Source organism: Pelophylax lessonae (assembly GCF_965119305.1).
Source record: "Pelophylax lessonae genome assembly, chromosome: 2".
Taxonomy (NCBI): domain Eukaryota; kingdom Metazoa; phylum Chordata; class Amphibia; order Anura; family Ranidae; genus Pelophylax; species Pelophylax lessonae.
The window spans coordinates 554,632,723-554,758,710 of record NC_138769.1 but is presented as its reverse complement, the minus strand read 5'-3'; the positions used below and the strand labels follow the sequence as shown (position 1 = coordinate 554,758,710).

Sequence of the window (125,988 nt, the reverse complement as noted above, 5' to 3'; positions counted from 1 at the left end):
TGTTGTTGCAAGCATGGTGCATCTGGCACTAGGATGATCAGGAACTCTTTTATTTCAGGAGACAATCTTCCTTCCCCAAATAAATTTATGGGGGAGCAAATCAGCTCTGGCCCTCAGACAACATGCAGTTTCTAACCAACTTCTTCAGGAGCTCCACCCTCAGGGTTGTTCTGAATCGATCATATATGTATATACATACAAGTGCATCTCATAAAATTAGAATATCATCAAAAAGTTAATTTATTTCAGTAATTCAAAAAGTGGAACTCATATATTTTATATAGATGCATTACATACACACTGATATATTTCAAGAATTTCTTTCTTTTAATTTTGATTATTATCAAAATTCCGTATCTCAGAAAATTTCAATATTACATAAGGCCAATAAAAAAAGAAAAACAAAAAGGATTTTTAATACAGAAATGTTGGCTTACTGAAAAGTATGTCCATGTTCATTATAGTATACACTCAATACTTGGTTGGGGCTCCCTTTGCATGAATTACTGCATCAATGCGGCATGGCATGGAGGAGATCAGCCTGTGCCACTGCTGAGATGATATGAAGGCCCAGGTTGCTTTGGTGGTGGCTTTCAGTTCATCTGCATTGTTGGATCTGGTGTCTCTCATCTTCCTCTTGGCAATACCCAACAGATTCTCTATGGGGTTTAGGTCAGCTGAGTTTGCAAGCAGTGATACCATGATCATTAAACAAGGTATTGGTACTTTTGGCAGTGTGGGCAGGTGCCAAGTCCTGCTGAAAAATGAAATCAGCATCTCCATAAAGCTAATCAGCAGGCGGAAACATGAAGTGCTCTAGAATTTCCTGGTACAGGGCTGCGCTGACTTTGGACTTGATAAAACATATTGGACCAATATGTAATATTCTCATTTTCTGAGATACTGAATTTTGGGTTTTCACTAGCTGTAAGCCATAATCCTAAAAATTAAAGGAAATAATTCTGGTGTATATATGCCTTCTTCTCTGTAACACTGGAAAAATATTTCTGATGTTCCAGGCACTTTAATAAAGGCATTTGCGTTATAAACAGGGCTCCAAATTTCAAGTCCTGAGCTACTAGCCAGGCCTTAACAGTTGTTCGTCACCAGTTGCCCCACCCAACCCCTCCCCTAATTCCACCCCTAAACACATCCTCATAATTTATCTCATGAAATGACACTGTTAAATGTTTTATGCAGAATTAAGTTACAAAAATAAATATTAAAAACAACTTTATCAGTGCAGCCTCATTAGTGCCCATCAATGCAGGCTATCAGTGCAGCCTCACCAGTGCCCAGGAATTAGAGAGAGGAGAGTCAGCCGGATCACACAGAGCAGGGATCTCCCGCTGTGACACAGCATGGATTTCAATTCAAATCCAGTTAAATGCAGTCCCGCCTCCTGGACCGACTCCTATGATAGACTTCCAGTTTTCCAGCATTGGACCAGTGTGCCATCTATCATAGGAGCCGGTCAAGGAGGGGGGGGCTTCGATTGACTGCGGCGGCAGGGCAATTCCAATACATGCTGAGTCACAGCAGGAGATCCCTGCTCTGTGTGATTCGGCGGTGCTCACCTCCCCCCTCGGAGGCAGCCCCACACTCGCCCTCAAGTTTTTTGAGGGCCGATATAAACATGATAATACTAGATCTGCCATCACTAGGTCTACCATGTATGAGGAGCCATTTAACTATTCATTATTATTCAAAATGGGTATTACACCGCTCCAAGTCTGTCTGCTCTATACTCTCCCCCAAATCTTCACCATGGAAGGTGCCGGTCTGGTTTGCAGCTGAGATAAGTAGAAGCAAGAAGTGGATGTACCATACAGAAGCATGAAATGCGTCATGGTTTGCCTCTGTCCTTGTGGAACTGTGATGTTTTTACCTATGGATTGTTATAATAAAGTTCAGGGATCTTTTGTATGGTAGTGTGCGGACATCCACGTCTTCCTTCTATTTATTATTATTGGTAAGGTGTACCCAAGCTGGACCAAACAAGTGTTTTGTTTTTTTTTTACATTCAAATTTACATTCCTCCATTCACACAAACAAGGTGGCGTAAACAAAAAAAAACAGTCAGTCAGAGCGGCTGTCCGATGTTAGTACAGCTATCTCTTCCGCTGAGCTATTGTGTTCTGACGGGGATTCCCCCGCCAGAACATTCCGATCAGCACTCTCAGCCATTGGCGCTGTTTGGGAGCCGGTCGACTGCTGGTTTTCCAGCATGCACGTCTGACAGAAGCCGGCCGGCTGGCATACACTCAGGCCAAATGTCCGCTGTTTTTTTATTGAAACGGACGATGTCTCCCAACATTTGGGCTGTGTGTACGGGGCTGTAGCTTCAGGTCTTCCAGAACATCCTAGGAGCCCTGAAACTCAGTAATACAAATATCAAGTAGAGGTCAAGCTCTGGTCTTCTTCTCCGCCATAGGTCAGTGAGGATACCAATTAAATTTATTGATTAATGGGTATTTGTCAGAGGGGGTGGACCAGAGCTTGAATTTCCAATTTCTGGTGTATATTTGGGCTCTTTAAAGCTCCTTAAAGTTCAGTTCTTTTCAGCAGCTCTGAAAAAAATGTGCGGCTATAGGTGCCTATTATTTAGTCCAGGTATCTAATTACTACTGTTAAGGCCCCTTTCACATTTGTGCAACCTGAAAGTCGCATTACTTTTCCGCAACTGTGACTGGACTTGAAGCAATGCCTGTGTAATCTTGAGGTCTATGGACCTTAAGTCGCATCAAAGTCAGACCAAAGTAGTGCAGGGATATGAATTGTACTCAGGTGAAATCATGGGATATGATGTGTCATGTGACTTTGCAGTACCAAGTCACAGGACAAGTCGCACAAGTGTGAAAGGGGCCTTAAGAAGGCCTTGCACAAAAAATGCAAGCTCAGCTTATTGACAGTGGTCCCCCTACTCCATGCCAAAAAGCTGTACATCATATTAAAAAACTTTGAGACAAAGTACACCTAACTCCTTTGTTTCCTGACCTAAAGTACCTCCCCCACCCCGGATGCTTACCTTCCTCCATTCTGTGGCCCATTGCAATACTTGCACCCATTTGTAAAACCTCTGTGTTGGCCGTGCCTGCACAGTTAATCCCCATAGGCTTCTATTTGCCTGTCCCCCGTTGCTAAAGACACTCCTGAGACAGTATCTATAGATGTCTATGATAATGGATTGCATTGGAGCGGCCATTGCAGTGAGAATTTTACACTAAACATTATGGTGAGCCATGACAGGTAAGTATGTATCTGGAGATGGTGGGGGGTGGCTGGGGTACTTAGATTCAGAGTGGTGGGTAACAAAATAAGTACCATTTGTCTCAAAGTGAACTTATTCTTAGATCGTAGATTTAAACATACGTCTAAGCCCTGGTTCAGAGCAATTTGCACTGCTTATTTCATTGCGTATTTCGTCTTCATTTAACAGAAGTCTATGCAAGTCACAATGAAATCAGTAAAAAGTTGTGCAGGAACCTTTTTCATAATCGATGTGACATAAGTCGCAGAGATAGGAACGGTTCTGTTGCCGGCAATGGGGTACATCTTGTCATGCGATTTGTAACTGTCAAATCACATGACAAGTCGCGCCAGTGTAAACGAGGCTACATCAACCTTGCTTCTGAAGCCCGGTTCGCGTTCAGACTGGGCTCCAGAGGCTACTGACAGGCAGTAAAGAAGCGATGTGATCTCTCCTTACTGCTTGTTTTAACCCCTTTTTGGCTGACGAACGCACTGCAACCGCATGCCCAGTTGTGGGGCATTTGTGGCACTTGTGGGGCAGCCTTGCCTGTGGACTGAGGCATCGTACTGTGGCATGTAAACACCCTTGTTCACTGGCTTTTGCAGCATAAAGGGGGGGGGGGCAGGTAGCAGGCAGCAAAAACATGGCTTTGTTGCTGCCCCCCAAATGCAAGTCTTACAAGGCCTACATGTTATATTTTACCATTACACAAGACAGCCTGAAGGATACAGGATGCTTAGATTTGTTTAAATGTCTGCCATTCAGTACTTACCATACTGTAGCCCTGGATAACAGGGTGACTAAAGCTGGCCATAGACAGACCAAACTAGGCCCACTGGCTGAATGCAAATGAAAACAACAGTCAACCCTTTTCCATTATAAACTATATCCGGGGTCGGCAGCCCATCAATTGTGATCTACCTGTTGATTGCGGGAAGCCGACAGGTAGATCATGATCAGGGCTGTGCCAATGCTTCCCAGCAGCCTCTGCAGCTCTTCTTCAGAGCAGAGTAAGAGGCAAAACAGTGCTGGATGGAGGGTGGGAGCACAGCAGCTGCTTTAGTTAACTTTCCTAGCAACCAATCATTAGCTTGTAAAAGTTAGGAGGACACAGGACACTACTGTGTGTGTGTGGGTGGGTGGGGGGTGCACTGCACTGCAATGGGGGAGGGGGGCTACTTTGGGGGGAGGGGATGGCAGAGGAAACTAGTGTGGGGGCGAGGGGCAGAAGACATTACTGTATGGGAGGGCAGAGAACAATACAGTGTGGGAACAGAGTACATCAAAGAAAATGGCCTCTGCCCCCACCTATAACTGGCCTTCATAGCAAAGAACACATGGAAGGGCAACACATAGACAAATACAGAAAAATTTCCCAGTTCAATTTGCTAACCAGTTTGCTTACCAACCAAATTAACCTGTCTAACAGCTTGCGTCAAAACAGGGGTTTAGTTGGAGTGGTCCTGCAGCTTACACATGCGTTTGCAAATGTGTGCTAACTAAACCCCTGTTTTGACGCAAACTGTTAGACAGGTTAATTTGGTTGGTAAGCAAACTGGTTAGCAAATTGAACTGGGAAATTTTTATATGTATTGGTCTCAGGTACATTACTGGAGGAGGGGGGGGGGGGATGATGTGAAAGGGGGCAGAAGATAATACTGTAGTGGGGGAGTGATTTGAGTCTGGACAGAAAGCACCCCTGTGATGCGCATGTGTTCTTCATGCAGTCTTTTTATTGGGGGCTTTATTTTTATTTTTTTTTAAAGGGTGACCACGACGCACCCCTCCTCAGCGATCTTTGATTTCCTTCATGTTGTCCAGGTAGATCTGAACCTCTGAAAGGTTTACCTACCCCTGAACTAGATTGTACTTTTCTGTCTTGTAGCTTCTTGTTCCCAATTTTTTTACAAAGATAAGGGTGACACAGCAGATGTCTGAGTTGCACACACACACACACATTCACTCTCTCTCTCATGACAGGGGTATGCAATCTTTTTCACCATGCCACTTATAATTGTGTGAAGACAATTTTAGTAAGATACGTTTCTTTACATCACAGTTTTATTGTAAGATACTGGGACAGTGCACTAAGAATAAAGCAGATTTGGAGTTATAACATAGTGAACTATACGGCATCCAGCTGGTTACAATGTACGGCTTACTACATGAGCAGCTTCAATGACATTATGCACAGGGCGCTGGACTCTCTTGTCAGTGACAGGGACTTGGGGGAGAACTTTCTGCTGTAAGCTGCTGCGGTTGTTGAGAATGAGAAGTGGGTTCTGCTGACTGAGAACCTCGTCACTAACAGAGATGCCATCCAGGTATTGCTTGAGCAAGATGCGGAGCTTCTGGTTGTCCTGGGACAGGACAGTTTTTTCATGTTCCAGTGCCCAGCGTTCCAGCAGAACCTTATTGTACCTCTTCCAAAACTGGTCCAATGCAGTATAGTTCTGCATCAACTGCAAAGGAGGAATACAAATAATATAAGCAAACAATGTTATCAGCAAAATTATATTTTAGTTTAGGGTGGATGCTAGTGGTCTGAATCAACTATTGGCTTCATTGAATCCATTGGCAGGGTTCCTGGACTCATGGCTGATGTACAGAAGCTACTGCAAACAAACCTATTTCATTCTCTGCAATGTATAATGAATAGATATTTTAGTAGCAGACAAGATAGATATTTTGTCACTTTGATCAAATTCCCTCAAGTAAAGCTAAAATAAGTGTTATAGGTGGACTCACACCCTGGTATAGTATTTTTAGGTGACAGCTTAACAGCCATGTTTAAACAAAGGTACTATGAAATAGTGGGCTGCATTGGGTTTGGGCTCCCGCGGGACCCAATGCAAATCTTGCGGGAGTGGGCGGTTTTACCTCTGCTGCGGGCGGGAGTGGGAGGTCAAAAAATTTTGCGGGTACCCGCGGGGAACGGTGCAATTTGGTGTAACGTATTTTCCGGCATATAAGGCGAGTTTTTTTATAATAGAAAAGATACCCCAAAAATCAAGGGTCGTCTTATACGCCAGGTACTGTAGCTTCAGCTAGTTACAGAACATCCCTATAAAAAAATGTTAGCCCGCTGGATGTGTATACAGTACCTTTGGCAACTTACAGAACATCCCTGTGCTGTAATACTCTATGTACCGTGCTGAACCAATCACGGCAAGCAGTGTATTCTATTAATGGATACAAAGCCTGCTCGGATTGGCTGAGTCAGAGAGGCGGGCTTATACAGCCTTTGCCAATCCAAGCAGGCTTTGTATGCAATAATAGAATACACAGCTTGCCGTGATTGGCTCAGTGTGGTACATAAAGTATTACAGCACAGGGACGTTTTGCAAGTAGCCAAAGCTTACTGTATACACATCCAGCGGGCTAAACTATTAATAATAGAGAAGTTCTGTATGTAGCAGAAGCTACAGTACATATTAGGGCATATCCAGCGGGCTAAAATATGGGACGTGATGGCTCCACTGATGTTATGAAATGGTGTTGCCTCAGAAGAGGGTGTAGTCTTATACGGCGAGTATAGGGCAAAACCGCAGGACTGGACACAAACATTGTGGGTGCGGGCGGGAGTGGAACACAAACATTGCGGGTGCGGGCTGTCCTGGTCATACATTCAGCGGGTGCAGGCGGGTGCGAGTTTAATAAAACAGTCCCGCGCAGGGCTCTACTATGAAAGTGAAAAGCTAATGTAGTCTATATATTAGCTCTGTAAGCCTTTAGGGCTGTGTGACTATTGTCCCTTTACAGACTCAGCCTGCCTATACATATATACACATATGCTTATTTGTGTCTGTATCTGGGCTTTATACTGAAATATTTTACCACAATGCTCACCAGTGCCAGCTGTTCAGATGGCTTCTCCATGCTGGCTTTTTCTGCCTCCTCTTTCTCCGCATCACTAAGGGATGATGGGTAGAATGGCAAAACTTTCTCCTCCTCAGTTTCCAACTTTCTACACATCTCTGCCAGCCGAAGGATCTGCTCACCCTGTGTACAGAATTAATGGTATACAAATGACTTTCAGTAATGTTAATTATTTCAGTGCAAGCTAAAGACAATAGGCCCAGTGGCTGAGAAATTGCAACAAGAAAATTTTGTGTGGCACAATACAGTGCACTGCCACATGTTTATCAGGTCCAATGAGTTTCTTATGTTGGCAGTGTGCTAGGCAGATGAAAACCACCAAGATATCTATGGCTTCTGCAAATGATTGCCAGCACTGAACGGATGAGATGACGTCCTTTAGGGCCTGTGTTGGCAGGCTTTTGTTAGTTTCAAGCGGGTTTTGCATTCCTATACAAATCAATGGGAATGCAGAATCCACTTAAAGCAGGTCAAGACGCCTTGTCAGTGCATTCTGAACACTCTCGGAAGTGTCTCAAACAGATGTCACACTGATGCCATGAACGCAGGCCCATTGACACAGGCCCTTAGTGCTGCACAATGTGGAAATGTGACTCATTGCAGACACAGCCAGCTAAGCTGTTTAAACAATTCCTTTTACTTAAATACTGAATTAACAACCATTTGAGCAGCAGTAATGCTGCAAAGTACTGTGAGTATACAGCTTCCTCCAGTCTGGACATAGCAACCAGATATTATAGTAGACCATACAAGACTAGCCGACAAATAGCTTGTATGAGAACTGGAACCATTTATTGAAAACTCACACAAAATATATAGTACACAATGAGGTGAAGCTGATCACACTATCATATGCAAAGTACATTGTAAACAGAAATATAATGAACATAATTAAGGAACAACCAACATCGACTATAAACATTGAGTTAATGAAACAACTAGCCACCCAGACAATGTTGTGATTATTCAAAGATCTCCAGGTTAGACTTCCAGGCCCCAAAGTTACAACAAAGTACATTACACATTATCACTTCCAACAATAGTGTGCTAGCAGACAGACAGAGACAATAGGTCTTAATTAACACACTTAAAAATGGGAGATGCATACTTAACAGAATAACACATAACACCTTAATAAACAGACTATAGAAGGAGACCACCTCCCAAAGAGTAGCGTTCCCTCAAAATCCAGGGCCCATAGATTTCTTAAGGGATATTGATGATAAATATCTCTGTCCATTTTGAAGAAATCTAAACAACGCTCTCAGTGTCCATAACTTTCTCTGTCACCCTGTGCCCCTAATAGACACAGGGTGACTTACACATAAGAGGGGCCTGGGGAGCTGAAACATGAGTTTCCTGACCTCTCTAAGGTAAGCTGAGTTCTACGAGCCCCCCCCCCCCCACCCAAAGTGACTTCTGTCACAGCAATCAAATCAAACTGCTTGCAATCAGAAGAAAAAGCAGAAATCCCCCCCCCCCCCGTCTTACCAATCCATTAATTTAAATAAGAAAATTATCTCTTTTGTGCAGCATTATAGCTGTTCGATATAGGCATCTGTAACACCGCACAAGTAAACTTAGCTGCAGGGTCCGCTAATTTAAATAGACAATTCCTGAATTTTATTTCTGAATAATAAACAGTTATAATCAGTAGCACCAGGGTTGTCAGTTTGAATCCCAACCACGGCATTACCTGCCTGGAGTATGCATGTTCTTCCTGTGCCTGTGTGGATTTCCTCTGAGTACTCTGGTTTCCTCAGTGACTTATATGTGTCTGCTGCCTCAGTTTTTATAATGGCAATTTGTATATATTCCAGAATGTTATGAAGAGTGATCAGATGAATAGCAATTATTTGCAAAGCCCTCTTTGCCATGAAAATGATCTGAATCCCAAAAAACATCTCCACTGCATTTCAGCTCTGCCACAAAAAGACCAGCAGACATCATGCCAGTGATTCTCTCGTTATTACAGGTGTCAGTGTTGACGATGACAAGGCTGGAAATCACTCTGTAATGCTGACTGAGTTAGAATAACAGACTGGCAGCTTTAATAGGAGAGTGGGGATTGAAATCATTGTCCTTGCTCTATTAACCATGGTTACCTGCAAGGAAACACGTGCAGTCATCATTGCTTTATAAAAAAAGATTCACAGGCAGGGATATTGCTGCTAATAAGATTGCACCTAAATCGACTTTTTATCGGATCAAGAACTTCAAGGGGAGAGGTTTTAAGAAGGCTTCAGGGCACCCAAGAAAGTCCAGCAAGCACCAGGACCATCTCCTATAGTTGATTCAGCTGTGGCATTGAATACCACCAGTGCAGAGCTTGCTCAGGAATTGCAGCAGGCAGGTGTGAGTACATCTGCACGCAAGGGAGGGCTGGCAGCCTTAGGCCTGGGGGGCAAGTCTAGTCAAGTGGGCCCATTGAACCATCGAATCAGCTCCCCATCCATGCCCACCTGGTTTTATAACGGATATTGATGTTATGAAGCAAGAGAAACATGATGCAATGTGGTAACATGATTTAATGTTAATAGCAACAAAGGAGGTTTAACATGACATCATGCCTTGCGGAGCCTAGGAAGCTCCTGTCGGGCAGAGATCACTCTGCCCGACAGGGAAGTGACTGTGTTAGTATTGTGCCGGCGGGGTGCAGGAACATACTCATACTGCTCCACTGCAGCTCTGCAAATATAAAATTGTGTAGCGGCGACTGGTAGCTGTATATAGTGTCTGGCCACTACATTATTCTAGCTTTGAGTGCGGCCTTTTTACCAAGCTTTAGAGCGGCCCGGGGGGGCGATTGCCACCCTGCCCCCCTTCCCAGTCCTCCCCTGTCTGCACGCACAGTAAGGCAAAGGCTTTTGGAGGATGGTCTGGTGTGAAGAAGGGCAGCAAAAAAGCCACTTCTCTCCAATAAATACTTTAGGAACAGACTGATATTCTGCAAAAGGTACAGGTATTGGACTGCTGAGGATGGGATAAAGTAATTTTCTCTGATGAATCCCCATTCCGATTGTTTGAGGCATCCGGAAAAAACCTTGTCAGGAGAAGAAAAGGTGAGTGCTACTATCAGTCATGCCAACTGTCATGCCAACAGTAAAGCATCCTGACACCATTTATGTGTGGGGTTGCTTCTCAGCCAAGGGAGGGGGCCCACTCACAATTTTTGAACACAGCCAGAACACAAAGAATGGTACAAAAACATCCTCCGAGAGCAACTTCTCCCAACCATTACCATTCAAGAACAGTTTGGTGACGAACATTGAGAACTTGTGGTCAATTCTCAAGAGGTGAGTGAATTAAAAAAAAAAAACACAAATTCTGACAAGCTCCAAGCATTGATTATGCAAGAATGTCATCAGTAAGGATGTGGTCCAGAAGTTGATTGACAGCATGCTAGGGCGAATTGCAGAGGTCTTGAAAAAGAAAGGTCAACACAGCAGATATTGACTCTTAAAAATAAACTCATTGTAATTGTCAATAAAAGCCTTTGACACTTATGAAATGCTTGTAATTATACTTCAGTTTACCACATTAACATCGGATAAAAAGATCTAAAAACACTGAACCAGCAGACTTTGTGAAAAATTGGATTTTTGACTTTCTCTGATGTTAATTGACGGACACAGCTCCTTATCTTCTTGACTATTGGGTTATACTGCCCCCTAGTAGGACACTAGGCAGGTAAAAGCTTGACTACGCCTATGGGGCAGTCCCAGGGGGTATACTCCCACTCTCAGCTATAGGCACTCAGTTTGTTACAAGCAGTGTCAGAAGAAAGCCAACTCCACAGAGGGGTGGGTGCTGTGTCCGTCAATGAAAATCAGAGAAATGGATGTTACGGTAAGTCAAAAATCCAATTTTCTCTTTTGTTCATTGACGGACACAGCTCCTTATCTTCTTGACCATCGTTTGACGTCCCAAAGCAGTGTCAAACATGAGGGGTAAGAACAGCAAGAAAAAAATACCCAAGACTAAATCGTAGCCTACCAGGTAACATGGAGCTCAACCATAAACAACTGGAGCTCACCTGAAAAAACATTACTCCCTCAAAAGAGGACCAGGTCCTCTAAACAGCAGCCTGCAAAACCTTGCAGCCAAAAGAAGCATCCACAGATGCCAACACATCGACTTTATAAAATTTTGTGAAAAAGTGTGCACAGACGACCAGGTGGCCTAAGCACCTGAGTAGAGTGCGCCTTAACGGAGAAAGGAGGAACCTGACCACTAATTGAATAGGCCTGAATCACTGTCTGTCTGAGCCACCTGGAAATGGTTGCAGCCGAACTAGCCAACCCTTTCCGAGGTCCATTCGTGAAGACAAATAGTGAGTCTGACTTCCTAAAAGAATTTGTAGTTGCCACATACACCCTGATTGCCCGAACCACATCCAGGGAATGTAAGGCAATTTCCTTAGGATGTTTAGGCCTGGGACACAGGGAAGGCAAAATAATGTCGTCATTCAAATGGAAATCAGAGACGACCTTTGGAAGGAACGACGGATAGGAAGGAAAAACCAACTTATCTCCGTGAACCACCAGGTAAGGTGAACGACAAGACAATGCCACCAGCTCCGACACCCTGTGCACACCAAAAAGGACACTTTCTGGGACAACGTAAGCAGGGGAACCTCCCGAAAATTTTCGAAGGGAGGTTTCTGGAGAACTGAGAACACCAAATTGAGGTCCCACGGCGGCAATGAAGACCGCACCAGAGGAGCCATGTGTCCAACTCCCTGGATAAAAGTACACACCAAGGAATGTGTGGCCAATGGACGTTGAAAGAAAACCGCCAAGGCCGAAATCTGGCCCTTGATGGTACTCAAGGCCATGTGCTGCTCAACCCCCCATTGGAGGAAAGCCAAAATCCGAGCCACTGAAAAGGAGCGAGGGAGAACCCCAAGAGACTCGCACCACGCAATGTACGTCTTCCAAGTACAATGGTAGATCTTCCTAGAGGTAGATTTTCTAGCCTTTCGCAGGGTAGAAATCACAGATTCAGCCAAGCCATTAAAGCCAGCGACTGTAAAGCAGGGTGGAAGATTGCCCTTGGGACAGCAGATCTTCCCTGAGAGGAAGTCTCCAAGGAGCATCGGTGACCAGCCGTACCAGATCAGCGTACCAAGACCGGCGAGCCCAGTCTGGAGCAACTAGAATAACCAGAATCCCTTCTGCCTCGATCCTGCACAGGAGTCTTGGCAGAAGTTTGGGAGGGGGGGAGGTGTTAATCAGAAGATACTGACTCCAAGCAGCCACTAATGCATCTGTGGCATTGGCCAGAGGATCCTGAGACCGTGCCACAAATCTCTGTACCTTCTTGTTGATACGAGAGGCCAACAGGTCCACCTCGGGAGTACCCCAACGGAGACACAACTGATTAAAAACCCTTCGGATGAAGTGACCATTCCCCCTGGTCCTGGCCTGTCAACTGCTTGCCAATTTTCCACTCCTGGAATTTGTACAGCAGAGAGGGCTGGAACTAATCATTCTGCCCACATTAGAACACCGGCGACTCCTCGAGCCGCCAAGACACTTCTTATGCCCCCTTGGTGATTGACATAGGCCATGGCCGTGGCACTATTCCATTGAATTTGTACTGGACACCCCTGAAAACAAATTGTCCAATGATCCAAACAAAGTCTGATAACTCAGAGTTCCAGTACATTGATCAGCAGTCTTAACTCTTCAGAGTCCAGTCCCCCTGAGCACAATCTGTGCTGAGGACACCTCCCCACCCGGACAGACTGGCATCTGTGGTGACAACCGTCCAGTACAGTGGGAGAAGGATTTTCCCTGTCTAAGTGCCGGAGAACGAAGCCACCAGATCAGGGACCCTCTCATACTGCGGCTCAACAGGATTAGGTTGTCTAGAGACTGTGGATTCTTATCCCATTTCACCAAAATCTCTTTTTACAGAGATCTCGTGTGCAACTGTGCAAACTGAACTGTCTCTAATGCCTCGTTTCCACTGAGTGGTACGGTTCGGTTCAGTACGGTACGGTTCGGTACGGTACACATTGCGTTTCCACTGCCAATAGTACCCTTTCATAATAGGCGTGGTGTAGCAGGAAAGCTGTGATAGAGAATTCTCTGTCAACCAATCAAAGTTCTGCAGAGTGTAGCTCCACCCAGTTGGTACGGTACTAATGTTCTTGGTACCCCAACGAAAGGGTACCAAAAAAGTGGTACGGTACGGTTCGGAATTAGGGTACCATTCATAATGGAAACGGCATAAATAGCGTACCGTACCGAACCGTACCAGAAAGCTCAGTGGAAACGGGGCATAAGGTAGAAACATCAGGCCCAGCACCCGCATCTAAGCCTGGAGGGATGACCATCTGACGGACAACAGAAGCTGAATTGCCTCCTGCATTTTCTGGAGTTTTCCAGAAGAAGAAAAACTCTGGCTGAGGCCAAGTCCAGAATAAGACCAGGATAGTCCAGTTTTGTGGATGGAACCAGAGCAGACTTCTGAGGGTTCAGAATCCAACCGAACTCCCTCAGAGTTTGCAGAGTAATCTCCAAGTTGTTCATCAGAGCAGTTTGAGACTCCTCTCACAGAAGAAGATCGTCCAGGTACCCCAGTACCGCGATCCCCCGCTGACGCAACAATGCTAACACAGGGGCTATCACTTTTGTGAAGACCCGAGGAGCGGAGGCGAGACCAAAGGGCAATGCCACAAACTAATAATGCTCCTCGCCCACGGCAAAGCGAAGGAAGCGCTGATGACCGGCACATATTGGAATGTGAAGGTAGGTATCCTTGATGTTGATAGAAGCGAGAAAATCCCAGAGGTAGGGATGCCACTACCGTGCGAATGGTCTCCATTTGGAACTTCTGTACCCGCACAAAGCTGTTTAGAGCCTTGAGGTCCAAAAGTGGACGAACCTTGCCTTCCTTCCCCAAAGAGACCCCGTAAGCGATCTGGGGACAAGTGCAGGTTGGAAAGAACCTTTCTGGAGGATAAGACCGAAATTTGATCTTGAAGCCGGACTGAATGACTGAGACCCTGAGGGACATAAAGGCCTCTTTTGAGCAAAGAAGGATGGCCCACGTCTACAACGGGGCTCCTTGCCCTTGGTAGCCTGTGGAAGAAGAGTACTCTTCCCCCCTGTGAGACCCTCATTGATGTCATCCAAGGAAGCTCCAAACAGGCGATCCCGTACAAAGGGGAGATAAGATAAGGCCTTTTAGAAGTCTGGTCCGCAGACCAGCATTTCAGCCAGATAATACGCCGAAGGACCACTGCTAATACAGACAGCCTAGAAATCAAAAGGAGCCGCATCCAAAGAGGTATCATAGATAAACTGTAGCCCCTGAACCAACTGATCCGCCAGCTCCACAAAGGCAGGGAGAAGGGATTTCCCCTCCAGGTCCCGACGTAAAAGTTTAGCCCACTCTGTCAGTTTGCGAAACCAGGTCAACAGTAAATACCGGCCTAAGCGCCAAACCAGCCACAGTGAACATATGGCGGGCCAAAGCCTCCGCCCTATCAGCCGGATCTTTAACCACTTTACTGCTGCTCACTAGAGCTCTACTGCGGCAAAGTGGCTCTTGTAGGTCTGACGACGTAGACCTACGTCGTCAGACACTCCCCCTTCTCGGCGGCGCGTGACTGAATACAGCGGGAGTCGGGCCAGGGGAGGAGCGGCAGTGATCACCACCGCTCTTCCCCGATCATCGGGGAATCGAGTCTGGAGATCCGCCTGCTTGTGTAAACATAGCTGAACTGCGATCTGTCCCTGTGTCACTCAGTCACCTCCCCCCACACACGTCAGTAAGCACCAGGCATACATTAACCCCTCCCTCTCCAATAAAATTAACCCCTTCCCTGCCAGTGTCATTTTTACAGTAACAGTTAATATTTATAGCACTGATTACTGTAGTAATGTCACTGGTAACCCCAAAAATGTCAGTCAAGGGTCCGATCTGTCCGCCGCAATGTCGCAGTCCCGCAAAAAAAATTGTAGATCGCCGCCATTACTCGTTAAAAAAAAAAAACACCAAAAACGACAGAAATCTTTCCCTTAGTTAGTAAACGCAATAACTTTTGCGCAAACCAATCAAAATACGCTTATTGCGATTTTTTTTACCAAAAATATGTAGCAGAAAACAAATTGGCCTAAAATGATAAAAAAAATTTAGATTTTTACATTTTTTTGGGGGGGTGGGGATTTCATATAAAAAAAATGTGAAAAATATTGTTATTTTTTCAAAATTGTCGCTCTTTTTTTGTTTATAGCGCAAAAAGTAAAAATCGCACAGGTGATCAAATACCACCAAAAGAAAGCTCTGTTTCGTTTGGGTACGGTGTTGCATGACTGCGCAATTGTCCATTAAAGTCGCACAGTGCCGAATCGCAAAAAGTGGCCCAGACGTAAGACAGCAAAATCCTCTGGTGGTAAAGTGGTTAAAGGACAGGGACTCCTCAACTGGCGGATTTAGGGTAGCTTTATTTAACCTGGAAACCAGGCGAGTACACTACAGGTGGGACCGTCCACTTTTCAAGCAGGGAATACTCAGAAGGATACTGCATAGCAAAACGCTTAGGGACCACAAGAGTGCGTTTTGGACAACCCCACTGTTTTGTGACAATGTTGTCAAAGTAAGCGGGAAAGGGAAACACCCTCCCCGCTTTGGAGGGCCTGTGGGTGCCAAAAGGGACAGGCGCCTCCGACGCAGCATCAGCCGCATCCTCCAGTTTTAAAGTTTCACGCACTGACACGATCAGTGCATCCACCAGTGCCTTTTCATGCGCGGCTAGAGGAGCAGAGGAATCATCCTCACTATCTGAGCACTCGGTGTGTGGACGCAGACCCAGTAGGGTGACTCGCGTCTGTGTCGGCCAAATCAGATTCAAGATCTGATAAGACAGAAGAGGCAGGGGAGGGGAGGCACTAAATACTAAGCTCACCCGGAAAACACAACAATCAGGGGGAGGGCCGCTGACTGCAATTCCGCAAAGGGAACGCCAACCAAGGGTCTACGAATGGACCACCTACTGGATCATGCAAGAAAAGAGGGGGGTCGCCCTCCAAGCCCCTCCATAGAGGCTTGCATAATAGGAAATAGCCCCCTTAAAAGCCGTGACGTGGACGCGCAGGCAGGGTACCCACAGTGCTAAACAAGGGGCAGGTGCCCTACACAGTAATGGCGGCATGGCTGCCATAAAAAAAAATAAACCGCCCCACAGCGCCACTCCTTCCAAGGGAGGTGCCAAGCTGGCCGCTCGACCTAGTTGCCCACAAGAGCAACCTACATTTTTGTGGAGGCCCAGCCACACGAGTCCCAGTCAGGCAGATGCCCAAAGTAAGAGCGGGGGGCTTCGGCTAATCCCACTGGAGCCACCCCCGCCACCCCACCCCCAACGGAAGCGCCTGAATAGGCCGCATTGGCCTAGTAGGCCGCAAGCCGTGGCCTAAATTTTTGTGGATGCCCAGCCGCTTGGGCACGAGCCACCCTCACTGGGGCCACCCCACATAGCTCCTGACCGGATCCCCCAGCCCAACAACTGCAGCAGGGAGCCCAGAGGACATCCCTGCCCTAGGCACCAACCCCCAGGGTGGCTCCAACAAGCCCCCGTTAAGAGCATGTGGCAACAGCTAGCTCATAACCTAACACGGGGTTCGGAAGATCCACAGTGACCACTGAAATTTTACAGGGGCTGTGGGGAAGGAAGGGAACCCAGGGGTCCCACTGTCCCAGGGAGGGGCCAAAGACCACCCCAAAACTATCTAGGGGAAGAGGAGGGACAGCTACTTACCATACCAGGAAACAGGATGGGCACCGCTCTGGACAGACCACCTCTCCATCGGAATAGGGGGGCTGTTGGCCACGAGGAACACTGCGACTCGTGTGCCCTCACGATACGTTTACCTCGCAGGTCAGCCCCAGTCTAGTGGGGCTAAGTCGTGGCCGACCTAGCGCGAAGGCGAAGCTGAGGTCTGAGGGCGCTCGCTGGCCAGACTGGGAGGACCCTCTGGATCTAGATTATCTAGTCCACCGGCAGTTGATTGTAGATTCTCGTAGGAACAAAATAACAAAGAGGAAAACTTCAATTTAAAAAAGGAAAAAAAAAATTGCCAGGACCAGAGATCCCAGTAAGGAACTAGGTTCCTTACTCCTGACTAGGCAAAAAAGTGCCTAAAGCTGAGAGTGGGAGTATACCCCCTGGGACTGCCCTATAGGCGTAGTCAAGCTTTTTCCTGCCGAGTTTTCTACTCCTGTAGGGGGCAGGAGCTCACAGCTCATTCTCAAAAATTTTGGCCACAGCTGTAATGGGACTGTGATAGTGTGGTAGGAAATCTGACACTAGCTTACACTTTGTGGGAACTGGCTAACTGACACTGACACCATCAGTGACACTAATACAGTGATAAATGCTAATGATATACACTGTCACTGTACTAATGACACAGGCTGGGAAGGGGTTAACATCTAGGTGCAATCAAACAAGTGTAAAGTGTGCTTCTTTTACAAAGCCATGTGACTGTTTTTTTTCCTGCTTTGCAGAGAGAATAAAAAAGCCACATTGTTGCACTCTGTAGAGAGTTAATTTAGCAGTATACCTAGTCCCAATCCAAAACAATCTGATAGCAGAGTGGGTGAGAACAACCTAGAAACCCCAGAAACGTTACCAAACCGCTCAGGAGACTGCCAGCACGTTCTTGTGAAACAAAGTAAAAAACATTCTGCCACAGGAAATGCAAAGCACAGCCTGTCGTAGCTAGATTTTTGTGTTAGATGCCTTTGGCCTGTCCAGCGATTGTGGACTACCAGAAAATGGCCACCTCATGCATTCCTATGGGGAGCTAACAAAAAATGGCTTCCCATGCATTTCAATGGGACAAAAGAAAGCATGAATCTACAGCAAAATAGTGGCCCCCATGGCACGCCTTTCGGTCTTACGGACCCCCAGAGGGGGTCCCAGACAAACGGCATCAGAGGGTCCCTAGGAAGGGACACCACTAGGACAAGGCCACCCCCGCAGAAAAAAAAACGCAGCCGTGGCCGCAATATTTCCACCCCCCCGGAGGTAGGACCTGCTATGGGTAGGGGAAAATACTTGGAGGGGGCAGACCTAACATCCCAGAGGCCAGGGGGACCGAGGGATCCTGAGGGTCCGGCCATTCCAGGGAGGGGGCCCACGTCCACCCCCTGAGACCGCCAGAGGATTGTGGCGACAGTATTACTCGCCATACCACGGTACCAGGTGGGCGCCACTCCGAACAGTCCACCTCCCACCCCGAGTGGGGGTGCTGCCAGCCAGGGGGTACGCTGCGACTCAGGGCGTTCCAGGTCGATCGCGTCCCAGCTAGACTTGTCCACTCGCATGCTCGCCCCCATCCATCGGGGGTCCGTCGTGGCAAGGCCTAGTTCTGGACTATAACCTGCTCACGCTCGCTGGCCAGGCTGAAAGACCTAGACTATCCAGTCCAAAACCACAGCCGGCTGTTGCTTGTAGTTCTCCAGGAACTCTAAATATGAAAAATAAAAAAAAATCACAAAATAACAAATGTCCCTATTATTAGCTAAAACCAAAGTCCCAGCAGAGAACGAGGTCTTATTCCTAAACAAGGCAGAAACAAACTAGATGCTGTAGCAGACTGTGTGGGGTTATACCTGCAGGGACAGCCCCCATAGGACTGATAAAGCTTTTTCCTGCCTAGTGTCCTATTCCTGATGGGAGGAGCATAACCCAAAGGTCTAAAGAAGATATGGGGCTGCGTCTGTCGATGAACGATAGAGAAATCATATTTTTTTGCATTATGATTTTATCTAATAAAGCTAAAATGGGAAGCTCAGCCTAACAAATATATGCAATGTCCCAATACTACATAAATGTGTATAATTCAGTACTAACATTCTTATGATCCCTTATAGACTAGAATACACTGGTACCTTGTCTATTACTCTCTGCAGTTCTTTCAGTGCAGCATTGCTCTGTACAGTAAGGGTAGTAAGATGACTGTGTTCAGCTGCCCTGGCCTGATTCATTTGCTGTTTCAGCTTCAGGAACTGTTTGTGCACCACTTCTTTATCCTCCCGCAGCCGCCGGTTCTGTTCTTCACTGTCACGAGCGTGAGCTGAAATCTTGTTTCTGAGGGTGTTTATTGACTCCTGAATAATAGAACACATAATAAAATGAGTACATTTCGAACTGGATGGTCATGGCAGAAATGCCACACTTCTCTAGCTGACTATTGGTTTATATTGGTGTGCAGAATAATATATATATATATATATATATATATATATATATATATATATATATTTTTTTTTTTTTTTTTTTTTTACCTTACCTTTATTACATTTTTCAAACTCTCTTCAGGCTGCTGCACAAGAAATTGTTTATGAAACTGTCAACTTGCCAAAGTGATGTCAGGATTATAGGACAGAAAGTTGAATGTTGCAATATCTGACTTTTCTCTACTGCTGCAGCCACAAGAGAGCTGTGTTCAGTCAGGGGATAAGACAGACATTCAGTACAAGAGTGTCATCCATTGAAGGAAACAATGCAAAATAAAATAGCAGGGCACATGTTCCTGTTTTTGACCAATGAAATTACACCATTGTAATTATTTTAGAATGGATATTCAGATAAAAGAGTAACTCTACTTTTGTGGAGAAAAAAAAGGCATTCCCCTCTGGGTGATAAATGTACAGCCATGGCCAAAAGCTTTGAACAGTAATCAGATGAGTTGCAATTAATTTCAAAGTCCCTCTTTGCCATGAAAATGAACTTAATCCCATAAAAAAACATTTCCACTGCATTTGTGAAGAAGGCTTCAGGGCGCTCAAGAAAGTCCAGCAAGCGCCAGGAGGGTCTCCTACAGTTGATTCAGCTGTGTGATCAGGGCACCACCAGTGCAGAACTTGCTCAGGAATGGCAGCAGGCAGGTGTGAGTAAATCCGCACACACAGTGAGGCGAAGACTTTTGAAGGATGGCCTGGTGTCAAGAAGGGCAGAAAAGAAGCCACTCTCCAGGAAAAACATCAGGGACAGACTGATATTCTGCAAAAGATACAGGAATTGGACTGCTGAGGACTGGGGTAAAGTCATTTTCTCTGATGAATCCTCCTTCCAATTGTTTGGGGCATCCAGAAAAAATCTTGTCCAGAGAAGAAAAGGTGAGCGCTACCATCAGTCCTATGGCCTGCCAACAGTAAAGCATCCTGAGACCATTCATGTGTGGGGTTGCTTCTAAGCAAAGAGAGTGGGCTCAGCCATGAATAAAGAATGGTACAAAAACATCCTATGAGAGCAACTTCTCCCAACCATCCAAGAAGAGTTTGGTGATGAACAATGCCTTTTCCAGCATGATGGAGCACCTTGCCATAAGGACAAAGTGATAACTAAGAGGGTTGGGGAACAAAACCTCGAAATTTTGGATCCATGGCCAGGAAATTCCCCAGAGCTTAAAGGAGTCTCAAGGTTTTTCACCTTAATGCATTCTATGCATTAAGGTGAAAAACCTTTGATGCTGCAACTGTCCCCCAGACCCCCCCTTATTCTTACTTAAACCCAACCGTTCCAGCAACGAGCATGAGCCCAGCGGCACCAGCCACTCTCTCGGGTCCCCATTGGATAGATTGATAGCAGCGGGAGAGTCAATCAAATCCAGTGACACAGGAGCCGAGGGGCATGACCAAATCCTGCTGTCTGTGTCAATGGACGCAGCAGCGGGACCCATGAGTGTGCCCGCACGGGTTCCCCCATGGAAAGCAGCTCTCTGTGGGGGCACCCGATGAGGAGGAGGAGCTAGGAACGATGCCGGGGCACCCCAGAAGAGGAGGATCAGGGCTGCTCTGTGCAAAACCCTTGCACAGAGCAGGTAAGTATAACATATTTGTTATTTTGCACAAAAAAAAAACCCAAACCTTTACAATCCATTTAATCCCATTGAGAACTTGTGGTCAATCCTTAAGAGGAGGTGAACAAGAAAAACCCTGCAAATTCTGACAAACTTCAAGCGGTGATTATGCAAGAATGGGCAGCCATCAGTTAGGATGTGGCCCAGAAGTTGATTGACAGCATGCCAGGGCGAATTGCAGAGGTCTTGAAAAAGAAGGGTCAACACTGCAAATATTTGCATAAACTTAATGTTATTGTCAATAAAAGTCATTGGCACTCATGAAATGCTTCATTATACCATAGTAACATCTGACAAAAAGATCTAAAAACACTGAGACAGCAGACTTTGTGAAAATTAATATTTCTGTCATTCTCAAAACGTTTGGCCACGGCTGTACAGTGCAAGGAATTTAACAAACTTTGTTGCACATTCCTACCTTTTGTTGTTCTAAGGAAAAAGCTGTTTGTTTGTCTGTGCCCATGTGCCAAGCGAATCTGTATGAGAGTGGTTTTAATTATCAGTCACCTGCTGCACTTGCAGGGCTTGAATAGGAAAATTAGCAGGATCTGCATCCCCTTAGATGTGATTTCCCTTTGGGAGCCTCTCACCAAAAACAACATTTTGTTGAAGGGGGTGCCAAAAATCTAGTGCAGACTTCTAGGAAAATCAGTAAGCTTATCACACAAGCAGGAATTTACATTTTCAGGGGGCGTTCTGTACACCACGAGTGTACAGAACACCTCCGGATTGCCATCTCAATTGTATATGCCATATTATTATTATTTTTTTTTATTCGCTATTTTTTTTCCCATGAAATTGGAGTTACCCTTAAATACAAATCATTATTCATAACTGGTTTATTTTAGAGCAATTCCCTGTTTTTAATGGTGCATTAGGACCACTATACCTAGTAGATGTTTATTTGGAGGTACTATGTTAACAAGTTTAATCCGCAAAATTATAGTTTCATGGATTCCTGGTCCCTCCCATTTAGTGGTTTGATCCACTCACCTTCCCCTGCGATCCCTCGCCGTCCTCCCGCTGTCTGCTCGACCGATGCCAGCACCTGTCTTCCGGTTCCCTTCCCTGCGAGCGTTGTGACGCAGGGGGGTGGAACCGGCGGCAAATTGAAAAGTGTAAATACACAAATGACATGATCCAAAGTTGTGATCCTAACGGATTACACTGTATCATGCCAATTCACCACAGGATTGCACTTGGTGACTTTTTCAGTGCCCTGCCTGTGCTTTTCCAGTGCTTTGTGCCTGGAAAATTGAGAATGACCATGGCGTCCAAAAAGCGTTCTTTTTGAGCAAAGTCGCTTTTAGACGAACTGGAAAACAGCGACAGCAAAACGGAGTTACTTGAAGAACTGAGCGATAGCGATTCATGGGTAAATTCGTCATCAGGTACGGAAAGTGAAGACAGCGATGATTCTGATGTCTCTTTCTGGCACATAGCTCCGTTGGAAATTCTGAAGAATCATTTGATATATGTCCCAAATTCCACAAGCTATGTGCCAGAAAGCGACATCAGAATCGTCGCTGTCGTCACTTTCCATACCTGATGACGAATTTTCCCACGAATCGCTATCGCTCAGTTCTTCAAGTAACTCCATTTCGCTGTCGCTGTTTTCCAGTCCATCTAAAAGTGCTTTTGCGCCTAAAAAAAAAAACGCTTTTTGGACGCAAAATTTTCCAGGCACAAAGAACTGGAAAAGCACAGGCAGGGCACTGGAAAAAAGTCACCAGGTGAAATCCTGTGGTGAAATGGCACGATACAATGTAATCCGTTAGGATCACAGCTTTGTATCATGTCATTTAGTGTATTTACACTTTTCAATTTGCCGCCGGCTCCACCCCCCTGCTTCGCAACGCTCGCAGGGAAAAGAACCGGAAGGCAAGTGCCGGCAATCGGCTGTGTACAGAGCGGGGAGAGAGTGTGACGACACCAGGGAGGACAGTGGGGGATTGCAGTGAAGGTGAGTAACATTGCGGGGTAACCCTGAGTGTGGCTCGGGGTTACCGCTTTTGGTACCGAAAATTAACCCCGAACCACACTCGGGAATACCGCCAAGGAGGTTAATGTGTCCTGTAAAGATATAGGGGCCGATGGAAGAACTACAGTACTCAGCGAGGGGCCAAAAGTCTGACACCCCTGGAATTATCTCTTTCTAAGAATTCTTCAGGCACCTTTATCCATTCTTTGAGGCTAAGCATTGCAGATAAAAAGCTAAATATTAACTAATTAAGTGCAGGGGCACTTTTTGTTACATTCAAGCGACAGAAAGAAAGGTAATTAAATGTAAAACAGAATAAAAGAATAATATATAGCTGTTATGTTTACAGGGTGAACATTGTCTTTCAAGCCCAATTAAAGGACTCAGTACATCACAATGTTTACCTGGATCTTCTGAAGCTTTTTCATCTGGTATGCAATCTCTTCTGCACTTTTCTCATCCTTTGTTTTCAAGACTTCAAAGGCAATCTTGCGGTCTTCTGTGGCATTCTGGTAGTTTTTCTGAGCTTGTTGAACTTGTTTCCAGAGGTCTTCTATTGTGTTCTCCAAAACCATACGTAGGGAATGTTTCTCCTCCAAACTCTGCCAGACAGTGAGCCAATGTGAGCAATCAGCATGCTGCAAAGCTATTTTTCTTGTTTCTGTTTATCAGAACATATAACACTGTGGACATTGATAAGTTAAATTCAAACAAGCTGGTTACATATTTTTGGATCTACAGAAATGAGGTTCAGCCTTATGTGTCAAAATGAAAAAAACTGAATTTTTGTAAAATCTTACCTGTAAAATTCCTTTCTCTGAGTCCTCCGACAGTCGCCGCCTCCTCTAAGTCATCACAATTGGGTATTGTCCACCTATCCGTAGGAATAGCTAGGCATATAGACTTAGTCAAAAGACAAAAGGCATTAGCATATACACACCCACGGGGGCTGTCCCATCTGGTCAATACCCCCCCTGCATCACCACTCCCAACTCAGTTTGGTAGCATAGCAGTAGGTAATAAGAACCCCAAAAAGAGGGGCGGGGCGGCGACTGTCGGAGGACTCAGAGAAAGGAATTTTACAGGTAAGATTTTACAAAAATTCAGTTTTCTCTTACGTCCTCCGACAGTCGCCGCCTCCTCCAAGTCATCACAATTGGGATGTCCCAAAGCAGTATAGACATGAGGGGTGGGAGACGCAACCGTAGAAAAGGCAACGCAGTACCCACATCAGAGAAAGGAATCTTACATGCACCGTAAGAACCAACTGGGCAACAGCAAAAAAACAATGCTCAACAGGAGCAACAGCCCAGGAAAGCAAATGCCAACAGCCAGGGACCCAGAGAAAAAAATCAAGGGTCCATTATGGGACAGTCGCACTGAGAACTTTGCGGCCAAAAGAAGCATCAGCTGATGCCAGAACGTCTACTTTGTAGAACTTGGAAAAGGTGTGCACCGACGACCAAGTCGCCGCCTTGCACACCGGGGCCACCGAGGCCCGATGCCAATAGGCCCAGGAAGTACTCAAAGACCAGGTAGAGTGCGCCTTAACAGGGAAGGGCGGAACCAGTTCCTTCAAGGCGTAACCCTGCTCAATGGTCCGTCTGATCCATTTGGCAATAGTCGCTGCAGACGCAGCCATGCCCTTCCTTAGGATATTTAGGCTTTGTACAAAGCGAAGGCAGGACAATGTCCTCATTAAGGTGACATTCAGAGATCACCTTGGGAAGGAAAGATGGGGGTGGTCGCAAAACCACCTTATCCCTGTGAATAATCAAATAAGGGGAGCGGCAAGACAACGCCGCCAGCTCCTACACCCGGCGAGCCGAAGTGATCGTCACCAGAAAGGCAACCTTCTTCGACCGCAGAGGCAACGATATCTCCCTGATATTTTCAAAGGGAGCACGCTGCAACGCGGACAGAACCAAGTTCAAGTCCCGCGGAGGTAAGGGCTCCATCCTGGGAGGAGCCAAACATTGCACACCTTGAATGAAGGTGCGCACCAAGAAATGAGACGCCACAGGGCGTTGGAAAAGGACAGCCAGTGCGGACACCTGGCCCTTTATCGTGGCCAGCGCCAGGCGCTGATCCACTCCAGACTAGAGGAAAGCCAAGATTCTCGACACCGAGTAAGAACGAAGGGAGAACCCCCTGGACTCACACCAGGTGAAATAGGCTTTCCAGGTATGGTAATAGATCTTACCAGAGGAAGATTTCCTAGCCTTGATCAGGGTAGGGATAACCTCAGAAGATAGACCCTTGTCCTTCAAGACCTGGGTCTCAACAGCCAGGCCGTTAAAGCCAGCGACTGTAAAGAAGGATGGAAGATCGGACCTTGAGACAGGAGATCTTCCCGCAGAGGCAGGCGCCATGAAGGAGCCACTGCCAGGTCACCAACGTCGGCGTACCAGGACCGGCGTGGCCAGTCCGGTGCCACCAGAATCACCATGTGCGGTTCCGAGGCCAAATTGCGAAGGAACCGGGATAGTAACTGAATCGGAGGAAAGGAGTACATCAGACAATACTGATGCCAAGGGGCCACCAACGCATCCGAGGCGACCGCCAACGGATCACGCGTTCTTGCCACGAACCTTCCCACTTTTTGATTTAGCCGGGATGCGAACAGATCCACATCTGGGGATCCCCACCTCGCAGACCTCCGGGTGTAGGGACCATTTCCCCTGGTCCAGGGTCTGGCGGCTCAGATAGTCGGCCTGCCAATTTTCCACACCCGGAATGTGAACTGCCGAGATCGCCGGGACATAAGTCTCGGCCCAAGACAGAATATCGGTCACCTCCCGGGCCGCTCGAGCACTCCTGGTGTCCCCCTGGTGGTTGATGTAAGCCACCGCGGTAGCATTGTCCCTCTGTACGCGAACAGGCAGGCCCTGGAGACGGTCCGACCACTGGAAGAGACAGAGTTTCATTGCTCTTAGTTCCAGCACATTTATCGGGAGGGAGGATTCCTCCTCCGACCAAGTGCCCTGGGCAGACAGGTTGCCCAGGACTCCACCCCAGCCCGACAGGCTGGCGTCCATGGTAACCACTGTCCACACCACCGGGCGGAAGGACTTGCCTTTCGCCACCGCCGGGGACTGGATCCACCACAGAAGAGCCAATCTGGTCTGGCGACTCAAGGAGACATCCAGATCCAAGGACTGAGGAAGTCTGTCCCACCTGGCCAGGATCTCCGTCTGGAGAGCCCGCGCGTGGAACTGGGCAAAGGGAATCGCCTTGAAGGCCGAAACCATCAACCCCAGGCCCCGCATGCAGGTCCTGAGTGACGAGGACGGATTGTCCCTGAGGGACCTGACTTCGTCCCGCAAAGTCCGGAGCTTGTCCTCCGGCAAGAACACCTTTGCCTGAGCAGAGTCCAGAACCATTCCCAGATAGGGAAGGCGAAGCGACGGAGACAACGCTGATTTCTGAACGTTGATGGCCCATCCGAACTCCTGGAGCGTCTGTACCGTGATGGACAGATCGCGCACAAGGTCCTGGCTGGCCCTCGATCTCAGAAGCAGATCGTCCAGGTACCCCAGGACCGCAATGCCCTGGGCCCGTAGCAGGCCCAGGACCGGCGCCAACACCTTAGTAAACACCCTTGGTGCCGAAGCGAGACCGAAATGTAACGCCACAAACTGGTAGTGGTCCTCTGCGATAGCAAACCGAAGGTACCGCTGATGACCCTCGAAAATGGGGATGTGCAGGTACGCATCCTTTAGATCTATCGAAGCCAGGAATTCTCCCGGACTCAAGGAGGCCACAACCGAACGGAGAGGCTCCATTCGAAACTTTCGAACACGCACAAAGCGGTTCAGCGCTTTCAGGTCCAGAATAGGACGCACTTTGCCCTCCTTCCTGGGCACATATCCTGATCGAACGATTTCCTGGACCCACCTGTCCGATATCCGGAGCAGCCAAGGTTGGAGGAAACCGCGCAAACGTCCCCCCACCCCTGAAATGGGTGAGGGCGCCCCTTCAGGCAGAGGCGGATTGTCCCGCTGAGCCGGCATTGCCGGCCTTCTGCTTACCCGCCCAGGGCTTCTTCTGGTTGCTCTGGGCCTTGAAGGGCTTGCCCTTGGATTGGTTCCGAAAGGCACGAAAGGACCCCTGATTGGATCTAGGCGCAGAACCCTGCTTGCCTCGGAAAGACTTGTTCTTCGGGTTCTGGGGCAGCATAGTGCTCTTGCCCCCCGTGACGCCTTTCACCAGGGTATCCAACGCCTCGCCAAAAAGGCGAGAGCCAGCATAGGGAAAATCAGCAACTGTTTTCCGCGAGGACTGGACGGCCGACCAGCTCTTCAGCCATATCAGTCGCCGGTTAAGCACCGCGACACTCGAGAGGCGAGCCACCAAGGGGGCCTCATTTAAGGCTGCATCACACAAATACATGACTCCTTGGTGGATCTGGTCCACCATTTCCAGTCGGGCAGGTGGCACGTCATCGGACACTAGGTTGCTTCGAAGCACCTTGATCCAATCAGCTACCGCCTGAGCCACTATAACGGACACGAAAACGGGTTTGAGCAACGAACCCGCCACCGTATAGGAATGGCGGGCTAGAGACTCCAACCGCCGGTCCGTGGGATCCCGGAAACCCGGAGTATCCTCAGTAGGAACCAAGGTAGCCTTGTTCAACACGGCCACAGTGTTATCTACCTGTGGAGGCACACACCATCGCGATTCTGTAGCCGGCGCAAAAGGATAAAGCAATTTGAACCGACTAGGCACCATGAATGGACGTTTTAATGTGCGCCACATTTCATTAACAGTGTAATGAAATTCAGCTGGGCAGGGAAAAACGCAGACTGCAGACTGCGGGTCCTGTGCGTCCCAAAAGAGGACACAATGCCCGGAGGGTTGGGCTCATCCTCTAAATGCAAGGTTTCCTTCACCGAAACAATTAACTCATCCATGGTCGCCCGTTCTTCAGGTGACCCTGGGGAGGATGTGTCAACACCCTCAATTTCAACCTCCCCCTCAGACCCCGGGGGGTCCAGGGATGAGCGGGACCCTGAAAAGGGCACGCTCGCAGCAGCAGCAGCAGCCATATCCCCATCTGAATCAGAAGAGAGAGACAGCCTGGGCCGTTCTCTCGCAGCCCGTTCAGACATCAGCATTTCCATATTTGCCACTAAAGTCGCAACCACAGCAGCCAGATCAGGTCGCAGCGGAGCCACAGGAGAACTGAGGCCCCCCACTAAAGCTGGAGGAAACTTGCTTTCCTGAGAATCCATGGCTCAAGACAAGAAAAAATTACAGTGCAAAAAAAATTAGTGTACTGTCCCCTTAAATAGCGCTGCGGAGTGCGCAGCCCACCGCTACTGTCACAGCTATGAAGACCCCCAAAAGGAGAAAGAAAAACTGAGCCAGAAGCAGTATACAGAAGAAGACTGAGAGAGATACACTGCAGAGCCCGCAGATCGTTGCTACCTGTGTCTGTGATGCCTGAGAGGAAAAGGAAGTGCTGCTGGAAGGGGCTGGCTATAAGCCAGACCTCAGGGAAAATGGCTGCCTATAGGAAATGCATTGGAGGCTACACCAAGATGGCCGCCGACATGCGGCCGAACCGATCGTTCTACAGCCCACAAAATGGCGGCGGAGGGCGCCAAAACGATCTGTATACTCGCCCCAGAGGGGCCATATCCATGTGCAGTAAAAAACATGGCGGACCGCGTGAACATACCCCCGCAGCGGTCGCCGCACAACACTCAAGTCTGTACCCCCAAACATGCACCTAAGGTGACACAGGGACAGGGACCCCCAGCAAAAACATACAGATCTGCACAAAGCGAACCCCGCAGGGATCGCACAGGGAGTCACACAGGCACAGACATGGGGACACACAGCAACACAGACTGCCACCCCAGATAGAGGCCCCACACAGAAAGCACTTACCTGTACCTGATGGCGTGGGGAGCCTCCATGCACGGATAAACCTCTGTCCTCTCCTGACAGGGAGTGCCGTGAGCCAGGGACATGACGCTGCAGCAGCGCAGACGAGTCCTGTGAGGTAGCCACCTCACAGCTGCATCCCTGCAGCAAACAGGGATGGGTCGTTCTTAATGCCAGGGCGAACCATAGCTGAACGCTCGATGGCGGGCTGGGGGTCCATCTGACCCTCTGTGCCCTGGAGAACCAGGGCGGCCAGTCCGAATCCCAGCACCGCATGATCCATCTTCATCCGAAGAATAAACTAACACTAAAGCTGACAAAATAAACAGCTAATAAAGTGAGAGAAAAAAAAATGACATTTAAAAGAAAATCAAATAAAAGATTTAGGAAGGCTGAGACTGAAGCCCCAGCACAAGGTAGCCTGAACTATTCCTGATGCTAGGCAAACTAAAACTGAGTTGGGAGTGGTGATGCAGGGGGGGTATTGACCAGATGGGACAGCCCCCGTGGGTGTGTATATGCTAATGCCTTTTGTCTTTTGACTAAGTCTATATGCCTAGCTATTCCTACGGATAGGTGGACAATACCCAATTGTGATGACTTAGAGGAGGCGGCGACTGTCGGAGGACGTAAGAGAAATCCCAGTTTTTCTACCTTTATTTTGCAGTTTTCAGTGCTGTCACGTGACTTTAATCCCTCCTCCTGCTGAGTCCAAGAGCAGCAAGTGGGTGTGGTTACTGAAAGCCAGTGACATCACTTCCAAGGAGGGGCACTGTTTTTGTGTAGCCAGTGGGTGTATACAGATTACAGAATGGGAGGAGGTGATCTTAAGTCCCCCCCCCCCCCGTGTTCTCTCATCAGTAAGGTTGCTTTGTACATCCTAATTCATGGAAAAATAAAGAAATATCTCACACAGGACATAGGGGGCACATATACAGTATAGCTGTGCTGGGGGGGGGGGCACATATACAGTATAGCTGTGCTGGAGGAGGGGCACATATACAGTATAGCTGTGCTGGGGGGGGGGCACATATACAGTATAGCTGTGCTGGGGGGGCACATATACAGTATAGCTGTGCTGGAGGAGGGGCACATATACAGTATAGCTGTGCTGGGGGGGGGGGCACATATACAGTATAGCTGTGCTGGGGGGAGGGGCACATATACGGTATAGCTGTGCTGGGGGGGGGGGGCACATATACAGTATAGCTGTGCTGGGGAGGGCACATATACAGTATAGCTGTGCTGGGGGAGAGGGGCACATATATAGTATAGCTGTGCTGGGGGGAGGGGCACATATACAGTATAACCCTGCTGGGGGAGGGGGCACATATACAGTATAGCTGTGCTGGGGGGCACATATACAGTATAGCGCTGTTGTGGGGGGGGGCACATATACAGTGTAGCTGTGCTGGGGGGGGCACATATACAGTATAGCTGTGCTGGGGGTGGGGGGCACATATACAGTAAAGCTGTGCTGGGGGGGGGGGCACATATACAGTATAGCTGTGCTGGGGGGGCACATATACAGTATAGCTGTGCTGGGGGTGGGGGGCACATATACAGTATAGCTGTGCTGGGGGGGGCACATATACAGTAAAGCTGTGCTGGGGGGGCACATATACAGTATAGCTGTGCTGGGGGGGGGCACATATACAGTATAGCTGTGCTGGGGTGCACATATACAGTATAGCTGTGCTGGGGGGAGGGGCACATATACAGTATAGCTGTGCTGGGGGGGGGGGGGACATATACAGTATAGCTGTGCTGGGGGGGCACATATACAGTATAGCTGTGCTGGGGGGAGGGGCACATATACAGTATAGCTCTGTGCTGGGGGGGGGCACATATACAGTATAGCTGTGGTGGGGGGAGGGGCACATATACAGTATAGCTGTGCTGGGGGGGCACATATACAGTATAGCTGTGCTGGGGGTGGGGGGGCACATATACAGTATAGCTGTGCTGGGGGGGTGGGCACATATACAGTAAAGCTGTGCTGGGGGGGGCACATATACAGTATAGCTGTGCTGGGGGGGGGGCACATATACAGTATAGCTGTGCTGGGGGGCACATATACAGTATAGCTGTGCTGGGGGGAGGGGCACATATACAGTATAGCTGTGCTTGGGGGGAGGGGCACATATACAGTATAGCTCTGTGCTGGGGGGAGGGGCACATATACAGTATAGCTCTGTGCTGGGGGGGCACATATACAGTATAGCTGTGCTGGGGGGAGGGGCACATATACAGTATAGCTGTGCTGGGGGGGCACATATACAGTACAGCTGTGCTGGGGGGGGGCACATATACAGTATAGCTGTGCTGGGGGGCACATATACAGTATAGTTGTGCTGGGGGGAGGGGCACATATACAGTATAGCTCTGTGCTGGGGGGGGCACATATACAGTATAGTTGTGCTGGGGGGAGGGGCACATATACAGTATAGCTCTGTGCTGGGGGGGCACATATACAGTATAGCTGTGCTGGGGGGAGGGGCACATATACAGTATAGCTGTGCTGGGGGGGGGGCACATATACAGTATAGCTGTGCTGGGGGGGGCACATATACAGTATAGCTGTGCTGGGGGGTACCTATACAGTATAGCTGTGCTGGGGGGGCACACATACAGTATAGCTGTGCTGGGGGGGGCACAAATACAGTATAGCTGTGCTGGGGGGGGGGCACATATACAGTATAGCTGTGCTGGGGGGAGGGGCACATATACAGTATAGCTCTGTGCTGGGGGGCACATATACAGTATAGCTGTGCTGGGGGGAGGGGCACATATACAGTATAGCTGTGCTGGGGGGGGCATATATAGTATAGCTCTGTGCTGAGGGGGCACATATACAGTATAGCTGTGCTGGGAAGGGGCACATATACAGTATAGCTGTGCTGGGGGGGGGGGCACATATACAGTATAGCTGTGCTGGGGGGAGGGGCACATATACAGTATAGCTGTGCTGGGGGGAGGGTCACATATACAGAATAGCTCTGTGCTGGGGAGGGCACATATACAGTATAGCTGTGCTGGGGGGGGGGCACATATACAGTATAGCTGTGCTGGGGGGGGCACATATACAGTATAGCTCTGTGCTGGGGGGGCACATATACAGTATAGCTGTGCTGGGGGGGGCACATATACAGTATAGCTCTGTGCTGGGGGGGCACATATACAGTATAGCTGTGCTGGGGGGGGCACATATACAGTATAGATGTGCTGGGGGGGCACATATACAGTATAGCTGTGCAGGGGAGGGGCACATATATAGTATAGCTGTGCTGGGGAGGGGCACATATACAGTATAGCTGTGCTGAGGAGGAGGGGCACATATACAGTATAGCTGTGCTGGGGGGGGCACATATACAGTATAGATGTGCTGGGGGGGGCACATATACAGTATAGCTGTGCAGGGGAGGGGCACATATATAGTATAGCTGTGCTGGGGAGGGGCACATATACAGTATAGCTGTGCTGAGGAGGAGGGGCACATATACAGTATAGCTGTGCATGGGGAGGGGCACATATATAGTATAGCTGTGCTGGGGAGGGGCACATATACAGTATAGATGTGCTGGGGGGGGGGGCACATATACAGTATAGCTGTGCAGGGGAGGGGCACATATATAGTATAGCTGTGCTGGGGAGGGGCACATATACAGTATAGCTGTGCTGAGGAGGAGGGGCACATATACAGTATAGCTGTGCAGGGGAGGGGCACATATATAGTATAGCTGTGCTGGGGAGGGGCACATATACAGTATAGCTGTGCTGAGGAGGAGGGGCACATATACAGTATAGCTGTGCTGGGGGGGGCACATATACAGTATAGATGTGCTGGGGGGGGGCACATATACAGTATAGCTGTGCAGGGGAGGGGCACATATATAGTATAGCTGTGCTGGGGAGGGGCACATATACAGTATAGCTGTGCTGAGGAGGAGGGGCACATATACAGTATAGCTGTGCATGGGGAGGGGCACATATATAGTATAGCTGTGCTGGGGAGGGGCACATATACAGTATAGATGTGCTGGGGGGGCACATATACAGTATAGCTGTGCAGGGGAGGGGCACATATATAGTATAGCTGTGCTGGGGAGGGGCACATATACAGTATAGCTGTGCTGAGGAGGAGGGGCACATATGCAGTATAGCTGTGCAGGGGAGGGGCACATATATAGTATAGCTGTGCTGGGGAGGGGCACATATACAGTATAGCTGTGCTGAGGAGGAGGGGCACATATACAGTATAGCTGTGCTGGGGGGGGCACATATACAGTATAGATGTGCTGGGGGGGCACATATACAGTATAGCTGTGCAGGGGAGGGGCACATATATAGTATAGCTGTGCTGGGGAGGGGCACATATACAGTATAGCTGTGCTGAGGAGGAGGGGCACATATACAGTATAGCTGTGCAGGGGAGGGGCACATATATAGTATAGCTGTGCTGGGGAGGGGCACATATACAGTATAGCTGTGCTGGGCTTTGAATGAAGACTACCATAGGAGTAGGAAGCTGGACATGGGGGCGGGGGGGGGGGGGGCGGACTATCAGTGTAGCTGGAAGTGCTTTGGGGTCTCCGCTCACATTTTACAATGGTCATAGTACAGGCAACCACATTAAGTCTACGTTTCCACTAGTGCGACTAATCAATGGCACCCGTTTCCATCTATGAGACTTTAAAAATCAGCGACCTTGAAAAGGTACCTGCGCTACTTTGATGCAACTTTTGATGTGACTTTGATCCAGAGAGTGTAAAGTTGCATCAAAGTCGCACTCTAAATCACAATAGTGTAAACGTAGACTAAAGTTTTGTGCCTACTAGTGTGATTTGTCATGCAACTTTGGACACACAAAGTCGCATGACAAGTCACAGCTCATTAATTTCAATGGCACCCGTTCCCATCTATGTGACTTTGAAAATCAGCGACTTTGAAAAGGTTCCTGCACTACTTTGATGCAACTGTTAATACGACTTTGATGCAGAAAGTGTAAAGTCATGTGACTTCTGTTTCTTTCCAAAAAAAAGTGTGCGACTGTCTTGTGCGACCTGTGGCATGCCAGGGCTTTATAATGCATGATCTGGCTAGCATTCTTAAAGAGGAGCTCCAGCCCCCCCCCCCAAAAAAAAATTAAAATTTATTAGCTACAAATACTGTAGTGGCTGACTTTTAATATTAGGGCACTTACCTGTCCAGGAATCTAGCGGTGTCCCCACTCGAGCTGTTTTTTCAATTGGCTATCGGGTGCTGGCCCTGCCTTCTTGACTAAAGGATCCTGGAAGTGAAGACTTGCAGCTTCACAGCCGGTTTCCTACTGAGCATGCACGAAGCGCACTGCACTTTGTGAATGGGCGGGTGCGGGGGAGGGGGGGGGGCGAACATTTGGCATTTGGGAGCGGGTACATGTCAAAATTAGGTACCCGTTTCCCCTAGAAGGTGCCAAATGTGGCAGCAGAGGGGGGGGGGAGAAGGCAGACAAGGGGTGTATCTATCAGGGGCCACATGGGTTGTTTTGTAGATTTTTCAGGACAGGGCTGATGGGCGCAACCAAAAGAATCTATTGTAGGAAGAAACTGTGATATTCCTAGATGTTGGAACAGCTCACCAAATGTGCTGTCTGTGAGTTTCCTAATTATGAACACAATGGCACACATTTTCTCCAGCAAGCAAACAATGCATTATGAAGATTATTAAAATGGATAATATTGAGACAAATTTGCAAACACAGGATTAGGTGCCCACAGTAACCAATTCAATGTATTACTTCCTTTAACCTCTTTAGGACCACCCGCTGCCTTTTTACTGCGGCAGTGCGGCCCTCCTGCGCAAACCGACGTAGACCTGCGTTGGTCACGCGCCTGCAGCTAGAGTGCGAGCGCGCGCCGCTGGCGGCGTGCTCCCGCCCCCCACTCAGCAGTGGGGAAGCTGATGCATGGGACAGGTGGCTCCAATTGCTGCCTGACACCTGCAATCGCTTCCTGCTGAGAGAGAAGAATGGTCGGCTGTTGTCAGAACACAAAGGCACAACAGGGGAGATCGTCACACTAACATCGCTTGTGTTAGTATGCCGATCTCTTCGTTTTTCTTTAGTTCAGCCCGCTTGGTTGAACGAAAAAAAACTTTATGTGTCTACCAGGCGATCATGCCTGTACATCCAAATGCTCCCTCTCCATCGCTTTGCTGACCTAGCAAGTTTGTTTGACTGGAGGGAAGGAGGTAGGAACAAATCAGCTCTGGCAGATACTGCAGGTAACACATAGCTTAGGGGGTGAATGCTAGCAATAACCTATATTAATGAATGCGCTCAATTTACTATCCCACCCTACAGCTGAAGGATTCCTAGAGAGAAAAACAGATAGTTCAAATGGCTCTGAAAAAGAGGGGATCTCCCCTCGAAACGCATCAGCCATTTGGAGGGTCCTCTGGTGTGCTGGACACTGTTCTGATGACCCGGTTGCTTTGGGTTTATTGTGGATCAATATGCTTTTAACAATCTTTGTGTTTGTGAGTATGTTTCATCTTATTTCATTTTAATAAACTCCATTTGGGTAATGCACAAGGCCGATGCGCCCTCTTTATGTTCTTTATGCAGTATTCCAATCTGGGTTTTCCCCTGACCCCTGGAGGGCAGCAAAATCTGTGCATATACCCAGAGCTAAAGAGACCTGTCGCCACATTTCTGTTGAGCGCAGGAGAATTTGTTTGTTCATCATATTGGGTCTATAAGTAACTTATGCATAAATTAAATTGGATACCATTTGTTAGGATCATAAGCTATAATGAAATAAATGAAGCCGCTCCTGCACTTCACTATCTACCACTGAGTCCATTCATCACATTAGGGAACCAACAGAAAGATGAGAGAGGTGGGAGGGTGTGGGCCAATGCAACAAAATGCTAGTTATTATTTCCATTTGAATAACTAAGCTCCCAGGTTTCTGGGCTCAGAAAGGTTTATTCCTTGCTCTAAAGATCTACAGTATATATATCCCAAGCAAGTTTAAATTAAACAGAATATATCCCAAGCATTTAACCACTTTAAGACCGGAAGGATTTGCCCCCTTCCTGACCAGGCCCTTACATAGTTACATAGTTACATAGTAGATGAGGTTGAATAAAGACAATAGTCCATCCAGTTCAACCTGTGTAGGTGTGTGTAGCTGTAATCATCTCACATAGCCCTGAATGTTCTGATCCTTGAGATGTACGTCTAAGAGTCTTTTGAAAGCCACCATACTTCCAGCAGAAACCACCTATTGTGGTAGACAATTCCACAATCTTGTAGCCCTCACAGTAAAGAACCCCCCCACGTTGCCTGAGGTTAAAACGCTTCTCCTCTAATCGCATTGTATGCCCTCGAGTCCTCGTGCAATCCCTTCGACTGAACAGCTTTTTTTCTAAGCTGAGATCCCCATTGAGATATTTAAAAATTGCTATCATGTCCCCCCTCAGGCGTCTCTTCTCCAGGGAGAATAAATTAAGCGATTGCAGACGCTTTTCATAATTAAGGTCCTCCAATCCCCTAATCAGTTTAGTTGCCCTTCTCTGGACTCTCTCCAGCTCCAACACATCCCTCCTGAGGACTGGCGACCAGAACTGGACAGAATACTCCAGATGTGGTCGGACCAGAATTTTATAAAGTGGAAGGATTATAGTCTTATCTCTGGAATACATCCCCTTCTTTATGCATACTAATATTCTGTTGGCTTTGGCAGCTGCTGCTTGACATTGCATGCTATTGCCCATCAGCGGCAAAGTTAGTAAATCTAGGGTGAAAACCTAAGGCGTGTTTCCTCTGGCCTGCTTATCTGCCTGCTGGCTTTCTCACCTACACTGGTGGAAGTTGGCAGACCTTTAGGATACCCAGCATTTGAAAACTGAATATTTGTCAAAGACATACTGTACATTTAACAACGGTGAGGACTGGGTCTTGGGTTACTGCGTTACTTTAATGGACAATTACGCGGTCGTGCTACGCTGTACCTAAATAAAGATTAAGATTTTTATTTTTTGCGCTATAAACAAAAAAAGAGCGACAATTTTGAAAAAAACAATATTTTTCACATTCTGAATTATAACATTCCGTCCAAAAAAAAAAAAATATGTAAAAATATAAATTTTTTAACATTTTAGGCCAATTTGTTTTCTGCTACATATTTTTGGTAAAAAAAAAAAAAAAAATCGCAATAAGCGTATTTTGATTGGTTTGCGCAAAATCTATCACGTTTACTAACTATGGGAAAGATTTATGTCATTTTTATTGTTTTTTTTTTTTTACTAGTAATGGCGGCGATCTGCAATTTTTTGCGGGACTGTGACATTGCGGCGGACAGATCGGACCCCTAACTGACATTTTTGACACTTTTGGGGGGACCAGTGACACTACAGTAATCAGTGCTATAAATATGCACTGTTACTGTAATAATGACACTGGCAGGGAAGGGGTTAACACTGTTGGTGATCAAGGGGTTAAATGTATGCCTCATGCTTACTGACGTGTGTGGGGGGAGGGGGTTCTGTGACACAGACAGAGATCGCAGGTTCAGCTATGCTGAATCTTGTGATCTGTCCCTGCCTGTCACAGAGAAGATCCACCTGCTTTGTTTACACAAGCAGGCGGATCTTCTCACACTTTCCCTGACGATCGGGGAGGAGAGACGGGAATCGCCACCTTTCCTCCTCCGGCTCGACTCCCGCTGTGTCTAAACACAGCGGGAGCGAGCCTCCGGCGGCACGCACGAGCCGCCGAGACAGCTAGGAGTCTAGCGTCGTAGGTCTACGTCGCTGGACCCAGGGGAGCTGCTGTGCTGCAGTGAGCGGTCAGCAAGTGGTTAATTATTATTATCACATAACAGGTCATTTGAAATAAAATCTATGTTAATCACTAAGAGCATAGCCAATATAACTCTTACTCCTATCTTGTGACAGTGGCATAGTAACAAAAGTAATTGTGGTTAAAATTATAACTGGCACCACCCAGCTGAGAAACTTTAATCTGAAAATCAAAGCTGGGTGCAAAATTCTAGGCTGAACATTGACAGAAGCCAATCAGATGCATTCAGTGTTCATTCAGGTAGTCTGACAGCTGCTGTCAGAATACAGTAGCCAGCAGGGAAGATCCTTCCATCCACGCCATTTAGCATTAAAGAGGAAATCAACTAAAGAAATCTTAACACACATGGCTATTAAATATGACCACTACAAAATACACGACATTTTTTACTGTTGCAGAACCATATACAGTACAGTGTCCAACCTACTTGAGCTCCTTCTTCACAGTATTATGTTGCTGTGAATTAAAGCACTAGATGACAGGTGCAAGAAAACTAAGATGTGACAGTGATTACCTTGTTCTTTATATCATCTCTCATACTCTGAAATTCTTGCTTAGCTTCACTCTCATTCTCCAGTGTGTTCTGTTCCATGGCTAGCATCACATTCTGCAGATTCCGCATCTCCTTGTCTTCTTGCTCCATGATCATCTTTCTGACAGATACAGAAGTAAAATACATTTAATGCTAGTAAAAGCTGTAATAATTATGTTTTATTTTTGTCTCTGTCTTTTTTTCATCCTTGGTAAATATTATTAATGCCTGGCATAGATGTTTAAGCACATCATTCCTCACATCTAATTAACAACTAGCAAGTGTTCCAGTTGCTTGACTGGCCATATTTTCATAAATATAATAAGTGAACATCGCTATGTGGTTTGTTTGTTTCCATTTTGTAATCTCCGTATAAATAATCATTTTAGTATAGTTGTTGTGCTGTTACACCAATATGTAAGATATAATATAATGCATAGTTGTGGTAATGTCTAGCTAGGTCACTATACTGCCATCTTGTGGTTATTTCGGTTGTTGCACTTGCCTTTCCCTTCTGTGTTCCTTCCTATCCCCTCCCATTAATTATGTATTTCCTGTTCCTGCTTCTTAATGCTTGTGGAGATTGAGATGGCCACATCTGTTTAGGCCTTTCACACAATCTGCTTGCATCCGGGAACACATTACCATGTTTTGACCTGAAGATATAATCTTTCAATCATCTACGCATGTTGTTATCTGCTATACCTACTGCTTGCAACAAAACCTACGTGTATGGGAATAAACGGTGTCTGGTGAGTTCAGCTATCTGATAACAATTGTCTGCGGTGATTGTATCTGCTTATACAGGCCAGGAATAGGTCTCAGCAAGAGATAAGTCACTATTACAACAATTGGAGTCAGAATAGTTGTCTTGCTAGAAGAAACTTTTTTCTTTATTTCAGAGCAAACCCATTGTAAAACGGAATTGACTAAGTGTGTGTTTAGCCCCTGCTACCTGGGCACTCCCTCACTAAAGCCTCGTTTACACCGGCAGGAAGGGGGAGGTAAAAACAGGTGGCTGAGTCACAGTTTTACTGCCCCTGACTGCTCACCTAAGGAATAACATACGTTAGAGGGCTGTACACATGTCACAGCTATAATGGTTAGTTTTACCGCTGTGGCAAATTTAGCATGGTTGGGTACCTGTCAAATTTGCCAATTAAAATTAATAAGAGCACAACACGCTGGTTGTGGCATTAAAATCGAATTCATAATTCCTATTCGGCAAAATAAATAATAAAAGGTTTTTGGGGGCAGCAGTGTCACCTCCTGAACGCTTGCAAGCTGCTACTCTTCCCCCCCACCATGGATTGCTTTTTAGGAGGGCGGCAGAGACTGTCACACATGCAAACTTAGCCTTATTACCCTAGCAACAAATGTTTTAAATTAAAAATAAGAAAAAAAATCTGTAATAGGTAGCAATAAAAAGCTCGCTGAGGTTCTAGCCTTTCCCCTAAAAAAAAATTTTTTTTTAAAAAAGTGTTTTTTTTTTTTTTCGTCTGTGTTCCTGTGCTTGAATCAGCATGTAGCATCGCAGATAGCATTTTTTGAAGGCCAGCAATGACAGCCTCCATATCCCTCAGTATAGGTTTCCTTTTAATCCCAACTCCAGGCAAAATAAAAATGTAGACCCCAGCAGGGATTAAAAAAAAAACACCTCTATGGGGCTGTCCCCACAGTTATTCCTTTCTGCCACTAGCTGTCCAGGTGTTCTGTCTTCATGAGTGAATAGGGCCATAATTCTAGCTAGGAGACTGAGGACAGCCTGTGAAGAAGCCATGGATCAAGCATGTCGGAGGCGTTACCAACCAGAGTGCCCTGTACTCGCAATGTAATGATATTGAGAGCAGTGATGATGTCAGAGAAGATCTAAAGAAAAAAGAGACTCTGCATTTCATGTGATCAGCTGAAGACATATGGAAAAGGCAAGTAATAAAAAAGCAATAAAATACAGCAGGGGGTCTCCAGTGGAGCAGAGGAGAATACTACAGAATAAGAGAGGGGTGCCTGGAGTTGGGCTTTTGTGTGGTAGACCCTGCTCCTCTTCCACCCCTGCAACTCCATGACTGCATTTACTGGCAGTCCATGCTTCATAACAGTGTATGTAGTGTCAATAAGAATTATAATGTAGCAATTGTATTATTGTAACATTGTACTTATTTGGCTTACTCATAGCAGAGATCTGCATATGATCTAAACCCCAATTCCAAAAAAGTTGGGAAGCTGTGTAAAATCTACACAAAAACAGAATGCAAAAAATTGCAATTCTCGCAAAGCCATATTTTTTTCACAACAGAAAATAGAAAACATATCAAATGTTTAAACTGAGAAAATGTACTATTTTAAGAAAAAAATATATATATATAATTTTGAAATTGATGGCACCAACACATGTCAAAAAAGTTGAGACAGGGTAACAAAAACCTGGCAAAGTACAACCCCAATTCCAAAAAAGTACGGAGAGGGCCATATTTACCATGGTGAGCACCCCCTCTTCTTTTTAGAATACTGTAAATGTCTGAACTGAGGAGGCCACTTTCAATCCAGTTAGAGTAAAGGCCCGTACACACTTGACGGAAATCGGATGAAATATTCTCCGATTTTTCTCTCTCTTGCTCAGCAGTCATAACCGTTTTTAGATGACAGTCACTAAATTTCTCGTCCGATTTTTTTTTTTTTGGGACATTTGTTCCTAGACTTCCGGGTTGTGAGCAACTTCAGATCATTCGCGGTCTTTCGTATCCGATTTTTCACGGACGTACTGCATACACATTAAACGAAAATTGGTCGTCTGGGGACGGACGATAAAAAATTTTGGTGTTAGTCCCTCGGTTTTTTTTTTTCGTTGAAAATATCAGCATCGGCTGCTGAAAGTTGTGTACACACTAGCCGAAAATCGTACGATTTTACCTCGGACGGGAATTTTCAGGAGATTTTCTACTAGTGTGTACCCCACTTAAGGACTGCGCTATGAAGACTCTCTAAGACTCTATAAAGTCTCTCTAAGGGCTCTATCCTCAGCCAAGAAGTTTGCAAGGATCAAGGCCTTTAGGACACTCTGGAGGCTTGCTGATGGTATCACTTTTAGTACAGTTGGAGAAAGGACTGAGCTATGAAAGGATATATCCTCAGCCAGGAAGTTTGCCAGGATTAGGGCCATAGGCTGCAAGGGACTCTGGTGGCCTGCAGCTCCATATAGGATCACTTTCAGTCCAGTTTTGGGTAAAAGGTTCAGTCATGATGGCAGACTGTCCGAGGTAGCTTTGGGATCCTATGAGAACAAAAGTATTATTCTCCTCACATGCAAGACAACTAAGGATAACTGGCTCCATGCCCTTGATTTTGGGATACTCTGAGTATGCTCACATGCTGCAGCTTTGTTTGGAGATTTAGGTCATCGCTTTATACAGAGGGAGGGAGATATCTTCCAGAATCATCGCTGAATGGGTCATGCCGGCTAGGCAATCGGATTATAGGGTTTAATTTTTGGTTCCTACAGAAGGTGTGACAACATATTCAAACAGGAGTGTGTAGACCTCATGGGCTCCCTGTAACAGGGCACCAGGAACAGTTACGGTGAATGACATGGTCCTCCACTAAGGCTGTTCTGACTCAATGTGGTGTGAAGCTAGCTTTTTTATCCCGGTCATTTTTAGCTGTAAAGGTTTCTGTTGGTTAAGTGCTATGATTGAAACCTTACTTTTTTCAGCATTCCACGCTTGTTTTTTTGGCTAGTTAGTTCCATAACATATGCTGCCATGTAGCCAGTCAGGAAAATGGAAAATTTCCTATCAAATACTTAACTTAATTTTCCTTTTCTTTCCATGGCAGCATGGGTCCCCTCCCAGTATCATGAGTAGGCTAGTTACGGAACGTGGTCTCCGACTCAGAAAATTTATGGGAGTGGGCAGTGCCGAATTTAGACCTTGGGGGGGCCTGGGGCACTTCAGGTTTGGGGGCCCCTCAACATAGAAATTAGTCTTTCATGGGTCATTGTGGTTCTTTATCAGTGACAATTTCCTTAACAACCATTCTCCAAAACAACTAGTGACTATCATGATCATATATATTCTAAGAACTACAGTTGAGATGGAGTGAAGAATGATCTGAGATGGGCAAAGGCTGAAAACTGGACAATTTCCTCAACAGCCACACTACTGAAGTGTCGAGGGAAAATTATTTTCTTTTTTGTTTTTCTATAAAGGAAGTGTGGGGCTTTTTGCCCCCCTTATAAATCAGGCACAGGGAGTGGGGTCTTATGTGTTAGGAGCAAGGGCAGAGCTACCCGAACAAAAGCTGCCAAGGAGTTCATCAGGAAAGGAAAAATACGGTATTTGATAGGACATTTTCCTTTATCTATGCATCTGTGCATGTGCCTTGCCTTGAGCTTTTAGATTCTAGACATGTGCAGTTCAAATTTATTTCCAGTAGATGTCAACACTGGATCATATCTTGCATCCCTGTGTTTACATCTTGACCACAGAACCACATTTCTCAGCCTATAACTTTTACATTGAAAAATCAATCTGTCATAACCATAAAATGTTTTAAGGAAACATTAACATGTTAAGACCACAAAGTAAGCCATCAATAACAACTCAATTTACCTGTAGTGCAATGTAGAAGATCTATATTGCTTTGCTCTGAAAATAATATTGATATAATGCAGCTCCCAGGAACAAGAAAACTCAGTCAATGAACATTCAGTGCTAAACACGGGGCTTTGCAACAGCGCTGAATACAGAAAATCTAACTTAACTAAATATTATAGGCATTTTTTTGCAGCCACATGAATGAAGCACACTTGTCCAAGTGGTACTATAGCCTCTTCTAACATGATTTACTAATGTACAGTTTTCCTCTAATGCTCCATAGCATGTAGAAGAGGCTCCGGTGGGCTTGGTGTGATAGTATTCTGTGTTAAGTTCTAGTAAGCTATGGGTGTCTGTTGTCTGGAAAAAAATGTTTAATCCAAAAGACTTACCAACAAGCATAAAGATTTGGCATCAAATGCTATCCAAAAGGGGTTGCCAATATGGAATTTTATGCATGTCAGAAACCTGTATAGGTAAAAACATTGTCCATGGTGTATTACTGGAAAGCTTTGCATCTCTTCTGACAGTGCCTTCTATCCAGACCCTATTTGGGGACCTGGTACATGAACATGACGGGCATACACATATATATGGCCTCACAGAAGTGGGTCTTTATCTGTGGGGCCATATATGCATTATTGTGTTTGTGCTGAGAGCGCTCTCAGCTCAGAGACTAAGTCCTCACCGAGAGCCCTGGGACTCGTACTCACAATTGAGAACTAGGAAGCCCAGTTCCTAATCACCTAATTCCTGTAATTGGCCATCACAGGTGTTAGCCACTGAACAGCCCACTCCTGTATTGTTACATAGAAACACAGAAAAGTGACGGCAGAAAAAAGACTGAGTAGTCCATCTGTTTTTGTTTTGTTTTTTATACATGTAGCACCCTCCTAGATAGGTGCTAGTTAGGGAGGTTAAGTTTTCTCTGCCTACCTAAAGCGGAGTTCCGGCCTCAAAAATGACTTTGGGCCATCCGCTTGCTGACATTAACCTGAAAAATAAATGGATAGTCCCGATTTTTTTTTTGCTTACTTCCTCCCTCCCTCTGCAGCCGCAGCCTGCGCCGTCACTTCCTGCTTGCGATGACTCCTGGGAGCTGAACGTCATCGCTCCCAGGAATCAATGCACCTGCACCGGCCCCGCTCATCAGATCTGGTGCAGGCACGTTATTCCCTGCTAAGCAGCTTCTGGGCATGCTGGTCGCTCGGGTCTTCAGGTGGGATAGAAGACCCGGGCAGAGCGGCGGAAAGGCGGGGGGAGGCGTTCCCTCCCGCGCCTTGTGATAACGACCGAGTGGCTGCTGAGCCGCATTGGTTGTTATCACCAGAAAGCTGACCGCCGGCTCTAAAAAACGGTGCTGGTTTACCACTTCCTGCAAACCGGTGTACCTCTATGTCGGCTTGAAGAAGTGGTTGTACCGGGGTGATTCCTGCAGCTGGAGGCATCACCCCGGTACAACCACTTCTTCAAGCCGACATAGAGGTACATCGGTTTGCAGGAAGTGGTAAACCATTACCGAACTGTAGACACATGGCCATAATTATATATTATAACCTCTGTATTCTGCTGTAATTCAGTATTAGAAATATTCCTTCTCCTGCAGCTTTGAGATCTTACTAATAGCATTCAGTGCTTGTATGGTTTATGTGAGCACATCTCTAGTCACAACACAGAAAGAGAGAACGGGACATGCTGCTTTACATAGGCATGTGGCACAAGTAAACATAGACATTAGAAAAAAACTAAAAAGTACAGTGCTAACTTACTAATCAATAACTTAACAATAATGGTGGAACCCTCTATTGTATGGAAATCTCAAAAAATACAATATTACCTCAATACTGGTCTCTGTGATATGTAGCGTAACATATAATACACATCAAACTGAAAACAAGACGTAAAAAATAAACTTAGCAGAGATGGTGGAAACCCCTTCTATATATGCACTGCTCCAAAAAATTAAAGGGACACTTTTCAATCAGAGTATAGCATCAAGTCAATTAAACTAATAGGATATTGATCTGGTCAGTTAAGTAGCAGAGGGGGTTTTTAATCAGTTATAAATGTGGAGAATTTCCGCGCTAATATGTTAAACTTATTAAGTATATAAAATAAATAAAGTGAAAGCAGCACACATAGGACTCATAGAAAATCCCCAAGACACTAATAAAACAATATGTGTAGCGCTAACAGAGAATATGAAGTATTGCTGGCAAAAATAACAAAATCAGTGCCAAAATAGTACAATCATAAATAACAAAACACTGTGAAATTTGTCAAAATATTGTGCCAAAAAACATATGTGAACCAAAATAGTAGTCTATGCACTATAGAAAATAAAGGAAAAACAATCAATCAGTGTCCAAAAAATGCATCAAGCATAATATATAAAGTGTTGAAGGAATTTCAAGGAACCACAAGTCCCAGCAGGTAAGTCCAAATGCCACAAGACCAGGGATAAGGAAGAGGAAAACCACACGTGAAGGATCACCAAGGAAGCAAAATAGCAGCTTACCAGAGCGAGTTGGTCACCCAAACTAATGGATAGACCACTGTAGGCTTGGTAGTAATATTAGAAAGATCCACCAGGTGTCACTCCACTAGTGACAAGCAGCTCAGGTCCGGTATTCAATTAACATATGAAAAATGATAATAGGGACATAGTGTGACTCAGTAAAAACAGCACATTTATTAAAACCATAAGGTATAAAACTCACATTTGAGAAGTCATCATATTGCATGTAAAATAGTAGGTACAAGGATCCAGGTGTTGCGGCGTCTCCATAAGCACCAAACAACTAGAAGCCTGCTCGTGGGGGCGTGGTCACGTCACGTCTGACTCCACCTGACCGGTTTCGTCATATGTTTGACGTCGTCACCACGCCCCTGACGACGTCAAACATATGACGAAACCGATGAACGAAAGGATGGCACATCAATACATGCCATTTGCAGAAGGTTTTCTGTATCGCCCTAGGAGAGCTGGATCGTAGAAGGTCCTTAACTCATCAGCAGGACCGGTATCTGCTCCTTTGTGCAAGGAGGAACAGGATGAGCACTGCCACAGCCCTACAAAATGACCTCCAAAAAAGGCCACTGGTGTGAATGTCTCAGAAACAGACTTCATAAGGCTGGCTTGAGGGCCCGACGTCCTCTAGTGTGCCCTGTGCTCAATGCCCAGCACCGTGCAGCTCGATTGCCATTTGCAATGGCATTTGCCATTGAACACCAGAATTGCCAGGACCGCCACTGGCGCCCTGTGCTTTTCACAGATGAGAACAGGTTCACCCTGAGCAGATGTGACAGACATCAAAGGGTCTGGAGAAGCCGTGGAGAACATTATGCTGCCTGTGACATCGTTCAGCATGACTGGTTTGGTGGTTGGTCAGTGATGGTCTGGGGAGGCATATCCATGGAGGGATGCACAGACCTCTACAAGATAGACAATGGCACCCTGACTGCCATTAGATATCGGGATGAAATCCTTGGACCCATTGTCAGACCCTACGCTAGTGAAGTGGGCCCTGGGTTCCTCCTGGTGCACAACAATAAAAAATTATTGTAAAAGATTCAGCGCTGAATAAATTATCAAGGACCAGCAGCTAACACTAAAAGGGTAATCCAACACCTTCACAGTAATATAGAATAAAATAGTGTAGCGCAGTCCATGTATAAACAAACTCAATTGGTAATAAATAAATTAAAACCAAACAATTAATAAAAATGGCATAAAGATGAATAAAGGAGAAAGTTCATATGGTGATGTAAAAGATGATAAGATGATAAAAGAGACACAGTCCACTGGTGATCCGGTGAAAAAAATAGCAGCAAGTGTGACTTCTGTGCTCATAAAATTCCCATCACCTGGCACTATCTGCCTCTCACCTCCACAACTCGACCCCAGAGGGTCAAACAGCATGAACAATCACCACGATATTCAGCCAATGATAATCAAATGGAAAACAGGACCACAGCCTCCAGCATAAAACCGCCTAGAAATCGATTATGGCAGAGGATACAGCTTCCCAGATCGTGCTCAAACATAAGGAGAAAAAGAACAGATCTAGTGCTCTCTGTTGCGGTTTAAACGATTTATTGCTCAAATAAAAGTATTGCACTTACATTTTATTGCACAAAAACGAGCATGTAATGCAGAGCCTGCAGCGTGCTGGATGGTGCCTGATTTCCGGGTAGTTAGACAGCCTTCGGACCGTGTGACCAATCCCCCGTACGCGTTACGTCATGTGGGCGTAGACTTCTTCAGCGGGGATGCTGATAGGTCAATGGTCCGGCTCTTTATACTGTCCTTGGGCAGTGCCTATTGCGTCATGTCCGGCGTTTCACCGTCGCCACGGAGATCAAACGTCTCTCTGGACAGGAAGCAGATGGGCGGGCCCTGATCGTGTTGTTTACTATATAGATCTCCATGGGGACATTGCAATATCTCCCACAGCCAGCACGATCATTATAAGACAAATTAAATTCCTTATGTTTAGCAAATACTTATGTGGTATTGTCTTGGGTGTTTAATCCTAAAGGACAATTATTAATTATTTACTGATTATTTATGATATGATCAAACGGACCTGACGGCTGTACCTGACATCAGACACCAGATGGCAGCATTCTGCTCACTCCATAGAAAACAATGCAAAATACAATACATTACATACAGATTAGATAAAAACATTTGCACATTACTACAAATATATCTACACATACATAAAACCTGATTATTGTCTAAAATAAAAAGTAAATAAAAAGGTATAAAATTGATAGAGTAAAAAATGACCATAAAAACTTATCTATCTGAAATAAAACAATTAAGATCAAAGTCAACATTCAAACCCAGGGGTGTTAAAACTTTGGCCTCGTAGATCCAAAAGGATTCACGACGGCTGAGTTGTCTAATAAAGTTGCCACCCCTCCAATGGTAGCTAACTTTCTCGATCCCCCAAAATTTTAAAGTGCTAGGATTTTTGTGATGGCAGTTTTTAAAATGTCTCGATACACTGTGGGTGGTAAGTCCTTTACGTATATTATTAACGTGTTCCCCAACACGTACATGTAAAGCTCTTGACGTGCGGCCAATGTACTGTAACCCACAGTCACACTCTAACATGTAAACCACTCCCTGTGTGGCACATGTTATCAGATTTTTTATTTTATAACTTTTTTGTGTGACCGTGGAGATGAAATCCTTACGTTTCTTGATGTTCTTCCTACAGCTTTTACAAGTGGCGCACTTTCCACACGCATAAAAACCTGCCAGGAACGGAAAGATACCATTGTTCTTGACCTGGGGGGGATTAACCACCCCAGGAGCTACCTTATCTCTAAGGGAGGGGGCTTTTCTGTAAACAAATTTCGGCTGTTCTGATAAGACAGGCCCCAAAATCCTGTCTTCTTTCAGAATAGCCCAATGTTTACGTACAATTCTCTCAACTTTTTTATGTTGGATATTGAAGTCCAAAACTAGTCGGAACTGTGTGTTTGTTTCCCTGGGCCTAGAATTTTCCAAGAGGCGTTCACGATCAGTATTTTTAACCCATTCAAGTTCTTTAGATATATCCTTTTTGTCATATCCCTTCTCTAAAAACCTTCCTGTTAAGGTATTTGACTGTGCAATGAAGTCCTCCTCCGTGGTGCAATTACGCCTTAGGCGTGTAAATTGCCCACGGGGGATATTGCACAGCCACTGTTTGTGGTGGCAACTATTAAGAGGGATAAAAGAATTTCTATCTGTGGGTTTAAAATAATTACGAGTTTTAAAAACACCATCAGCTTTAAAAATCTCCAAGTCTAAAAATACAATATTTTCAAGTTGTAAATTCCACGTAAGGACGATGTTCTTCTCATTGCTATTTAATCTGTCCATGAAGGCTTCCAAGCTTGACATGTCTCCCTGCCATATCATGAACAAATCGTTGATATAACGACGATAGCAAATGAGTTGAGGGGGCAAGTTTTCAAAAACCACTTCTTCCTCCCAGTGGGCCATGAATAGATTGGCCACACTGGGAGCAAACTTGGCCCCCATCGCAACTCCCTTGATCTGTAGATAAAAACTATGATTATACCAAAAATAGTTTTTATTGAGACAAAACTTAAGGCTCCTCTGAATGAACCTGATCTGTTTTCTGGGTAACTGTGATTGTAATAACCCCCATTTTACCGCACTAAGTGCGTCGGAATGATCAATAATGGTGTATAATGATCCAACGTCCGCTGTAATCATTATGCATTCAGAGGAGCTTGGTAACGTTTTTAATATTTGAATAATATGTTTCGTGTCTTTAAGGAAAGATTTCGTTTTCTGAACTACTGGCTGGAGAAAAAAGTCTATGTATTGTCCCAACCTGGCCGTAATGGAATCAATTCCATTGACTATGGGACGGCCAGGTGGGTTCTCCAGTTGTTTGTGTATTTTAGGCATTTCAGTCCCCATCCCCAGAAACCCCAATCCAGAATTGGAGAGGGAACCAATACCAACCAAACAACAACAATCAGAGTGTGGGAAAAAGAAAAAGCAGAGAGGATGCAGAGGAGGAAGACGAGCCAAAAAGGCAGAGGCCCAGATAGGTACGGGTATTTATAACTTGAGTGGAGTTCCTCTTACGGATGATGAAATGAAAGTCCTCGACAAGGGATTAAAATTTGCTCCTATCAGGAACTTAAATAAATTTCAAACTTACGTTAATATACAGAGGTTCACGAGACAGTTGAGTATTAAAAAGTACTTCTTATCCAACCCTGTTACCCGTAACTCAGCCTCCTCTACATTCCAACACTCAACCCTGAGAAATAAATCCACCTTCAATCCATCTGGTCAAGACACTAAGCACCTTGATGTGTTCAAGCACATGGTGTGCAGCGATCTTGAAAAATTAAAATATAAAAAAGCATATGACCCAATATGTATCAAAAAAGGTATTGCTTCTCTGGAAAACAGAAATGATATCGTTATACGACCAGCGGATAAGGGAGGAGGCTTAGTGGTCCTCAGCAACAGTTACTATGAAAACGAGATGCTGAGACTTTTGAATGACCGCTCCACCTACCAAATTTTATCAAAGGACCCCATGTTAGAATATAAAGAGGAATTACATAGTCTAATTACAAGGGGGGGGGGGAACATAGTGAGGTACTTACCCACAAGGAAGCTCTGTATCTAGATCCCTTGTTTTGTAGGAGGCCTATAATATATTTCTTGCCTAAAATACACAAACAACTGGAGAACCCACCTGGCCGTCCCATAGTCAATGGAATTGATTCCATTACGGCCAGGTTGGGACAATACATAGACTTTTTTCTCCAGCCAGTAGTTCAGAAAACGAAATCTTTCCTTAAAGACACGAAACATATTATTCAAATATTAAAAACGTTACCAAGCTCCTCTGAATGCATAATGATTACAGCGGACGTTGGATCATTATACACCATTATTGATCATTCCGACGCACTTAGTGCGGTAAAATGGGGGTTATTACAATCACAGTTACCCAGAAAACAGATCAGGTTCATTCAGAGGAGCCTTAAGTTTTGTCTCAATAAAAACTATTTTTGGTATAATCATAGTTTTTATCTACAGATCAAGGGAGTTGCGATGGGGGCCAAGTTTGCTCCCAGTGTGGCCAATCTATTCATGGCCCACTGGGAGGAAGAAGTGGTTTTTGAAAACTTGCCCCCTCAACTCATTTGCTATCGTCGTTATATCGACGATTTGTTCATGATATGGCAGGGAGACATGGCAAGCTTGGAAGCCTTCATGGACAGATTAAATAGCAATGAGAAGAACATCGTCCTTACGTGGAATTTACAACTTGAAAATATTGTATTTTTAGACTTGGAGATTTTTAAAGCTGATGGTGTTTTTAAAACTCGTAATTATTTTAAACCCACAGATAGAAATTCTTTTATCCCTCTTAATAGTTGCCACCACAAACAGTGGCTGTGCAATATCCCCCGTGGGCAATTTACACGCCTAAGGCGTAATTGCACCACGGAGGAGGACTTCATTGCACAGTCAAATACCTTAACAGGAAGGTTTTTAGAGAAGGGATATGACAAAAAGGATATATCTAAAGAACTTGAATGGGTTAAAAATACTGATCGTGAACGCCTCTTGGAAAATTCTAGGCCCAGGGAAACAAACACACAGTTCCGACTAGTTTTGGACTTCAATATCCAACATAAAAAAGTTGAGAGAATTGTACGTAAACATTGGGCTATTCTGAAAGAAGACAGGATTTTGGGGCCTGTCTTATCAGAACAGCCGAAATTTGTTTACAGAAAAGCCCCCTCCCTTAGAGATAAGGTAGCTCCTGGGGTGGTTAATCCCCCCCAGGTCAAGAACAATGGTATCTTTCCGTTCCTGGCAGGTTTTTATGCGTGTGGAAAGTGCGCCACTTGTAAAAGCTGTAGGAAGAACATCAAGAAACGTAAGGATTTCATCTCCACGGTCACACAAAAAAGTTATAAAATAAAAAATCTGATAACATGTGCCACACAGGGAGTGGTTTACATGTTAGAGTGTGACTGTGGGTTACAGTACATTGGCCGCACATCAAGAGCTTTACATGTACGTGTTGGGGAACACGTTAATAATATACGTAAAGGACTTACCACCCACAGTGTATCGAGACATTTTAAAAACTGCCATCACAAAAATCCTAGCACTTTAAAATTTTGGGGGATCGAGAAAGTTAGCTACCATTGGAGGGGTGGCAACTTTATTAGACAACTCAGCCGTCGTGAATCCTTTTGGATCTACGAGGCCAAAGTTTTAACACCCCTGGGTTTGAATGTTGACTTTGATCTTAATTGTTTTATTTCAGATAGATAAGTTTTTATGGTCATTTTTTACTCTATCAATTTTATACCTTTTTATTTACTTTTTATTTTAGACAATAATCAGGTTTTATGTATGTGTAGATATATTTGTAGTAATGTGCAAATGTTTTTATCTAATCTGTATGTAATGTATTGTATTTTGCATTGTTTTCTATGGAGTGAGCAGAATGCTGCCATCTGGTGTCTGATGTCAGGTACAGCCGTCAGGTCCGTTTGATCATATCATAAATAATCAGTAAATGATTAATAATTGTCCTTTAGGATTAAACACCCAAGACAATACCACATAAGTATTTGCTAAACATAAGGAATTTAATTTGTCTTATAATGATCGTGCTGGCTGTGGGAGATATTGCAATGTCCCCATGGAGATCTATATAGTAAACAACACGATCAGGGCCCGCCCATCTGCTTCCTGTCCAGAGAGACGTTTGATCTCCGTGGCGACGGTGAAACGCCGGACATGACGCAATAGGCACTGCCCAAGGACAGTATAAAGAGCCGGACCATTGACCTATCAGCATCCCCGCTGAAGAAGTCTACGCCCACATGACGTAACGCGTACGGGGGATTGGTCACACGGTCCGAAGGCTGTCTAACTACCCGGAAATCAGGCACCATCCAGCACGCTGCAGGCTCTGCATTACATGCTCGTTTTTGTGCAATAAAATGTAAGTGCAATACTTTTATTTGAGCAATAAATCGTTTAAACCGCAACAGAGAGCACTAGATCTGTTCTTTTTCTCCTTATGTTTGAGCACGATCTGGGAAGCTGTATCCTCTGCCATAATCGATTTCTAGGCGGTTTTATGCTGGAGGCTGTGGTCCTGTTTTCCATTTGATTATCATTGGCTGAATATCGTGGTGATTGTTCATGCTGTTTGACCCTCTGGGGTCGAGTTGTGGAGGTGAGAGGCAGATAGTGCCAGGTGATGGGAATTTTATGAGCACAGAAGTCACACTTGCTGCTATTTTTTTCACTGGTGCACAACAATGCCCGGCCTCATGTGGTGAGAGTATGCAGCCAGTTCTTGGAGGATGAAGAAATTGATACCATTGAATGGCCCCCATGCATGCCTCAGCCTGACCTAAATCCAATAGAACACCTCTGGGACATTATGTTTCGGTCCATCCGACACTGCCAGGTTGCCCCTCAGTCTGTTCAGGAGCTCAGTGATGCCCTGGTCCAGATCTGGGAGGAAATAACCCAGGACACCATTCATTGTCTCATGAGGAGCATGCCCCCATGTTGTCAGGCATGCATACAAGCACGTGGAGGTCATACAAGCTACTGAGTACCATTTTGAGTTGCTGCAATGAAATTTCAGCAAAATGGACTGCATCATTTTTTTCACTTTGGTGTCTTTGAATTCAGCCCTCAGTAGGTTGATAATTTTCATTTCCATCAAACGATGTGGCATCTTTTCATTCCTAACACATTACCCAGACTATATCAGTATAGAGATCCAGCATGAGAATTTTTCCCATTGAGATCTGATGGGTTTTCAAAGTGTTCCTTTAATTTTTTTGAGCAGTGTATTGGCCATACAGATTCACTTCAAGTGCAATAATTCCAGTGATATGTGATTCTACATGTAATACACATCAAAAGGAAAATAAGACATAAAAACTTTTTTAAAACTTAGCAGGGGTGGTGGAAAATGACCTTCAAGTGCAAAAATCCACATTATAATAGTAACTAAAACATGTAAAATTAAGTGTAACAATGTAAAAAAAAATCCAAAGTGCCATAATAAATTAACTAAAATGTTGTTGCAGTTGAAGTTAATTTGTATTGCAAATATCTATAGAGGGGTTTCCACTATGCCTGCTAAGTTTAAAAAAAATGTAAATGCCTTATTCTCCTTTTGATGTGTATTACATGTGAAATCACATATCACTGGAATAATTGCACTTGAAGTTAATCTGTATTGTAAATAGCGATAGGAGGAGTTTCTACCATTCCTGGAAAGTTTCATTTTTTGTCTTATTTGATGTGTATCCTATCTGAAGTTACATAACACAGAGACCAGAATTGTGGTGATATTGAAGTTTATTGAGATTACTATACATTAGTGGGTTCCACCATTATTGTTACGTTATTGATTAGTACATTTTTTTTATTTTTTTTTTTACTTTTGTGGTGTGGGAACACATAACAGTGCTTTGCAGCAAGCCTTTTACTGACACTTTTTTATTTTACCTCTAGTTTATTTCAAATAGTAGCGCAGTGACTACCTATTATACTAAAGATTGGCATGTGGCAGTATTAAACATCGGCATGTAGCACAAGTAAAGATCAGCATGTGAAAACAACAAAAAAGTACAGTGCTACCTTACTAATCAATAACTTAACAGTAATAGTGGAACCCTCTAATGTATATTAATCTCAATAGACCTCATAATTATCACAATACCTATCTCTGCGATATGTAACTTCACATATAATACACATCAAACTGAAAATAAGACATAAAAAATGAAACTTAGCAGGGATGGTGGAAACCCTTCCTATAGATATTTGCACTACAGATTCATTTTAAGTGCAATAATTCCAGTAATATATGATTTCACATGTAATACACATCAAAAGAAGAATAAGACTTACAAAAAAAAAAATTAACATTTAGCAGGGGTGGTGGTAACCCTCCGCCAGATATTTGTAATACAAATTAACTTCAACAACTTTTTAGTTGGGAGGTTCCCACCATTATTACACTTTGGAATTTTTATTATTATTATTTTTTGGTTACACTATTTTATGTTTTAGTTACTATTATAATGTGAATTATTGCACTCTAAGTTCATTTGTATTGCAAATATCTGTAGAAGTGTTTCCACCACCCCTGCTATGTTTAAAAAAAAAAAAAACATTTTTCTTATTCTTCTTTTAACCACTTAAGCACCGGAGGATTTGGCTGCCCAAAGACCAGGCCCTATTTTGCGATTCGGCACTGCGTGACTTTAACGGACAATTGCGTGGTCGTGCGACGCTGTACCTAAACCAATTTGACGTCCTTTTTTTCCCACAAACAGAGCTTTTATTTTGGTGGTATTTGATCACCTGTGCGATTTTTACTTTTTGCGCTATAAACAAAAAAAGAGCGACAATTTTGAAAAAATAACAATATTTTTCACATTTTTTTATATGAAATTCCCCCCCCAAAAAAATGTAAAAATCAAAATTTTTTAACATTTTAGGCCAATTTGTTTTCTGCTACATATGTTTGGTAAAAAAATCGCAATAAGCGTATTTTGATTGGTTTGCGCAAAAGTTATTGCGTTTACTAACTAAGGGAAAGATTTTTGTCATTTTTTTTTTTTTAACGAGTAATGGCGGTGATCTGCGATTTTTTTTGCGGGACTGCGACATTTCGGCGGACAGATCGGACCCTTGACTGACATTTTTGACACTTTTGGGGCTACCAGTGACATTACTACAGTAATCAGTGCTATACATATGCACTGTTACTGTAAAAATGACACTGGCAGGGAAGGGGTTAACTTTATTGGTGATGCAGGGGTTAAGTGTGTCCCTAGGGGTGTGCTTCTAACTGTAAAGGGGTGTGGCTAGTGATGTAACCACAGAGACATACGATCCTACATAGCAGGATCGTATGATCTCTGCAGTTAGATCAGGGAGAATGACAGGCGGCTTTGTTTACATCAGCCGCCTGCCTTTCTCCCTCTGCAGCGGACGATCGCGAGTGACCGGCGAACATCGGGTCCGCCGGTCACACGCACGGACATGTTAGGGAACGAGCGGGGGCGGAAGCGCCTCCGGCGGTACGCGCTCCCCCCTAGAGGCTCTCAGGCTAGCGACGTAGTACTACGTCACTTTGCCTGTACGGGGCTGACTGCCGCAGTAAATATACTGTGGGCGGTCGGCAAGTGGTTAAAGTGTATTACATGTGAAATCACATATCACTGGAAATATTGCACTTGAAGTTAATCTGTATCGCAAACATCTATAGAAGGGGTTTCCACCATCCCTGCTAAATTTTATTTTTTATTTTCAGTTTGATGTGTATTTTATGTGAAGTTACATACATCACAGGGACCGGTATTAAGGTAAAATTGAAGTTTATTGCGATTACCATAAATTAGAGGGTTCCTCTATTATTGTTAAGTTACTAATTAGTAAGTTAACGCTGCACTTTTTGGATTTCAACAGTGCCCCACCAGTGTTGCTAGGAATTGCAATGGTATCTCAGAGGCCACAATTTTGTAAATGGGTCAAGCCAGGGGCGTAACTACAGGGGTTGCAATTGCAACCGAGCCCCATGCTCCAGGGGGCCTGTGCGGCTCCCCTGTACACCTGGATAGGAGGGGCGGCGGGGGCAGCATGTAGAGAAATCACTCTCCTCCTTTTTCCTCCTGTAGCTGCAGGAGGAAAATGGAGGAGATTGGTTCCTCTGTATACTGCCCCCGCCGCCCTTCCTATCCGGTTCTCTCGTGTTCTGCTGTCTCTGGGCCCCTGTGTGCTCTCCTGACCCCCCCCCCCCCCCACTGTGCTACCGGCTTCCTCCCTCCCCTATCCTGCCGGCTGCTGCAGGGGATGTGTCACAATAGAGAACCAGGAAGGGGTCGGTAAATGTGTAATTTACCAGCTCCTTCCTTTTCTGAATGGACAGAGTCATAGTCAGTGACATTGTAAAAAAAAAAAAAATGAAATAAAATAATACAATTAAAATACCAAAAAATAAAAACTACTGACACCAGTGGGTAAACTTCCAGGATTGCAAAGGTCACACTTGTGACTGGGCCCTGGCATTCCACCACCATGGGGAAGCCACAAGATGGCCGGAAGAGGGCCCACTGCAGAACTTATGAAAGGGTCCTGCTGTGGGACTGTAATAAAGGCGAGAGTAAAGGGCCCCAGGATCAGGGGGAAGAGAAGGAAAGGGCCCCGGCCAGGGGTCCCTTCATGGTTCCTTGCACCAGGGCCCTGAAGGTTCTAGTTACGCCTCTGGGTCAAGCATTGTCATGAGGCTCTGTACCTTTTTGCCTCAGGCAACATGACAGGCATGTAAATGTAATTTATTTTGTGTATATGCTTTATTGCTTTGTAGTGTATTTTTGCTCTGTGTTGCATTAGGCAGTTGATTGTACCCCCAAAGTATTTTGTTTGCATTGTATTTTATGTATAAAATATTTTTTTTCAACAAAACAAAACTTTTCGTATCAGTTAATTTCTGATACATCTCCTGTCTGGCGGACCATATATTAAATGGATTTTTAGAGCAGTGAGCTATTAGAAGAGCTCTGTCCACTTCATGCATGGACCTGGCATGGCAATACCTCCAGGAACAATGCACCACTAGATAACAAAAAAGGGTGCCATCTGACCCACGCCCAGGACTGGCACTAGAATCACTGACAGTATTTGGTTAACGCAAAATTATAATAGCTTTGACTACTTTTCTGATAACTAAGAAATCTAATACCATCCATTTCCTGGCAATGGACAAACCTTTCAGTATCAAATTCCTGCAACACAGTATCCAGTTCTTGCTGATATTCTTCTCGTAGCAGATCAAGACGTTCCCTTTGAAGCTCCAATAGCTGATCGATGTTCTGGAGATGACTACGCAAGGCATGTGTGTACTGCTCATCTGCCTCCTCTACATCCTTTATTAGAGACTACAAACAAAGCATCAGATTTATTTTTACATAACATACTGTATATACAATATATGCAATTCGCCTTACTAAACTCTGGCCTAAACAATATTTGGGCATATGCACTAAAAAACAAATCAGCACTAATGAAATGTGTGCCATGTGTGTAGGCTGCAACATTTTGTAAAGCTTGTACTTTATTTCACCCTGTTTACAGAATACTAAATGCAGAATTTCCAGCACTGAGACCAGTGTTAATTTTGGCAGCAAATTTCAATTTAGTTTTAGTCTTAGTCTTAGGACTAAAATGGCATTTTAGTTTTAGTCCTATTTTAGTCTTCTGCAAGTGTTTTAGTTTTAGTCGTATTTAGTCGACTAAAACTCCAGTATATTTTAGTCGACTAAAACGCCCTACATTTTAGTCGACTAAAACTAATTTTAGTCATCTATAATCAAATGGGTGTAGTTCAATTGTAATTTGTAATGCATTATTTAAGCATTTCTCTACAATTTCCAAACTCATTGTATACTACTGCTGGTCCTGGAGTGAAAAATCTAATATGTTATTATTTATGCTTTCAGCATGCACCAGTGTTAATTTTTGGCAGCAAATTTCGATTTAGTTTTAGTTATAGTCTTTTGACTAAAATGCCATTTTAGTTTTAGTCGTATTTTAGTCTTAAGACTAAAATGCCATTTTAGTTTTAGTCGTATTTTAGTCATCTGAATTGTGTTAGTCGACGAAAACATTTTAGTCGGTTTTAGTCGACGAAATTAACACTGACTGAGACTCAGGCTGGATTGACACTGTGTGCGGAGCGGCTCACAGCAGGGGTCCGGTGTGTCCCCGTTCACCATTTCAGGTCCAAATTCCATCTGAATTTTTGTCTCATTTCAAACCTGAAACAGTCCAGAAGACGCACAGGACCCTTCTGCAAACCGCTCCGCAGCCGTCCCGGAGATGTGTGAACCGGCTCCATTGAGAGACGGTCACAGTCTCCTGACATGAGAATTGGATGCGGGGTTGCTTGGCTGACACCTCATTCATTGAGAAAATATCTTACATTCTGTGATTGGAGGAGGGGAGATTGTGCTGTTCATCTGCACCTCCTTATTAAAATACATTTCTACATAATATACAAAAGGATGACTTTCAAGTAAAGCAAACTTTCTAATGTCCTCCTCAGCAGATGCCTTGTAGTGCCCAATAAACTAGGAGGGCGCTCATCAGCACACTCGTAGTTCATTGACTCTCCTTCATCTTTCAAACTTACAGCCCTTACAGAGTTACGTCAACGGCAAGAAAGCAGGAGGCAGTGTCTGATCTTAGTGATCATGGGTGCCGTGTTCTGCAGGCTCCTTTGAAAAAAATAATAAATGCACATTTTCTTTTCCCTTCAAAAATATGTGCATTTATTATTTTCTCAAAAAGGTGAACTTAACCTTTAACCACTTGTCAACTGCTCACAGTAATCCTACTGCGGCAGTGCGGCTCTCCTGGGTCCAACGTTGCTGGAGTTCATGTGATTCCGGCGGAGGCTCGCTCCTGCTGTGTTTAGACACAGCGGGAGTCGGGCCGGGGGAGGAGAAGCGGATATTGCCGCCTCCCTCCCCCGATCGTCCTGGAAACGGTGAGAAGACCCGCCTGCTTATGTAAACAAAGCAGGCGGATCTTCTCAGTGACAGACAGGAGGTGATCACAGGATTCAGCATAGCTGAACCTGCGATCTCTGTCTGTGTCACAGAAACCCCCACCACACTCACACACGTAAGTAAGCATGAGGCATAAATTTTACCCCTTGATCACCAACAGTGTTAACCCCTTCCCTGCCAGTGTCATTATTACACTAACATTGCATATTGTTAGCACTGATTACTGTAGTAATGTCACTGGTCCCCCCAAAAGTGTCAAATGTCAGTTATGGGTCCGATCTGTCCGCCGCAATGTCGCAGTCCCGCAAATGATTGCAGATCGCTGCCATTACTAGTAAAAAAATAAATAAATAAAAATGACATAAATCTTTCCCGTAGTTGAGCAAACCAATCAAAATACGCTTATTGCGATTTTTTTTTAACAAAAATATGTAACAGAAAACAAATTGGCCTAAAATGTTAAATTAAGATTTTTAATTTTTTGGGGGGGAATGTTATATAGCAGAATGTGAAAAATGTAGTTTTTTTTTTCAAAATTGTAGCTTTTTTTTTTTTTATAATGCAAAAATAAAAATCGCACAGGTGATCAAATACCACCAAAAGAAAGCTCTATTTGTGGGAAAAAAAGATGTAAATTTCATTTGGGTACAGCGTAGCATGACCGCGCAATTGTCCGTTAAAATAACGCAGTGCCGAAACGCAAAATAGGGCCTGGTCAGGAAGGGGGTCAAATCTTCCGGTCTTAAAGTGGTTAAAGAATATGTAAACCCAACATTTCATATTCCCGATATGTGCAGGCTGTACCATGTACTTGTATGAAAAAGTAGCCTGTTCTCTTTTTTATTGCTTTCTGTGTGTGAAATCCTTGGTGTTCCTGCCAGTCCCTTGGCTTTTCTATTAAAAATTGACCACACTAAGCAGGAGAGTACATTGTGGTCAGTTCTCTAGCTAGGCTGGGAAATCAGCCTGCTCTCCTCCAATGATCAGACTTGTCCTGATGCCCTCCCCTTCCCCCGCACAGCCATTCACTGGGAAGATCAGTGCACTGCGGTTTCTCTTCCTCCAGCTCTTATGCAGCTGAGGACAGGGGAAATGTGATCACTTATAAAAAAAGGGGGGGGGGGGAGAATTGTTTATAATGTTTTTTTTTTCCCAAAATATCTATACTATACACCAGGGATCCTCAAACTACGGCCCTCCAGCTGTTGAGGAACTACATGTCCCATGCGGCATTGTAAAACTCTGACATTCACAAATAAGACTAGGCATGATGGGAATTGTAGTTCCTGAACAACTGGAGTTTGAAGACCCCTGCTATACACAAATGTTTTGCCTTTCATTTCTATTTTAAACTTAATGTGTTGTACAAGGTAAGAGTTTACAATCACTTTAGTGTCGGAGCTATAGCCGTTTTGTACTTACCTTGCCTTATCATTTGTCTTATCAAACAAACTGACATGATGGTACTTCCAGGAATGTAGAACAGTTCCTTTACTCCCATATGACAATGCACATAGTAAATGGCTATTTACACACCCGGCGCTGTCACATGGGGGCTGGAAGAAAGTCATCAACAATAAGCAAGCTTGAAGTTGCTTTTTCAAGAGCTGCTTCTCAAGTGGGTTGAACGAAAAAAAAAACTGACAGCTCCAGTCGGAGCCGCTGTACTCACTATGCATAGTTAGTATAGTGATCTCCCCCACTAAGCTATTGTGTTGTGACATGGAGATGGTACCCCGCCAGAACACTCCAATCAGCACTCTCTGCCATTGGCTGAAAGCGCTGATCAGGAGTTTATTGGCTGCTGGTTTTCCGGCATGCTCGTCGGACAGACCGACATACACATGGGCCAAATGTCGGATGTTTTTTTTTTTTGAACCAGCAAATATCTCCCGACATTCGACCCATGTGTACCTGGCTTTACTCTTGCGTGCAGGCAGAATTCTAAGGAAGCAAAGGGAAGAAAGAGAAATATAAGGCACTGAAGTGCCCGCAATAAAGTAAACCTGTTCATTTGCCTTGCAAGGTTCTAAGCATTTTGATATGATTTTATTTACGCTTGTATGGCCACTTGATATTTCCATAGTATGCAATGAGCAGTGCTAACATTTAGTTGAAAGGTAGAATAGGTGGATTTATCGTGTGTTCTGATATGAGCTGCTCACCTTGATGACGTTGTTCTTGCAATCCACAACTCTTTCAAAGGTCTGACTGAGTATCTCTATGTCTTTACGCAACTCCTTGGCCTTCACCTCCCGCAGTACTGCACGCCACTGAACATTCAGCTTGTTTAGGTTAATGCTGCTACTCTGCTCCTCTTTAGCAAGCTTATCCTATGCAAGGGAGCAGAAGTAAAAATAATTACATCTGTTAGTCAAATCACATTCCTTTTGAAAAGCAGATAATACATTTACAGTAGAGAAGTCTTACAAAGAGAAATCAAGAGATTATATGATGCAAAATTCTAACTTATTTAGGGAGACAAAGGGGTTGATTTACTAAAACTGGAGAGTGCAAAATCTGGTGCAGCTGTACATGGTAGCCAATCAACTTCTGCATATTTTTTAAAAGGCCGCCTCATCTCCACTCCTGGATACCAATCAGTTTCCAGGTTCTTTGTCAAAGCTTAATTGAATAAGCTGAACTTTACCTCGTACACACGATCAGATTAACGGACAAATATTCGTCCGTTTTTTGTTGCATGCTGGTCTCATATAGAAAGTGAAGAGGTTACTTTCATATGAAAATTCAGAACAACTTCAGAAGTGATGTCATGTGTTTAATTGTTTTGTATGTATTGTTTCGTTTCCGAGCATGCATAGACTCTTGCGATTTTTTTCGGACGAAAATTGTACCAATTAAACGAAAATCAAATGTTATGTTCACATAAGATAAACATTTTATAGCCTGCACCTTCAGTTTTTGTCCTCCGAAAATTTGTAATCGGCTGTCGAAAGCACCATACTAACGATCCCAAAATCGGCAGATCGTTCGTCGGACAAAGTTTTACATCAGATTTTCTTTTGTTTAATGTTGTTATTAAAGAATTTTCATAGATACATCATAAAAAAAGGCATAGAGAAGTACAATCATATGGCACAATAAAAGTGGTATGGAATGCATCCCTCTATACAGGGGCGTAACTACAGGGGTTGCAACCGGGCCCCATGCTCCAGGGGGCCTGTGCGGCTCTCCTGTACACCTGGATAGGATGGGTGGCGGGGGCAGCATGTAGAAAAATCACTGTCCTCCTTTTTCCTCCTGTAGCTGCAGGAGGAAAATGGAGGAGATTGGTTCCTCCGTATGCTGCAACCCGCCACTTTTCCTATCCAGTTCACTTGTGTTCTGCTGTCTCTGGGCCCCTGTGTGCTCCCCTGCCCCCCCTACTGTACTGCCCCCCCCCTTTCCCCACTGTGCTCCCTTCCCTCTCCTGCCGGCTGCTGCAGGGGATGTGTCACAATAGAGAACCAAGAAGGGGTCAGTAAATATGTCATTTACCAGCTCCTTCTTTTTCTGAATGGACAGAGTCATTGTCAGTGACATTGTAAAAAAAAAAAATAAAATGATAAAAAAAATAATACAATTAAAATATAAAAAAATAAAAAATACTGACACCAGTGGGTGAACTTCCAGGATCGCAATGGTCACACTTGCGACTGGGCCCTGGCATTCCACCACCGTGGGGAGGCCCCAAGATGGCAGGAAGGGGGTCCACTGCAGAACTTGTAAAAGGGTCCCGCTGCAGGACTGTAATAAAGGGCCCTGCAATGACAGTAAAGGGCCCCAGGATCCGTGGGAAGAGCCCCGGGCTTGAAGGGAAGGGCACCGGTCAGGGGTCCAGGGGGCCCTTCATGTTTTCTTGCACTGGGGCCCTAAAGGTTCTCTGCCTCTATATAAAATCGAAAGGAGCCAAAACAAACAAGAAAAGAGAAAGAAAAGAAAAGAACATAAAAAAAAAAAACAGTTGACATTATTGCCAGATTTGTCTTGCTGGGGTAATTGAAACCTAATGAGCAATGCAGACAGGATCACATATATTGATACAGTTTTAGAGGTTAATAGGCCGACCAGCTTTGCCACTTACGGTAAAATATGCGCTTGGAGTCTATAAGAGTGTGATGTACCCTCTCCATCAGTGTGATAGACTCCATACGGAGAAGCACTTGCGACCAAGGTACTGACGGGGACCACCAGTTAAAGGCAATAGCCCAATCATCTTGAGACACTGGATAGCGCAGGCAGCACCTACATACAGGATGTGGCTGGAACAGATGGGTTCCACTTTACGTATGGAGAAGGTTATGTACCAACATCGGGGGGTGCCCCAGAAATTCTCAAAGGTATGGGGAGTATGGTTGAACAGTCTGGGCATGGCCCCTGATGATCTCGTTCTGGACCGTTTGTTATTGTAATTCTTTGGGTGTGGCTCTCTGGTTCAAATGTCTGGGATGGGGGAGTTCCCTGCATCTGCATTTCCATATACTATGTTCTCTTTTCTGTGGATCGAACTGTACCTATGTGTGATAAACTTGGGGGGACTGTGGCATGGTGTGGACTATGTAATGTTTATGGTTTGAAGCTGCCATCCGATAGTGTCTCTTTTATTGAATGTAATGGTGTGAATTTTTCGCAATAAAGCTTTTATTGATTTAAAAAAAAAAAAAAAAGGCAATAGCCCATTGAATAGCACTAAATAGTGTATGTGCCAGTTTTTGTCCAGGAAGCAGGACCTCTGGGAGCTCAGCAAAAATAATACACATCTGATATGTCAGGGTTGTAGGGATGCCTGTAATTTGAAACACCTTCATAGAGGTCTGTTGCCAAAGAGGCTGCAAAGCACTACAACTCAAAAAGTGTGTAGGAGTGTGCCCCTGACACCACATCCCCGGAACATGTGTCGGGCACTAATGGGTATGATCTGTGCAGCCTGACAGGGGTGTAGTACTAGCAGGTATGAAGCTTAACTACAGTCTCCTTGATGGTTACAGAGCGAGTACATTTGTGCATATTTGTTACCATATCATGCCATACTTTAGATTTTCTTATTACGTGTAAGGGCCTCTGGAAGCTGATTGGCTACCATGCAAAGCTGCGCCAGATTTTGTACTCTCCAGTTTTAGTAAATCAACCCCAAAGAGCAATGATTGTTTTGCCTAGTCTGGTAAACCCTAGCAATAACAGCAGTTAAATTATCAGTGGCTGTTCTTGGAGGCTACAGTATTTTGTATATTTATGCTTTATTATGCATAAGATCATTTTTCAGAATCATTTGAGCTTTCAGCTCCAAAAATGTCAAATAATGTCCCCAAGTGTCTCTTTATCCAACCTTTACCTAAAAGTAAAGTACATCCTAACTTTACCACCCCCCCCCCCCCCCATCACAGAAATAGATTTACAGACAGCCATTGCAATAATAACCTATTTTTCTGTTTGATTACCTATGCAGTCCTTTAGTAACCAGGATTGGACCCAGTGCATTCAATGATCAGCACTCAGTAACAGACCTGGTCTGACATACTCCCCTCTGTTTCTCTCAATACAAATCTATGCGAGAACACTTGTGATGAGAGTTGTGCCAGTATAGATCACTAGAGAGGGAGGAAAGCTGAATTTTCCATGAGAAAAATGTTTTATTTTAATGCCTTTCCTGGCAAAAATCAGTCACAAATTATACCATGCAGGTGTAAAAAAGGTGCGAGATATTAACTGGACTTTAACCATTCCCCCATCATTAACCTAACCCCTAAAATTAGCTTTTAACCACTAACCTTCCCCCATACCTTTTACCATGGGATCTAGCACTTCCTAAGCACCACAGAGAGCCCATAATATTGAACATCCCTCAAAACACCTAAAGTGGTTGTATACTCAAAATAAAACAAACAAACCCTGCAGGACAAAGGCATCGCATACTAGCTCATTATGAAATACTTACCTTAGAATGAAGCCCCGGCGCGGTTGTCTTGACAATGCTGAGGGCGCTGACATGCTCCCTCAGCGTCTCTTCCTGGTTCGGAGCCGGATCCGCGATGACGTCATGCGCGCGGGAGTTTCACTTTCACCGGGGGGTTTGACCATCCCAAGGAGGGGCCCACGTCCACCCTAAAACCCTCCTGGGGGAGAGGGGGGACAGCTACTCACCATACCAGGAACCAGGTGGGCACCGTTCCAGACAGAACTCCTCTCCATCCAAATGAGGAGGCTGTCGGCCAGGAGGAACGCTGCGACTCAGGTCGAGACCCGGTCGTATACGACCTCATGAGACGTTCAACTTGCAAGCCAGCCCCTATCCAGTGGGGCTATGTCGCAGCCGAACTATTTAAAAAATGTTGCCAGGACCAAAGATCCCAGCAAGGAACTAGGTCCTTACTCCAGACTCGGCAGAAAAATAGTGGTTATAGCCGAGAGAAGGAGTATATCCCCTTCGGACTGCTCATGGGTGTAGCCAGAATTCTTTTTTGCCTAGTGTCCTACTCCTGTAGGGGGCAGTATAACCCAATGGTTATGAATATCAGGAGCTGTGTCCGTGAATGAACAAAAGAGAGAAAAAGGCTTTAGCATCGACAGTGTATTGATTATTTTCTGGGGTTGTTTTTCAAGTAAGAGCCATTGTGATTTGTATGTGTAATAAACTATTCAGGACATGGGCACATAGTAATTAGTAATGCAGCTGAATCATAGAGCACTCTGCAAACATTATAAAATGACATACTGCATATCTTACAGGCCATTTTATAATAAGGTACATAGACGGATCCAGCAATATACTTATTGGGCAATGCTACTCTACAAAGAGTGTGGAGACTTAGGAAGGTCACAGTAATAGCACATGGCAACAATGATTGATTAAAGCGGAGTTCCGGGCACAAAAACGATTTTTTTTTTTGTGCCCCTCCGCTAGGTAGAGCTCACCTGAAAAGGAATTGGATAGTTATTTTTATTTTTTTTGTTTACTCACCTTTTTATTGAAGATCGTAAATACTCACCTATGACTGCTTCCTCCTCCAGCGCCGAGGCTCACCCCGTCACTTCCTGCCTCGCGATGATTCCTGGGAGCTAAACGTCATAGCTCCCAGGAATCAATGCGACGGCACCGGCCCCGCTCGTCATTTCCGGGCGACGCCGCATTCCCCTGCTAAACAGCTTCTAGGCATGCCCAGAAGCTGTTTAGGAATGCGGCGCCGCACCGGAAGTGACGAGAGGGGTCGGTGCAGTGCATTCTGGGACACGAAGACGCGGAAGAAGACAGAGAAGAGGACCGCGCCGGCTTCAGCTGCCCACAACAGAGATGGAAACGCTGTGGAAGAAATTTTCTAAGTAAGTATTTCTTCTAAAAGGTAAGTGCGAACCGGGACAGATCAGAGGCTAGCCATTGTGGAATGTGCTAGCCCTGACTGTCCCGGGGGTATGTTCAGCAAAAAATCATTTCTGTGCCCGGAACTCCGCTTTAAGTAAAGATCAAAAAGACATTCAGTCATCTGAATGGAAAGACATAAAGCCTTCTGCAAGGACAGCATACACAAATGTTGAAATATTGCCTCATAAGCAACACTTTCTAACAAAAATACATGTATTCGCTGAATTGCTTCCACCAACATTGTATAGAAAAGACTAGAGAGAATTAAACCAAGATACAAAGCATTAGGCTCCCATTATAGCCATGAATTAATAATTCAGGCTAATTATTTAAAGATGTTCTTTCAGCTCGTTCAATACTACATCGTTAGAAAATGCATTATGATCTAGAAATGCAGACTATGCTAGAAACACTGTCGTTTTTCCAAATGCAAAAATTACTCAAATGTGAAGTATAAAAACTGGAGCAAGGAAAAAAAGGCTACAGAAAAAAAAATAATCACAACATAGCTGAGATTTAATTGCAAAAAATGGAAGCAAAGCTTGTGTGCCTTGGACAGCACTTAATTTTATCTACCATTTAAAGTAGAACAATGGGCAAAACTTTCTTTTGTTTTTTTGGATAGAAAAAGGGAGGGTTATAACCCCTGTCAGATTTTGTTTTCACCATCTGTGTACCATTGCTTAGATTTCCCTTCACTTCCTGTCCCATTGCCAAACAGGAAGTGAGAAGAAATCCCTGCAAATGAAGGGAATTCCTTGGGGAACTCCAGGTCACCAGAGCTAGTGTCCACATTGGAAGATTTCCCCTCTGTTACTTTTCTGGGGAAAACCCAAAATTTGGAATTTTCTTTTACTTTCACTTTCAATGATAATGGTAAACAGGACAAGTTGAGAGGGAAAATCTCCTTAATGGAGCACAGACAGCAATATAAACTGACAAGCCTTCTAAATCATCTCCACTCTATTCAAAACTAAAGAAAATGTTTGCCTTTAGTTATACTTTTTGTATACTGTATGCTAGAGTTTAATAATATAGATAAATATTCCAGAGTTTCCTGTATACACCATCTCCAGCTATACCTACAGTGCCGGTGTTCTGTCAGAAAACCCTACCCCATCAGATTTCCCAACCTACGTCATTTCCGGTGCGGGTTCGTCATGGACCAGCTGTAGCCACGTCACACGTCCTACTGCGTATGCACAGAATTGGTAGGGAATTTTGATAACATCGTAAAAGGTGAGGCACAAGTCCTACTGCGCATGAGCAGGCGCATGCGCACTGATAAATCGGGCAGCGGCTTCTCTTATAACAAACATACATCCGATCTCCATGGCCCACACTGCTCTGAGCCGACAATGGGACAATCCTATTCCCTACCCACACGCGCACGCCCACTGTCTCATTGTCGGGTTGGCGCAGTGTGGGGCATGGAGATCCGATTGTCGGCTCGGCGTAGTGTCGGGTCAGCGCAGTGTGGGCCATGGAGATCGGATGGATGTTTGTTATAAGAGATCCCGCTGCTCGACCCGTTGGTGCGCATGCGCCTGCTCATGCGCAGTAGGACTTGTGCCTCACCTCTTACGATGTTATCAAAATTCCCGTGCGCATGCGCAGAAGGACGTGTGACGCGGTTACAGCTGGTCCATGACGAATCCACAGCTGATCTCACCCGGAAATGACGTAGGTAGGGAAATCTGATGGGGTAGGGAAATCTGATAGAACACCGGTTCACATTTGCGCAATCACAGATTGCATGTAATTCAGAGCGCACTGCTCCTAAAATGACGAGATGTCTGTGCGGTGCAAATTCAGCCATACAGTTTGTATGGCTGAATTTGCACCACAATCGCACTGAAACACGCACAGGACCCTTTTTTTGGTCCGCAGCAGAATCGGATCGCATGGTGATTCACACTTGTGCATTCCAATTCTGTGCGAACTTTCAGATCGCACTGCGTTATGCGATCTGATCTGGGGGTGACGTTAACTTTTAATTGACACCCCCAGCGTATCGCATATGGCAGTGTGAACTGCCAAGGGTGCGGATGCGATGCGGGAACATGCTGTATATTCGCAGCATTCCCGCATCGCAGAAATGTGAACTGGCACTGATGCGGTTGACTCAGTGCTCCTGGTATCTGAGTCCACATTCTCTGGTAAGCAGTGAATTTATAGTGACTGGTGGATGGTACACGGTGGTGATTCCAACACATATGGTGGCAAGACAAATTTACAGTATACCACAAAGTTTATACTGGGATCTTCTTTTCAACTTCATTTTACACTACTGATTATTGTGGACTTGATTTTTTTATATTTTTCTTTATGTATTGATATTTTTTTTTTTAGCGTTGCACTTTTTTATCACCAAGTGTATTTTATTGCAATAGAGACTATTAGGGTCCTTTCAGACGGCCGCTCTGCTGCTTTAGTCCGCTGCGGGACTTTTTTTTTTTTTTTTCACGGAGCGGATGACATTTGTGTCATCCGCTCCGTGTGCCCGCATATCATCCCATCCGTTTGCGGATGATATGCGGACATAATGTAAGTATATGGCACTGCGGATGTCAGCGGATGACACCGCTGACATCCGATTTTCCTTCCTTTCCGTTTTTTACACGGATGAAAAAATAGGGTTCTGTTCCATTCGAAAAAACGGAACAGAACTGAAAGGAAGAAAATCGGATGTCAGCGGATGGTATTCCGCTGACATCCGCAATGCCATTCACTTACATTATGTCCGCAAATCATCCGCAAAAAAATAGGATGATTTGCGGACACACGGAGCGGCCGTGTGAAAGGACCCTTAGACAGAGATGTATAGTAACTAAGTAGAACTACTTCACTACTGTACTTAAGTACCGAAAGGCGGTATCTGTACTTTCCTAGAGTAGAATTTTTTTCTCCTACTTCCACTTTTACTTCACTACATTTTTTCAATGATTTCAATACTTCTACTCCGATATTTTTTTTTTGTGCTGCATAGTTACTCATTACAATTATAAAAATGACCACTGCCAGAACAGTAGATGGCAGGTTTCATGAAGCTCAAAACATGTGTATTATCAGCGCATACGAAAATAAAAGCTACTGTATGTATAAATAAAAGCTGCATTTGAAATAATAAAAAACAATATGATGTTCAAACTTTTGACTTCTTTCTTTAATAACTACATAACACAGTACTTGTACTTTTACTTTCAATACTTGAGTAGCAATTTTTTTTCAAAACTACTGGTACTTTTACTTTCAGTACTTGAGTAGCAACATTTTTAAAAAAAACTACTTGCAATACTTAAGTACAAAAAATTTTGAATACTTTAGTTCTTCTACTCAAGTCACTTTTTGATCGAGCACTTCCACTTCTACTCAAGTCACTTTTTGATCGAGCACTTGTACTTTTACTCAAGTATGGGTTTTGAGTACTTTATACAACTCTGCTATTAGATAGAATATTGCATGCATGCATTTAAGCACAATTTGCATGTTTTCAGCTAAAACACTCCTCTCTTGAATGTACAACTGATGGTTTTTTTTCTGCTTCTGCCTCTAAATGACTGTAAATGCCTATGTGTGCATTCATACACAGGCTAACATGGAGGGGCGTTTAGAGGCAGAAAAAAAAAGTCAAATGCCTGTAAAACAGTTGTTTCTTAACCTGAAGTGCGCATGAGGCATTATTCACCTGGTTTACACCTGTTTTTCTTAAAACTGCTGTTTTAAAAAGTGTTAATGAGTGATAGATTTTTATATGATTGTTTCTTATCTAAAGTGTATGTAAAACTACATGTCAATAAGACTACCATGTTCACAGGGTGACAACACTGCTGTGCGATATCACTGCAGCATTGCCACCCTGTTACAAGAAGTGGAAACATAACAGATCTACTGGCAGGATGAATGGGTAATTAAACTGTGCTATAAAGTCACTTAAAAAAAACTGCTGTGTAAATGCCAGTGACAGACTACAGCATAAAGCATATGTACATTTTTATCTTATTTTGCCCATTGTGCCTGAAATAAACTTTGTATTAAAGTGGTTCTAAACGCAAACATTTTTTTTTACCTTAATGCATTTCCTGCATTAGGTTAAAAAACCTTCCACTAGTTGTTCTTCCAATCCGCTCCCCTAAATACTCACCTGAGTCCTCTATCGATCCAGCACTGTGCCTGTCTGCAGAATTGCTGGTTTCTACCCCCTTACAGGCTCAAATACAGCATTGGCTCCTGCTGCTGTCAATCAAATGCTGTGCTGAGGGAGCAGGACCAAGCCACGCTGTGTGTGTCATTAGATGCACACAGCCCGGCATGGGAGAAAGCCCACAGGTGCGCCATCATAGGAAAAACTGGCGGGGGACCCTGCCTCGCTGTCTGCATCTACTGCCACAGACAGCGGGACTCGTCCCCGCCTTCCACTCCCTTGTCACTGCCTGTGATTAACAGCAGCAGGAACCAATGGCTCCCGTGCTGTGTCTGAGCCAATGAGGAGGGAGAGAGAGGAGAGAGCCTCTGCTCTTGCACACATCACTGGATTTAGATTGGGATCAGGTAAGTATACAGGGGAGCTAGGAAGAGAGCTGCAAGGTTTTTTTAGAATAGAATGCATTAAGGTAAAAAAAACCTTCTGCCTTTAGAACCACTTCAAGCTGGCCATAGATGGATCGGAATTCGGCTGGTTCAGCAGGGACTGGCTGAATTTTTAATCCATGTCTGACCACTGCAGAGCAACAGAAGTTGATCTACCAATCAACTTCTGTTCAACTGCCCTGTTAAATGAAAGCCAATAGCTGCAGTGCTGATCTATGTATTCTGACAGCAGGCAGTCTCTTCGCTGTCAGAATACAATAGCGCAGCAGGCAGGAACAAAAAAAATACTGAAGAGTGTATGAACAGATTTAGCCTATTGTATAGCCCTGTGCAATAGAACTCAGATTGAGAGAGGAGAGTCATAGCTAATCAGGCTCTGCTTTATACAAATGTGCTAAGAAGAAATATGCTGACATAATGAGACATCAGAGCAAGGGAAGGAATGCCTAATTTCACTAAAGAAAAGTCAGGTTACCAACCCAGTTATGCTGCCTAGCAGGGCTATGTAAATCACAGGACTGGATGGACAGAAATACAAATCCTGTTGCAAGTAAATAGCTAGCTACCATATAGTGTATGCATTTTAGGTGTTTATTTAGCTTTCATAAGAGACACATGGAGGCTGTCATTGCTGATTTCTAAAATACTGCTTGACTGGCTGTTATGCTGACACACTATCTTTATCACTGTATATACTCGAGTATAAGCCAACTTTTTCAGCATGTTCTTTCATGCTGAAAAAGCCCCCCTCGGCTTATAATCGCCACGGTGTCACTTACCTTTTCCCCGGTCAGTGCGCATGCACAGCTGCCGCTCGAGGAAAGCCCGTACACGTTCGGCTATTCCCGGGCAGACGGCGCATGCGCAGTGATGTGTTGGCGCCGGGCAGCGCCATTTTTAAATTTAAGGCGGAAAGGTAAGTAAAACTCCTCTGCAGCGCTGCAGGTAAAGGTAAGTGAGACTCCTGTACCATGCCCGCAGCACTGCATCTCCTGTACCATCTGTGCCATATGTGCAATATCTGTGCCATGCCTGTACCATCTGTGCCATGCCTGAACCATCTCCTGTGCCATGCCTGTACCATATGCTGTATTATCTCCAGTACCATGCCTGTACCATCTCCTGTACCATACCCACAGCCCTGCATCTCCTGTACCATGTCCGCAGCCCCTGCACCATGCCCACAGCCCCTGTTTTGGGTCTCGTGGTGGTCAAGTAGCTGCTGCATTTCCCACCATAGGCTTTTACTTAAGTCAATACGTTTTGCCAGTTTTTTGTGGTAAAATGAGGTGCCTCGGCTTATATTCGGGTCGGCTTATACTCGAGTATATACGGTACATTCTTTTGTCACTGGGATCAGGAATGTCAGGGAAAACTAGGGTGGGCCCAACTTTACACACAGAACTTGATTAGTTACAGAAGTGACTCAATTACAAGAAAGAAAACAGCTTCTACTATATGTATATTGCTTAACGTCTTGGGTACACCCCGTATTAAATCTTTTTTCTGTTGAATAAGGATTTTATATGAATAGTAAAAAACAATAGTTTCCTCTTACTTTGAGAAATTGCATCAGCATGTCCTGTTTCTTCTTATTCTGCTCCTCCTCTGCCATCATCTTCTGCTGCATGTACAATAGCCGCTCTTCTTCAGTCATGCGGCTTAATTTGCCCGATTTTTTGCCACCTTTCTTTGGCATGGCTGCTGAATTTACTAGAAAAATGTGAAATTAAAAACCGTAATTGTCCTAGTTTCTATAATGTAACAAAGTGGTAAATTTTATAGGATAGTATCAGTGAAAATATCAGTCATAACGATTCTTCATGGTACTTCGGTGAAGCAGCCAATTTTGTTGAGCCCAAATGTGTTACTAAAATATTTACCTGAATTTCTGCAAATGTATAAATACAGTGCAACCGGAAAGTATTCACAGCACTTTTTCTACATTTTGTTATGTAGTTACAGCCTTATTCCAAAATGAATTAAATTTAGTATTTCCTCAAAATTCTACAAACAATACCCCATAATGATAATGGGAAAAAAGTTTGTTTGAAATCTTTGCAAATTTATTAAAAATAAAAAATGAAAAAAATTACATGTACATAAGTATTCACAGCCTTTGCCATGACACTCAAAATTGAGCTCAGGTGCATCTTGTTTCCACTGATCATCCTTGAGATGTTTCTACAACTTGATTGGAGTCCACCTGTGGTAAATTCAGTTGATTGGACATAATATAGAAAGGCACACAAATGCCTATATCAGGTCCTACAGTTAACCTCGCATGTCAGAGCACAAAACATTCCATGAAGTTCAAGGAATTGTCTCTAGACCTCCAAGACAGGATTGTATCGAGGCACAGATCTGGGGAAGGGTACAAAAAACAATTCTGCTGCATTGAAGGTCCCAATGAGCACAGTGGTGGCCTCCATCATCCATAAATGGAAGAAGTTTGGAACCACCAGGACTCTTCCTAAAGCAGGCCACGCGGCCAAAAAGAGATTGGGGGAGAAGGGCCTTAGTCACGGAGGTGACCAAGAACCCGATGGTCACTCTGACAGAGCTCCAGCGTTTCTCTGTGGAGCGAGGATAACCTTCTAGAAGAACAACCATCTCTGCAGCACTCCACCAATCAGGTCTATATGGTAGAGTGGCCAGATAGAAGACACTCCTTAGTAAAAGGCACATGACAGCTCACCTGGAGTTTGCCAAAAGGCACCTGAAGGACTCTCAGACCATGAGAAATTAAATTCTCTGGTCTGATTAAACAAAGATTGAACTCTTAAGCCTGAATGGCAAGTGTCATGTCTGCAGAAAACCAGGCACTGCTCATTACCTGGCTAATACCATCCCTACAGTGAAACATGGTGGTAGCAGCATCATGCTGTGGCGATGTTTTTCAGCGGGAGGAACTAGGAGACTAGTCAGGATCGAGGGAAAGATGAATGCAGCAATATACATAGACATCCTTGAAAACCTGTTTCAGAGTGCTCTGGACCTCAGACTAGGGCAATGGTTCATCTTCCAACAGGAAAATGACCCTAAGCACACAGCCAAGATAACAAAGAAGTGGCTACAGAAAAACTCTATGAATGTCCTTGAGTAGCTCAGCCAGAGCCCAGACTTAAACATCTCTGGAGAGATCTATAAATGGCTGTGAGATGTCCTGCAAAGAAGAACGGCAGAAACTGCCCAAAAATAGATGTGCCAAGCTTGTAGCATCATACTCAAAAAGACTTGAAGCTGTAATTTGTGCCAAAGGTGCTTTAACAAAGTATTGCGCAAAGGCTGTAAATACTTATGTACATGGGATTTTTTTTATTTTTTTTTTATTCTTAATAAATTTGCAAAGATTTCCAACAAACTTCTTTCACATTGTCATTATGGGGTATTGTTTGTAGAATTTTGAGAAAAATAATGAATTTAATCCATTTAGGAATAAGGCTGTAACATAACAAAATGTGAAAATAGTGAAGCGATGTGAATACTTTCTGGATGGACTGTATTTGTTCCTTTATTTCAGTGCAGCATATGTACAGGGCCAGCACAGTGTGTGTATTTAGCCCGCTGTTCACACCTATGCCCATCCCCAGCACAATTCTGTTCCCCTCCCCAGGAGAAGTTATCTCCTCTCCGAAAACCACCCCAACATTAATCCTCACCCCTTAAACCCCCCCCAGACACAATTCACCCCCCCCCCCCCGAATCCCTTTCCCTAGGACTAAATTCTCTCCCCCTCAAATCTCACCTATCAGCTAGTCATCTGTGTCCCATTGGGAAGAATTCCCTTTTAAACTGTGAGCTGATCCCCTGCTGATCAGAATCCTTCCAGTGTGAAAGGGGCCTAACAGAGGCATAAACAGTAATAAAAACCTAACAGGCAGTGGCGGCTGGCCGATTGGGGGCGCAGGGGCGCCGCCCCCCCCCCCCAAAAAAAAAACAAGAAGAAAAAAAAGATTAAATAAAATTTTTTTTAACAAAAATGTCTATTTTTCGCCCACTAGGGGTGCCAGGCTTAGTGATGGGTATGGGGGGGGGTTTGCCTCCCATGTGAGCCAGACAGAGGCGCCGATTGGCGGCCTTCTGGGGGTCATCGGGGCGCAAAGCAATGCGCCCCGACACTCCCCACTTTCCTGGACTCCTGGCTGTGATTGGTCCAGACTCCAGCCTGGACCAATTACAGGAGGACATCCCGGGATGTGAGGTGTGGGGGCGGTGCACCGCCCCAGCGTCATGTCGTGATCACCTTCCGTTCCCAGAACTTCCCGCCCGGCTGAGAGAGAGGAGAGCGAGAGCGCGTGAGGACTCCGTGGAAGAAAAGCTCGTTCGTCCACAGAAGGAGTCTACAGGAATGACCACGGACCACCTGACCTGACAGACTCGACGAGTGGAGTGACACTCCCTCCGACGCCGATGTGAGAAAACACCCTCCCTTGGCACTCTCCTCTTCTCTACCCGGCCCCCCTCCGCACTGTCGATATCAGGTTCCATTTTTTTTTCTTTTTCTTGTATTTTCTGGCTTAAAAGGCTTGCCAATCCCCTCCCAACTTCTGGAATTCGCCTAGGCAAATTACGCGGTGCCCCCTGTGCCTCCTGGATTTCGCTGTGAGAAAACAGTCCACAGACTCCGCAGAGCCAGCCCAGAGACGCTACTCCCGAGTCCCGCAGGCCGCAGACAGACCCGCAGCAGCAGTGAGACTGAGCCGGTAAGTGATGCCTGGGGGGGGGGGAACGGGCCGGCCTGCACACTGTCACAGTCTGGTGCTTTGAAGGGGGCACGCACGCACGCTGGTCTCTCTCTGCATTGATGGGGGGGGGGCCATGTTACATGCCTGTGACATGCCTGTACCTGTGTACAATGACCTGTGCCATGACCTTACCATCACCTGTGCCATGCCTATTCCATCACCTGTGCCATGCCTATTCCATCACCTGTGCCATGCCTGTACCATCTGTGCCATGCCTATTGCATCCCCTGTGCCATGCGTGTATCATCTGTGCCATGCCTATTCCATCACCTGTGCCATGACTTAACCATCACCTGTGCCATGCCTATTCCATCACCTGTGCCATGCCTATACCACCTGTGCCATGCCAATACCATCAACTGTGCCATGCCTGTACCATCACTTGTGCCATGCCTGTACCATCACCTGTGCCATGCCTATACCATCTGTGCCATGCCTATTCCATCACCTGTGCCATGCCTGTACCATATGTGCCATGCCTATTCCATCACCTGTGCCATGCCTATGCCATCATCTGTGCCATGCCTATTCCATCACCTGTGCCATGCCTATTCCATCACCTGTGCCATGCCTGTACCATCTGTGCCATGCCTATTCGGTCACCTGTGCCATGCCTGTACCATCTGTGCCATGCCTATTCCATCACCTGTGCCATACCTATACCACCATCTGTGCCATGCCTATTCCATCACCTGTGCCATGCCTATTCCATCTGTGCCATGCCTGTGCCATGCCTGTACCATCACCTGTGCCATGCCTATACCATCTGTGCCATGCCTGTGACATGCCTGTACCATCACCTGTGACATGCCTGTACCATCACCTGTGCCATGCCTGTACCATCACCTGTGCCATGCCTATACCATCTGTGCCATGCCTGTGACATGCCTGTACCATCACCTGTGACATGCCTGTACCATCACCTGTGCCATGCCTGTACCATGACCTATGACATGCCTGTACCATCACCTGTGCCATGCCTATACCCTCACCTGTGCCATGCCTATTCCATCACCTGTGCCATGCCTATACCATCTGTGCCATGCCTGTACCATCACCTGTGCCATGCCTATACCATCTGTGCCATGCCTGTGACATGCCTGTACCATCACCTGTGCCATGCCTGTACCATCACCTGTGCCATGCCTGTACCATCACCTGTGCCATGCCTATACCATCTGTGCCATGCCTGTGACATGCCTGTACCATCACCTGTGACATGCCTGTACCATCACCTGTGCCATGCCTGTACCATGACCTATGACATGCCTGTACCATCACCTGTGCCATGCCTATACCCTCACCTGTGCCATGCCTATTCCATCACCTGTGCCATGCCTATACCATCTGTGCCATGCCTGTACCATCACCTGTGCCATGCCTGTACCATCACCTGTGCCATGCCTGTACCATGACCTATTACATGCCTATACCATCACCTGTACCATGACCTGTGACATGCCTATACCATCATCTGTGCCATGCCTATACCATCATCTGTGCCATGCCTGTACCATGACCTGTGCCATGCCCTTACCATGACCTGCGCCATGCCCTTACCATCTCCTGTACCATGACCTGTGACATGCCTGTACCATCACCTATGCCATGCCTGTACCATCACCTGTGCCATGCCTGTACCATCACCTGTGCCATGCCTATACCATCATCTGTCCCATGCCTGTGCCATCACCTGTGCCATGCCTATACCATCTGTGCCATGCCTTTGCCATGGCTGTACCATCACCTGTGCCATGCCTATACCATCTGTGCCATGCCTGTGCCATACCTGTACCACCACCTGTGCCATGCCTGTACCATCACCTGTGCCATGCCTGTACCATCACCTGTGACATGCCTGTACCATCACCTGTGCCATGCCTGTACCATGACCTATGACATGCCTGTACCATCACCTGTGCCATGCATATACCATCACCTGTGCCATGCCTGTTCCATCACCTGTGCCATGCCTATACCATCACCTGTGCCATGCCTGTACCATCACCTGTGCCATGCCTGTACCATCATCTGTGCCATGCCTGTACCATCACCTGTGCCATGCCTATACCATCTGTGCCATGCCTGTACCATGACCTATTACATGCCTGTACCATCACCTGTGACATGCCTATACCATCACCTGTGCCATGCCTGTACCATGACCTGTGACATGCCTATACCATCATCTGTGCCATGCCTATACCATCATCTATGCCATGCCTGTACCATGACCTGTGCCATGCCCTTACCATGACCTGTGCCATGCCCTTACCATCTCCTGTACCATGACCTGCCTGTACCATCACCTGTGCCATGCCTGTACCATCACCTGTGCCATGCCTGTACCATCACCTGTGCCATGCCTATACCATCTGTGCCATGCTTGTGCCATGCCTGTACCATCACCTGTGCCATGCTTGTACCATGACCTCAAAGTCACGCAATTTTTTACCGTGTTTTTTTGCCGAGAAGCAATACCTATTACATTTTTCTTTTTGCGCCCCCCCCCCCCCCCCCCAAAAAAAAATTTTGAGCACCAGCCGCCACTGCTAACAGGGATTCTAGTCCTTCACTTTATCCAAAGTTTAAAAAAAGGTTTGCCTTTAATTATATTATAAAGCCTGAGAATGGCCATGGATTGAAATTCAGCCGGTTCCGTGGGGACTGGACAAATTTTGATCTATGTATGGCCACTGTGGTTGAACAGAAGTCGATCTACTGATTAACTTCTGTTTAGCCAGCCTGATGGAAAAAAAATCTGCTCAATCAGCACTGCAGGCTATAGTCTGCAGTGCTGATCAGTGTATTCTGACAATAAGGAAGCCTCCCTGCTATCAGAATACAATAGCTCAGCGGAGGGGATTCCCCCACCCACATCAAATGTAGGGATAGGTAAATCGGGTCCGTTTTTTTGTTTAAACCACTGGTTACACAAAAAAAAAGAACGGACCCATCTATGGCGAGCTTAACTTTGGGAAACTGACTGCACTGTTACAATTTCATTTATGTCCAGGGAACTTTTTACAGTAGATTTACTTACCTACTCCTCCAGGCTGCTAGACCGTTCCCAGCAGGGTCTTCTCCCCCACACTTCAGTGCTCTAAGGTCTTGACATCCTCAAGACCAATGCAGGGTCCATAGCCCTGCACTGAGCATGATGGGGCAAGGGACTGCGCTCTGTGGGAGCAAAAAGGTGTTTTACTGTCCCGTAGTCTAAACAAGCAATTCACTCTTGGAATGCTTTATGGCCCAATTACATCATTGCGAGGCAATAGTACACACATAAAAAATGCAAAGAAATACAGCGCTGCCTCTATCACACCTCTAGATTAAATTGCATATATGGGATGTGCGTCCAAAACCCCAGTGCTGTGAGGTTTTAAATACTTATCAAATATATCCCATATTCAAATATATCAAAGAAACCAATAATAAATCAATATTGAAATAAACACAGGTGTAGCATAAAACTCCAGTAATGTAAATAAATAAATACAGTATTTCATACAGTAAGTGTATGGGACAGTATTTGGAACCTCCCAGCACTGGGGTTTTGGTTGCACATCCCATATATGCATTTTATTCTAGAGGTGAATGAGGTCCTTTTCACACTTGTGCGACTTGTCCTGCGACTTGTCCTGCGACTTGGGACTGCAAAGTCGCATGACAAGTCATACCCCATTATTTCCAATAAGTACCGCTCATATCTGTGCGACTTCAAAGTAGTCCCTGCACTACTTTGGTCCAACTTTGATGAACAGGCATTGTTTCAAGTCCAGTCAAAATCGCGGCAAAATCGCATGACTTTTAGGTCGCACAAGTGTTAAAGGGGCCTTAGAGGCACAGCTACATTTCATTGCATTTTGTATTATTTACATAGGGTGGGAATGCTTTTAAGCGGTGTTCCAGCCTCCCCCTCCAAAAATTAAAAGTCAGCATCTACATATACTGTAGCTGCTGACTTTTAATATTAGGACACTTACCTGTCCTGGAGTCCAGCGATGTCGGCACCGCAGCCAATGTTTCCATCAGCTGTCGAGTGCTGCCATCGCCATTGCTGGTAAGGGAACCTGGCAGTGAAGCCTTGGGGCTTCACAGGCAGGTCCCTAATGCGCATGCGCGCTGCGCATTCGGATTTGCTCGGCGCTGGCGGGGGGGGGGGGAGGAGGAGGCCAAACTTCTGAGTAACAGCACCGCTGTGCCGTCTCCCGGAAAAGGGGAAGGGTACCTGGCAAAAACAGGTAACCGTTCCCCCCTCCCCCCTGAAAGGTGCCAAATGTGGCACCGGAGGGGGGAGGAAGCAAATGAGCGGAAGTTCCACTTTTGGGTGGAACTCCGCTTTAATGTTAAAAACAGCCTCAGTATATTTATTCATCTATATACACTCACCAGCCACTTTTTTTAGGTACACCTGTTCAATTGCTTGGTAACACAAATTGCTAATCAGCCAATCACATGGCAGCAACTCAATGCATTTAGGCATCTAGATGTGAAGTTACTTTCTGAAGTTCAAACCTATAATCAGAATGAGGAAGAAAAGGGATTTAAATGACTTTGAACGTGGTATGATTGTTGGTGCCAGGCGGCTGGGTCTGAGCTAGGGATTGACCGATTATCGGAGGCCGATATTCACTTTTTTTTAAGTATTGGTACCGGTCACAAACTTGCTGATATGGCCGATATTGCTTCAAGTGGCTGTACCAGAGTGATGCCTGCAGCTACAGGCATCACCCAGGTACTGTTTTTAAGAGCAGACGGTCGACTTTCTTGTAATAACAACCAATGTGGCTAATCAATCACTCCGCTGATATTACAAGCAGCAGGAGGGGACACCCCCCCTCTTGCTCCCTTCTGCCACTCCACCCGGGTCTTCCGTCCCACTGCGAGGCCCGAGTGAGTGGCAAGCATGTCCACCGGCTTGCAGAGGACCCGAACAAAGCCAGAATCGGCTCTGATCAGGTCTCCAATGTCATGACATCTCTTCTGGTTACTGGAGCCCTAAAGGCACCAGATTTAAAAAAAAATTACAGTATTAAAAACAGACAAACTTGGAGTTTTGAATGCTTTTAAGTGCCGAGAAGAGGTTTTTGGGTCTTATAGACCCCCAGATCCCTCCATAAAGAGTACCTCTCACTGCCTATTAGACCCCGTTCACACTGGGGCGACCCGACTTTGCCGGGCGACCTGTGAAGTCGCGGTACGCAGCTCGCACAGCGACCTCAGAGCGGCCGGCACGGACTTCATATCATTGAAGTCAATGCAGGTCACTCCAGGTCGCTCCAGGTCGCCCCAAAGAAGCTCCGGACCCTTTTTCTAAGTCGGAGCGACTTGTGTCGCTCCTATTAGAACGGGTTCTGTGCTGCTCTATGGCAGGCGACCCACGGCGACTTGCCAGACGACCAGGTCGCCTGACAGGTCGCCCCAGTGTGAACGGGGTCTTATTGTCACAAGGGATGTTTACATTCCTTGTGACAGCAATTATAAAGATAAAAAAATAAATAAAATTAAAAGGACAGTGTAAAAATAAAAACTTTAACCACTTCCGGTCCGCGCTATAGCCGAAGTACGGCTGCAGCGCGGACTCTAATTTTCGGGAGGCCGTCTTTATACGGCCTCCCAGAAACAGGCTCCCCGCGAGCTCCCGCGAGCGCGAATCGGGGAAAATCTGTGTTGGCCGTGTCCCTTGGACACAGCCAATCACAGATCGTGGTAAATGGCCAATCACAGCGGCCATTTACCACGTGATCGGGCCGTGCAATGAGAGATGATCTCATATGTAAACATATGAGATCATCTCTCATCGCCAGCTCTCCTTCCTCACACAGAGACTGCGTGTGAGGAAGGAGCAGAGCCCGATCAGCGGTAAGGGAACACAGAGGAATGTAATCAGGGCACTGATCACCAGTGCCCTGATTACTGAAGAGGGGAAATAATGCCACAACTGCCCACAGTGCCCGCCATCAGTGCCCCCCATCAGCTGAAAATTGGCCTGGATAGGAAGGGGGTATAAGTGCCCAGTAGGCAAGTGGTTAAAATGTACAGAATATTAGCAACTGCTATCGGCCTGAAAGGTGGTCGGGAAATCGGTATTGGCCCTGAAAAAACTATATTGGTCGATCCCTAGTTCTGAGCATTTCAGAAACTGCTGATGTAGGTTTTTCACACACAACAATCTCTAGGGTCTACAGAGAATGGTCCGAAAAATAAAAAATATCCAGTGAGCGGCAGTTGTGTGGAGGAAAATGCCTTTATGATATCAGAGGTCAGAGGAGAATGGTCAGATGATAAAGAGGCAACAGTAACTCAAATAACCACTCGTTACAACCAAGGTATGCAGAATACCATCTCTGAATGCACAACACATCAAACTTTGAAGCAGATGGACTACAGCAGCAGAAGACCACACTGGGTGCCACTCCTGTCAGCTAAGAACAGGAAACTGAGGCTACAATTTGCACAGGCTCACCAAAATTGGACAATAGAAGATTGGGAAAACGTTGTCTGGTCTGATGAGCCTCAATTTCAGCTGCGACATTTAGATGGTGGGGTCAGAATTTGGAGTAAATATGAAAGCATGGATCCATCCTGCCTTGTATCAGCGGTTCAGGCTGGTGGTGTAATGGTGTGGGGGATATTTTCTTGGTACACTTTGGGCCCCTTAGTACCAATTGAGCATCATTTGAACTCCATGGCCTACCTGAGTATTGTTGCTGACCATGTCCATCCCTTTATGACTACAGTGTACCCATCTTCTGATGGCTCCTTCTAGCAGGATAATGCACCATGTCACAAAGCTCAAATCATCTCACCACTGGTTTCTTAAACATGACAATGAGGTCACTGTACTCCAATGGCCTCCACAGTCACCAGATCTCATCCAATAAAGCACATTTGGGATGTGGTGGAACAGGAGATTCACATCATGGATGTGTAGCCGATAAATCTGAAGCAACTGCATGATGCTATCATGTCAATGTGGACCAAAATCTCTGAGGAATATTTCCAACACCTTGTTGAATCTATGCCACAAAGAATTAAGGCAGTTCCGAAGGCAAAAGGGGGTCCAACCTGGTACTAGCAAGTAGAGATGGACTCAGGCGTGTCTGGGATCCTAGTTCTAACCCACCTGCCCGATCCCGCCAGGAAGCCAACACTGAATACGGCATATCACAGGCAGTGAGACATTTCCCGGTCTGCAGCACAGATCAGGAAATGTCTCACTGCCTGTGATTAGCGGTGTTCAGTCCCGGTTCACACTTGTGCGATGCGGGAAGGCTGCGAATATGCAGCGTAATCCCGCATCGCATCCGCACCTCTGGCAGTTCACACTGCCATATGCGATACGCAGGGGGTATCAATTAAATGTTAATGACACCCCCAGTTTGATCGCATATCGCAGTGCGATCTAAAAGTTCGCAGAATCGGATCGCACAAGTGTGAACCACTGTGCGATCCGATCCTGATGCGGCTGAAAAAAAGGGTCGGATACAGTGCGAATTCAGCCATACAAACTGTATGGCTGAACTCGCATCCGCACCTCCGATCGCATGTAATGAAGGAGCAGTGCGCTCCGAATTACATGCGATCTCCGCAGCCGCACAAATGTGAACTGGCACTCAGTGTCTGCTTCCTGACGGGAAGGTGGTGGGATCCTGAAAACGCTGGAGCTCATCTCTACTGGCTAGGTGAATCTAATAAAGTGTCCGGTGAGTGTATATTAATAGTATTTCACATGTATTTTTTTTTTCACACGCTTTAGCAGCACACTTGTTAGTTTGTATAGTGAGTACACACACGGTAACGTGTTGTATTAGGGCAGCTCATTTATGTTAAAGGAGCAAAGAAAGTGCATGTCCCATCTCTGGCAGAGCATGGAATCGCATGGCGTGTTGGCGTGCTATGCAGAATGAAGCGCGTATCGCTGCGCTTTATGCTACACTATAATGTGAATGGGCCCTCAGTGAGCAAATACACTAAAGTGCCAAGTCCTATTTTATAATCACCCCACCACATTAGTATGAGCTCACCACATAGCAATGAATGGGACAACTACAAACGGTACAATACAGGAACCTGACAGTTGTGACTTATGTCAGATCATGTCACTGCCCCTGTCCCCGGAAAACACGGACATCTACACGGTTAGCACTGAGCGTCACCGGATAACAAACTGGTGTCTTTAGATGAACGATTCGCCCCGCCCCCCTCCGGGACCCGTTTACCGGTTTTAATCCGCTCTCCCCGTACCTGTCCGCTGTGCAGGCTAAGTTTCCTTCCGTCTCCTAGCAACAGAGCACTCTACGTACAAGGGGGCGGGTCTGTATGGGGCCGCTGTACGTCACGTCACGTGATGTCCTGGTTCATGTTACTCGCATGTGGTTGTTTGCAGGTTTGTGTGGAGTGTGCTGCGGATAGGTCAGGAAAGTGGTGCTTATACATAGATAATTATACAGGGAATTAGCTGCATATGTCCTATATAGGGGGTGAGGTGATTTCTGTACACAGCACTGCTCATAGACATTTATACATATGGGGGGGCTTCTGTACACAGCACTGCTCATAGACATTTATACATATGGGGGGTCTTCTGTACACAGCACTGCTCATAGACATTTATACATATCTGGGGGGGCTTCTGTACACAGCACTGCTCATAGACATTTATACATATCTGGGGGGGCTTCTGTACACAGCACTGCTCATAGACATTTATACATATGGGGGGCTTCTGTACACAGCACTGCTCATAGACATTTATACATATGGGGGGTCTTCTGTACACAGCACTGCTCATAGACATTTATACATATCTGGGGGGGCTTCTGTACACAGCACTGCTCATAGACATTTATACATATCTGGGGGGGCTTCTGTACACAGCACTGCTCATAGACATTTATACATATGGGGGGCTTCTGTACACAGCACTGCTCATAGACATTTATACATATGGGGGGTCTTCTGTACACAGCACTGCTCATAGACATTTATACATATCTGGGGGGGCTTCTGTACACAGCAATTCTCAGACATTTATACATATGGGGGGCTTCTGTACACAGCAACTCTCATAGACATTTATACATATCTGGGGGGGGGGGGGGGGGGGGCTTCTGTACACAGCACTGCTCATAGACATTTATACATATGGGGGGCTTTTGTACACAGCAATTCTCATAGACATTTATACACGAAGGGGGGCTTCTGCACACAGCAATTCTCATAGAAATGTATAAATAGGGGGGGGGGGGGCTTCTGTACAAAGCAATTCTCATAGACTTTTATACATGAAGGGGGGCTTCTGTACACAGCAATTCTCATAGAAATGTATAAATATGGGGGGGGAGGGATTCTGTGCACAGAGATTCTCATAGAAATGTATAAATATGGGGGGGGGATTCTGTACACAGCAATTCTCAGACTTTTATACACGAAGGGGGGCTTCTGTAAACAGCAATTATCATAGAAATTTATGAATATGGGGGGCTTCTGTACATAGCAATTCTCATAGAAATGTATAAATAGGGGGGGGGGGCTTCTGTATGCAGCAATTCTCATAGACTTTTATACATGAAGGGGGGCTTCTGTGCACAGCAATTCTCATAGAAATGTATAAATATGGGGGGGGGGGGGGGTTCTGTTCACAGCAATTCTCATAGACTTTTATACATGAAGGGGGGCTTCTGCACACAGCAATTCTCATAGAAATGTATAAATAGGGGGGGGGGCTTCTGTATACAGCAATTCTCATAGACATTTATACATGAAGGGGGGCTTCTGTACACAGCAATTCTCATAGAAATGTATAAATATGGGGGGGGGGGGGGATTCTGTGCACAGCGATTCTCATAGAAATGTATAAATATGGGGGGGGGGATTCTGTACACAGCAATTCTCAGACATTTGTACATGAAGGGGGCTTCTGTAAACAGCAATTATCATAGAAATTTATAAATATGGGGGGCTTCTGTACACAGCAATTCTCAGACATTTATAAATATGGGGGGCTTCTGTACACAGCAATTCTCATAGAAATTTATAAATATGGGGGGGGCTTCTATACACAGCAATTCTCGTAGACTTTTATACATGAAGGGGGGCTTCTGTACACAGCAATTCTCATAGACATTTGTACACAGCAATTCTCATAGACATTTATACATATGGGGGGGGGGGGGGCGCTTCTGTACACAGCAATTCTCATAGACATTTATACACGAAGGGGGGCTTTTGTACACAGCAATTCCCATAGAAATGTATAAATATGGGGGGGGGGGGGGCTTCTGTACACAGCAATTCTCATAGACTTTTATACATGAAGGGGGGCTTCTGTACACAGCAATTCTCATAGACTTTTATACATGAAGGGGGGCTTCTGTACACAGCAATTCTCATAGAAATGTATAAATATGGGGGGGGGGGGGGTTCTGTACACAGCAATTCTGAGACTTTTATACATGAAGGGGGGCTTCTGTACACAGCAATTCTCATAGAAATGTATAAATATGGGGGGGGGGGGGTTCTGTACACAGCAATTCTGAGACTTTTATACATGAAGGGGGGCTTCTGTAAACAGCAATTATCATAGAAATTTATAAATATGGGGGGCTTCTGTACACAGCAATTCTCAGACATTTATACATATGGGGGGCTTCTGTACACAGCAACTCTCATAGAAATGTATAAATATGGGGGGGGGGGGACTTCTGTACACAGCAATTCTCATAGACATTTATACATGAAGGGGGGCTTCTGCACACAGCAATTCTCATAGAAATGTATAAATATGGGGGGGGGGGGCTTCTGTACATAGCAATTCTCATAGACTTTTATACATGAAGGGGGGCTTCTGTGCACAGCAATTCTCATAGAAATGTATAAATATGGGGGGGGGGGGGATTTTGTTCACAGCAATTCTCATAGACTTTTATACATGAAGGGGGGCTTCTGCACACAGCAATTCTCATAGAAATGTATAAATAGGGGGGGGCTTCTGTATACAGCAATTCTCATAGACATTTATACATGAAGGGGGGCTTCTGTACACAGCAATTCTCATAGAAATGTATAAATATGGGGGGGGGGGGATTCTGTGCACAGCGATTCTCATAGAAATGTATAAATATGGGGGGGGCGGGATTCTGTACACAGCAATTCTCAGACATTTGTACATGAAGGGGGGCTTCTGTAAACAGCAATTATCATAGAAATTTATAAATATGGGGGGCTTCTGTACACAGCAATTCTCAGACATTTATAAATATGGGGGGCTTCTGTACACAACAATTCTCATAGACATTTATACATATGGGGGGCTTCTGTACACAGCAATTCTCATAGACTTTTATACATGAAGGTGGGCTTCTGTACACAGCAATTCTCATAGACATTTATACATGAAGGGGGGCTTCTGTACACAGCAATTCTCATAGACATTTATACATATGGGGGGGGGGGGGCTTCTGTACACAGAAATTCTCATAGACATTTATACATGAAGGGGGGGGGGGGGCTTCTGTAAACATCACTTTTCAAAGGCATTTACACACATGGTTCCAGTAATCCATGTCCCTAGTCCGCTTGTCTTCAGCAAACTGTTTGCAGGCTTTCTTGTGCATCATCTTTATAAGAGGCTTCCTTATGGGACGACAGCCATGCAGACCAATTTGGTGCAGTGTGCAGCGTATGGTCTGAGCACTGACAGGCTGACCCCACACCCCTTCAACCTCTGCAGCAATGCTGGCAGCACTCATATGTCTATTTCCCAAAGACAACCTCTGGACATGACGCTGAGCACGTGCACTCAACTCCTTTGGTTGACCATGGTGAGGCCTGTTCTGAGGGAAAACTGTCCTGTTAAACCGCTGTATGTTCTTGGCTACCATGCTGCAGCTTAGTTCTTCAATCTTCTTATATCCTAGGCCAGTGATGGCGAACCTTGGCACCCCAGATGTTTTGGAACTACATTTCCCATGATGGTCATGCACTATGCAGTGTAGTTGAGCATCATGGGAAATGTAGTTCCAAAACATCTGGGGGGCCAAGGTTCGCAATCACTGGCCTAGGCCATCTTTATGTAAAGCAACACTTCTTTTTTTTCGGATCCTCAGAGAGTTCTTTGCCATGAGGTGCCATATTGAACTTCCAGTGACCAGTATGAGAGAGTGAGAGCAATTTTACTAAATTTACACACCTGCACCCCATTCACACTTGAGACCTTCTAACACTAACGAGTCACATGACACCGGGGAGGGAAAATGGCTAATTGGGCCCTTCACTTAGGGGTGTACTCACTGTTGGGTTGTTTTGAGGGAACAGTACACTGTTATACTAGCTGTACACTCACTACTAGAGTGCTATATTTCAAGCATTTCTTTCTTTTAATTTTGATGATTAAGGCTTACAGCTAGTGACAACCCAAGATTAACAAAAAAAAAAAAAAAGATTTTTAATACAGAAATGTTGACTTACTGAAAAGTATTACCATGTACAGTATAGTATTCACTCAATGTTTGGTCAGGACTCCTTTTGCATGAATTACTGCATCAATGTGGCATGGCATGGAGGTGTTCAGCCTGTGGCGGTGCTGAGGTGTTATGAAAGCCCAGGTTGCTTTGATAGCGGCCTTCAGCTCATCTACATTGTTGGGTCTGATGTCTCATCTTCCTCTTGACAATACTCCACAGATTCTCTATGGGTTTAGGTCAGGCAAGTTTACTGGCCAATCAAGCACAGTGATACCATGATCATTAAACCAGGTATTGGTACTTTTGGCAGTGTGGACAGGTGCCAAATCCTGCTGGAAAATGAAATCAGCATCTCCATAAAGTTGGTCAGCAGAGGGAAGCATGAAGTGCTCTAGAATTTCCTGGTAGAGGGCTGCGCTGACTTTGGACTTGATAAAACACAGTGGACCAACACCAGCAGATGACATGGCTCCCCAAATCATCACTGACTGTGGAAACGTCACACTGGACTTCATGCAACTTGGTTTCTGTGCCTCTCCACTCTTCTTCCAGACTCTGGGACTTTGATTTCCAAATTAAATGCAAAATGTACTTTCATCCGAAAAGAGGACCTTGGATCACTGAGCAACAGTCCAGTCCTTCCTTTTTCTCCTTAGCCAAGGTAAGACGCGTCTGACGTTGTCTCTGGTTCAGGAGTGGCTTGACACAAGGATTGTAACAGTTGTAGCCCACGTCCTGCTGGATACTTTTGTGTGGGATGGCTCTTGAAGCACTAACACCAGCCGTAGTGCACTCTTGCGAATCTCCCCCAAATTCTTGAATGGCCTTTGCTTCACAATCCTCTCAAGGCTGTGGTTATCCCTGTTGCTTGTGCACCTTTTTCTACCACGCTTTTTTCATTCCACTTAACTTGCTATTAATATGTTTGGATTCAGCACTCTGTGAACAGCCAGTTTCTTTAGCAATTAATTTTTGTGACTTACCCTCCTTGTGGAGGGTGTCAGTGACTGTCTTCTGGACAACTGTCAAGTCAGCAGTCTTCCCCATGATTGTTTACCTACTGAACCAGACTAGAGACCATCTAAAGGCTCAGGAAAACTTTACAGGTGTTTTGAGTTAATTAGCTAATTAGAGTGTTACACCATGAGTCTATGATATTGAACTTTTTCACAATATTCTAATTTTCTGAGATAATCAATTTTGGGGTTTCACTAGCTGTAAGCAATAATCATAAAAACAAAAGAAAGACAAACTTGAAATATATCACTCTGTGTGTATAATATATGTTTCACTTTTTGAATTGAATTATGAAAGAAATTAACGTTTTGATGTTGTTCTAATTTTTTGAGGTGCACCTGTAATATGAAGTCAGACGTAAACACTTTAAATTTGTATGCAATCAGGGAGGCCCTTGCACTACATAATTGAAGGTAAACCAAAAGGAAATTAAATAAGAAAATTGTATATTGTATGGCCAGCCTAAGTGTACATGTTTATATATATATATATATATATATATATATATATATATATATATATATATATATATATATATACACTGTATTACATAATATTGACATTTTTTTGGGGGGGTGTCCTCTTTAAAACCACTTGCTGACCACTGACGTACATGGTATTTCATCGTCCTTAAGTGGTTGTACCAAGGTAATGCCTGCAGGTGTAGGTATCTCTCAGGCACCGTTTTTTTTAGATCTGGCGGTCGGCTCTCTTATAAAAGCAATCCTAGCGGCTAACTAGCTGCTGTACTGCTTTTCCAAGCAGTGGGAAGGGACATCAACTGCATTCCATGGCTTGCTCTGGTTCTCCTGTCCCACCAGGAGACCCCAGCGACCAGCTAGCCGGACAGGGAAACAAAGCTGGGATCAGTTTTCCCTATAGTAACCTAGAAGCAATGATATGACATCACTTCCTGTTTACCCATTTTTAAAAAATCAAAAGCTTTTAGAGCAGAAGAGGGGTTTAGGGGCTTATAGTCCCTAGCTCTCTCCATGAAGAGTACCTTTTACATGCCTATTGCTGTCACAAGAATGTTTACATTTCTTTGTGACAGAAATAAAAATTATAAAAATGTTTTTCTTTAAAGCAAGTGGAAAAAATAAATTAATAATAAATAAAAAAGTGCCAATCGATCATCCCACACATAAGGTATCACCTCGAACGTCAGATCATGGGCAGCAACTCTAGCACCAGACCTCCTCTGTAAATCTAAAGTGGTAACCTGTAAAGGCTTTTAAATCATTGCCTTAGGATAGTAAAATAAAAATATTTCAAAACCCACCAATTTATTCTCTAGGGTCTCTGCTTTTAAAAAATATATAATGTTTGGGGGTAATTTTCTAGCCAAACAAAAACTGATGGTTTCATGTAAACAGAAAGTGCTCATTTGTTTTTGGTTAAAAATAACAAGCATGTTCTACTTGCAGTTGGTTTTGCACAGAGCAGCCCAGATCCTCCTCTTCTCAGATCACCTGACGGAGCTCCTGGCCCCTCCCTCCTGCTGAGTGCCCCACAGCAAGAAGCTTGCTATGGGGGCACTCAAGTCGAGCCGCTGCTCTGTGTGTCCATTCAAACACAGAATCACTGTTTGGCCCCGCCCCCTCTCATTTTTCATTGGCTCACTGACTGACAGCAGCGGGAGCCAATGGCGCCCGCTGCTGTGTCTCCCTGCTGTGTCACAGCCAATCAGGAAGGAGCATCCTGGACAGCCGAGTGTCTCATGCAACATCGCTGGATCGAGATGGTACTGAGGGGGTTGCTGCACACAGAATGTTTTTTATCCTAATGCATGAAATGCATTAAGATAAAAAAAAAAAACTTCTGCCTTTAGAACCACTTTTAAGGCCTCGTTTACGCCCTGTGCAGAGACATGAGTTTTTCTGTACCTGTGTCTGCAATGTCTAAAAAAAAAAAATTGTTCTCTATGTGCCCTGTTCACACCACAACACTAGTATCATGTGCTGATTTTCTTTCTGCTCGGGAATCTGCAACCTGTATGCAGAGTTTTGCGCAGAAAAAAAAAAACTAACATGAAATCAACATTGTGGTGTGAACGGGGCACATAAAAGACACGCATGAAAACTGATGTCAACGTGCATAAAAACCTCCCTGAAACGCGGCATGAAAACTCATGTCTCTGCATGTGAAATCTGAATATTTCTATTACGTCCTCTGACAGTCGCCGCCCGATGGTATTGGCCTTCACTAATGGGTAATGGTGCCCTCTGCAGGAGCAAGGCTAGGCAGATAATTGATTATCAGGTTGATACAAAAAAACTTTTATACCTCGGCACGCCACTAGGGGGCCATCCCTCAACCATTATCTTGAACCCAATCTGATATTACCTCAGTTTTACGCTGCCTAGTTCAGGAGCTGGTTAGGTTTCTCTGACTGGGACATTGTGTCTCAGTTTTCTTTGTTTTTTTTCTGAATTCATGTGTTTTTTCTTTGCACAATAGATTTTATTTTCTCTCACTATCACTAGTTAGTCAGGGATTCCTTTCCTGGAGGACTACAAGTGACTGCAGAGCTGGGCCTCGGACTGGGTATTATAGATCCTTATGGAGTCCCAGCCTGCCAACGAGCGTTGCAGGTTACTGGTACGCCCAGGCCTCGCAACGACAGTGCCCCTCTGAATGGGGATGAGCCTGCGGAGCTGCGTCTTTGCTGAGGGTGTCTCAACCCGGATCGCCCGCGTGTTGCCAGCATCCCGCCTTGGCTGACGGCACCCCCACTGAGGGTGGGAGGTCTCCCGTATCTGAGCGGTGCCCGCTTCCTGGACTGGTGAGTACTGATACCCCCTTGTCTTTGGGGGATTGTGGGCCCACTCTTAGGGGATAGCAGGGCTGGTGGTCTCTGTAGGATCCCCCTTCTGGGCGGGTTGTTGGTTTTCTCCCTCCCTCCCTGCTCCCGCTGGGGGCGCTGTATGGGGTACTTGTAGTACTTGGTGGGGTGCTCCATAACTCGGGGGGGTCTCCCTGGGGTCCCCGATGATAGCCAGAATGTGATTGTACACTTTTTTTGCCGCCGTTTGGAGCGGCCGCCGTGTTTATGGTGGGCAGATTTCTATGCTCTGTGTGAGGACAGCAGCCATTTTAGGATTCTGCACATGCTCCCGATCTGCGCCATCTTGGATGTGGGCAAATGCCTAGTAAGGGCAAGCGGCCATTTTTCCTGTGACATTTTACATTGAGTTTCAATAGGCACCTTTTGTCTGGGCTCGAGGGCTGGGCCTCTAGCGGCGTGAGGTCACTTCCTCCTTCTTCACACATCTCCTGTGTAAACATGTGCTGACAGGCTGGGGGATTTTTACTAATCCTTCTGTCATTTTTCAACCAATACGTTTTTTACTTGTTGCTGGTGTGTTTTTTAAGGGGGCACTTTCAGTGGGGGGGGGGGGGGGGTGGGGTCCGTGGGAACCGCCAATTTAAAGGGCCAGTGTCCCTTTTAATTTTTATGGCAAAAATGGACTCCCGGGACTGCTAATCCCCTGCAGGCCTGGTGGGGGCTTTGGGTCCACCCTGGCTATGATGACCTCTATATCTGCTGTTCTTGCGACTTTGGCATCCCAGGTGGATCTGCTGATGTTGGAACGCTCCTCCAAAAAACGACTTGCGCACAGTCCTCTAACTCTGAGCCAAAAATTGGTTGCTCCGCTTCTGGGGGGAGAGGAGGAGGAGGCATCTTCCTCCTCGGTAGCGCGAGTACACACGCTATGATGGATGTTTCCCTTAGCAACGTTAAACTAAACTCTCTATCTTGAGGATGAGCCGTCTCAGTTAAATCAGTGGTCCGCCTTTGGGTTCCGAAGGGCCCAGAAGTCAGGCCAAGTTTTTCCCTGCCCTGCGTAATTTCACAAGAGTGTGACTGACCAGTGGCGGTGCATTAGGCACATTCAGGGAATCCCCTGAAGAAGCCACGTGAGCGGAAGTGGGGTAACGCGTAGGGCCGCTAAACCGGAAGTGACGCGGAAGTGAGGACCGCGATCTTCCCTGTGTGCAAACCAAAGGCGCATTATTTGAGCAATATTGTAAGTGTTTTTAATCTATTGAAATAAAGTTGAGAATATACGGCAATATTGCACTATTGTGAGCTTTTAATTTCGAGATTCGCTGGCCATCTGGAGAGTATAGAAGCCTGAGTCATTTAAGGCAGACTGAATACCATCATTGATCGTATAACCAGGAAGTAGTGGAGAGGAGCCCTGAGTATTGTTTATAAGGCGCATGATCTGATATATGGAGGTGAGCAATTAGCATTTGAATTCAAAGTCATACTCTTTTTCATCTTTCCAGGAAGGAGAACAACTCTTTTTAAAACTCTACTTATCTCACAGGACCCCTCTCCCTCTTCACCTGAGAATGCTTCCACTTCCTCCAAACGCGCCCAACCTGCAAGTCCACTGACCCCTCCTTGGCATAAAGTTAAATCCAGGAATGACCCGGCTACCTGATGAAACCCCTGTCCAGGAACTGTTATCCTTTATCCATTCCTCCTTGGATCATTCTTCCTGATATTTTGGAAGACCTTTGCTACCTCCAATCAAGAACCGTGTGACTCTCAGACTTTCGTTTGCTACCTGATTCCATCTCGGATGCATCCACTAAGGTTCTTTTCTTCTAGGCACTGAGACCTGGCTCCGCCATCTCCTTCCTGAAGACAGCAGTCTACAGTCACAATGAATATTGAAGCTTATTCTCTTCCTTCCCTCACCTTCTCCCCCTCCTCCCCTCCAAAAGTTTTAATGTTGTTGATATTATAATGTTGTTATTATCTTTCCTACATACTGGCGTAGCTTTTTTTTTTTTTTTAGCCAACAGTTACAACTTTTCTTAGGGCCACTGTGACCGGGATGGTACTCTTGCCCCTCCATCCGCTCTGGAGATGAGATGTTGTTGAACACTCTCCCAATCGGACTCTCCTTCTCACTTTCTGGGAAGGATGTTCTTTGTTTTTTGGATGGTTTTGTTACCACCACACGTTACTACATTTGGCATGTCTGCGTGAAAGTATCTCTCCTTCTTCTATTTTCCTCCTCTTACTGATTTCTCTTACTTCTACCAATATGCCTTTGTTCTCTGATTCCAGAGGTCCTGCTTATCTCTACGCTGGTCGCCTTTTGCTCCATGCCCTCCACCGGAGTTGGACTGGTCTGCTGTCAGGTAAGCCCCGGTTTATGATGCCTATTACCTTCACCCCCAATTATGGCTCCTATAAATTCCTCCAGTCCACCTCTAAAGCTAGTGACTCAGAACATACAGGGATTTAATTCTCCGGTAAAACGTAGAAAAGTCTTAAATTATTTCCATTCTCAAAGAGTGGATGTGGTATTTTTACAGGAGATGCATTTCCCTTCATCGTATAAACACAAATTCATTCACTCTAAATTTCCCACCTTCTAATTAGCTAACGCTGACAATAAAACTAAAGGAGTGGCCCTGCTATTTTCTAGTAGATGTAATTTCTCCCCTTGATCCAAATACAGAGACCCTTTGGGTAGATATCTTTTGATCAAGGGCACAATAAATGAGAATCTTTTCTCGTTCATTTCCTACTATGCTCCTAACCACAAACAAAAATCCTTTTTCCAGGATATGTTTCACACCTTGAGCCCCCTCCTTGAGGGATTTACTATCTTTGGAGGTGACTCCAATGTGGCCTTTGACCTTTGGCTTAGACAAAAAACGCCCCCCCAGGCAAGCGATTAACTCAACCCACCAGGCAGAGTCTCCAGATAGCATGCATGTTATCTCAGCAAAGCCTTGTGGACATATGCAGGGAGATCAATCCTTCCTTGCGGGATTTTCTAGGATTGACCACTTCCTGGTCTCCTCCCGTCATGTCCCCTTGGCCCATAAATCCTATATTCGGGACTCTGCCTGGTCAGATCATTCTGCTCTATTTCTGTCTTTGGCAAATCTAGGCAATAGGACGGGGGAATTTAAATGGAAATTGAACAAAACTATACTCAATGATCCATGCAGAGTCCGGGAACTTGAATTAACCTTGCAGGAATACTTTTCTATTAATGATACCCCAGATATTTAAACCGAAACTTTGTGGGCAGCACATAAAGCCACTATGCGAGGTAAATTGATCCAAATCTCCTCACAAGTGAAAAAAGCTACTGCGACAGAAATTGCATGCCTAGAATCTGAATTTCTGGCTCTGAGTAAATCCCATAAACATAACCCTACTTGAGATTCTCTAGTTGCTCTAGATAAAGCTAGGCTCGGGCTGAATTTAGTTCTTACTTCTAAAGCTGAAAAGCACCTACGGTGGGCAAACGCGCGATTCTACTCTCAGTCCGATAGACCGGCACCCTTACTTGCTCGCAGACTTACCCTCAGACCCAGACAACAAACCCTCCCTAAGATTAAAATAGCTGGTGGGACTTTATCCCAAAACCCAACTAGGATCTTGGAAGCTTTTCGTGAGTTTTACTCTAAACTCTATAAGCCCCCACCATCCTCAACACATGAACTTGAGAAGTTTCTCAACTCTATTAATCTTCCTACACTGTCAGATAGACACCACTTGGTCATGGAACAATCGATTTCGGAGGAGGAAATCCTTCAAGTTATTAAAGAAGCAAAGAGCCGCTCCGCTCCTGGTCCTTATGGCTTCCCAGCCATATACTATAAAACCTTTTCTACGATCCTCACCCCGTACCTTGCCCGTTTCTTCAATGGACTACAGCAGGGAAAACCTCTCGACGCCTACCTGAACTCGGCGTACATATCAGTCCTCCCCAAGCCTGGCAAAGACCCCAGTCTGGTAAATAACTATAGACCCATCTCATTGATAAATAATGATCTCAAACTCTTGACTAAAATCTTGTCCAACCGCATTGCTTCTTTCATATCCCTTATATATCCACAAGGACCAGGTGGGTTTCATCCCAGGTCGTCAAGGCCCAGGATCAAATCCGCCGGGCTGTAAACATCATTTCCCTTTTAGGATCCGGATGGGATGGCAACTCTCCTCAGAAGGGCTTCCTCCTCTCTAGACCTTCAAAAGGCCTTTGATTCAGTTTCCTGGCCATATATCTTCGCAGTTTTAAAACGGTGGGGCTTCGGAACCACCTTTTATGAATATCATTTTGGCGCTTTATTCCAACCCCTTTGCACAGATCAGACTCCAAGGCCACTACTCCCCCCCCCCCCCCCCCTTTAACATAGCCTGTGGAACTAGGCAGGGTTGTCCCCTTCTCCCCTAATATTCGCTATGGCTATCGAGTCTCTTGCTATTGCAATTAGGGAACATCCTTATATCTCCGGTGTTTCTTACGGCCCCTTCTCCCATAAACGTGCCCTCTTCGCGGATGATATTCTCCTCTTCCTTTCCTCCCCTCTTATTTCTCTACCAATCCTATGTAATATTCTGCAAGGTTTCTCAAGAGCTTCAGGCCTCACGGTCAATTATGACAAATCTCCAGCCTTGAACATCAACCTGGACCCAAGCTTGGTGGCTCTCCTTAAATCTCAATTTCCTTTCCTATGGGCCGATAATTCCATCCCTTACTTGGGAATCAACTTGACCCCCCCCCCTATGGACTCTCCTTTTCATTACAATTATCCCTCACTAGTAAAGACCCTTATCTCAGACATTGATAAATGGTCTCCTCTATCCCTGTTATGGTTAGGGAGAATTAACTCTATTAAAATGACCCTGCTTCCGAAGATCCTATACTATTTTCACTCTCTCCCTATTCCATTCCCCAGAGAATTTCTCAAGAAATTTCAATCACGTATAAATAAATACATCTGGGGGAGGAGGGGATAATGCTTCTCTAAGAAGATTTTATACAGGTCTCTTACGCAGAGGGGATTCGGTTTACCCAATTTATTATGGCATTATCAGGCCGCGCAAATGTCCCAACTGTCTGTCTATAGGAAATCCGGACTGGATTACCATTGAAAGGCAGGCTATACCCCGCTACACAATAGACTTTTTATTATGGTGCCCTCCTAAGTCTATACCCTCCATCGTGGCCCCCACTCTTTCCCACTCCTTTGCATTATGGGACTCCCTGAAAAACAATCCTGAGTTAGTCTCTCCCGTTTAGCCATTGGCACATGTTTTCAGAAATCCTAAATTTCCCCCTGGTATGGACAGCCGCTCCTTTCAATAGTGGTTGGATAAAGGGATGTTTAGGATAGGCCACTTTATGTCCCCAATGGGCCCCTTAACGGTATCCCACTGTCAAAAAGAATTGGGCATGCCCACTACTGAAAATTTCGGTATACTCAACTGTTTCACTTCCTACACTCTCTAGGAGGCCCTCAGACTCATCCTTTGAGAATTACTCCTTACGAGAACTGGTGTGGTCAGGATAGCGAGAGGAAGGGGGGTTATCTCTATAATTTACAGCTCCCTGGCAGCAGACCAGTCCAAAACTCAGTACATGCTAAACTGAGAGAGGGACCTGGCATTCACATGGTCACCTGAAGCTTGGAGCAGGGCGGCTACCACAGCAACTAAAGGTATGTCCAATGTCTACTTGGCAGAAGCCAACCTTAAAGTGCTTTCGAGATGGTACATGGTCCCAACCAGATTGGCTAAAATTTACCCCTCCTCTGCCCCATTGTGTTTCTGAGGTTGTGGGCTCCTGGGGGACATGCCCCATATTTGGTGGAGCTGCCCCAAAATTCAGAATTTTTGGAACAGGATCTTTTGCATGATCCGTAATGTCACAGATATCCCAATCTCAAAGACACCTCAAATAGCTCTCCTCAATGCCCCGGTGAGACCAGCTACCAAGCTCACGCAAAAACTGATAAGATTTATGTTAACAGGAGCCAAGCTCACTATTGCTGGAGCATGGAAACAACCCCATGTTTCCTTTCAGAAAGCAAAGAGGAAGATTTCTTGGATTATGTCGCAAGAAGCCTTGGTGAGCAAGTTGGAGAACACTTGTGAAATATTTGATGCAACCTGGGAACCTTGGGCTCTATACATGAATGTGTCTACATTACTCTTGTAGACTTTCTCTATGTTATCCTTGCTCTAATTCCCTTCAATCTGGTATATATGGTTGCAATAAACCATGTGCACCCCTTAGGCATATCAACTGGCCATCCCCCTGCTTTCGCTCCTTCCTAACTGTCCTCTTCCTTTCTGACCCCCCTGCTCTACCTTCCTTCTTTCCCCTTTCAGGCAGCCCTCTGAACTGGCTAATCTGGGTGTGATAACCACACCCCCTCAATAATTACTACAACTATGTACCCTGTTATTGTTGAAATTGAATTGTTTGATTTGCACTTACGCTCTTGAGGTTCTCTTGGGAAGGCCTCCCTGCCCTTTCGGTGCCTTATGTTCCCATTTGGGTCACCGGGAGGGTGGGCTGCGCCTATTCACTAGGTTTAGTAATTTCCTTTAGAGTCCTCTGGCAAGATTTCGCATACACTCTCCACCCCCACATGGTGGATAACCTTGATCTATCTTTGAACTCACTTTGTCTATCAATCCAATGTTGTACCTGTTATTTGTACTTTATTATCGTAATACACTTTTTATACATTAGTTGTTGTTTGTACACCTTTTATTCAATAAAAATCTTTTGAAAAAGCCCAAAAAAAAAAAAGATAAAAAAAACCTGTGTGCAGCGGCTTCCTTCAGCCCCTCTAATACTTACCTGAGTCCATATTTATCCAGTGATGTTGCAGGAGTGTCTAAGTTGCCCTCCTCATTGGCTGAGACAGCAGCGTAGCGCAATTGGCTTCCGCTGCTGTCAATCAAAATCCTTCAGCCAATCAGGAGAGAGATGGAGTGAGGCTGGGTCGTGGCTCCATGTCTGAATGGACACAGGGAGCTGTGACTCCGCTCAGGTGCCCCCATAGCAAGCTGCCTGCTGTGGGGGCACTCAACAGGAGTGAGGGACGAGGAGAGCCAAAGAGGGACCTGAGAAGAGGAGGATCCGGGCTGCTCTGTGCAAAACCAACTGCATAGAGCAGGTAAGTATAGCATGTTTGTTTAAAAAAAAAAAACGAGACTTTACAATCACTTTAATCCCACGTTCACATTGGTCTGATTTGACATGTCAAATCGCATGTCAGATCGGAGGCAATTGCTAGCAATGGCACTGTCGGAATCGGTGTGACTCTGACTGCCGATTTTGGGGGGGTCCATTGACATCTGTGTAGGAACCCGAACAGATGTCTATGGAACGTCTCGGGCTGAAATGCCAGCTTGAAGTTGTGCGAGTTCAACTCCCACAATTTCAAAACAGCCCCAGTGTGAACCTAGGCTTAAGGCAGATTTCCTAAATACAGTGTCTTCTGCTGTGCTTCAGAAGCTAGATGACGATCCTGCTGTCCAATCAGTAGCTGAGAGTGTCTGAAGAGTGTTCTCAGCCAATGAATGACTCACTGTTCAAGAAAAGTAGCAGATAATATATTTCAAGATCAAACAAGTACTGTAGTGTAGAGTTATCTTTCAAACCCTAATCACCAAAAAGTGCACAGGTGTTGTTTGCAAACAAATTTCATATCTTCAAAAAAAAAAACCTCTCCTGTACTGTAAACACATCTGCCACCTGAGCTTTCATTATTTCAGTTTCCTATTTACATAGTTAGTGAGGTTGAAAAAAATACATCAGTCCATCCAGTTCAACCTATGATGTGTGTGTGTGTGTGTTTGCTGTTAACCGTACATTATATACCCCTGTATGTTGTGGTCTTTAAGGTGCCCATCTAATAGTTTTTTGAAACTATCAATGCTCCCTGCTGATACCACTGCTTGTGGAAGAGAATTCCACATCCTTACTGCTCTTTCAGTGAAGAACCCCCTGCGTATTTTAAGGTTAAACCGCCTTTCCTCTAGTCTTAGTGAGTGGCCACATGTCTTATTGTATTTCCTTTCTCTGAATAGGTTTTTCCATATGCTAGGGTTGCTAGTACAATATTTGTACATTGATATCATATCCCCCCTCAATCGTCTCTTCTCCAGAGAGAATAGGTTCAGTGCTTGTAGTCTTTCCTCATAGCTGATGTCCTCCATTCCCCTAATTATTTTTGTTGCTCTTCTCTGGACTTTCTCCAGTTCCAGCACATCCTTAATGAGGACCGGTGCCCAGAACTGGACAGCATACTCCAGATGTGGCCGGACCAGAGTCTTGTAGAGTGGGAGAATAATCTCTTTATTTCTGGAGTGAATCCCCTTTTTTATACATCCCAGTATTCTGTTGTCTTTGCTTGCAGCGGCTTGGCATTGCATGCCACTGCCAAGCCTGTTGTCTACCAGTACCCCCAGGTCCTTTTCCATCCTAGACTCACCCAGAGGTCCCCCCCTAGTGAGTAGCTTGCTTTCTGGTTTCTGGCACCCGGGTGCATTACTTTACATTTTTCAACATTAAACCTCATCTGCCATGTAGTTGCCCACCCCATTATTTTGTTCAGGTCCGCTTGTAAGGTTTCCACATCCTGCCCAGAAGATATTGGCATGCTTAGTTTAGTATCATCTGCAAATACTGAGATTTTACTCGATATCCCCTCCTCTAGATCATTTATGAATAAATTAAACAGGATTGGCCCCAGGACAGAACCCTGGGGGACCCCGCTTTCCACACCCTCCCAATCTGAATACTCTCCATTAATCACCACCCTTTGCAACCTCCCCTGGAGCCAGTTCTCTGTCCAGGTACTCGCCTTATGGTCCATACCTACCTTCCTTAGTTTGTACAGTAAACGTTTGTGGGGAACGGTGTCAAAGGCCCTTGCGAAGTCCAGATACACCACATCCACAGGCTTTCCTTTATCTAGGTGGCAGCTCACTTCATCATAGAAGGTTAATAGATTGGTTTGGCAAGAACGATTTTTCATGAATCCATGCTGATTACTACTAATAATACCATTTTCATTACTAAAGTCTTGTATGTGGTCCCTTAACATCCCCTCCAAAATCTTGCAGACTACTGATGTTAGGCTGACCGGCCTATAGTTACCCAGGATATATCTCGGCCCCTTTTTAAATATTGGTACCACGTTGGCTTTTTTCCAATCAGCTGGCACCATACTCTTCTGTAAACTATCCTTAAAGATCAAGAATAATGGTCTGGCAATCACCTGGCTGAGCTCTTTAAGAACCCTCGGGTGCAAGCTATCCGGTCCCGGTGATTTATTTATGTTTAAGTTTCTCTAGTTTAGTTTTAAGTCTATCTTTTGTTAGCCATGGCGGTATTTCCTGAGGTGTGTTGTTTAGTTTGGCCTTACATGCTGGGTTAGTGTAGCCCCCCCGATTCTTTTGTGAAGACTGAAGAGAAGAAATTATTTAACACTATCGCCTGTTCCCTTTCAGCGCTCTTCTTTTTTCTTCTCTTCTCCTCTCCCCTTTTTTTTTTTTTTTTTAATAACAAACATGTTACACGTACCTTGTCAGTTGAATGGGTTCGTGTGGAGTGGCCTCAGTCCTCCTCGTCGGTGCTTCTGGCTCCTCCGCTTCAGTACTTCTGCCCGAGCTGATTGCATCCATACATGCGGACCCTCTCAGAGTATAAGTATTTTATGACCAGGTCTTTTTCTGACACTTGTTGTTTACAAGTTAAAATCAGTATTTTTTGCTAGAAAATTACTTAGAACCCTCAAACATTATATATAATTTTTTTATCAAAGACCCTAGAAAATAAAATTGCGGTGGTTGTAATAATTTTTGTCACCCTGTATCTGTGCAGCGGTCTTTCAAATGCATTTTTTTTTTTTTCTTTTTAAATTCTGAATAAAAAAAAAAAAGAAACAGTAAAGGTAGCCCAATTTTTTGTATATCGTCAAGGATGATGTTACGCCGAGTAAATAGATACTTAACATGTCTTGTATTAAAATTGCACACACTCATGGAATGGCGACAATCTGCGGTACTTAAAAATCTCCATAGACAACGCTTTAAAAATTTCTTCAGGTTACCAGTTTGAAGTTACAGAGGAGGCCTTGTGCTAGAATTATTGCTCTCACTCTAACGATCGTGGTGATACTGCACATGTGTGGTTTGAATACTGTTTACATTTGCGTTCGAGACTTACGTATGCGTTCGTTTCTGTGTGCGAGCACGGAGGGATGGACCGCTTTACTTTTTTTTCTTATTTATTTTATTTTATTTTTTATTTATTTATTTTTTGCACTATCCCTTTGAAAAAAAATTTCTGATCACTTTTATTGCTGCCAGAAGGAATGTAAACATCCTTTGTGACAGTAATAGGCAGTGACAGGTACTCTTTTTATGAAGGGATCTGGGGTCTATAAGACCCCCAAATCCCTCCTTTGCTCTTAAAAGCATTTGAAAACCCCAAGTTTGGCTGTTTTGATTGCTGTCATTTTTTAAAATTTGGCGCCTTTAAGTCTTCTTTTAACTTAGAAGTGATGTCATGACATTGCTTACAGGTTACTAGATCTGAGACCCAATCGAAACCGATTCGTGCTTTGTTCGGGTCTCTGGCCAGCCTCTGTATATCACCTGAGGCTACTCACTTCACTGGGTATATGTAAGGTTTTACAACCACTTTAGGCGCGCAAAGGCAGACCTTTCATCAATGTATTTATTAATATCTGCATTTAGGCTTGTGACCAGAAGAGGGCAGATGTGGACATTTTTTACAGCAACGTTAACTTGATTTTTCGGCTCTGCTCGCTGATTGTTTCTTTATTCTCACATGACACTGCTTTTAAATGGTAACAGAGAATGTTAAAAGGCAAACTATGTTTTGATAAAACAAATTGCATCATATCTTTCCAGCAGCATCATAGGATAAATCAATTATGGATAAATGCATCAAAATATCATTTGATTACATTTTTTACACATATGGAAATTAGCTCTTTTCACATTTCCCAGTGTGAACCTGTTAGCCATTTCAAACTTTTAAAGCTAAAAATCCTGATTGAGAGCACGTACCACAAGATACTTGCTTTTTCCATTTATTTGCCAGAAATTCTACCTGTCTGTGTCCCTCCTTATTTATTTTTACTAGGCACTTAGTTCTTGGTTAAAGTTACTCTATGCCAAAGGGGGAGAATTACTAAAACTGGTGCACTCAAATCTGGTGCAGCTCTGCATGGTAACTAATCGGCTTCTAACTTCAGCTTCTTCAAATAAGCTTTGACAATAAAACCTGGAAGCTGATTGGTTTCTAAGCTGAGCTGCACCAGATTTTGACCCATGCATTTTCAGTAAATAACCCCCAAAGGGTCACTTTTACTTAAAAGCCCATCTGTAAAAGAAATGTAAATATACTTACCTTTTTGCATGTTTTTAAAAGGCCGTCTCATCTCCGCTCCTTGGCTATTGCAAGTGTTCGAACATTAGCTGAGTTGAAAATTTTCTCTCCCTCACCGGCAGCTGCAGTTCCTCCTGCTGGCCAGTGGGAGGAACCGCAACGGCCTGCAGAGAAGTAAGTATTCTACCTAGGAGTGTGAAATAGTCGCAGGGGCTGGGGAGTGGAGAAGCTGCATTTTTTAATACATAACCTGCTGAAAAGATATGTACATTCACACTTCTTTTACAGGTGACTGACTGAGTAAAAGTGACCCTGTGGTGATAGCACAAACAAACAAAAGTTTTCCCAACGCGCTTACCAGCTAGCCTTCAAATAAATTGATAAAATAAAATAGCACGGTCTAAAAATCTGTATTAAAAGCAGAGGTTTTAGTTGCACACATTTGCAAATATACTAAATATGCCATTTTTGTATAGCTTGCTTGCTGGAATTGGCATGGGGACACATTGAACGCCTTCAGCTGCTGTTGTGCTCTTGCTGGGCTTCTAATGTGTCTTTGCGCTTTTAAGGAGGAATGGGTTGCCTCCAGGCATACCTATCTATCCCCTGCCAAATGTAAAATCTCAAATGTAAAAGTTAGGACCACACTTTCAATAGGATCCCTGACAAGGAAGTGCAGCTTCCACATATACACTATATTGTCAACAGTATTGTGACTCCTGCCTTTACACGCACATGAACTTTAATGGAATCCCAGTCTTAGTCCGTAGGGTTCACCATTGAGTTGACCCACCCTTTGCAGCTATAACAGCTTCAACTCTTCTGGGAAGGCTGTCCACAAGGTTTAGGAGTGTGTCTATGGGAATGTTTGACCATTCTTCCAGAAACGCATTTGTGAGGTCAGGCACTGATGTTTTTGACGAGAAGGCCTTGCTCGCAGTCTGTGCTCTAAGTCATCCCAAAGGTGTTTTATCGGGTTGAGGTGCAGGTGCAAGTTCCTCCACCCCAAACTCGCTCATCCATGTCTTTATCGACCTTACTTTGTGCACTGGTCCAAATCATTTAGTGGAGGGGGGGGGGGGATTATGGTGTGGGGTTGTTTTGCAAGGGTTGGAATTGGCCTCTTAGTTCCAGTGAAGTGAACTCCTAAGGTGTCGGCATACCAAGACATTTTCAACCCGATAGAACACCTTTGGGGTAAATTAAAATGGAGACTGCGAGCCAGGCCTTCTGGTCCATATCATTAAAGTTCATGTGGATGTAAAGGCAGGCATCCCAATACTTTTGACAATATAGTGTATATTTGGAAGCTGCAGTTCCTTGTCAGGGATCCTATTAAAAGTGTGGTCCTAACTCTTACATTTGGGATTCTCTGAATTGGAGCATATATAGCAGGGGATATATAGGGGCAGGTATGCTTGGAAGCAACCCTTTACTTCTTAAAAGCGCAAAGACACATTAGAAGCCCAGCAAGAGCACAACGGCAGCTGAAGGCGTTCAATGTGTCCCCGTGCCAATTCCAGCATGCCAGCTATACAAAAATGGTAACCACCCAAATTTATAACTAGCCTTTGAAGTAAGGTGCACATGCAACGGCTTTGCTGTCACCTGTGGTGAGAGGTCACTTTAAGCCTTGCCTAACTGCCATTTTCCTCTAAGGTCTTATATACACGGACATGAAAAATTATGCTTTCAGAGGCATCTGACTGACATTTACGCCTACGAATGTAGCTGCATGTTAGTTAATGTGGCCATTAACATATAGGCATTTAAGCACGTATTTGCGCACAGCATTCAGAGGCGTAACAAAATTGCCCCAAACTTGTGTTCTCATATTGCATTTTTTACATGTATTTGTAAGTAGTTCAGTAAGTGATGAAAACTATTTTCCTACAGGAAATCCAGTGAAAGCCCACACATGCAGAAAGTCCCTGGTGCTCCATGTGTAGTATATGCCTCGCTGCATGCTTGTCTTGCATCCTGCTGCTGATGTATTCTGGTTGCATCTTTGTCCTGGCACAATTTGGTCTTGATACAAATAAGGTCCGGCTCCTGCTGCATTTTGTGTTCTTTGTAAAGAAGGTGACTGGGGTTGTAAACTGCTTTGGTATAAAACCTAGAACTAGAGGGTGCGTGCATACTATATATCAAATTATATACCTTCTGTAGGCACTATCCCTCTAAAGAATACCACCTAAACCACCTTACATTCCAAAATCAAAATAGGGTAGAGGAAACATGGGATTTTAATTTGCCAAACAGAGCAGACATAATATTACAAAAATATCAGAACTATATTATACAAATAAAAATAAAAGAAAAAAGTCAATTTCATTATTAACAAACATGGCCATCAACATTAAAAGACTGAGAGATGTCGTTTTTTGAAACTATGCAACTGTACATAAATGGCATCAAGGATCGACATGTTTCACAATTGATTCACTTCTTCAGGGTCCCACTGGTCTAAGCGGGATAGGGAGCACCAAGACAAAAGTGAGGCTTGACCTTCCAACCCAGGAATCCTATCAAATCTTCTCACACCTGGAACACAGTCAGAATCAGAGAAGTCAGGGTTTTTTGTTTTAACGTTGATGTATATATTTTTTATTTGGTTATGGCCGTTGTTTATAAAAACATTTAAAGAAACAAAATATGTTATAATAAAATGTTTTGCTATGGCCTCTTAAACTCAGGTCAAACTACGGCGATCCGACTTAGGGGGCGACCTGTGAAGTCGCGTGCACCGCGACTTCGGCACGACTTGCACGGACTTCATAAAATGAATGTCTATGCAAGTCGCTCCAGGTCGCCCCGAAGTAGTACAGGACCCTTTTTCTAAGTCGGAGCGACTTGTGTCTCTCCTATTAGAACCGGTCCTGTACTACTCAATGGACCGCGATGTCCAAGTGACCAAGTCGTCTGACAAGTCGTATTAGTGTGAACCGGCACTCGGTGTCAACTATATTCTTTTCAGTGCATGTGTTTGTGTTGACTGGTCTACAACATACAATAGGGTGCCTTTCCCCATCGTGTGTTTGGGAAATGTGTGGACACAACCATGAGGTAACACTGTCCACCTCTCCATGGCCTACCATTTTTTTGTACTAAGACTTCCATTCTAAATGAATGGCAACCTTACTACACACTTTAAGCAAAGCCACAGTTGCTCGGGCATGTAAGGTACTGCTCCCCTTCCCTGGGAATAGAAGTTTTACTCTGCAGGCATGAAAGTAGCCATTAATGTGTGTTGCATGTGCAGTTTAGCTTCCATTCCCAGCAAATGGTGGCTTTTGCACACACACTCCCTTATAGCTGCTCATACATCTAGTGTAGAGCTCTCCTTCCCTGGAAATGGAAACTTCACTACATAGGGTTGAAAGTAGCCATTAATGCATGTGCAATAAGGCTTCAATTTCCAGAGAACGGCGACTGTAGCACACACCCTCACACATAGTTGCTCAGACCTTTTAGGTACTACTCTCTTCCCTGGGAAAGGAAACCCTACTGCACAGGCTTGAAAGTAGCCATTGATACATGTACAGTATGCAAACGACAGCCCAAACACACGCCCTCCTAGGAGGCATAAGCAAACACTGCGTAGCATGTAGGATGTTCACATTTGCTTTGGTTCACAGGATATTTCACAGTACACTATATACAGTACCTCACAAAAGTGAATACACCCTTCACATTTTTGTAAATATTTTACTACATCTCTTCATGTAAAAACAGTGAAGAAATGACACTTTGCTACAAAGTAGTGAGTGTACAGCTTGTATAACAGTGTAAATTTGCTGTCCCCTCAAAATAACTCAACACACAGCTATTAATGTCTAAACCGCTGGCAACAACATTGAGTACACCCCTAAGTGAAAAATATCCAAATTGGGCCCAATCAGCCATTTTCCCTCCCCAGTGTCATGTGACTTGTTAGTATTACAAGGTCTCAGGTGTGAATGGGGAGCAGGTGTATATCATTCTCACTGTCTTATACTGGTCACTGGAAGTTCAACATGGCAAAGAACTCTCTGAAGATCTGAAAAAAGAATTGTTGCTCTACATAAAGATGGCCTAGGCCAGTGATGGCAAACCTTGGCACCCCAGATGTTTTGGAACTACATTTCCCATGATGCTCAACTACACTACAGAGTGCATGAGCATTATGGGAAATGTAGTTCCAAAAAATCTAGGGGTGCCAAGGTACGCCATCACTGGCCTAGGCTATAAGAAGATTGCCAGGACCCGGAAACTGAGCTGCAGTACGGTGGCCAAGACCATATAGCGGTTTAACAGGACAGGTTCCACTCAGAACAGACCTCGCCATGGCCGACCAAAGCAGTTAAATGCACATGCTCAGCATTATATCCAGTAGGTAGTCTTTGGGAAATAAACATATGAGTGCTGCCAGTATTGCTGCAGAGGTTGAAGGAGTGGGGGGTCAGCCTGTCAGTGCTCAGACCATACCCCACACACTGCATCAAATTGGTCTGCATGGCTGTCATCCCAGAAGGAAGCCTCTTCTAAAGATGATGCACAAGTAGCCCGCAAACATTTTGCTGAAGACAAGCAGACTAAGCACAGGGATTACTGGAACCATGTCCTGTGGTCTGATGAGAACAAGATAAACTTATTTGGCTCAGATGGTGTCAAGCGTGTGTGGCGGCAACTCCCTCTGGGAACGTTTCTTATGTGATTGTGGTGTGCGCAATTTGAATGCCCAAGATTCTTTTTTCAGCAGTTTAGTGTATCATCAGTTTGCTGCACATTATGGATGGCATTTCCCCATCCCATAGTGCAAACTGATGAGTATGAGGGGGCGGAGGGTCTCCCTCTGGGAACGTTTCTTATGTGATTGTGGTGTGCGCAATTTGAATGCCCAAGATTCTTTTTCCAGCATTTTTGTGTGTCATCAGTTTGCGGCTTGTTATGGGCGGCATTTCCCCATCCCATAGTGCAAACTGATGAGTATGAGGGGGCGGATGGTCTCTTCCGAGGAACGTTCCTTATGTGAGCGTGTGTGGCGGCAACTAGGTGAGGAGAACAAAGACAAGTGTGTCTTGCCTACATGTACTGTGACATACTGAAGCAGAGCATGATCCCCTCCCTTCAGAGACTAGGCCGCAGGGCAGTATTCCAAAATGACAAAGACCCCAAACACACCTCCAAGACGGTCGACCACTGCATTGCTAAAGAAGCTGACGGTAAAGGTGATGGCCTGGTCAAGCATGTTTCCAGACCTAAACCCTATTGAGCATCTGTGGGGCATCCTCAAATGATAGGTGGAGGAGTGCAAGGTCTCTAAAATCCACCAGCTCCATGAGGTGGTAATGGAGGAGTGGAAGAGGACTCCAGTGGCAACCTGTGACACTCTGGTGAACTCCGTGCCCAAGAGGGTTAGGGCAGTGGTTGAAAATAATGAGTGCCACACAAAATATTAACACTTTGGGCCCAATTTGGACATTTTAACCTAGGGGTGTACTCACTTTTTTTGCCAGCAGTTTAGACATTAATGACTGTGTTTTGAATTATTTTGAGGTGACAACAAATTTACACTGTTATACAAGCTGTACACTCACTACTTTACATTGTAGCAAAGTGTAATTTCTTCAGTGTTGTCACATAAAAATATATATAATACAATATTTACAAAAATGTAAGGGGTGTACTCACTTTTGTGAGATACTGTACATGGTCATTCTGAAAAAAACATGTATGTGACCTTCTGGGGAGACAAAGAAATCAGCAAATTCTAATATTCGTGCCATGATAACTAGGATACAGGTCCATTTACTGCACATCTTGAGCAGAATTGGGGTGCACAGGTCTATGGATGCCCTCTCCTCCTTTCCACATTAAAATTGTCTAGAATACAACAAGCCAGCACCACTTTGATGGCATTTTCAACATTCAGCTGAATCAAAAAAATGAGGATTTGCCACTTTGCAGTACAAACTCCAAATGCACATTTAATCATCTGGTGTGTCCTGCTCAGTTGGCAGTTAAAGATCTTCTGTTTATAGCTACTGTATGGCCACATCAGATTCTCTGCCAGTCCAGATGACCCATCAGTCACAATGACATATGGAACCGGGCTGAGTTGTACCTGGCAGCAGCCTCCCTAATTATTAATTAAACATTCTTGATACAGCCTCGGTCCTATTGTTGTTGAGTCCTTTAGTTGTGTCCGACTCTTCATGACCTTATGGACAGGGCCGGCCCTACAATGGGTCCCACTGGGTCCATTGGACCCAGGCAGCACTTTAAGAGGGGCGGCAAATTGATGCCCAAGATTCTTTTTTCAGCAGTTTTGTGTATCATCAGTTTGCGGCACATTATGGATGGCATTTCCCCATCCCATAGTGCAAACTGATGAGTATGAGGGGGCGGAGGGTCTCCCTCTGGGAACGTTTCTTATGTGATTGTGGTGTGCGCAATTTGAATGCCCAAGATTCTTTTTCCAGCATTTTTGTGTGTCATCAGTTTGCGGCTTGTTATGGGCGGCATTTCCCCATCCCATAGTGCAAACTGATGAGTATGAGGGGGCGGATGGTCTCTTCCGAGGAACGTTCCTTATGTGATTGTGGTGTGCGCAATGACGTCAGACATTCAGACAAACAAAATAATACTAGAGTTTGTGGTTTGGAATTGAACATAATGGTATGCCATATAATTGTGCATGTAGATAAGGTGCTGTTGCATGTGAATCTGACTTCCTGATAAATTTTATTTTAGTTTTATTTATCATGTTATAAAATAATGGCGTTATTTTTTTTTTTTTTGTGGGGGGGCAGCATTTCATTTTTGGACCCAGGCCACACAATGTCTTGGGCCAGCCCTGCTTATGGATCATAGCACCAGGCTTTTCTGTCCTCCACTGCCTCTCAGAGTTTGCTTAAAGAGGAAGTAAACCCTCCTCAGGAAGTTGTACCTATAGGTAAGCCTATGATAAGGCTTACCTATAGGTACTGTAAATATCTCCTAAACATGTACGGTTTAGGAGATATTTACCTTTAATGCAGCCAGTGACGTTAATGGCGCTGATCGTGCCGTTCCTTCAGAGCCCCGAGCCGTGACCGTCGGCTCCCGCGCGCGTGCGCGGGAGTGACGTCACCGCGGCTCCGGCCAATCAGATGGCCGGATGCCGCGATCCCGGAAGATGGGCGACTGAACATGTCGCTCGTCATACAGGTGAGTGAGCGGCACGGCGGGGCATCGTTCTAAGGTAAGTATTTCATAATGAGCTAGTATGCGATGCATACTAGCTCATTATATCTTTCTCTTGCAGGTTGTAAAAAAAATAAAATTTTAAACGAGTTTACAACCTCTTTAACTGCATGTTCATTGTTTTGATGATGCTATCAATCCATCTTGTTTTCTGTCATCCTCTTCTCCTTTTTCCTTCCATGTTTCCCAGCATCAGGATCTCTTCCAATCAGTCCTCCTGTCCCATTAGGTGCCAAAGTATTTGTGTTTAAGCTTCAGGATCTGTCCTAGTGAATATTCAGGGTTGATTTCCTTCAGGATTGGTTGGTTTGACCTTCTTGCCATCCAAGGGACTTTCAAGAGTCTTCTCCAACACCATAGCTCAAAAGCATAAATTCTTTGACGTTCAGCCTTCCTTATGGTCCAACTTTCACAGCCATAGGTTACTACTGGGAATCCCATAGGTTTGACTATACGGCACTTTGTCTGTAGGGTGATGTCTCTCCTTTTTATAATGTTGTCTAGGTTTACCATTGTTTTCCTCCCAAAAAGCATGCCTCTCTTAATTTCATGGCTACATTCACCGTCTGCTGTGATCTTGGAGCCTAGGAAGATAAAATCTGTCACTGTTTCCATTGCTTCTCCTTCTATTTGCCAAGGAGTGACGGTTGCCATGATCTTAGTTTTCTTAATGGTAAATTTCAGGCCAGCTTTTGCGCTTTCCTCTTTTACTTTCATTAAGAGACTCTTTAGTTCTTCTTCACTTTCTGCCATTAGTGTGGTATCGTCTGCAGTTCTCAGGTCGTTGACATTTATCCCTACGATCTTAACTCCGGCTTGTGATTTGTCGATCCGGACATTTCGCATGATGTACTTGACATATAAGTTAAATAGGTTGGGTGACAATATACTGCACATCCTTGCCAAACTCCTTTCTCAATTTTGAACCAGTCAGTTGTTCCATGTCCTGTTCTAACTGTTGCTTCTCGACTTGCATACAAGTTTTTCAGAAGCCAGGTGAGGTGGTCTGGTATTCCCATTTCTTTCAGTATTTGCCACATCTTCTTGTGATGCACACAATCCAAGGCTTTACTGTAGTTAATAAAGCAGAAGTAGACTTTCTTCTGGAACTCCCTTGCTTTCTCCATTATCCAGCGAATGTTGGCAATTTGATCTCTAGTTCCTCTGCCTCTTCAAAATCCAGCTTTCTCTTACATCCTCCGACAGTCGCCGCCTCCTCTAAGTCATCACTATTGGGTATTGACTTCCTATCCGTAGGAATAGCTAGGCATATAGACTTAGTCAAAAGACAAAAGGTATTAGCATATACACACCCATGGGGGCTGTCCCACTGGTCAATACCCCCCCTGCATCACCACTCCCAACTCAATTTTACTTTGCCTAGCGTCAGCGGGAAGATCTCCTGTCTCAAGGTCCGATCTTCCATCCTGCTTTACAGTCGCTGGCTTTAACGGCCTGGCTGTTGAGACCCAGGTCTTGAAGGACAAGGGTCTATCCCCTGAGGTCATCCCTACCCTGATCAAGGCTAGGAAATCCTCCTCATGTAAGATCTAATACCATACCTGGAAAGCCTATTTTACCTGGTGTGAGTCCAGGGGGTTCTCCCCTCGTTCTTAATCGGTGTCGAGAATCTTGGCTTTTCTCCAGTCTGGAGTGGACCAGCGCCTGGCGCTGGCCACGATAAAGGGCCAGGTGTCTGCTCTGGCTATCCTTTTCCAACGCCCTGTGGCATCTCATTCCTTGGTGCGCACTTTCATTCAAGGTGTGCGACATCTGGTTCCTCCCAGGAAGGAGCCTTTACCTCCATGGGACTTGAACTTGGTTCTGTCTGCGTTACAGCGTTCTCCCTTTGAAAACATCAGGGAGATATCGTTGCCTCTGCTGTCTAAGAAGGTTGCCTTTTTAGTGGCGATCACTTCGGCTCGCAGAGTGTTGGAGCTGGCGGCGTTGTCTTGCCGCTCCCCTTACTTGATCATTCACAAGGATAAGGTGGTTTTGCGACCACCCCCATCCTTCCTTCCCAAGGTGATCTCTGATTTTCACCTTAATGAGGACATTGTTCTGCCTTCGCTTTGTACGAAGCCTAAGCATCCAAAGAAGATTGATTTGCATTCCTTGGATGTTGTCAGGGCGATCAGGGTTTACCTGTCGTCTACGGAATCCTTTCGGAAGACGGATTCCCTCTTCTTCCTTCCTGAGGGATCTCGGAAGGGCATGGCTGCGTCCGCAGCAACTATTGCCAAATGGATCAGACAGACCATTGAGCAGGCTCATGCTTTGAAGGAACGGGTTCCACCCTTCCCTGTTAAGGCGCACTCTACCAGGTCTTTGAGTACTTCCTGGGCCTGTTGGCATCGGGCCTCGGTGGCCCAGGTGTGCAAGGCTGCGACTTGGTCGTCGGTGCACACTTTTTCCAAGTTCTACAAAGTAGACGTTCTGGCATCGGCTGATGCTTCTTTTGGCCGCAAAGTTCTCAGTGCGGCTGTGCCATGATGGGCCCTTGAATTTTTTCTCTGGGTCACTGGCTGTTGGCATTTGCTTTCCTGGGCTGTTGCTCTTGTTGAGCATTGTTTTTTTCTGTTGCCCAGTTGGTTCTTATGGTGCATGTAAGATTCCTTTCTCTGATGCGGGTACTGCGTTGCCTTTTCTACGGTTGCATCTCCCACCCCTCATGTCTATACTGCTTTGGGACATCCCAATAGTGATGACTTAGAGGAGGCGGCGACTGTCGGAGGACATAAGAGAAAGCGGAATTTTTGTAAAATCTTACCTGTAAAATTCCTTTCTTTGAGTCCTCCGACAGTCGCCGCCCCGCCCCTCTTTTGGGGTTCTTAAACCTACTACTATGCTACCAAACTGAGTTGGGAGTGGTGATGCAGGGGGGGTATTGACCAGTGAGACAGCCCCCATGGGTGTGTATATGCTAATGCCTTTTGTCTTTTGACTAAGTCTATATGCCTAGCTATTCCTACGGATAGGAAGTCAATACCCAATAGTGATGACTTAGAGGAGGCGGCGACTGTCGGAGGACTCAGAGAAAGGAATTTTACAGGTAAGATTTTACAAAAATTCCGTTTTTACTTGTGGTAGCTCTCGGTTTACATGCTGCTGAAGCCTAGCTTGTAGAACTTTCAGCATAACCTTACTAGCGTGGGAGATGAGTGCGATCATACGGTAGTTTGAACATTCTTTGGCGCTGCCCTTCTTTGGTATCCAAATGTAAACGGACCTCTTCCATTCCTGTGGCCATTGTTGAGTTCTCCAAATTTGTTGGCATATTGAGTGCGCTTTAACAGCATCATCTTTTAGGATTTTAAATAACTCAGCTAGGATACCATCACTTCCACTAGCTTTGTTATTAGCAATGCTTTCTAAGGCCCACTTGACTTCACTCTCCAGGATATCCGGTTCAAGGTCAGTGTCTGCATCAACGTGGCTATATGGAACATTTAGATCTTTCTTGTATGGTTCTTCTGTATATTCTTGCCATCTCTTCTTTATCTCTTTTGCTTCTGTCAGGTCCTTGCCATTTTTGTCTATTATCAATCCCATCTTTGCAAAAAAACATTCCTTTGATACCTCAAATTTTCTTGAAAAGCTCTCTAGTTTTTCCCATTCTGTCGTTTTCCTCTAAATCTTTGCATTGATTGTTTAAAAAGGTCTTTTAGTCTTTTCTTGCCATCATGTAGAAGTCTGCATTCAGTTGGGTATATTTTCCTCTTTCTCCATTGCCTTTTGTCTTCTTTGTTAAGCTATTTGTATGGCCTCATCAGATAGGCACTTTGCTTTCTTGCATTTCTTCTTCTTTGGGATGGTTTTCATTGTTGCGTCTTGTACGATGTTACACACTTCCCTCCATATTTCCTCAGATACTCTGTCTATCAGATCTAATCCCTTAAATCTGTTTGTCAAATCCACTGAGTATTCACAAGTGATCCAATTTAGATCATATCTGAAATGTCTAATGGTGTTTCCCACTTTCTTCAATTTAAGCCTGAATTTTGCTTCTTCATCAGAGGTTGGTGCATAAACTTAGATTATTGTGATGTTGAGTGGTTTGCCTTGGATATGGACTGAGATCATCTTGTCATTTTTGGGACCGTACCCCAGTACTGCTTTCCTCACTCTTTTGTTAACTATGAGGGCTACATCACTTCTTCTGAGATATTCTTGTGCACAGTAGTAGATAATAGTAGTCATCTGAGTTGAATTCGCCCATTCCAGTCCATTTTAGTTCACTAATTCCCAAGATATCGATGTTCAATCTTGCCTTCTCCTGTTTGACCACATCCAGCTTACCCTGATTCATTGATCTTTGCAGTCATTTTATTAGTTCTGGAGTTGCTTGAACTTGCCCTCCACTCTTCCCCAGTAGCACAATGGACACCTCTGGGGGGACTCATCTTCCTGTGTCATATATGTTAGCTTTTTGTTTCTGTTCATGAGGTTTTCTTGGCAAGGATACTGTAGTGGGTTGCCATTTCCCTCTCCAGTCGGTCCCAATACTGACTCTCCTTGGCTTGTTTAGGTCCTGACATTGATTGAGTCAAAATGAAAACGGGCATTCACCAATCCTAGGAGAATAATTGAAAATTATTTTTTATGAATGAAATACTTGGAGATGGAGATTGGTGGCATCTTCACCCTCACATGTTTTCTATTCATGGCTTGAAGTGATTGTAGCCCTATTAGTACACATGCAACAGAAACAATTGAGTACTGCCCATGATACTTTCTTTATTTGCACTAACGTACAATTTTTTTTTTTGTGTCCCCTTCTTCAAAGTCCTAGCATATCACTAGCAATATCGGGATGTATTTGTATGGACACATGGCCGGTGATATGTTGGGGTGACACGCGGCAGGTGATGTGGTGGGGTATAGCTGACAGTGTGATATTGGGGTGTAATTGTATGGACACATGGCAGGTGATACAGTATGTTGCTAGGACCTTGAAGAAGGGGACATACCCCAAAAGCTTGTCCTGAAAAATTGTATGTTAGTGCAAATAAAAAAAGTATCACGGACAGTATTCAATTGTTTCCATTCGTGGCTCCAATGCAGATTGGAAACTGCATTGTCCCCCAAAACTCTTCTGCAGCTCTTTCCAGAGCTTCTCTGTTAGCTTGGGTATCATCACCTTACTCAGTCCATCCCAAAGTGCTAAACAGGTCTGCTAGTTAGGCCTGCTCAGTGTGTCCAGTGTGTATTCATGTGGGCTGGGGGAGTGTCCTCACTGTATCCAATGGAGAGGAGAGGTACATTGGACAGTGGAGGAAACCCAGCCAATAATGCACAGGTTTTTGTAACTATCCCAGTGGGTTGGCACAGACAAGAGGTGCATCCTGGGATAGAGTATAAAAGCCAAGGGCACATGAGGCAAGGGGTCTTTGGGCGGGAAGTCAGGTCCCGGAAGGAGGGACGGCTGTCACTCCTTCTGTTGCTGTGGATGGATGCAGTCCGCCTTGTGAGCCAGGAGTGTGGGGCTGAATCCGGGGGTCCAGGAAAGCTGACTGGTGGAGTTGAAGGCAAAGTGACTCTGGAAAAACAGTGTCCGTGAGTACAGAGAAGCTTGCCGGGGGTCTGCCCAGGAAGGGGACCACTCCAGTGGATAGAGTCAGTGGACGGGTGTCAGAACACACTGTAAGAGAGAAAGGGGGTGCCAAGTTTAGAACTCTGAAGAGATAATTCAAGCAGGAACACTTCAAGTATTTAAGTATCTTCACTTCAGTGGCATGTTAAAGCAGTGGCCTTGCCGCATCCTAAGCCAGTTGTCCTCAACATTGTGAATAGTTATCAGTTGGAGTATCCCACTCATCCCTTCTCCTACCCAGTTCTACAATAAACTACAAAACAACATCCCCTGGACTCTTCATTGTCTGAGCCAAGCATTTAAAGTGATAAGTTTCCATAGATTGTTGCTACGGGTAACCCAGGGGAATCCAGAAAGTGTAATTCTCAGCAATCCCCTAGAGGGCAGTGCTACATATGTAATCTCTCATGCTGCAAACACATATCTGTAATAGGCACTGGACACAGGCAGCCTGCATCCTAATCTCTCATTCAGCGATCACATGCAAATAATAGGCCCTGGACTCAGGCAGTCTGTATCTATCATCCAGCCACATCTTGAGTATGCCGTCTAGTTCTGGACCAGTCCTTAGAAAGGATGTGCTGGAACGAAAAAGAGTCCAGAGAAGGGTGACAAAGCTAATAAGGGGACTGGAGAATCTCAGTAAGAAGGAACAATTACAAACACTAAATGTATTTTTCCTGGCTCCCAGTGCTATCAATCCCAGCCAGTGAGGCAGGGGTGGGGCTGAGCCGTGTTCTCTGTGTCTTATGGATGCAGAGAGCCAGATTGGGAGTGAGTATGCATGAGTGCTCCCACAGCAAGCAAATTGCTATGGGGGCATTTGGCAAGGTGGAGGGGCCCAGAGAACTGGCGGGGGTCCTGAGAAGAGGAGGATCGGGGCTGCTCTGTGCAAAAAAACTGGGAAGTGTTGAAATCAACTGGTGTCTTTATTCAACCTAGTTACCTATGTAACTTTATATATATTTATATATTAGGGATAGACCGATTATCATCAAGGCCGATATGCACTTTCGCCGATATATCGGTATCGGCCCCGAAACTAGCCGATATTGCCGATATTTTTGTGACGTCATTCTGCCTTCTTAGGCCACCTCCCTCGCCTTGGACAGCCTCGTCTGGAGTCGGGACTAGTCTCGTGTGAGTGTATTACAACCATACACCCACCCACAGCAGCCCGGTGCCAGCCAGCCACCCACATCCACAGGCCCTGTACCAGCCAGCCACAGGCACTGTACCAGTGAGCCAGCTAGCCACCCACAGGCCCTGTACCTGCCAGCCACAGGCACTGTACCAGCCAGCCACCCACCCACAGGCCCTGTAACAGCCAGCCACCCTCAGCCCCTGCGCCAGCCACCCACCACAGGATGCCAGACAGCCAGCCACCCACTACAGGATGCCAGACAGACATCCACCCACAGACAGGGTGCCAGACAGCCAGCCACCCATAGGCCCTGTACCAGACAGCCGCAGGCACTGTACCAGCCAGCCACCCACCCACAGGCCCTGTTCCGCCAGCCACCCACAGCCCTTGTGCCAGCCACCCACCTGCCACAGGGTGCCAGCCACCCACCTACCACAGGGTGCCAGACAGCCAGCCACCCACCACAGGGTACCAGCCAGTTATCCACTACAGGGTGCCAGCCATCCACCACAGGGTGCCAGAAAGCCAGCCATTAGGCATTAAACAAAAATTAACATGTCCAGTACCAGATTTGTGTCAAAAATTGTCTTTATTTTTCAAAACTTTAAATGTACAAAATATCGGCCGATACCGATGCGTTGTGACCAAAAAATCGGTATCGGCCCTGAAAATACCATATCGGTCTATCCCTAATAAATATATATATATATACACAGTATCTCACAAAAGTGAGTACACCCCTCACTTTTTTGTAAATATTTTATTATATCTTTTTATGTGAAAACACTGAAGAAATTACACTTTGCTACAATGTAAAGTAGTGAGTGTACAGCTTGTATAACAGTGTCAATTTGCTGCCCCCTCAAAATAACTCAACACACAGCCATTAATGTCTAAACTGCTGGCAAGAAAAGTGAGTACACCCCTAAGTGAAAATGTCCAAATTGGGCCCAATTCGTAATTTTCCCTCCCCGGTGTCATGTGACTCGTTAGTGTTACAAGGTCTCAGGTGTGAATGGGGAGCAGGTGTGCAAGTATACCAGACAGTGAGAAGCACCCAAGGTGGAGGAGCGCAAGGTCTATAACATCCACCAGCTCCATGATGTCGTCATAGAGGAGTGGAAGAGGACTCCAGTGGCAACCTGTGACGCTCTGGTGAACTCCATGCCCAAGAGGGTTACGGCAGTGCTGGAAAATAATGGTGGCCACACAAAATATTGACACTTTGGTCCCAATTTGGACATTGTCACTTAGGAGTGTACTCAATTTGTTGCCAGCGGTTTAGACATTAATGGCTGTGTGTTGAGTTATTTTGAGGGGACAGTAAATTTCCACTGTTATACAAGCTGTACACTCACTACTTTACATTGTAGCCAAGTGTCATTTCTTCAGTGTTGTCACATGAAAAGATAGAATAAAATATTTACAAAAATGTGAGGGGTGTACTAACTTTTGTGAGATACTGTATGTAAAGTGCTATATTTGTTTTCTCCTCTCTCCTTCTGTAATACAGTATGTACTTCTTGTTTTTTGAACATAGAGACATAGAAAATCTTGGGTAGGGGTGGTATACTTTACTTTTGGAAACATATCACAATTAAATGTAAAATACATCTGTCACCAGAGAGAATCAGGACTGAAATAGCAGCTTGTCTTTAAATTGTACAGAGTTGTTTTATACTGTTGATCCTCTTCATTTCAATGTTTCTAGTGTCTCCTTTCATTTTTCATTTGTGTCAGCTAATGATGGCAACATGTAATTACATGGCATCCACACAAATCACACAAAGACTGAAAAAACACTCTTTAAAGAGTTTGAATATAACCAAATTAACAGGGCTGTTGCAATTAGACATGCTAATGTTGTGTGATTTTATTTGATTTGGATGGTTTCCGCAGTCTCGGCTTCTCATAGTTAATCTCATTTGTGCTGTCATTATTGTATTACAGATTCGGGAGGGTCTGCCGCTTACAAGCTTAGGATTCCAGTCTGACACGTCTGCAATAGCATCTCTTGCCAGATCTGATAAAGAGTGAAGATGTTGTGGAAAGATTAAAGGAATTTGTGATGTTTCTTCCGCTTTCTGTGTCGCACAATAGCTGGTATATTTCCTTTCTGCAAACAATTTGTGATAAGAATAGCTGACATTTTATTTTTTGTGCAGGCATCTGATGAAATAGGAATGTCACTTGGGGTATATTTATAGCTGTAATAAACCAAAAAAAGAGACGCAGAAATGTTTAAATTTAGCAAGAATAATTATAGTTTATAATATTTTCACTTCCTGGGGCATAAGAAATTTGCAATATATACATTTAGCTAAAAGGTTTGCTACGTTCCTCTCAAGGAGCAGTCATGAGCTTCACAAAGCCATGAATGGTAGTATAAGGAGTATATTCTAGTAGTGAAACTAGGGGAAACATGCAGCTATGATGGGTCAGAAAAAATTGGGGAAACCAAACTAAGGAGAGTGAAGCCCCAAACATACAAAGCTGCCTAATGGAGATACACGTGGCTTTAGAAATCAATTTTGACTTTATTGGCATAAAAAATTGTTAATTACAAAAAAACACACCGTATCCCTCCACCTGTACAACAATGTTGTCAAAAGAACACACCCACATGACACCACCCCTACACAGTGAGTTGGCGTGAAATTGTTTGTTTACTAGTCTAGTACATGCCACATTTTTCTGTTTGTTCTTGCAGCTATGATGGGTCAACAGCTTCATCCCTCCTAACGTGGACCTATACTCACATGTTAACATAAAGCTATGGTAAAAGTCTTTGTTGGATAATTAAAGACTAGTATAAAGACGGATATTTTATGTAAAACACTGTTCTGGGTGACATCATGTAAAAGGGTCCATATCTCTTCTCTTCTCTTCTCGGACAATGTGGGCTATGTGGGACTTTAAGTGAGACACCGGCAGGTATGCCCAGCGTCTCCATCCCTGTATCAGAAAAAAACGAATTGAAAAGGATTAAAAGAGGTGCATGGAGCCAGCCAGCCCCCAGTCTGATGTACTCACCCTCCAGTCTGCCACCAACCAAGTAGACCTGTCTCAATATACATAAAGAACAGGGGTTTAGTTGACACGCGTGTCAACTAAACCCCTGTTCTTTATGTATATTGAGACAGGTCTACTTGGTTGGTGGCAGACTGGAGGGTGAGTACATCAGACTGGGGGCTGGCTGGCTCCATGCACCTCTTTTAATCCTTTTCAATTCGTTTTTTTCTGATACAGGGATGGAGACGCTGGGCATACCTGCCGGTGTCTCACTTAAAGTCCCACATAGCCCACATTGTCTATGCAACTAGGGATGGAGGCACCTCGCCTACAGGCTGGTGCTTCATTTAAAGTCCCACCGTGCGATTTTCGTGCGTTTTTGGTGGATGCAGTCTAATTTGACCCCAGTTTTTTAATATACAGGGATGGAGACCATAGCATGACCTGCTTGTCTCATGTAAAGTCCCAAATACTTTATGAAATTAGGGATGGAGGCACTGAGCTATACAGGCAAACTGCCTCATATAAAGTCCCAATCTGTGTTTTACACTGCATCCGCCAAGGGATTGGAGGTGTATGCTTCTCAGCTGGTCGTTTTCAGTTTGTACCATCTTAAGAACATTGCTATTAGAGCATTGAGATACCATACCAGTCGTGGACGGAAGTGGGTGGGGGAAGTTTGGGCTGCTCCCTCCCACCTGCTTCCTATCCACCTATTAGCAACCATGTGCTCCCAGAGTGGAGACACTTACATTTAAAAGTGTTAGGGACTGCAGATATAACAGGGTGCCGTGTCGTGGCTCTGCAGCTTACATATGCGTTTGCAAATGCCTGTCAACTAAACCCCTGTTCTTTATGTATATTGAGACAGGTCTACTTGGTTGGTGGCAGACTGGAGGGTGAGTACATCAGACTGGGGGCTGGCTGGCTCCATGCACCTCTTTTAATCCTTTTCAATTCATTTTTCTCTTCTCTTCTCTTCCTTTCCCTTCCCTCCCCTTCACTTCCCTCCCCTCCCCTTCACTTCCATTCCCTCCCCTCCCCTTCCCTTCCCTCCCCTTCGCTTACCTCCCCTCCCCTTCCCTCCCCCCTCCCCTTCCCTCCCCCCTCCCCTCCCCTCCCCTCCCCTTCCCTTCCCTCTATCCCTTTGTGACTGCTAACATAGCTTTATCCTTTTATAGATGTAGCACCCTCCTCGTCAGGTGCTAGGTAAAGGCATTTGTTTGCTCTTCTGCTTATCAGGGAGCAGGATTTCTAGTTCTGCCTGTTACATGTGTCCAGGTGTGATTCACTTGGTCTGAGGGAGTGTTCCCACTGTATCCAATAGGGGAGCCTGTTGTACAGTGGAGGAAACCCAGATAGTGACACACAGGCTTTTGTGGCTGTCCCAGTGGGAGGGCACAACCGGAGTGCATCCTGGGATTGGTCATAACAGCCGGGGACACGTGACAGGGTGTCTTTGGGCGGGAAGCCAGGTCCCAGGAGGAGGGTGACGGCTGTCTCTCCTCCTGTCAGTGTGGAAAGTGGCCACAGGCAGTCGGCCTACTGGGCCAGAAGTGGGGTGCCTAGCCCGGAAATCCAGGATACTAACGGTGGAGCAAGTGGCAGAGAGACCTGAGAAAAGCAGTGTCCGTGAGTAGCAGGGAGCGTGCCAGGGGTCTGCCCAGAAAGGGGACCAGTCCAGGGAGAGTCAGTGGACAGGGGTCAGCACATGCAGTGAGTAAGAAAGGGGGTGCCAAGTTAGACCCTGAAGAGGAACCTAAAGTAAAGTCCATCTTTAAATCTTCACCTCAGTGGCAAAGTGAAGCAGCGGCCTTGCCGCACACACCGCAGCTAGACGTCCTCAAGTTTTGTGCATAGTTACTAAGTTGGAGTATTCCACTCATTCTTTCTCCTATCCCAGTTCCAAATAAAATACAAAAAAAACAAATCCCCTGGACTGTTGATTGACTGAGTCAAGTGTTTAAGTACTAAGATTTCATAGACTGTTGCTATGGGTAACCCATGGGAATCCATTCTCAGCAGCTCCCAAGAGGCAGTGCTACAAATAGGTGCACTTTAGAAGCATTATACTGAAAATTGCATTTTTTTTTTTATTGGAAGATAACACTGACATTTCATAAATCATCTGAAACAAAGCACCACTAATAAGAAATTACATCTCATGGTATAGCAGCACTTCCTGTCATTCACAGTTTTTATAATAAAATGCTGTAAAATGAACAGGACCAAATACAATATTAATCTTACAAGCCATCAGATACAGCGCATTGAAAAAGTATTCACACCCCTTGAAAATTTCCACATTTTGTCATGTTACAACCAAAAACGTAAATGTATTGTATTGGGACTTCATGTGATAGACCAACAAAAAGTGGCACATAATTGTGAAGTGGAAAGAAAATGATAAATGGTTTTCAAAATGTTTTACAAACAAATATCTGAAAAGTGTAGTGTGCATTTGTATTCAGCCACCTTAACGCTGCTACCCCAACTAAAATCGAGTGGAACCAATTGCCTGCAGAAGTCACCTAATTAGCAAATAGAGTTCACCTGTGTGTAATTTAATCTCAGTATAAATACAGCTGTTTTGTGAAGCCCTCAGAAGTTTGTTAGAGAACCTTATGCCCCATACACACGTGCAGATTATCTGCAGACTTTTGTCTGCAGACTTACCTTTTCTATGTAGTGCAAGGGCCTGCCGGATTGTATACAAATTGAAAGTGTTTAGGTTTGACCTCATATTATATGGTTTTGGTAAGTCTGCAGACAAAAGTCTGCAGATAATCTGCACGTGTGTATGGGGCATAAGTGAACAAACAGCATCATGAAGACCAAGGAACACACCAGACAGGTCAGGGATAAAGTTGTGGAGAAGTTTAAAGCATGGTTAGGTTTTAAAAAAATATCCCAAGCTTTGAACCTCTCACAGAGCACTGTTCAATCCGAAAATGGAAAGAGTATGATACAAATGCAAACCTACCTAGACATGGCCGTCCACCTAAACTGACAGGCGGGGCAAGGAGAGCATTAATGAGAGAAGCAGCCAAGAGGCCAGGGGAGGACTGGGGCAGGGGGGCAATTGCCCCCTGGGCCACTCTGATGCCCCATAAAAAGGCTACACTGCTTCTGCCACAGACATACCTAAAGGATTCCTGGTGAAAAAAAGTAAAAAGTCCCTGCCGCTGACCTACTGAGTGCAGGTTGAAGACAAAGACAGAGCGCAGGCCTCCCCCCCAGCATGGATGGTGTAAACTGTATCTGAGCAGAGGCCGGTTCCATGCCCCACTGCAGATTTTTCTCCCCCCGGCAGCCCTGACCAAGCTGTCCCAGCTACCCCCAACCACCCCCTGCTGGCCAGGGTGGGAACCCAGATTCAGCTGGTAAGTAGAGAGTATCTGGAGCAGGAATTCAGCTTGGAATGGGGGTCAGGAGGAGGCCAGGAAGAGGGAGAGTGGGAGGGGGGCAGAGTCGCTGCACCATGGGCCTCTGGTTTGTACTTGCCCCCTGGGCCGAAAGTTGCCAGTCTGCCCCTGCAAAAGGCCCATGATAACTCTGGAGGAGCTGCAGAGATCTACAGCTCAGGTGGGAGAATCTGTCCACAGGACAACTATTAGTCATGGATTCCACAAATCTGGCCTTTATGGAAGAGTGGCAGGAAGAAAGCCATAAGAAGTCCCATTTTCAATTTGCAAAAAGCCATGTGAGGAACACAGCAAACATGTGGAAGAATCTGCTCTGGTCAGATGAGACCAAAATTGAACTTTTTGGCCTAAAGGCAAAACGCTATGTGTGGCAGAAAACTAACACTGCACATCACCCTGAACACATCATCCCCACCGTAAAACATGGTGGTGGCAGCATCGTGTTGTGGGGATGCTTTTCTTCAGCAGAGACAGAGCTACAATATAATGGGTTTGATCAAAGCATCTTTATGTGTTAGAATGACCTAAATCTAATTGAGAATCTGTGGCAAGATGTGAAAATTGCTGTTCACAGGCACTCTCCATCCAATTTGACAGAGCTTTAACTTTTTTTTAAAGAAGAATGGGAAAAAATGTCACTCTCTAGTGCTGATTTCCTATTTAAAACTGACCACACTAAGAAGGAGAGCACACCCTGGTCAGTTCTCTAGCTATGCTGTGAACTCAGTGTACTCTTCAATGATTAGACTTGTCCTGACATATGTGCGCTGCATAGCCATTCACTGGGAAGCAGTGTGTTGCTGCTCTTCCTACCCCCTGCTCTTATGCAGCTGAGAACAGAGGGAATGTGATCACTTATAAAAAAGGGGAAAAGGTATTTCTAATATTTTTTTTTATACCTATACAAAAATGGTTTGCATTTCACTTTTATTTTAAGCTGAATGGGTTGTTTTACAAGGTGATTGTTTACAATCACTTTAAGTTTGATTGGTGGAGGTTTCACTTCATGGAGGTTTCACTTTGGGACGAACACACATGAGAAAGAATTTTGTGATATATAAAGATTTTACATCTGAGCAGTGGCGGCTGGTGTATATGGGGCGCAGGGGCGCCATTCCCCCCCCCCCCCCTATAAATGCATCCAGCCCCCTAATCTACATGCGGGGCGCCGGATGCATGGAGTTCAATGGGGATTTTCTTTTTTTTTCGAACCATGTGACTGAAGCCAGAGGCTCTCACAGGCTAAAAAAAAGGGTGGGCTCGGGGCGCAGTGCCCACCCAGTTGTGTGACAATGTCACATGGATCATCCTCCTGGCTAATCAGGAAGCGGGTTTTGAGACCTGTTTCCTGATTGGCCGAAAGGAGAAGCCATGCCATTGGGAATGGAGGAGGAGGGAGGAGACGCAGAAGACAGGGCCAAGAAGCTGAAGTCTCCGCCTGCTGCATCCAGGCAGGGTGAGTGAGGGGGGGTCCTGTCCTGTCTCCCCTCTCTCCTGCCTCTCCTGTTGTCCGGGGGAGGGGGGTATGGTGTGTGGCCTGGGGGAGGGGGTATGGTGCGGTCCGTCTGCCGCCCCCCCCCCCCCCCCGGCCCATGGGGCACCAGCCACCACTGCATCTGAGTCTGTGCAACACAGGACACTTATTTAAACAGTATATATTTATTGTGGTATGGTATTGTACTGAACATTTTGGTAAAATAATAATTGTGTAAAATTTTGAATCATTTATTGCATAAGTCGTATTTGGCATATTTTACTGCACATTATTTACTTATTTATTTAATTTATGCACATTTCTATTCATGTATTTATTTTATGAGTTTACATAATTATTTGGATAATGGGAATAGGTTGATATCATTAATGGTCTCTTGTAGCCTAGCGCTTTCACATATCCTCATTTATATGTATACAGTTACTGATTTCCTGTTATTCTAAAGTGGTTCTGTTTAACTGACAAACCATGCCTGTTATAACAAGTGAAAAGTCCCATTAGCTGGCTGTAGATGACCTCTCTTGTGCTTGGTCAAAAGCTTTCATTCACACGAGGCTATAAAACCATGACAGGTGTTGGAGAGCGTATGTTACTTGCATTATTTCTGTTATCCACCTGCTTTCTGCATGTATTTGTTTATCTAGATACTCCCTCCACAACTGTGTGGTTATAGATAGTGTGTATGTGCGTGTGCTATAGTCGATCAGGACAT

General features: G+C 45.0%; 1 protein-coding gene across 1 annotated transcript; it reads right to left on the bottom strand.

The window, feature by feature from the left end:
• Positions 1-5,318: 5,318 nt before the first annotated feature.
• Positions 5,319-83,945, bottom strand: DRC2 (dynein regulatory complex subunit 2). Its single transcript, XM_082245104.1, has 9 exons — positions 83,937-83,945; positions 72,497-72,651; positions 61,157-61,324; positions 57,190-57,359; positions 38,251-38,389; positions 23,398-23,595; positions 19,040-19,258; positions 7,103-7,255; positions 5,319-5,715 (listed from the first exon to the last, which is right to left on the bottom strand). The coding sequence occupies exons 2-9, from the start codon at positions 72,635-72,637 to the stop codon at positions 5,398-5,400; spliced, it is 1,506 nt and encodes a 501-aa protein (XP_082101230.1). The 5' UTR covers positions 72,638-72,651; positions 83,937-83,945; the 3' UTR covers positions 5,319-5,397.
• Between the last annotated feature and the right edge of the window lie 42,043 nt (positions 83,946-125,988).

Bases quoted from the DNA above. Each gene is read 5' to 3' on its own strand.
- DRC2 (XM_082245104.1), bottom strand. From the start codon at position 72,637: ATGCCAAAGAAAGGTGGCAAAAAATCGGGCAAATTAAGCCGCATGACT. The intron at 61,325-72,496 runs GTAAGAGGAAAC...TCCCTTGCATAG, and splicing joins TGCTGATGCAATTTCTCAAA to GATAAGCTTGCTAAAGAGGA. The intron at 19,259-23,397 runs GTAAACATTGTG...TCTATTATTCAG, and splicing joins AAAAGCTTCAGAAGATCCAG to GAGTCAATAAACACCCTCAG.